Genomic DNA, 144,179 nt, shown 5'->3' with positions numbered 1-144,179 from the left:
AGGTAAATTCTTTATAATGAATAACTTATGTCATTGCTAATTTAATTAATGATTCATAATCCACTGTGGCTATCATTGAAAAAAAATTAACAGGACATTAAATGAATCATTGTACTACCAAGTCATTATTTTGCTCATAATGCTTTTTCCCATAACCCTCTATTAAAATTGATTTGGCCATGATATTTTTTGAGGGATGATAGCAATCACTATTCTTTAGGTGGTTTCATCACAAAATACAAAGGTAGGTATAAATCTGTATTGAGACTATGCTTTTCCTTGATTATCTACTTTCATAAATGTACACCACCTACTATTACACAATCAATCTGTATGTACACTGGGTAATCAAAGCAGAAAAATCTTCATCCCTAGTCAGAGTACGAAGGTTTTTAAACTATCATGTTGTTGTTGTTTTATTTTTCTTTAATTACTGATAAACTGTGATCATTTTACCTACCTAAAAGACCTATGTGAGATATTTGAGGAACGTTTGATGGTCCACTTAACTAAAAATCATTCACTGTTACTTTAATATAGTGGGTTCAGAATCAGACAAATCTAATTTGAATTCAAACACAACATGTATCAGTTCTGTGACTTAGTTTGAATTCAAATTATATAAGTTCCTAATCATTAGCTTCTTTTTTTATAAATGGATTCTTTTTTTTAAAGACTTATTTATTTATTTATTTATTTATTCATGATAGACAGAGAGAGAGAGGCAGAGACACAAGCAGAGGGAGAAGCAGGCCCCATGCCGGATCCCGTCGCAGGACTCGATCCTGGGACTCCAGGATCGCGCGCTGGGCCAAAGGCAGGCGCCAAACCGTTGAGCCACCTAGGGAGCCCCTAGCTTTTTTTTTTTTTTTTTTTTTTAATGAAAATAATACTTTCAATACAAGGTTGTTATGATTAAATGTGAAAATACCTTTAAAACATGTAGCAGTGGGATCCCTGGGTGGCGCAGCGGTTTGGCGCCTGCCTTTGGCCCAGGGCGCGATCCTGGAGACCCGGGATCGAATCCCACGTCAGGCTCCCGGTGCATGGAGCCTGCTTCTCCCTCTGCCTGTGTCTCTGCCTCTCTCTCTCTCTCTCTGTGACTATCATAAATAAATAAAAATAAAAAAATAAAAAAAAATTTAAAAAAAAAAAAAAACACGTAGCAGTGTCAGACACGTAGTGATTACATGGATAAGTGGCAGCTATCAGGGCCACCATGGGCTTTATACTTCTTTTGAATTAGCAAAAGCCCTGTGGGTATTCAACTTGGAAAACAAAGCATGAGCTGGATTTTAGCTTTCCCTAGCTAAATTAGCTAGGTACTTCTGCTCGGTGTACAGACTGCAAAACTGTAGTCTTAGGAGCTGCTGTCAACTATACCACCTGAAATTTCCATCATTTAAATAATTCCTTGTGAATAAGGTTTTTTTCCACCCTCCAGAAACCCCCTGCTATTTAGATACTTAATAAAAATAAGATGATCAGATGTTTAATTACACACACTACTGGTGAGAGTATAAATTGATATCATTTCTCTGGAAAGAAAAAGGGTAATATTCATCAAGAGCCTTAAACAGGCTTATATCTTTTGGTCTAGTAATTCCATTGAGACTTTACTTTAGAAATAATCAGAGACAGTGCGCCTGGTTGGCTAGGCAGTTGTGTTTGTGGTCAGCTCAGGTCATGTTGAGCCCTGAGTTGAGTTCCCTGGTCAACGGGGAGTCTGCTTCTCCCTCTCCCTCTCGAAATAAAGAAAATCTTCTTTAAAAAGAAATAATCAGAGATGCAGAGATATATTTATCTAGTGTTATACATAATAGTGAACATTGGAAACTACCCAAACATCTAATTATAGTGAAATGGAATACTCTGCAGCCACTTAAATTGCTTCTCAAAGAAGTTTCAATAACAGCAAAACTTACTAAAATGTTGAGCGAAAAAAAAAGCATGATGCAGAATTGCATATTTACATGATTTCATTAAAAAATACATAGAAAAAATCCTGGGATAAACTAACAAAATATTTACAGTATTTCTCTTTGAATAGAGCCATTACAAGTGATTTTCAGATTCTTTTTCACCTATTCTCCTTAGAATGAGCATTTTATTATTACAAACAGAAAAAAAGTGGGGATCCCTGGGTGGCTCAGTGGTTTGGCGCCTGCCTTTGGCCCAGGGTGTGATCCTGGAGTCCCAGGATCGAGTCCTGCATCCGGCTCCTGGCATGGAGCCTGCTTCTCCCTCCTCCTGTGTCTCTGCCTCTCTCTCTCTCTCTCTCTCTGTGTCTATCATAAATAAATAAATAAATATTTAAAAAAAAAAAAAAACAGAAAAAAAGTGTTATTTTAAAAAACATTTTAGTTTTTTAAACTAAGAAACTGGGTGGCTCAGTTGGTTAAATGCCTGCTTTTGGCTCTGGTCCTGGTCTTGGGTTCCTGGAATCTAATACCCACCCGCACCCCGCCCCATAGGGTTCCCTGCTTAGCGGGAAGTCTGCTTCTCCCTCTGCCTTTCCTCCAACTCGTGCGCCCACACTCTCTCTCAAATATATAAAATATTTTTTAAAATATAAACAAATAAAAAACATTTAAAAAATTAAGTTGCTTACAATGAAAGATACATTAGGTAATTAGCACTGGTCCTTTAATAAATCAACTAATATACAACACAATGAAAGAATGAGTAAGTAAAAGTGGTAAGAGGGAAGATACCAGGAATTCCTGGAGCTGAGATTATTTTGAGTAGTCTGAATTACCGATGAGGAAATAGCCGGGGCTTTAACTTGATTGGGCAAGATTATAGTTAAATAAATAATATGAGGGATTTCTGGTTTTGGCCAAGGTGGAGTAACTAGGACAAGATATACACTCCCTCCTGAAACAACCACAAAACCAGACAAAACATAAAATGATGGTTTTTAAAGACATTGAGCATTAGACAAGAAAGAAAAATGATCTCTGAGACAGGAAACAAGTAAATTAAGTAATTGCCCCCTGAACTGCCTCAAGAGAATGTCCAGCCTGTGACCTGGAAGAAGTATACTTCCTCATTTGAGGAATTGGAGCTGGGCATTTGAGAGTCTAAAGCAGCTAGAGTTCACAAAGTAGAGTCCCAGAGAGACAAAATCTACACTGAGAGAGAACTCCAGATATCTGCACAGGTTCCTCCTGGAGTAGGGAGGTGTGTACTGATCAATGCATACATGTAAGGAAACTACTATAGACCAGGGGGAAAGCATTCAAAAGATAAGAGGTATAATCTTCAGACCCCATACAGGACTGGAAATAGTTCCAGTTCCCAACACCTGGAAGGGCAACTTCATAATTTATGCACTATAAAGTCAACTATACCGAAGAGTCTTGCCTCAAAAATGGGGCAAAATTACCCCAAGATTAAATGCTTTGCTGATATTGCCTATCAAAATTTGATCCAGAAGGATCAATTGTGCCTATGCAATCTAACTATATCCCAGAACAAAATTCAAGAGTCTTCTTAGGGGGGACGCTTGGGTGGCTCAGGGATTGGGTGTCTGCCTTTGGCTCAGGGCGTGATCCTGGTCCCCAGATCGAATTCCGCATGGAGCTCCCTACGAGGAGCCTGCTTCTCTCTGCCTGTGTCTCTGCCTTTCTCTCTCTGTATCTCTCATGAATAAATAAATAAAATCTTTAAAAAATATATATTCTTCTTAGGGATAGAAAAAAAAATGTCCATTTTACCCCACAAGGTAAAATTACGAAGTCATAATACAGTAAAAAATTACTGAGTGTGCAGATAAGCAAGGCAAGAAAAAAAATCAACAGAAACTGATGTAGAAATGACACAGATGATACAATTATTCAATAAGGACATTAAAACACGTATTCCACACATTATAACTATGTACCATACAGTTCAGTAAGTTAGAGGAAAAATTGAAAGATATTTTTAAAAAAGATACAAATCATGGGTGCCTGGCTGGCTCAGTTGGTAGAGCACATGACTCTTGATCTCAGCCTTGTGAGTTCAAGCCCCAAGTTTAGTGTAGAGATTACTTAAAAATAAAATCTTTAAAAAGATAAATAAAAGGACACAAATCGAACATCTAGGGATGAAAACTACAATATCTGAGATGAAAAATACACTGGTTAAAAATAACTAGAGGAAGACATTGCAGAAGAAAAGATTAGTGAATAAAGGAATGTGGAAATAAAAACTATCCAAATGAAAAATACAAAAGCAGGAGGATGACTAAAAAGAGAAAGAGAACATCTGTAAGTTAAAGAAAACTTGTTCTTAGTGACTGGTAAACTGGGACCATTTTACCCGCCTACAAGTCAAGGCCCAGACAACAGATACAACCCAAATATCATAGCACAGCTGCTCATATTCTCAGGGTGACCCTAAGAAAAAGGAAATCTTAAAAACAGAGGAAAAAAGACACATTATATACCAAAGGAACAAAGACTACAGATTTCTCATTGGCAACAATGGAGCGTGAAAGATTGTGGGGTATCATCTTTAAAATACAAAAAGGAATAAACTACTAACCTAGAATTCTATATTCAGCAAAAATATCTGCCAAAAATGAAGGCAAAAGAGAAACTCATTCAGATATACAAAAGCTCAAAGAATTCATCATCAGCATGCAGAACTGCACTTTGAAAAAGTTAAAGGAAATCCTTTAAGCAGAAGGAAATGATAGCAGATGGAAATCTAGATCTATGCAAAGGAAGGAAGAACACCAGAAACGGTAACTACATACGTAATCATAAAAATATTTTATTATTTAAATCTTTTAAAAAGATAATTAAAGCAAAATAATAAAGTTATGGGGTTTATAGAATATGTAGAAGTAAAATGTATGACAACAATAGTACAAAGACTATGAGGAAAAAAATGGCAACATACTGTTGTCAAAAAAATGGCAACATATTGTTATACCATATGATAACTAATTTAATATCCCTGGAAGATAAACTGTGATGACTTGAAGACATATATTGTAAACTCTAAAGCAATAGGTAAAATAACCATCAAAGAGTTATAGCTAATAAGCCAACAATAGAGATAAAATGGAATAATAAAAATGTTCAATTAGTCCAAAATAAAGCAGAAAAAGAGTGGAAAGTAAAGAACAATTGACACAAATAGAAAACAAATAACAAGAAGATAGATTTAAACCTAAAAATTTGGGATGCCTGGGTGGCTCAGTGGTTGAGCATCTGCCTTCAGCTCAGGGCATGATCCTGGAGTCCTGGAATCAAGTTCCACATTGGGCTCCCTGCATGGAGCCTGCTTCTCCCTCTGCCTGTGTTGTGTCTCTTCCTCTCTTTCTCTATGTCTTTAATGAATAAATAAATAAAATCTTTAAAAAATAAAAAATAAAACCCAAAAATTTATTTTAAAAAATATATTTTTTAATTTACTTATTTGAGAGAGAGAGAGAGCACACACAAGTGGGGGGGGAAGGGGCAGAGGGAGAGGGACAAGCACACTCCCTCTTAAGCAGGGAGCCCAACTCAGGGCTTGATCTCAGGACCCTGGGATCATGACCTGAGCTGAAGGCAGACACTTAACTGACTGAGCCACCCAGGCACACCTAAACCCAAACACTTCAATACTCACATTAAATGTATATGATTTAAACACCACAACTAAAAGGCAGAGATTTTCAGATGGAATAAAATAACAAGACTCAACAATATCCAAAACTCATTTCAAATAAAGTTACAAATAGGTTAAATATGGGCACTCAGGTGGCTCAGTGGTGGGACACCTGGGTGGTTCAGTGGTTCAGCATCTGCCTTTGGCTCAGGTCGTGATCCTGGGGTCCTGGGATCAAGTCCTACAGCAGGCTCCCTGTAGGGCCTGCTTTTTCCTCTGCCTATGTCTCTGCCTCTCTCTCTTTCTCTGTGTCTCTCATGAATAAATAAATAAAATCTTTAAAAGAAAATAGGTTAAATACTAAGGAATGGAAAAAAAATACACCAAGCTAACAATAACAAAAATCAAGGTATAGAGACCATATTAATATCAGACAAACTATATTTCAAATCAAAAAAATTTATTCCAGAAATAAAGAGGGACATTTTATAATAATAAAGGGGCCAATTCATCAAAAAGACATAATAATCCTGGGGTGCCTGAGTTAGTCAGTTGGGCATCCTACTCTTGATCTCAGCTCAGTTCTTAATCTCAGGGTCATGGCTTTAAGCTCCATGTTGGCTTCTGTGCTACACATGGAGCCTACTTAAAAAAAAAAAAAAGATAATAATCCTAAACATTTATTCACCTAAAAACAGAGCTTTAAAATACAAGAAGCAAAAATGTATGAACTAGAAGGTGAAATAAACAAACTTACATTAGAGTCAGAGATTTTAATTCCCCTCGGTCAACTGACAAGTAGACAGAACATCAGAAAGGGTATAGAAGACTTGAACAATACTATCAACCAACTTGATCTAACAGACTTTTATAGAACAAGCCAGCCAACAGCAACAGAACATTCTCTTCAAAGTATCTGGAACACTAACAAAACTAGGCCATATACCCTGATCATAAAACAAACCTTAAAAAGTTAAGCAAATCATAATATACAATTATCTCAGGTATTAATAATAGAAATATAATCTGGGAAATCCTCTAAAATTTGGAAACTAAGAACACATTTCTAGATAACAATGAAATCAATAAGGAAATTAGAGAGTCTTTGTGACTGAAATAATATAAATATATCAAAATGTATAGAATACACCCTAAACAGCATTTAGATGGGAACTTAAAGTATTAAATGCCTATCTTTGAAAAGAAAGTCTAGGGTAGCCCAGGTGGCTCAGCAGTTTAGCACCACCTTCCGCCCAGGGCATGATCCTGGAGACGTGGGATCAGGTCCCATGTTGGGCTCCCCGCATGGAGCCTGCTTCTCCCTCTCTCTGTGTTTCTCATGAGTAAATAAATAAAATCGAAAGAAAGAAAGAAAGAAAGAAAGAAAGAAAGAAAGAAAGAAAGAAAGAAAGAAAGTCAGTCTTAAACCAATGACCTTAGCTCCAGTCATAAGAAACTAGGAAAATAAGATCAAATGAAACCAAAAATAAGCAGAATAAAATGAAATAATAAAACCACAGCAGAAATCAATAAAATAGGAAACAGAATAATGTTGGAAATCAATAAAAACAAAAACTGGTTATATGAAAAGATCAATAATATTGACAAACCTATGGTCAGACTGATCAGAAAAAATGAGAGAAGACAAAAATGACCAAGATCAGGAATGAGAAAAGTGAGTTGACTTCAGATTCTATGGATATTAAAAGTACAATAAGGAAATACTATGAACAACTTTATGCCATAAAATTTAACAACATAGATGAAATATTAAAATTCCTTGAAAGACTTGAAGAACCAAAGCACTTCCTTTGGAAATGCCAATTCTATTCAGTAGGCAAAAACAGATTAGTATATAATTGAAAGAGGACAGAAGCAACATGAAAAATTACAGGGCATAGTCATAATGATAGTTTTTAACACCTAGAAATTTTTAGTTCCTTTATGATCAGCTCGTCAGCAAAAATGCATCAGTAGAATATAATCTTAAATGTGTCAAAGATGTGATGGAAAGCATTTGACTTTTTTAAGGCCTAAAAAAAGGGAGTCACTGAGTTTTATACATTTTTAATGTAGGATATTAACTAAAAAGTAATTTTAATGTGGTGATTAAGACAAAGTGAATGATTTTTTTGTATTCTTCAAAATTATCTTTCTTGAACTTGGATAAAACTTCTATTCACAATGACATGAAATAAATGTCTGTAATATATAAGGAGCTCCCACAAATTAACAAGAAAGATCCATGAGGCTGTAGGAAAATGAACAAAGGATATTGATATTGTGACAATTCACAAGAAGAAATTACAAATGTCCATAAACAAAAAAATAATAAAACATCTCCAACATCATTAATCAGAAACATGCAAAGTAAAATTATAAGATAGCATTTTCCACCTATTAGATCAACCACAAGTAAAAGCCCTTAATAATCATTGCTGACAATGAGAGAAATGGGAAGTTTCATAACTTCTTTCAGGAATATAAATTGCTGTAGCTTAAGAAGAACAATTTAGCATTATCTAATAAAGTTTAAAATGCACATATGGGTGTGCCTCTCTGGCACAGCTGGTAGAACGTGCAACTCCTAATCTCAGGGTCCTGAGTCTAAGCCCCACATTGGGTGTAGGGCATTGGGTTGCTCAGTTGGTTAAGCATCTGACTTTTGATTTCAGTTCAGGTCATGATCTCAGAGTCATGAAATCAAGCCCCTCATTGGTCTGGATGCTCGCGTGGAGCCTGCTTAAGATTCTCACTATTTCTCTCCTTCTGCGCCTCCCCCTCATAAAAAAAAAATGAACATAAGATTAAGAATGGATAAAACCCACATGATAGCCTCAATAGATGCAGAAAAACCATTAGACAGAATCAAACACACTTTCATGATAAAAAACTAGAAACAGAAGGAAACTTCCTCAACCAGATAAAGTTGGGCATGTACAAAAAAAATCTACAGCTAATATCAACTTAATGTTGAAAAACTAGATTACTTCTCCTAAGATCAGAAACAAATGGTATGCCTGCTCTCATTACTCCTATTCAATATTGTACTAGAGTTTCTAGCCAGGGAAATCAGGCAAGAAAAAGGAATGATAGACATCCAGATTAGAAAGGAAGAAGCAAAACTATGACTTCAAGATGATAAAAATCCTAAGGAATCCACTAAAAAACTATAAGAACTAATAAGCAAGTTTGTACAATATAAGATCAATATACAAAATCAATTATATATACTAGCAATGAACAATCTGAAGCAAAATGAATAAAACAATCCCATTTAGAACAGCATAAAAAAGAAAATCCAAAGAATATATTTTTTTAAGATTTATTCATTTATTTATTCATGAGAGACAGAGAGAGAGAGGCAGAGACATAGGCAGAGGGAGAAGCAGGCTCCTTGCAGGGAGCCCAAAGTGGGACTCAATCCTGGAACTCCTGGATCACGACCTGAGACAAAGGCAGATGCTCAACCGCTGAGCCACCCAGGCATCCCCAAAGAACAAATTTAACAGAAAAGTCCAAGACTTGTACACTAAAATTTCAAAACAATCACTTTTTAAAATTATTTTATTTATTTATTTATTTATTTATTTATTTATTTATTTATTTATTTAACAGAGAAAGACAGAGCATGAGCAGAGGGAGGGGCAAGGAGAAGAAGAGGGAGAGAATCCCAAGCAGACTTGGTGCTGAGCATGTGCCTGATGTGGGGCTCAATCTCATGATCCCAAGACCATAACCTGAGCCAAAACCAGGAGTCAGTGCTCAACCAACTGAGCCACCCAGGAGACCTACAAAACATTTCTGAAAGAGATTAAAGAAGATCCAAATATATGTACATACATTCCATGTTCATAGACTGGAAGAAAATATAATTAAGATGTCAATATTCCCAGATTGGTCTATAGTTCAAAACAACTGATATCAAAATCCCAACTGGAATTTTTGAAGAAATTGACAAACTTTATTTAAAATTAATGTGGATATTCAAGTGAGCCAAATAACCAAAACTTGGAAAAAAATAACAAAGTTGAAGGACTAACCAATTTTGAAACTTACTATAAAGCTACAGTAATAAAACAGTGTGGTACTGGAACAAGATTAGACAAATAAATTAATGCAATATAATTGAAAGTACAGAAATAACTACTTACATTTACAGTTGGTTGATTTTGATTAGGTTGCCAAGATCATTCAAAGGGTGAAAGAGTAATCTATTCTTAGACCAATCACTGTTTCCAAAGAGTTGGACCACTAAGATTTTTGGAGTCAGTATCAAGTGCCCACTGCTGAGGTCAAGAATTCAAGGTCCTGGGTTAGACACCTCTGACATCCACCAACATGGAATGGGTAAGGAACAGTTCCCACTCACATCCCCCAAATGGGGGGATACAAATAACAGATGTCAACTATATGAAACATAAACATTTTTTTTCTGGAAGTTTGACCTTGAAAGGTAGCAGAGAGAGAGGTTGGTATAGCTAAAGGGGAATGTGGAAATGAGGAGTTTTGTTAGAAGTGACTTGAGTACATTTAAGTGCTTGTGCATAATAGGCAATATGAAGTGAGCAGTTAAAAATACAAGAGAGATACTTGGGTGGCTTAGTCACTTAAGCATCCAATTCTTGATCTCAGGTCAGGTCTTGATCTCAGGGTTGTGAGTTCAAGCCCCACGTTGGGCTCCAGGCTGGGTGTGGAGCCTACTTAAAAAAAAAGTAAAAAATACAAGAGAAATAGAAGATAGTCAATGAATCTAAATAGATAATTATTTCCAAATCTCTGTCAGAAAAATATATTCAACAAAGGAATTTCTTCCAGGGAATTTGGGAGATAACCCAGATTCTCCCTTAATTTTCCTCTTCAGGCTTAGGTCATACAAAGTTGAACCACAACTGTAAATCACCTTATAAGGTCTAGGAGCATCTGGGTAACTCAGTTGGTTAAACTTCTGCCTTCAGCTCAGATCATGATCCCAGTCCTGGGATTGAGCCCCATGTCAGGGGCTCAGCAAGGAGTCTGCTTCTCCCCCTCCTCCTGCTCCTCTCTTCTCTCTCTCAAATAAATAAATAAAACCTTTTAAAAAAATAAATCACATTATACGGTCTATACAGCCATTGGAATCCAAAATTCCAATTCCCAGACCATTACGTTAACCAGTAATTCAATCTTCATTAATAATAGGATTCCCTTCATTCATCCTCTTATTTAGCAAGGGCATAATTGCAGGCAGGCCTTTGCAAAATGTGGACATGTTAGACTTCTTTCTTGTTTGTTTACCCCTTCCCACATTCTCAGCAACCACTGCTGACCTAAGTTATAGTACTAAGAGGGAGGGGAGGAAAAGAAGGCAGAAGAGTTCTTCCATGATAGGTACTATCTTAAAATGGCTTTGCACTCTCTGGTTTGGCAGATGTTTAAAACCGAATCATTCTTAAATTTGGTTTTATTCCTTGGAATCACTTCTCAGCCTTTTGGCTAAGATCAAGTGGTTTTACTCTTTGGAGACTATCCTGCTAACCTTTCCAACTTCCAACCTTCCCATGACATGAGTCATTCTTTCTGTACTTAAAGCTATGGATGCTCTGTAGTCACTGCTGAAAACAGTAGCCCACCTCTCAGATTCTCTGTTGGTAACCCATTACCCTTCCAGGCAACCTTGGAAAAATTTCTTGCTGTGTGAAATTATTCTTTTTCCAATTGTTTAAGTCATAGTTTGAGGTTATCTGCAACCAAGGCAAATTGCTGATAATAGTGGCACATCAAATTTTATTTTTGTCTTCCTGATATCCTGCTTATTTTATGGGAGGGTAGTTGCTAATTATTGAGAAGACTAATGAATTGATTATGATTTTAAATAAAAATTATAATGGGGAATTATATTTTAAAGTCCTGAAAGCCTTATCTCCAAATAAACTAAGGGCAGGGTTCCCAGACTTTTCTCCTTAAACCTCCCTAAGTGAGTTTTTCCTAAGATTGACAGATTTTATTTTCACTGTATTTTGGGAATCAGATGGAATGCCCATATGTTGTAAACAGTAACTGTAATATATTTGCTTTAAAAACTGACAAGAAACCAAAAGACCTAGAACAAAGAGCACTAATTTTGTACCCAGCTGCATGCTAAACACACAGTGAATCAATTTGAACCCAAATATAACTGCTATTTTCAGATGTCTGTTTAATTTCTTAAGTAACCCATGAATATGTTCTATTATGAAAGATTCAAACCATTCCAAAGTTTCATTCCTTTTTATAAGTATTTACATACATACATACATATAACTTTAAATATTTTACATAAATGGAGTCATTGTAAATGTATTATTGTTCTGTGGCTTACATTTTTAGTTAATAATTTGTTTTGAAAATTTTCCAGTTGTACAGAGCTCATTTTAACGACTGCATGGTATTCAACAGGGGAATGCATATAATTCATTCAACCATATCTATTAATGGATAATTAGGTTCCTTCCAATTTTTAGTTATTACAAACAATGCTACAACAAACCATAAACATGCCTTTCTTCATAATTTTCTGTAGCATTTTGAGAAGTCAGTTCAGACAGTGTAAACCTAGAACAACAAAATATCCCCAGAACCACTCCCATATGCTTATGTTAAGGTCTTCCCTTCATTACATATAGAGATTTATCTAACAGGTTATAATAACACATTAATTGAACAAATGGATCACTGCTTGTGTGGATGTTACCTAAAATAGTATGCTTAATAAAAGTCTCATGTCTTAAAATGGAACTGCAACAGACAAGTACATGAGCTGACTAATCCAATTGGAAATGCAAGCTGACTTTAGGCATGGTTTATTAGACCAAATTTCTTTCCTTCCTTCTTCCTTCCCTCTCTTCTGCTTTCCCTTCCCTCCCCCCTTCCTTTCTTCTTTCCTTTTTTTCCTACTTCCCTCCTTCTTTCCTTTTCCTAACCCTTGTGCAAATCAGTAACCATTTATTAAATGTTAGAATACACCTTTCAAGTCTTGGTATTTATATTAACCACCGAGACACATCTGTGAAGGAGTTATGATGTATGGACAGCTACCAAGAGGTGTTTCTAATTTTCACAACTTTTAGAAGACTAAAAGATCAGTTTTTAAAAAGTGGTCCTCTTTCAAGCTATTACAAGATTACACTTGTCAAGCAGTATTTCATTACAAGGAAAGACTTGCATTATGTTTTTATTGCCTGGAAGAAAACCCTGCCTTGCTTTTCATGGTATCATGTAATCTATAAATAGATTTTCTCATTTAGCGGAAAAGAAACAGAGATTTCATCACTTTTACATAAGATACCAAATATACCTATGGTTCATGGATCAACAAACTGAACAACTACACCAAATCTCCCTCATATACTACAGTTTGCATTAGCAGTCCTTCTTAGTTTAGCAACCTAAGAAGAATATTGTAACAGAATCAAGGTCTGAAGGCATCAGAGGGTATTTTTAGACTTCAGTGGGGTCATGATCTGCTCTTTTTAGGTGTGGATTTCATATATTAAAATTCAGTGACTAGCTTTCCTAAACTCATAAAACCCTTAAGGCAAAATGCATAATGAAAAATTCTGCAGGATCCCAAAACAGTAACAAGGGATACATTTTAATTTTATTTCCAGTATTGTTTTCAGTAATTATTCAACTTGTTTATTGCTATGTCCTAGATCTTCCTAGGCAGCCAGTGGTAAAAAAGTTCTGTGATTTGGCAGTATTAGAGCCATAAAAGAATGGACACTTAGTTATTTCCAATTAGCACAAATGCCAGGTTAGATAGCAGTAAAGTGCAGCAACAGATAACATTCCTTGTATGTGTAAGGCATTTTTGTTAAACAAGATTTCTTGCCAGGTTGATTTAATTTAAACATACTAAATAAAGAAAACTTCTAGAGACTTTGTAAATAGATTTCTTAGAAGGCTATAAAACTGGCTTTGATCTCTCATTTGAGTCTTTTAAAAAATCTTAATTATACTCTCTCAGCATTTTCATACTGACTGACATCCAGAGCAATCTCTTTGTACTTTGACCAAAGATTGTTTTAAGATGTAATGAAGTAGAATCAAGTTTTCATTTGTATCTGCCAAGGTGCTTACAAAATTAGGAAGAAGTTTTAAAATGCACTAGTAAATCCACAAGAGGTTTTCTTTTCTTTTTTTTTTTTTAAGATTTTATTTATTTATTCATGAGAGACATAGAGAGAGACAGAGGCAGAGACACAGGCAGAGGGAGAAGCTGGATCCATTCAGGAAGCCCGGATGTGGGACTTGATCCCAGGACTCCAGGACCATGCCCTGGGCTGAAGGCAGGCACTAAACCACTGACCATCCAGGGATCCCCCACAAGAGGTTTTCATTCTAATTTTGATTCACTCTAAATAACTTTAGGTAACAGTCACAACTATTTCATATCATTTGTGATTTATAAATCATAAATGCTTTCTCAAGTTTTGATTGTATGATGACATAGTATTCCAATATGATTCAAATTTTTGAAGCTTGTATTTTAAATGATGTTATTAATCACATAGGGGAAGAAAGTGACTACTATCAGCTTTTAATTTTGCAGCATGTGCAATTTATTTGATTCCTGCTCAGTGGTGGCATGGGGTTAGATCATGAGAGGTGAAAGTTCCATGCATTATTCATTTTCTATGTCCAAAGTTTGCCAAATATTCACCACTATCCTCTTGGTTGCTTCCATTTTATAGACAAGGAATATAAGGTATGGAGATGTTGAATAACTTTTCCAAGTTCACATAACATGTTAGTCACAAATCAGAATAGTCTTTCTGGAAATTTTACGATGTGACTTAACCTATAAAATGATCTTAAAATACTAATGCAGTGACTGGATGTAGGAATGAATTGTTGCTGATGCCATTGAACAGAAGCTTGTTATATTTAAACTTTTCCTAAGAGGAAAAGAAGGGCAAAGTGTATAAACAGAAAAGGAAATATAAATAACCAATTAGCATATAAAAATATGTATTCTCACTAAGAACTAAAAAAAGTAAGTATACATAGGGGTACCTGGGTGGCTCAGTCAGTTAGGCTTCTGGCTCTTGGTTTGGGCTTGGATTGCGATCTCAGGGTCTTGGGTTCCAGCCTCGTATCAGGCTCTGCACTCAGTGGGGAGTCTGCTTGGGAATCTCTCTCTCTCTCCCTCTCCCTCTTATCTCTCTAAAGTAAATAAATAAATCTTAAAAAAAAAAAAGAGTAGGTATAGATAGAACAAAACCTGAAAGAATACAATACATACCACTTAATACCAGCTATTTTGGGGAATTATAACTGTAGAAGACAAATCTTTTATTTTAAAATTTAAACAATTTTGTATTGTTTATATGTTATAATCAAAAAGTATGATAGTCAACAAATATTTATTCAACTTTTACAGTATACCAGCACTGTATTTGGACTACATCAGTGAACAAAACTTCCTTTGCCATGAAGCTCACATTCAGCTTCTATTTTATTGAAGTTCAAAAAACAGCTGAGACCCTTTAATGCAAGTTTAATTTAAACTGCAGCAGAAAAAATTAACAGAGGGAACTGCTTTCTCAAGTAACATAAATTACATCAAGGTAGATTTGTGTGTTTGTTTTCAATGAGTAGGGGGAAAAGCCAGGAGAAAGGACAAAACAAACTAACTGAAAACAGGATTTAGGGATAATATTATAATACGTAAAGTGTCTTTATCTTCAATACTAGCTATGTTTCATGATTTCCAAAAATTTTCTAAAACATGAATCACAAAACTTAAAAATAAACCAAGAATTGGAGTTAGATTACACTTGTGTTTTTTTCTTTTTTAAGATTTATTTATTTACTCATGAGAGACAGAGAGAGAGAGGCAGAGGCACAGGCAGCGGGAGAAGCAGGCTCCATGCAGGGAGCCCGACGTGGGACCCGATCCCAGGTCTCCAGGATCAGCCCTGGGCTAAAGGCGGCACTAAACCCCTGAGCCACCTGGGTTGCCCATATTGAGGATCTTCTAACCATATCCAGGCTCATTGGGAAAGTGTTTGGTGTTCAACTCATGACACCTTCCATGCATGCTCCTGATAGGCTTGCACTTTCATCTCATGGAGAAGGAAATGGAGACCTAGAGAAAGGGAATGACTTGTTCAATGTTGCATATGGGTTAGGTCAAGGATATGAACCACTAGCGATAGAAAGAGAGGCAGAGACACACGCAGAGGGAGAAGCAGGCTCTCTGCAGGAAGCCTGATGTGGGACTGATCCCAGGACTCCAGGATCACTACACCCTGGGCAGAAGGCAGATGCTCAACCGCTGAGCCCCACGGGCTGTCCACTCTTGATTCTTTGACACATGATTCTTTTTAAAGTTTCTTGGTAAATTCAAATAGTCATCCCAGAACTGATAGGCATGATTTTGGAATTCTTTATGATATTTTATTGTTAAGTTCCACTTTTGGCTTTATCTTCTCAAACCAGAAGTTCTATATTATGGAATATGAACTAAATAGATCCTGAAAATCTTGAATTCATGCCTAAACCTCTGAATTTATGAAATATAAGTTAATTGGAGCAGGTTGGAATGATTAATTTTGCTATGGTGTTAGGAATTAGAAAGAATAGGGATCCCTGGGTGGCGCAGCGGTTTGGTGCCTGCCTTTGGCCCAGGGCGCGATCCTGGAGACCCGGGATCGAATCCCACATCAGGCTCCCGGTGCATGGAGCCTGCTTCTCCCTCCGCCTGTGTCTCTGCCTCTCTCTCTCTCTCTGTGACTATCATAAATAAATAAAAAATTTAAAAAAATAAATAAAAATAAATAAAAATAAATAAAAAAAACATTTAAAAAAAGGAATTAGAAAGAATAGGTTTGGATTTTCTTTCAAATTCATATTTAATTTAATGTCAATGAAAATACACACAAAATATTTTCATATTGTTTTAGTAATTGTCAATAAAGTTCAGGGGAAAGAAAAAAAGAAATAAGTAACAATTGTTGAAGAACTAAATTTGCCAGGAATTGATGCAAACTTTTTTTTCAATACCTACATCAGTATTATGAGGTCAGAAAAACAGTTTTAATTTGAAGAAAAGTAAATTTTTCAATGTCACACAATTAAGTAGCTGTGTGTTTGAACCCCAGATTGGTGACTTCAGAAACTCAGCCCTCAGGACTACACCCTGGTGTGCATCTGATTGGTCTTAATTTCTTTTTGTTTCCTGGTTTACTGTTAACTTCCTTTTTTAAATCTTATTTCTTTCTCTTCCCCCACCTCCTCTTTCTTTCCTTTTCAAATATAAATGGAGAAACATAAGAGAACAAGTATAGCTTCATTCTATTGGGAAAAATACATTATGAATATCCTAAATATTTTACTTGATTTATTTTCAAATTCTTTAAGGTAAAGGTCAAAAGCCACAGAGTCCTACAGGATTTAATCAGTGAGGGACTGGTAGGAAATTGAAAACATTCTTGAATTGAATCATTCCAAGACAGCTTGAAAAAAAGACTATTTTACAAGTGTCCTCAGGATGTAGGGAAACTACCATAGGAGATAGTGCAGTAGGAACTGGGGTCCCTTGCCACTGGTAGGCCTATACAGAGAGGGGCTTTGTGGCTTCCAGAACTAGAACCTCAGGATTCTCTGTGGAGAGGGCCGTCTGACAGATACCCTAACCTTCAGTCATCTAACAGGTATGAGATGGTGGAAAACAGTTTCCTATGATTCACTGCCCTCCTACCATCTCCTGCAAGTGACCACTCAAAGCTAGAAGGCAAAAAAGCCCACCGAGGCAGTCTACGCAGGTCAGCCTCCCAGCTCACAGAGTAGGCTGAAGGAAAGTGGAGAGAGGGCCTAGCGAAACAAACAGAAGCTATCCAGCGCAAGGTCTAAATTGTGGTGAAAAGAGGCAGTTCAGGGATCCCTGGGTGGCGCAGCGGTTTGGCGCCTGCCTTTGGCCCAGGGCCGGATCCTGGAGACCCGGCATCGAATCCCACGTCGGGCTCCCGGTGCATGGAGCCTGCTTCTGTCTCTGCCTCTCTCTCTCTCTCTCTCTCTCTCTCTGTGTGTGACTATCATAAATAAAAACTTAAAAAAAAAAAATAAAGGCATTCTTTAAAAAAAAAAAAAAAAAAGAGGCAGTTCAGGGGGGATCCCTGGGTGGCGCAGCGGTTTGGCGCCTGCCTACGTCGGGCTCCCGATGCATGGAGCCTGCTTCTCCCTCTCCCTCTGCCTGTGTCTCCGCCTCTCTCTCTCGCTCTGTGTATCTCTGATGAATAAATAAATAAAATCTTTAAAAAAAAAAAAAAAAAAGAGGCCGTTCAGCTTCTCTAGCTAGGGATAATTCCTTGTCTATCAAAACCTTTCATTTTTGCTAACATCAGAAATAGCTTTTTCTGATTAATCCCATCAAAATTTAAAAAAATAAAAAGAAAAAATAAAAAAATCCCATCAAAATTCATGTAATTTCTTTGTACAAATTGCAATGACATTAAATATTTTATCTATGCCTGATTAATTTATCACTTCTTTCATCCATATCATTGTTCCTAAGTTTTTGCAATGTATATATTTTGCAATGCATATATTTTTTATATGCTACTGCTGAATCATAGAAAGGAGCAGGCCTGGGACCTCCTAGGTCAGATGGCTAGGCCCTGGACAATGTTGAGAACTGCTTCAGTCCCCAGATACCAGCCACTGGCAGCCTATACAGCACAATGCTTAAGAATAAGGGCTCTGAGGGGTGCCTGGGTGGTTCAGTTGGTTAAGCAGCTGACTCTTGGTTTTGGCTCAAGTTGTGATCTCAGGGGTTGTGAGATCGAGCTCCAAGTTGGGCTCCATACCCAGTGTGGTTCCTGCTTAGGATTCTTTTTCTTCCTCTACCTCTACCCTTTTCTCTCCCTCCCCCTCAAAATAATTTTTTGTCTCTGCCCCTCTCTCTCTCTGTGACTATCATAAATAAATAAATAAAAAAAAAAAAAAGAAGAAGAAGAAGAAGAGCAAAGGTTTAAAAAAAAAAAAAAAACAATAAGTTCTCTAGGGGTACCTGGATGGTGCAGTCAGTCAGGTGTCCATCTCTTGGTTTCAGCTCATTTTGTGATCTCAGAGTCATGAGATCAGGCCCCACAGTGGTCTCTGATCTCAGTGCAGAGTGTTTGAGATGCTCTCTCCCTCTTCCTCTGCCCCTCCACCTGCATTCCAGTGCTCTCTCTAATGAATAAATAAATCTTAAAAAAAAAAAAAAAAAAAAAAAAAGGAATAAGGTCTCTGAAGCCAGACTCTGCTACCTGCTAGCTGTATGATGTTGGGAAAATTATTTCTGCCTATGCCACCTATTCATAAAATGGGTAGTAAAGTATCTGGGTGGCTCAGTCAGTTAAGCATCTGCCTTCAGCTCAGGTCATGACCTCAGGGTCCTGGGATCAAGCTCCACATTGGACTCCCTACTCAGTGGGGAGTCTGCTTCTCCCTCTCCCTCTGACTCTCCTTCCTGCTTGTGTTCTCTCTCTCTCAAATTAATAAAAAAATATTTTTAAAAAATGGGGAGTAATGATACCATCAACCTCAAAAGGTCAACCCAAAGTTTGATGAATTAGCATGTGCAGAAGGATTACAACAATGCCTGACACAGTGTAAGCATTGAACAAATGTTAGCTTTATTTTCTCAAAAATAAATGTTCTGGTCTGACACAAATTGGCTGATTAAAAGGAGTCTATATGCAAGGGTAAAGATAGATTAATATAAATTACAATTCTAAAAGCAACTCCAAGTGACTTTGAGACTTCATAAAGAAACATCAGGGCAGAAACCATATCTAAATTCTCTAAATATATGTGCCAGACTGGGCATTTTGCTAGGTGTTTAAGGTAGAGATGTGATTAATATATGTCACTGCTCCGAATGAATTCATGATCTATAAAAGATATGTGCTTTGATGAAACAGAATTGAATTACAAGCATTAGGTATTTGGTGTTTTCCTCTCACAACATTCTACTAAAGTGGGTATCATATATTCCCACTTAAAGAAGTGGAAACATGTTTAGAAATGTTAAAACATTATAGAGATTTTAATCCCTCTAAATTCAAAACTCACAACATTCTACTATATATACTATATTAGGCCTAAGATTTTTTTGTGACTTACTTTGCCAAATCCCAGAATATGGAGAGGTGTAGAACTGTAACATTCACATTTATTAACTAATCAAAAAAATTTTTGAGTGCCTACTATATGTTCATGTTCTAGAAAGAAGACAAACATGTGAAAACTTAGGATAGAAATTAACTACTGAATTGAAGGAATCCCACAAGATGGACGAAGTCAAATTGCCAAGGGGATAGCCTTTATGACAACTGCTACAAAGCCAAATTATATAAAACTGCTATAGAAGTCAAATAATTCAAGTTAGGTCTGGTTCCATACAGCATTGCAAAACATCTCAAAGTCATAACTTCCATATCACAAAATTAGAATGGCCCTAAGAAACATTGCTCATATGCCTTCCTCAAACCCATTCAGTCTAAAATGTGTAAATCTGGATTAACATAGCTGAGAATACCAGCATCAAGTAACCATAGTTTACTGCAGTAGTTTTCTATGATTTTACAAAAATAACAGTTTTCGGTATGGCAAACTTACAATGAAGTCTAAAATCGTGAAGAAAAAAGTAAAATAAATAAAATAAAATAAAAAAATAAAACAAAATGGTGAAGGAAAAAAGTTTAAAAATTTAAAAAATTTTTTAAAATAAAATGGTAAAGAAATAAAAGCAGAGCTAATAATGTGAAGACGAATGGTCACACAGAGCAACATCATTCCCTAGCAAACATTGTGCAATTGTTATATGATTAGAAACAATTCCATGGAGCAGATATTCCTTGTTTACTTTTTTACTTACTGGCATTGGTGCCAGCCCTTAGTGTACAAGAGGAAATTGGAGGAGAATAAGTTTAAACAGCCTTTGGGAGTTTTTAAAATACATTACTATACTTTGTTTTCTCAAAACAATCCTGTATGGGGGCTCTGGGTTGGCTCAGTCGGTTAAGCATCTGCCTTCGTCTCAGGTCATGACCCCAGAGTCCTGAGAGGGAGCCCTGTGACCCGGCTCTGCAGGGTCAGGTCAGGTCATGACTCCCTCTCCATTCTGCTCATGTGGTCTCTCTTGCTAGCTCTCTCTTGAATAAATAAACACATAATCTTCAAAACAATCCTGTATGATAGGTTCTGGCAGAGATTTTAGACAATTTTGGTGAAAAGTGTGACTTTTTTTAAAATTGGTTTTTCCTTCAGGAGTATTCATATAAATAGCTTTATAAATATGTTCTCTTTTTTTTTTTTTTGAAAAAGATTTTATTTATATCTTCGTGAGAGAGAGGCAGAGACAGGAAGAGGGAGGAAAAGCAGGGTCAATGCAGAGAGCCTGATGTGGGACTCAATCCGGGGACTCTAGTATCATGCCCTGAGCCAAAGGCAGATGCTCAACTGCTGAGCCACTCAGGAGTCACATAAATATGTTTTTAAAGTAATGCTGAAATTGGGATCCCTGGGTGGCGCAGCGGTTTGGCGCCTGCCTTTGGCCCAGGGCGCGATCCTGGAGACCCGGGATCGAATCCCACATCAGGCTCCCGGTGCATGGAGCCTGCTTCTCCCTCCGCCTGTGTCTCTGCCTCTCTCTCTCTCTCTCTGTGACTATCATAAATAAATAAAAAATTAAAAAAAAAAATTTAAAAAAAAATAAAAATAAAAAAAATAAAGTAATGCTGAAATCAAGAAAATATTTTGAAATACAGGATTACTTGGTAATACCAAAAATCCTTTGCATTCTATCTCAGAATAATAATGTATTGTTGATTAGTAATAGTGAAATAAGTCTAAACTTTTTCATTGTCTTATTCAGTATGCTTTGACTTTCCGAATAACTGGACATTTTACATTCTTGGTTCTTTTGATTTTAAATTACCATGCAAGAGGCTTAAACTTTTTATGTCAACTTTATATATTCATACCGTTTTTGAAATATACCTAAGTTCCATATACATTGATTCAAGCAGTTAGAATCCTAAGTATACCTTGGCATTCTTAACATGTTTCCCATTCTTTAAAATGGAGATAAAGTTGGAATACCCCGGTGGCTCAGCTGTTGAGCATCTACCTTTGGTTCAGGTCATGATCCTGGAGTCCTGGGATCGAGTCCCACACCCGACTCCCTGCATGGAGCCTGCTTCTCCTTCTGCCTATGTCTCTGCTTCTCTCTTTCTGTTGTCTCTTATGAATAAATAAATAGAATCTTTAAAAAAGGGGGGGGGGGATAAAGTTGCTCACCTAAGGATCATTTATTTGTAAAAATTAATTATCTGTCAGATACCAAGTTTGTGAAGGTTCATGGATGTGTCTTTAAGTATTTTCACTATACAGCTTAACCTTAAATGACATGGGTTTGAACTGCACAGGTTAACTTATATGTGAATTTTTTTCAATAAATATAGCACAGCACTATAAGTATATTTTATCTTTCTTATGATTTTCTAAATAAAATTTTATTTTCTCTAGCTTACTTTATTGTAAGAATATAGTATATAACACATATTCAAAATGTGTGTTAATTGATGTTTATAGTTAAGTTTTGGAAAGTCAAAAGTTACATTCGGATTATCCAATGTACAAGGGGGTTGGCACTCCCAATTCCCCTCTTTGTTGAAAGGTCAACTGTAATTCCCATATATTCCAAGTATAGATATATTGTGTAATTTCTTACCTTAAGATTTCTACTTAAATCTCACTTCCTCCAGGAAATAATGCACTGCTTCTCCCCATGATTATGTTATGATACCCTGCCATTCGGTCTAATAGAACCCAGTTCTTTCCCCATCTGGAACCTGTCTCATTTTATTGTGATTCCTTGTCCATTCACCTGATAAACTGAAAGCTCTTCGGAAATAAGGACTCTATCTATCTTTTTTGTGTGTGTATGTGTGTGGATTTTGTTTTTTTTAATTTTTTTCACTTCAGTTTTTTTCTATCCATCTTTCTCACCGTTATATCCTATGTGTATCTAGCACAACATACGACACAGTAGAAGTCTAATAAATACTTGCAAGGTGAATGAAAAATCAAAATTGGAGCTCTTTCTTCTTTTCATAGAACTTTATTTTCATTATTAAAGATTATTATTTTAAAAAATAATTGTATTAGTCTTGCAATTTCCTAAGGTTTTGATCACTTTACTCTTCCTCTAATCCATTAATATGTACATTTTTGCATGGAAAATATAATCATAATAACTAAATAATATTAAAATGCCTTCAAAACATATTTAGAAAACTGGTGTCTTTGAATGTGGAGTCATTAAGATGAAATTCAGAGTTATCAGAGTTATTGAGTTGCTATGAGTTAATTACATATTTTTCTCCAAAAATGTCATTTAACCAAGGACATCATTTTCCCTAAGAAGATAATACTTAGTAGAGAAGAAAAATATTTCTGTTTTCTAGCCATGGTAGAAAAAGAATTTACAAAGCAAGATCACAAAAAGAAATAAATCTATAGGCAACTTTCAGAAAACAAAATTATAATGAAATATCAAGACTACATTGGTACATTAACAATTTTTTAAGTTCTCAAGTCATTTCTTAAGTAATGTGACATTTTCTGGTCTTCCTCATGATGAATACCAAGCCTATCTTAGTCTAAAAATACAATATGATCTATGAATAAGAGTATGATGGTTTCTATTTTGATATTAAAGCTTATATAATGTAATCAGTAAATTGGAAACTTCAAAGGAAATTGGAGATCCAAGCATTATCTCCTTTTTTTCCTCTTTTCTCCCACTGTGTACTCCTTGGAGAGGTGATGGGTAATTCACATAATATAAAAAAAATTCTTTTTTAAGATTTATTTATTTATGATAGACAGAGAGAGAGAGAGAGAGAGAGAGAGGCAGGGTGCAGGCTCCATGCCGGGAGCCTGACGTGGGACTCGATCCTGGGACTGCAGGATCACACCCTGGGCCAAAGGTAGGCACTAAACCGCTGAGCCATCCAGGGATCCCACATAATATAAAAAATTTTACTCAACATATACCCATCAAAAGAAAATGAGAGTCAAAGAAATTGACCATACATAAATATACATATATATATAAATGTACATATATATACACATATATATTTGCTCTTTTTATACTTAGCACTTAGCAAACACTTAATATATAGTATATATCACAGAAGTGCTTAATGGATGGATGAATCAAAAACAGTTTTTGTAAGAATTATTCTTACGATCACATTAGAATTTTCAAAAATTTTAATCTCTGTACAAATGTGGATTTGCTTATATTGTTTATGTTAACTAATACATCTAATAATACTTGGCAGAGGAAAAAACCTTATTTATGGATAAGAACCTAGCTTTATTTAGTGGACTGAATCCAATACAGCTTCTACATCCCCTGATTTTATGGTTTCTTTTTTTTTTTGATTTTATGGTTTCTTAAAAGCAGTGTGTCATTAGAAGAATTACCGCATCTTCTTTTTCTTAAGTCATTAGCGTATTCACAGGGAGGAAAATGAAAAACTCACAAAAGAAAAACAAACAAAATAATCAAACCAGGTCAAAAGATTCATCAAATCTAAGACAACCAAAAAATTTTCTGTCTACCCTCAATTACAGCAGATGTCTTCTTTCCCATTTTGCCTAACTGAATCTACCTGATTTAATGTGCTTTAAATAGAAGTATCTTCCTCTCAACATCACCAAGTATAGATTTAAAGCAAAACAATTTTAATCAAATTCACATGCAGATTATGTGGGCTCCAGCCAATTCCTCTTATCATAATTGACCAGAACTGTGGTACTGCCGTGCTTTATAGAGTTTTAGAATAATTTTCTTTGATGCACATTTCATATCATTATGAATGATATGGCCTGTTTAAAGATATGTCTTATAAAATTGTTTCCTTCTCCTGTCTTATTAACTCTTGAGGGTACTAAACAATAAAAATTTTGTAAATTATTTATTTCCTTCTTGATTTAGAAATTTCCTTCATATTGGAAATTGAAGAAAACACTATTAAACTTCAACTGTATAACTTTACTGATCCCAAATATACATATATATACTTATTTATATATATTAAAATACATAAATAAATGTTATAAATATGTATATGTGTGTGTGTATATGCATATACACACATTTTAAAGTAAGCTCTTGGCCCAGTATGGGGCTTGAATTTACAACTCTGAGATCAAGAGGCACATACTCTACTGACAGACAGCCAGGCACCCCTCCAAATATATTTTGAAAGTGGTATGAAGTAAATGTTATCTGCAGTTACCTTTCAAAATGTGTCCTAGAAATGGCATAGTCAAAATTAGTCAAAGAAGTTAAGTCCAAAATATAAGGAACTGTATAGTAAAATTGGAAATGCCCATTATCTTTTTTAGTTTGTAAATCATCTTTTAAAAATGTTTAGATATATCATACATTCATAAAAGCATATAAAAAGCAGACCATCTAGAGAATAAAATAATATCAGAATGAACACCCATGAACCTAGTAGCCTAATAGATAAAACGTTACTTATATATTAGAAACTCTTTTTTTTTTTTTTTTTTTTTTTTAGAAACTCTTTTAATGGGATGCCTGGGTGCTTCAGTGGTTGAGCACCTGCCTTTAGCCCAGGACGTGATCCTGGGGTCCTGAGATGGAGTCCCGCATCAGGCTCCCTAAATGGAGCCTGCTTCTCTCTCTGCCTCTCTCTCTCGGTCTCTCATGAATAAATAAATAAAATCTTAAAAAAAAAGAACAACTCTTTTGATGTCACACTCAGATTGAAAAATCTTTCCTTTGGGATGCCTGGGTGGCTCAGTACATTGAGTTCTTGATCTCAGCTCAGGTCTTGATCTCAGGGTCATGAGTTCAAGGCCCACCTTGGGCTCCACGCCCAGTTCAAGAGGTAACTGCTATCCTGATTTCTCTGTTAATCAGTCCCTAATATTTAATAGCTTATACCACTTTTCCCTAAGCAATTTCCTGTGTATTGCTTAACTTTAAAAACCTGAGCAACAAACCCAAATCTAGATGTATATGGAAAGAGCTATACTGGTACTGTTATACATACCTTCTAAGGACAATGGAAACTGAACAGTTTGTATGTTATACTCTTGTTTCAGCTTCCCTGAGAATCTAAATGAGCCCCTTTTTAGGGATTCACTGAGCAAGGCCATAAGTGAGTAGCTGCAACAGCAGTCAGGACAGTCATGTGGGTCAACCTGAAAAAAACAGACAACAAAAAGAGGACAAACTTACACAGAATCGTTACTCAATAATATCATTAATATAGCCAAAATATGATAGGAATGTATACATATATACATGTGTTTACATGTGTGTATCGAAATATATATATATATTTCTCTGAAGTATATAAATCACATGTATAAAAACTATATCCGGGCAGCCCAGGTGGCTCAGCGGTTTAGTGCCACCTTCAGTCCAGGGCCTGATCCTGGAGACCCGGGATCGAGTCCCATGTCAGGCTCCCTGCATGGCGCCTGCTTCTTCCTCTGCCTGTGTCTCTGCCTCTGTCTCTCTCTGTGTATGTCTCTCATGAATAAATAAATAAAAATATAAAAAAAAAAAAAGAGTGTGACTGGACAAAGAGGCCTTAGTCTTTGCAACTCTCAGGCATTGCACCAAGTCTGGTATAAGGCAAGAAGATTCCCCATGAAACTTAAAAAAAAAAAAAACTATATCACACATAAATAGCATGCATGCTATGGACTGAACAATTATGTCCCTCTAAACTCCTGTTGAAATCCTAACCCCCAAAATAATGGTATTAAGTAAAGGTATTGGGACCTTTGGGAAGTGATTAGTTCCTGAGAGTGGAGCCCTCATGAATGGGATTAGTGCCCTTATAAGGGAGATCCCAGGTAGATCCTGTGCCTCTTCCACCATGTGAGATTATATTGAAAAGAAAACTATCTCTGAGGAAATGGGCCCTCACCAGACACCAAAATTGTCAGCACCATGATCTTGGACTTCCTACCCTCCAGAACTATGATAAATAAATTTCTGTTGTTATAAACCACCCAATCTGGCAGCCCCGGTGGCGCAGCGGTTTAGCGCCGCCTGCAGCCTGGGGTTTGATCCTGGGGACCCTGGATTAAGTCTCACTTCGGGCTCCCTGTTCTCCCTCTGCCTGTGCCTATCCTCCTCTCTCTCTCTGTGTCTCTATGAATAAATAAATAAAATATTTAAAAAAAAAATAAACCACCCAATCTGTGGTATTTTGTTATAGCAGCCCAAATGGGCTAAGACAATTATATATTTATTTATTTTAGAAAATTAGAAAGAGGGACGACTGGGTGGCTCAGCTGTTGAGCGACTGCCTTCAGTTCAGGGTGTGATCCCTGGGTCCTGAGATCGAGTCCCACATCCAGCTCCCTGCATGGAGCCTGGTTCTCTCTCTGCCTATGTCTCTCCCTCTCTCTCTCTCTCTCTCTCTCTCTCTCTCTCTCTCGGTGTCTCTAATAAATAAATAAATAAATAAAATCTTTTAAAAAATAAAAAATACTCATTCTAAAAGTAATAATAATCCTAACAGTCTAATCAGTGCTTCTGGTGTTTAGTAATAACAACTAAGCATTTATTACATGCCAGACACTGCACTCAGCACCTTTACATATATTGCTTCACTTAATTTTCCCATTATCCCTTAAGGGTGGCCATTATTATTCTTTATTTCACAGAAGAGAAAACCAAAGCTCAGAGGTGTTAACTAGCCAAATATCATATAACAAATAAAAATTCAGGTCAAAATTCAAAGTCAGTCTTTCTAACTCTAAAGTTCATGTACTGAAGTGCTATATTACAACATCTTAGTACCACCACTAAGCTAATTAAGGTGAAATGGGCACAAAGGTTAGATGATAGGAGTTTCCTCAAAGGATGGTAAAGGAAGTCAGCTTACCAATGAACAAATGGAGCACATGGCTGGATCAGTCAGTAGAGTATGTGGTTCTTGACCTCAGGGTGTGGTGTAAAGCTTCACATTGGGTTTGGAGATTACTTAAAAATAAAATATTTTTTTTTAAAGAAAGGACAAATGATGCGATAATGTGAGCCAGAATGGGAATCTGAATTTGAGAACCAAATCTTGCCTATTGACCTTCTGAACATGCTTTCACTTTTCTTAATTACCACTGGTGTTAGCAGACTTCAAAATTTTCAGTCTTGAATTCTCTGTGGAGTATATAGGATACTCTTTCTCTTTTGAGAAATTACATATCCCCTCTTAAGTTTTTCTTTCTGTCAAAAATTATACCTAACTTAAAGAATCAGTTGGTTCTCAAGGAATTTTAGAAACTTCAGTGCCCCACTCCCATCTATAATCTCATTTCCTCTTTCCCAGAGACAACCCTTTTAACTTTTTAGCTTAATATTTTTCTATCTTTTATACCTCTAAATAATATGTGGGTATTATCTACTGACTTCCCATTGTGGAAGAGGAGGCCTCAGCTCTCTTCTTTTTACTGCCTCTACTACACATGCACACTTTCTATTACTGTTCTGTTGTTCTTCCTCTTATTTAGTCTTACTGGAATTTAAATTGGATAAATATTTTATATATATATATATATATATATATATATATATATATATATCGCAAACTCCTCACTAATTGCCTAAACGTCATTTCAAGGAGGTGTCTGCGAGGCCCAGTCAGTAAGCATCTGCCTTGAGCTCAGATCATGATCCCAGGGCCCAGGAATCAAACCCCCAGTGGGCTCCCTGCTCAGCACAGGAGTCTGCTTCTCCCTCTGCCTTTCCCCCTCACTCATGCACATTCTTTCTCTTTCTCCTCTCTCTCTCAAATAAATAAATAAATAACATCTTCTAAAAAAAAAAAAAAAAAGACCCTAAGATCACAACCAGAGCTGAAACTAAGAGTTGGTCACTCAAATGACTGTACCACCCAGGCACCCCTAGAATCAGTATTTTAATTTAAGCATGTGACTAATTTATATGAAATCACTATGGGCTGTTTGTACTTTTTAAAACTGACTCACTATTGGATCATGGAATCAATTCAGTGGACCATTACCAACATTTAAAAATTGGGACACCTGGGTGGCTCAGCGTTTGAACTTCTGCCTTTGGCTCAGGGCCTGATCCTGGAGTCCCAGGATTGAGTCCCTCATTGGGCTCCCTGAGGGAGCCTTCTTCTCCCTCTGCCTGTGTCTCTGTCTCTCTCTCTCTCTCTCTCTCTGTGTCTCTCATGAATAAATAAATAAAATCCTTAAAAAAAAAAAAAACATTTAAAAATGAAAACAAAGTAGAAATTAATATACCAGAGTACTCTGCACTAATAAGGGTTTATTTAAATGTTTGAGAAACATTGTCCCAGGTGTTGATGGGAGTGAAGCATGCTATTTGGTAGTGGTAGTTCTCTCTTAATGGTAGTTTTCTCTTTTTAAGTAAAAGTACAGTCATAGAAAAATGGATTCAGGGCAGCCCGGGTGGCTCAGCGGTTTAGCGCCACCTTCAGTCCAGGGCCTGATCTTGGAGACCTGGGATCGAGTCCCATGTCAGGCTCCCAGCATAGAGCCTGCTTCTCCCTCTGCCTGTGTCTCTGCCTCTCTCTCTCTCCCTGTGTCTCATGAATAAATAAAATCTTAAAAAAAAAAAAAGAAAAATAGGTTCAAAATGATATAAATAATTGTGTTTTTCAAATTTTTGCTACAATAGCAAGTTATAATAAAATCTAAAGTTGAGTCCAATAAGATAACTCCTAATTTTCAAAACTACCAAAGTCCAAAAAGGTGCTTTTTGGAGTCCATTGCATTCTAGCTCATCTTGCATGTCTAAGAATAAAATTCTGAAGTCTTATAAATAAATTTAGATTATACAAACGTGTGATAAATATGTTTTAAAAGAAGCAGGTATTTGTTTAAAATCCAGACTTTGGTTTCTAGATCCAATTCCACAATAAAAGTCATCGGGGCTCTCTAAAGAAATGACTATTTCCATAATAGAGGGTGGAAAAGTATAAAATGAACCTGGAACATGTTGTTGTACAAGAAAATACATATTGCTCAAATAGTGATAAGTCATGTTAAAAAAAATTGCTGACCAGTTTGAAGAGATTCCTGCTTCCCAAACCTGTGACAAATTGTGAATCAAAAGAAATATTTAGAAAAATATTGGGCTGAGGTAGGGAAAATGCAAAATGAACCTGAATCATCAGAAACAGAAAACACACATAAAAAATGAAACAATGGGAGTTTATCAAGATATAGGAACCAACCTAAAGAGCTTCTAATGGCCAAAGCTGGAATAATTCAAACAAAATAAATAAAGTAGTGTTGGATTATATCCAGAGTATAAAATAAATAATCATGAGTCTATACTTATATAACTAAATGATTGAATAAATAAATAAATGAGAGTGAAGGGACAAATTTCCTGTACTGAAGGATTTCAAAAAACATGTATAGATACTCTTCCCTCCCAGAAATAAAGTTTAATCCCCCTCTCCATTCCCCACTACCCTTTGCCTTGAATGTGGTTTGGATTTTTTTTTTTTTTTTTTAAGAGAGAGCTAGTAAGTACACTTGCATGCACACATGCAGGGGTGGCAGGTTGTGGGCAGAGGGTGAGGGAGAGAGATAATCTTAAGCAGGCTCCATGCCCAGTGTGGAGCCCAATGTGGGGGCTCAAGTTCACAACCCTCATGACCTGAGCCAAAATCAAGGGTTGGATGCTTAACCAACTGAACCATCCAGGTGTCCTGGTTTGGATTTATTGACTTCCAAAGAATACAGTATAGATAAGGAGCAATTGCAGTGGAAAAATCTGGAAGACACTAGCTTAACCAAGTGATCAAGGTTAATATCATTAGTAACAAGTCACTTTAGGCAGCCCCGGTGACTCAGCGGTTTAGCATTGCCTTCCGCCCAGGGCGTGATCCTGGAGACCTGGGTTTCAGTCCCACATCAGGCTTCCTGCATGGAGCCTGCTTCTCCCTCTGCCTCTGTCTGTGCCTCCCCTCTCTCTGTGTGTCTCTCATGAATAAATAAATAAAATCTTAAAAAAAAAAAGTCATGTTGACATTTTACCTCTGTCATGTGATGTGATGAAGACACTCCACCTCTATAGTATTCTTCTTCCAAATTTATAACTCCAGTTTAATCATGAGAAAACCATCAGACAAAACCAAATTGAGGGACATTCTAAGAAATATCTGACCAGTGTGTCTCAAAAATGTCAAGGTCATGAAAAACTAAGAAAGACTAAAAAACTGTCATAGACCAAAGAAGACAAGGAAACATGACAACTATATGCAGTCTGATATTCTAATTTGGATCCAGAAACAATGAAAGAGTATTAGTGGAAAAACTGTTGAAACTTAAGTAAAGGGCAGCCCTGGTGGCCCAGCAGTTTGGCACCACCTGCAGCCTGGGGTGTGATTCTGGGGACTCGGGATCGAGTCCCACATCGGGCTCCCTGGAGCCTGCTTCTCCCTCTGCCTGTGTCTCTGCCTCTCTCTCTGTGTGTCTATGAATAAATAAATAAAATCTTAAAAAAAAAAACAAAAAACTAAAGTCTAGATTTAGTTAATACCAATATTCCAACATCAGTTTTTTGGTTTTAACAAATCTATGGTGATAATGTAAGATATTAACATCAGGAAAAACTAGGTGAAGGGTATATGGGAACTCTCTGCACTAACTTTGTAACTTAACAGTAATTTTAAAGTTATTCCAGGGTACCTGGCTGTCTCAGTCAAACTAGCATGTAACTCTTGATCTCAGGGTTGTAAGTTTGAGCCCCACTTTGGGTATGGAGCCTACTTAAAAAAAAAAAAAAATCATTCTAAAATAAAATATTTTTAAAAAGAAGCAAATGGACTTACAGGATGAGCCCTGGGTGTTATACTATATGTTGGCAAATCAAACTTCAATAAAAAATATATATAAAAAACAAACAAAACAAAACAAAACAAACAGAAGCAAATGGGATGCCCAGGCATCTGCCTTTGGCTCAGGTCATGATCCCAGAGTCTTGGGATCAAGTCCCACATCAGGGTCCCTGCAGAGAGCCTGCTTCTCCCTCTGCCTGTGTCTCTGCCTCTCTCTGTGTGTATCTCACGAATAAATAAAATCTTTTAAAAAAAAGAAGCAAATACAATAACAAATATTGATAAAGAACTGAAAGTGGGGATCCCTGGGTGGCTCAGCGGTTTAGTGCCTGCCTTTGGCCCAGGGTTTGATCCTGGAGTCCCGAGATCGAGTCCCACATCAGGCTCCCTGCATGGAGCCTGCTTCTCCCTCCTCCTGTGGCTCTGCCTCTCTCTCTCTCTCTGTCTATCATAAATAAATAAATCTTAAAAAAAAAAAAAGAACTGAAAGCAAGGAACTCTAGTATAAAGAGGCCCATAATCTTCCATGCAAGTTCTGGAAACTAAGTGGAGGTGAGCAAGGTTTTAGAAAGCTGATCACAGCCCTCGGATAATAAGAATTTGAGATCACCTCTTTCCAGTATTTTATACTTAGAGAGTTTTGAGAATTTTCCTAAGGTCATTTGGCTATGCAAGTCATGTGAACAGTTATTTTGTGATAGTCTCTGCTCTAAGCTCCACTTTTTGATGAAATCCTATACTTTCTTGCATGAGCTTCTGGCCTTGTGAGAGCCACATCTTTCCTATATTTTACCCTTATTTTATGGAGCTATCCTCTACCTAGCCCCAAACTATAAACAGATATCAATTTGATTTTTCTTTATATTCCCTTCTATCGCATCTAGTATGAGGCATACACTATCGATAATTGCTTAAGCATAAAAAATAGGGGAGCCTGGGTGGCTCAGTTGGTTGAGCATCTGCCTTTGGCTCGGGTCATGATCTTGTGGTCCTGGAATAGAGTCCCACATCGAGCTCCCTGCTCAGCGGGGAGCCTGCTTCTCTCTCTGCCTCTACCCTTGGTTCATGCTCAATCTCTCTCTCTCTCTCTCTCTCAAATAAAAAAGTAAAATATTAAAAACAAAAAACATAAAAAATAAAAATGAAGGCAGTCACCACTTTACTGTGTATTTTGTATCTGGCTTTAAGTGCTTTAGATAAATCAGATGAAGAAATTGATAGATGAATGAATGAATAAATAAAAGAAATAGTCTAGAGAAAAGTTGGCTGGTTAAGGCTGTGCTTCACAGATTCTCAGAGTCACTGGTATGTTCTGCTCTCTTTACTTTTTTTTTTTAAGATTTTATTTATTTATTTGTTCATGAGAGACAGAAAGAGAGAGGCAGAGACACAGGCAGAGGGAGAAGCAGGCTCCATGCAGGGAGCCCGATGTGGGACTTGATTCCAGGTCTCCAGGATCATGCCCTGGGCCAAAGGCAGACACTCTACCACTGAGTCACCCAGGCGTCCCCATATTTTGTGGTAGAATTCTAAGATGGGTCTCCTGATGCTTGCTCCCTGGGAACCCATGGTTTTGTGTGGGCAGAATCTGTAACTTGCCTGCAACCAATAGAAGAGGGCAAAGTGAAGGATTTTTGCAGATGTTGTTAAAGTTCCTAATAAATTGATTTCAAGTTACTTAAAAAGGAGACTTAGAAAAAAAAAAAGTGGAACTGACATAATCAAGTAAGCCATTTATTTATTTGTTTGTTTGTTTGTTTGTTTCAGGTGAGCCCTTTAAAAGAGAGTCTAGAAGTCAAGAGACAATGGTGGTTAATTTTATTTGTCAGCCTGGCTAGGCTATGGTGCCCAGTTGTTTGGTCAGACACTAGTGTAGATGTTGCTGTGAAAGTATTTTAAACATGTGATTAACTATTGTATCAGCAGCACTTATTGTGACTCAAATAGCTTGTTCACCCTTTTGTGTTTTTTAAGGTATCACCAAACAATTCTCAGCAGACACTGACTGTGTGTTCTACAAATTTAACTCAATTTTCACATTATCTACCGAGAGATAGCATCAGATATCACAATTTAAGGGAACAGTCCCATAAGACTTCACCTACTGCAGAGGCCAATAACCAAATCCAGGTTGTCCTGTGCTTCTGAGCAGCCTACAGATTGTGGAGTTTTCCATGACCTATTCTTGGGGTTCAATTACTTTGCTAGAGCAGTTCACAGAAATATTATAAACGAAATTATTATTATTTTTAAATAGTTTATTCATTTATTCATGAGATACACAGAGAAAGGCAGAGACACAGGCTGACGGAGGAGCAGATTCCCCGCAGGAGCCCCACGTGGGACTCAATCCCAGGTCTCCAGGATCAGGCCCTGGGCTGAAGGCGGCGCTAAACTGCTGAGCCACCCGGGCTCCCCTATAAAGGAAATTATAAATGATAAAAATGAAGTGGTACATAGTGTGAGGTCAGGAAAAATCATGATCATAGGAATTTCTGTTCCTAGGGAACTAGGATGCACCACCCTCCCAATATGTGGATGTGTCATTTTATCTCCTTGTTGGAGAGTTTTTATAGAGCTTTAATTTCCAGCCACTCACTCCTTCTGGTTACCAGAGGTCAGGGGTGGGGCTGAAAGTTCCAACCCTCTAATCCCTTGGTCTTTGTGGTGACCAGCTCCATCCTGAGGCTATCTGGGGGCCCCACCCTAAAGCACCTCATTAGCATAAACTCCAGAGTGTTCAAAAAGCCCCTAAATGAATGACAAAAGACACTTCCATTATTTAGGAAATTCCTAGGGAGAGAGAGACTGAGACAGATAAGGAATTGTTTCACAGGACTGTGAGGGCTGGCAAGTCTGAAAGGGAGCCCAAAGTGGGACTTGATCCTGGGTCTCCAGGATCACACCCTGGGCTGAAGGCAGGCACCAAACCGCTGAGCCACCCGGGGTGCCCTGAAAAATCCTTATAAACAGTCTTGCAAACTTATTGAGTTGATCTGTAAAATAAAGTCCTACAAATTGAACTGCTGCCTTAAACAATATGATTAATCTAAACATTGATACCATTGACAAATGTCTCCAAGGAGGTTGAACCATTGTTTTTTTTTTTTAAGATTTATCTATTTATTCATGAGAGATGAGAGGCAGAGACACAGGCAGAGGGAGAAGCAGGCTCCGTGCAGGGAGCCCGATGTTGGGGGAGGAGGGGGCCTCGATCCTGGATTCCAAGGCAGATGCTAAACAGCTGAGCCCCCCAGGCATCCGGAGAGGTTGAACCAATTTACACATTTGTGCCAATATGACCTCTTTCCAAAAAGTTTTAACACTTTTTTCATCAATCTTTATATATTTCTATGTATTATTCATATTGTGTATAAATATATTGTTTAAAAATCTTTATTTTTCAAAGAGAGGAAAAAGTGGCATTTAGATATATTTCTTTTGTTGAGAGTTTTGTGTTTTTAATGTTTATTGACCATTTATATTTAATTTTATATCAAGTGTTCTTTCCCATTTTTGAGACTATTTGTGTTTCCTTATGATTTGCAAGACTTCTTTGTTTAGTAAGGAATTTAGTCACCCCCCACCCCCAGCCCTTACGGTATTTTTTTTTCCTCTGAAAGTCTTAAATGTTCATATATTCAAATTTACATGTCTTTCCCCATTGGCTTCTGGGTAATTCGTTTCAACAGAATAAATTAAACAATAAATTAAAAGGTACTTACTTACCTATAGTATTTTTGTGGTTATTTTTACACTTAAGTTTTTGTTTCAGTGGGAATTTATTTTAAAGCAGGTAGTAGAGTAAAAATGTTAGTAGCCTAAAATCATTGTACCTTAACATTAATAAAAATTTCTTTCTTATTTATACATAATTCAAACTAGAAAATGACAGAGTTGGACTTCAAAGGGGAAATCCACATTCAGAGCCCATGCTCTTAATTCTATTAATTATTCTTCAAGTGGACATGTGATCTAGTCCTTTTTGCTTTAAGTTCAACTTCATATTAGGTTAGGGCCTTGGGAAACACATTCAATTTCTGACTGCAAAATAAAACTGATATAGTTTCTTTCTTCTTTCACCCTGAGTTTCCAATGTCATAAGAAATAGATTGAGGGCCTTATTACAATATGAAGACAACTGAACTCAATAGTTAATTTTAATGCAGTTTTCTTAATTTTTTTTATTTTATTTTTTTTAATTTTAATTTATGATAGTTACACAGAGAGAGAGACAGAGACAGAGACATAGACAGCTTCTGTCTCCATGCACCGGGAGCCCGACGTGGGATTCGATCCCGGGTCTCCAGAATCACGCCCTGGGCCAAAGGCAGGCGCTAAACCGCTGCGCCACCCAGGGATCCCAATTTTTTTCTTTTAAAATATTTTACTTATTTATTCATGAGAGACAGGGAGAGAGAGAGAGAGAGAGAGTCAGAGACACAGGCAGAGGGAGAAGCAGGCTCCATGCAGGGAGCCGGACTTGGGAGGATCCCAGATCTCCAGGATCAGGCCCTGGGCTGAAGGCGGAGCTAAACCGCTGAGCCAGCTGGGCCGCCCCAATGCAGTTTTCTTTATTTATTTTTATTTTTTTTTTTAAGATTTTATTTATTTATTCACGAGAGACCAACAGAGAGGCAGAGATGTAGGCAGAGGTAGAAGCAGACTTCTGCAGGGAGCCTGATGCAAGTCTCCATCTCAGGACCCTGGGATCATGACCTGAGCCAAAGGCAGCCAGCTGCTCAACCAGAGTCACCCAAGTATCCCAAAAGCTGAAATATTTTTAACTATGACTTCTGAATTTTTCATTATTTATGAAATAGAGCACAATTTGTTTTGGAAATTGTTGGTTGAAATAGTAAAAGTTAATTTCACACTTTTTTTTAGGTTTACTTATTCCTTTTAGTAATCTCTACACTTAACATGGAGTTCACACTCACAACCTGAAGATCAAGTGTTAAACACTCTTCCAACTGAACCAGCCAGGCACCCATATTTAACACTTTATAAATCTTTGTTTCTTATATATATATATATATATATTTTTTAAGATTTTTATTTATTTATTCATGAGAGACACACACACAGAGAGAGAGGCAGAGACACAGGCAGAGGGAGAAGCAGGCTCCATGCAGGGAGCCGGATGTGGGACTCAATCCCTGGTCTTCAGGCTCACACCCTGGGCCAAAGGTGGCGCTAAACCGCTGAGCCCCCCCACCCCCGCCCCCGGGGCTGCCCTAAATTTTTGTTTCTTCAGGAAAGAAAACTCATAGTCTCAATTTAGTCGTTAAAATTATTTTCCAGTGCAGTACTTTGAGAAGATTTAAAATGATAGCATGTTTCCATATCACATTTCATTAATAAAACTCAAACTAAATATGGTCCCACAAAGTTGATAAAAATCTTGAATTTTTAGTGTTTCAGTAGCTGTGTATACAAAGTTTCATTATGCACACATTTACTTCTATTTTTAAAGAACACTTTTTTGAGGTGCCTGGGTGGCTCAGAAGAAGCACTTGCCTTTGGCTCAGGTCATGATCTCTAGGTTCTGGGATTGAGCTCCATCCTTTCCAGCTTAGTGGGGAGTCTGCTTCTCCCTTTTCCTCTCCCTTTCCCTCTCCCCCTTCTCATGCTCTCTCTCTCTGTGTCTCAAATGAATAAATAAAATCTTTCAAAAAAAAATAAAGAATACCTTTTTTTTTTTAAAGATTTATTTATTTTAGAAGGGAGGAGGGGCAGAGGCAGAGGCAGAAAGAGAATCTCTTTTTTTTTTTAATTTCTTTTTTTTAACATTTTTTTTTAATCTTTATTTATTTATGATAGTCACAGAGAGAGAGAGAGAGGCAGAGACACAGGCAGAGGGAGAAGCAGGCTCCATGCACCGGGAGCTCGACGTGGGATTCGATCCCGAGTCTCCAGGATCGCACCCTGGGCCAAAGGCAGGCGCCAAACCGCTGCGCCACCCAGGGATCCCCAGAAAGAGAATCTCAACCAGACTTGCCCCTAAGCACCGAGCCCAACATGGGGTTCAAGTTCATGATCCTGAAATCATGACCCAGCTGAAATCAAATCAAGAGTCAGACACTTAACCAACTAAGCTAGCCAGGCACCCCAAGAACACTTTCTTATTTAATTTATAATTTTTTAAAATTAGAAATGGTACTGCATATCAAAGCAGAAAATTGGAAAACAGAAACTGGGAGAAAATTGATCATTCATAATGTCACTGCCTTAATATAACCATTGTTAATATTTTGGTAGAAGTCTTTACAATGTATTTTCATGTAATATACGTATATATTTTCTGTACAAAACTGATTCAACATACAGTATTTAACAATCTTTTTATAGGTATATCATAAACATTTTCTCATATCAATAAATATTACTTTAAAACTTCACCTCTAATGGCTGTAGAATTAGTTCATCGTATAATGTTTAGAAGATGAAAATACATTTTTATGTGAGAATAAAGTGATTTCCTCATTCCAAAAAATCCAAAGAGTGCAACAAATATAACAATTATAAAATTTATGTCAACCATAAGTCAGCCTTCTGGAAATATATACTATTAATATGCACACTGTATTTTAAATGGGATTATACATGCTGTTTTGTACCTTTCTTTTCCTTTAACACTTTTTTTACTTTCACTTTTTTCCAGTTTTATTGAGATATAATCGACATTCTTTCCTTTTAATAACAAATATCTTTTCAAAATCACAAAAATAGATCTATGTCAACATTTTAAACTTTTTGTAATATTTAATTATAAATATAACAAACAGGACTATTGATGGGGGTTTTAGAAATGGAAAGGGAAGGGAGTACCTGTGTGGTTCAGTTGGTTAAATGTCCCACTCTTAGTTTTGGCTCAGGTCGTGATCTCCAGGTTGTGATATGGAGCCTTATTGGGGCAGAAGGGTCCACTCAGTGGGGAGTCTACTGGAGATCCTATCTCTCCCACTCCCTCAGTCCCTCTGCCTGCTGGCATGTGCTTTTTCTCTCCCAAATAATGAAAGGAAAGAAAGAAAAGAAAGAAAAGAAAAGAAAAAAGAAAAGAAAAGAAAGAAAGACTTAAATCCTAGCACTTGTGTGATCTTAGATAAATGACTGGTTGCTGAGAACATTATCAATTGCTTAATGGTAAACATGAGGTGTGCCTAGCAGGAAGAGTGAAGTGTTAGTGGGAACTGGTGCAGGTGGGGGCAAATTCAAACGTTTTCAGCATGCAAGTCCTGAAGAGGACCAACTTTTATTCTTCAAAGTTCAGATAATATGGAATGCTTTATTTTGTGTCCAAATGGAATTATTGCAGTCCTACCCAAAGTCACTCACATTACGAAGAAGAGAAAACAATACACCACAGGCCAAAACGACAAGAAAGAAGGGAAGAAAGGAAGGGAGGAAGGAAGAAACAGAGAGAGAGAAGGAAAGGAAGAGAGAGAGAGAGAGAGAGAGAAAAACAACTCAGGAAGCAAACTAGACCCCTCATCCATTGCTGATGGAAATGCAAATGGTGTAGCCACTTTGAAAAAGAGTCAACCAACTCCTCAAAAGGTTAAATGGAGTTACCATATTGAGACAGGGAAACTAAAGGACTCTATAAAAATCTGCTTTTTGCTCCTTTTTCTTACTAGGACTTGCACCTCCACCCTACTTTACACATGCCTTGTAAATAAATATATATCCTCCTTGTAAGGGACAAGGAGTTAATGGTTCTCTAGAATAGTTAACATTTAAGGGGATGCCTGGGTGGCTCAGCGGTTGAGGGTCCCAGGATCAAGTCTCACATCTGGCTCCCTGCATGGAGCCTGCTTATCTCTCTGCCTGTAGATACACAGTATCTATCTGCCTCTCTCTGTGTGTCTTTCATGAATAAATAAATAAGATTTTTTTTCTTAATAAATAAAATCTTAAAAACAAAAACAAAAAACATCTAAGAAGGACCAGGTGAGAATGACCAGGAAATCTATCCTTTTTTCTTTTCTTTTCTTTTTTTTTTTTTTTTTTTTAAGATTTTTATTTATTTATTCATGATAGAGAGGAGAGAGAGAGAGAGAGAGGCAGAGACACAGGCAGAGGGAGAAGCAGGCTCCATGCCAGAGGCCAGACGCGGGACTCAATCCTGGGACTCCAGGATCACACCCGGGACCAAAGGCAGGCGCTAAACTGCTGAGCCACCCAGGGATCCTCAGGAAAGCTATCCTAATGCACATTCCAGACCACTGGAGCTAGACACCTGAAAGTGAGATCCCCTGGCTTCAAGGAATGACACCTAGGCCCTTGTCTTTGTTCTGACTGGTTCCTGAAAGCCTGAGAGGACCATACACCAGAATTCCTCCCTCAATAAAAACCCCCAGACCTCAAACAAAGATGAAACTCCCTCCTTTCCTCTCTAAGTGTGTTGGACACTCACTCTGCTAATTGCTCTGTGTCTTCAATAAACTCTGCTTTCACCTCCTGCTGGCTCATGTTTGATTTCCATCCTGTGTGAAGCCAAGGGCCCTCTTGGCTGGTCCTGCTGAACACCCCTGGTCCTGGAACCCAGCCTGCTGGCATCCATATGAGTCAGCAATATCAATTCTAGGTATGTACCCAAGAGAAATGAAAACATACCTCTGCTTATACAATAACTTGTACAGGAATCTTCATTGCATTATTAGCATAATAATAATTAACATTATTAGCATTATTCCTAATAAAAGCCAATATTCCTAACAGTCAAAAAAGTGTAAACAACTCAAATGTCTATCAAAGCATGAGTGAAAAAAAAAAGCATGAATGAATTAATAAAATGATGGATAAAAAAATATCCATACAGTGGTGTATTTGACAATAAAATGGAATGAGTAGTGTGATACATGATACAACATGGTTGAATCTTGAAAATGGTATGCTAAGTGAAAGAACTGTAAAAAAAAGACCACATAAGGGGCAGCCCTGGTGGCTCAGTGGTTTAGTGCTGCTTCGGCCCAGGGCCTGATCCTGGAGACCTGGGATCGAGTCCCATGTCAGGCTTCCTGCATGGAACCTGCTTCTCCCTCTGCCTGTGTCTCTGCCTCTTTCTCTCTCTTTCTCTCTCTGTGTCTCTCATGAATAAATAAAATCTTAAAAAAAAAAAGAAGACCACATAAGAAAGGGAGGTGGGAGGGGGTGGGGTAGGGGGTGACTGGGTGACTGGCACTGAGGGGTGCCCTTGATAGGATGAGCACTGGGTGTTATTCTATATGTTGGCAAATTGAACACCAATAAAAAATAAATTTATATAAAAAAACCACATATTGTATGATTTATTTTATTTATGTGAAATGTCTGGACTAAGCAAAGCTATAGACAAAAAGTGGGTTAGTGATTGCATAGCGCCCAAGGCTTTGATGAAATGAGGGGTGACTCCCTAAAGGTACAGTAATTCCTTTTGGCCTGATGAAAATGTTCTAAATCAACTGTGGTGGCAATTACACAACTCTGTGAATGTACTAAAACCTGTCGGACACTTTTATTTTTTTATTTATTTATGATAGTCACAGAGAGAGAGAGAGAGAGGCAGAGACACAGGCAGAGGGAGAAGCAGGCTCCACGCACCAGGAGCCCGACGTGGGATTCGATTCCTGGTCCTCAGGATCGCGCCCTGGGCCAAAGGCAGGCGCCAAACCGCTGCGCCACCCAGGGACCCCCCCCCCTTTTATTTTTAAAGTTTGTCAAAATGGTAATAAAACACACACATAAAAGAGTCCTAGTGTTTTTCCTAAAGACCTTGCTTTGGGAAAAAGCCTTAACGTTGTTCAAATAGATATTCAAACTATTCAGACATAGAGCTTGGTGGAAAGCCATACAAGAGGATTCTGCGTTGATCCTTTTTGTGGACGTTTGCAGGCATTGCCGAAGGGGAAGACGTGGTCTGGGGCTCAGTAGCCAGTTTCCCTGACCACCTCCCAACAATCTGAGTATTAACCTCAAAGTCTCAAGCAAGTTGTTAAATACTTGTGACTCACAAACTAACTTCACGCCTGACTTTGAACCAGTGTAAATGTGAACAGGTGCGGGGAGGGCTGCAGCGAACTGCGTGAGAATCTGTGGAACTGTGAACTGCCCCCCCCCCCCCCCGGGTCACGAGAAGGCCACCGGCTTAGATGGAAGAATTGGGGGGGGGGGACACCTGGCACGTGCATCCTCAGGCTCCCTCCCTCGTCTGAAGGCGGAACCAGGGGACAACCGGAGCCCTCGGAGTTGCTCCTTCCCAGGCGAGGCAGCTCCCGCAGGGCTCCCAGCACTTGGAGGAGTTTCGGGGCGCAACGCCGCGGCCGGGCGGAGAGCAGAGGCCTGGGCGGCCGCAGGCACCCACCCGCGCGCGCCGCGAAGCCGCCGGCCCCGGAGGGCGGGGACGTGGCGCCGGGTCAGCAAAGGGCTGGCAATTGTGTCGGGAGGTGAGCGAGGCGCGGCAGCGGCGGGCGGAGCCCCCGACCAGTGATGTAAGGCGCGGAGGCATCCCCCTGCGAGAGTCGGGGCGGCGCGGCGCGGCGAGACCCCAGGGGTGTGGGGAGACCCCAGGGGTGTGGGGCGGGGGATCCCAGTCCCCGCCCTGTTTCCCCGCCCCTCCCCCCGCCTCCTGCACGCCCCTCCCCCCTCCTCCCCTCTGGTTGGAAAGTTTCTAGAATCTCTTCCCAGCGGCCTTTGCGGTTCCAACATGGCGGAGCTGACGGTGGAGGTTCGCGGCTCCAACGGGGCTTTCTACAAGGTACCGACCCTCTTGCCGCTTTGTCGGGTGTTCTGGGGGGCTAAGGCAGCTTTGGGGCAAGGCCGGTGGTCCCGGGGAGTGAGGTTTGGGGTCGAAAGGGCGCGCAGGCCGAAGCCCGGGGCTGCTGGGTTCCTCGCTTCTCCCCCCTCCGCCCGCGGTTTAACGGTCTCGGGGGCCAGGGCTCCGTTATGTTTTGAAACAGCACGTCGGACACCTCTTGCGTTTTCCTACTCGGGAGCCTTCCCTCTGGATGCTGGGGCGGCCGTGCTCGGGCCGGGGAGGAGGAGCCGAGTCGCTGCTGGGGCGGCGGGGAGCTCCCCGGGCGCAGGCCTGAGCGCCGGGAGGCTGCGGAGTCGTGGAAGGAGGTGGTGGGATTGTGCGGTCACCGCCGCTCCCCCGCCCCTCGGCCTGGGCCGAGCCCGGCGCCTCGGCCCGCTGCTCCGACCCCTCCCCGCCCCTGGGGGGGTGCGTCGCGGAATCTTAAGAATTCACCTTTGTATTAGGGTTTGGGGCTAATAAACTTCAGTGTCTGACGGGGAAGCGGGTGCCGAGTGGAGGGTCAGGGTCGGAGAGAAAACTAGAAACCCTTGTAAGGTGGCGGGTTTGAGATATTTTTGCGGCCTGGGTAATTGGGCGGCGCCTTAGCCCCTCTCCTACGGAAGAAAAGGCTAGAGTTACAGGCTTTAAGTAAGATGGGGGGGAAGAAAAAGGAAATCGATGAGGGAGACCGGTGGGGAGGTGACTAGTTTCTTCATATTATTCAGTGTTTTTGTAAAGAACTGTTGATTTTTTTTTTTTTTCTGGTTTCTTCCCCACGAGGTTTTTTGTTTGTTTGCTTGCACCGGGAGATACGTTCTCTTATGGGATGGGGACTGGAAAACCGAAGGGGAATTCGAGAGCAGAGGAATTGGGTGGGGGCTTCCAGGGTGTAGGGGTCACGTAACTGGAAATGAAATCCTTACGGTTTAGTTTTGTCCTTAAGACGGTCTCGATTCTCTTTCTCCAGAAGTATACGACGGTGTTTCGAGATCAATACAAAGTCTCCCCCAGCTGTTGTCTGTCAGTCAATCTTACTAAGCCAGGATCTCAAATGGTTGAGAGTCCTGGCTATTTTTATGAAGGGCCGCCTCTTAATACAGGAGTATTGTGTGTACGCAGAATGTGGTCTCCCTGGGTTTCACTTCAGCGTACCTTTTGTCCCACGGGATTTTGTTTTACTTGGTGGTCGTAATTTCCTCATTTTAGCGTTTGTTTTTCCTTTTGTAGTTTACTGATAAGCTGTGTGGCTTTGGTTTAACTGTCACGTGGTAGTGGCCTGGTGGGGCATCACAGTTGGTGTCTAAAGGATCTCCCTAAGCTTTTTACGAGTTTCAAGTCGCCTTAGGTGGTCAACAGAAAATAAAAACAGTGACTTCTTGGTGGAAAGGAGTCTTTTTGCTTGAGTAGATGTATTAGCGGTCTAGTTTTTTAACATTTGGTGTCAGACAAAAGACCTAAGTGAAATTTGAGTAGATATTTCATTGACTTCTGTTATTGAAAACCTAGTGGTTGCCTTCTCTGACCCCAGATACAGTTGTGGCACAAAGCACAAAGAATGGGCTTGCTATACTTTTTCTGTCAAGGGTAGGTAGGATTCATCATTCTTGCACACTGCCTCCCATGGAAAAGTTTCATATTCCCACTGTTGTGATACAATTGTGTAATGGGTTTTTTTTTTTTTTTCTGGCAAGTTGAGAAGTAAAATTTTTAAAGACTTTTACTCATGAGAGAGACAGAGAGGGGCAGAGACCTAGGCAGAGGAAGAAGTAGGCTCTTCACGGGAGCCTGATGCGGGACTTGATCCCAGGACCCCAGGATCACGCCCTGAGCCACCCAGGTGCCCGGAAAAATAAAATTTTTTTGCCTTTATTTTGAGGCTTGTGGATGGTAGATTGAACGTCCTTTTTTTTTTTTTTTTCTTAAGAATTTTAAAGATTTTATTAATTTACTCATGAGAGACAGAAGCATAGGCATAGGCGGAGGGAGAAGCCGGCTCCCTCTGGGGAGCCAGATGAGGGACTCGATTGGGGTACCCAGGGATGACACCCTGAGCTGAAGGCAGATGCTCAACCACGGAGCCACCCAGGCATCCCAGAACATCCCATTTTTTGCTGAGTATTTGTGTTGATGCTATAGAAGATATTTGTTTTCTTTTATAAGATTTAAGGTCATCCGTCTGAAAGTTTTAGTAAAGATTGTTTAGTGTTTGTTTTTTGGGTATTTTGTCTTAAAAATTTTGAGAGCATGAGCCTGGGAAGGGGCGGGAGAGGGAGAAGCCCACTCCTGGCAGAGCAGGAAAGCCCAAGGAGGGGCTGGATCCCAGGACCCTAGGACCTTGACCTGAGCTGAAGGCAGGTACTTAATCTTCTGAGCCACCCAGATGCCTTTATGGTGTTTGGTTTTTCATAGTTTTTAAAAAATCAAATTCACAATGAATAGTCCCTTTTTGGAACTTTGAAATACCGTTGATCCTTATCCTCACTCTACACATCTTAGAGTGCATTGCTTGTTTTTATTTGACAAAGAAAGGTGGTAATTTGGCGAAGGTTGGGAAGTACATTGTGTGTACTCAAATTGCACTTGAACGTTTGGAATTTTATGTCCTACCATAACCCACTTATACATTGTGGAAACAGGTCTTGAGAACTCTGGGAGAGCGAGAATGGTGAAGCAGAAGGAGCCCTGAACTTGCAGTTAGATAATGGCAAACCTGAAGTACAGACCTAGAATTCCCATTTTGTTCCCCATGTACCCTTGAGCATATCTTTGCTGTAAAATGAAGGATTTGAAGTGTAGTTCAGATCCTTTTTTTTTTTTTTAATCCCACAGAACTCACTTGGAAAAAAAATGGTTTACTGCGCAAGCAATTTATTTTTTAATACATGAATTTTTTAGATTAATTTGCATGTGGTAAAATTCACCTTTTCTGGTACATAGTTACGTGAGCTTTGGTAAAGGTTGTTAACTGCCAACATGTTGGAGATTTCCATTATTCCCCAGATTTCTCTCAGGCACCTTTGCAGTCACCTTCTCGCCTCACCCCTCAGTATTTCCATAGTTTCCCCTTTTCCAGAATGTTCTATATGTAGTTTCATACAGTATACTTACTAGTGTTTTGAATCTGTGCTTCTTTCATTTAGCATAGCAGCAATTTAATTTTAAGTAAAATTTTCTAATTTAAACAATAATAGTGGTCATTGAGGGCATTTTGGAAACAAAAGTTGTCTGGGTTAACAGCTGTTGACATTTTGGTTTATTCTTTCCAGTTTTCAGTGTGCAGGTGATTCTGATTTTCCTCCTTTTCTTCTTCCCCTCCTCCCATTTACACACAGTTGTAAACGCTAATCGCAGTAGAATTTCAAAGTCATGAGTTTAGGGGATCCCTGGGTAGGTAGTTCAGCGGTTTAGTGTCTGTCTGCCTTCCGCCCAGGGCATGATCCTGGAGTCCCAGGACCAAGTCCCACATCGGGTTAGCCGCATGGAGCCTGCTTCTCCCTCTGCCTATGTCTGCCTCTCTCTCTCTCTGTCTCTCATGAATAAATAAATAAAATTAAAAAAAAGTCATGGGTTTAGTTACCAGTGTCGTCCTGCCTTGAGGCAGTACCCTGTAGACATTTATTAAAGATTTTCTGGTGGAACTGAAACTTCATCTTCCAAATTAATTGGAACCAGTGAAAAGCTAAAAGAAGATGTTACCTAAAATTAGGATTTTTTTTTTAATAAAGCATACTATGTTTTGTATCTTTTTTTTTTGAGTGGATTTGTAGTTAGATAAAAACTTGATTTGCTTCTGTTTGCAGCTTTATGAATCTATGGGGTTGGAAAGAGTGGGATATATTGTAAGTACCTGAGGAGATATAATTCTAGATAAAAATTTGTATTTACAGCCGTTTCTACCTAGATTGAGGCATTTTAGGGTTTATACTACTGGCCATTGAAGGTGCTTCTCTAAAAAAATATTTAAGATAGAATTTAAGTTTTATGATTGTTAGTGTATTTAAAGAGTTGTGTAACCGTTATCATAAGCTTGCTTTAGAACATTTCAGTTAGCTCCCCAAAAACCCTGTGCCTCCTTGGAGTCATTAAAATGCTTAACAATTGATGTATATGATACTTAGCTTTGCAATAGCATTACAAATTGCATAGCTGTGGGCAGAATGTAATTTGTTTTTTATTTATTTTATTTATTTTTTTCAGAATGTAATTTAAATAAAAGTTGGAAAGAAGTGCCTCAGTTTCTGCTGATGTTAAGGAAAGTTTCCATGGTATTCCAAGGAAATGTGTAATCTCTTAAGCTGGCTGAATGAAATTTCAGGCCTTCTGTAGAAAACAGTTATTTTTACAGCTCTGCAATTTCTGCTTTGACTAATTGACTACAAATTTCAAAGCACTACAGTATTTCCAAAACTTCCCATTACTTTACCTTGATTTAATATTAAAATGAAATTCGATGGTAATTAAATTATGTAGTAGGTTTATTAGCGTTAATGATCATAACCTAGAGTTTTAGAGGAGTTTCTTGAGAGAGTACTGACTTCAAAATTAATATAGAATATTTATTTCTTTGTGCAGGTTAGTAATTGAAAAGCTAGATGGTGGCTGTCTTAATATTAGGGACACTGTTAAAATCATATTTCCAGATATCTTAAATATAAGAATATTTATAAATATAAAATAAAAGAATAGTTATGCATTTTTTATTATTGAAATTTTTTTAAGCAAAAGATTTAACTTAATACTGTAAAAATATGGGAATCTACACAGATATGGAAATTCCAAAGATTGCCGTAACTGTATATGTTATATACAGAACTTTATAAAAACAGAACTAAGATGTAACTGAAAAAGCCACTTAATTTTTGAAAATTAGACTTCCTCTGTAAGGAAGTCTATTTTTTTAAATTATAAAAGCAATATGTAAATATGAAAAATCTGAAAACAAAACCAAAAAAAGGGGAAAACTTTATCCACCTAGAGAGATATTATCAAGGCCTTGGCTTTATGTACAGAAAACAAACTTTATTTCCATATTTTCACACACCTATATGTTTCATATCATATTTCTGTGCATTCTCTAAGATAGGTTACTGTGTCTGTTACTTACTAGATAGTGTATACAGCTTATACTAGTATTTTCTGATTCTGTTCTTTCAAAGACTCCCTGAGGTAAATGTGTTTTTATTCCCATTTTACATACTAGGAAACTGATAATAATAAGTAACTTGTCCATGCTGAAATGAGATTTAACTCTAGGGCTTCTCATTTCCAATACTTAATTTAACATAGTATTAGAAGTTCTTCAAAGGAAATCTTCCAATAGTGAGCTTATATTTAAGTATTTTAGTTAGACAAGGCAGGGCACCTGCGTGGCTCAACCGGTTAAGTGTTACCTTCCCCTCAGGTTATAATCTTTTTTTTTTTTTTTTTAATTTTTATTTATTTATGATAGTCACAGAGAGAGAGAGAGAGGCAGAGACACAGGCGGAGGGAGAAGCAGGCCCCATGCACCGGGAGCCTGATGTGGGATTTGATCCCGGGTCTCCAGGATCGCGCCCTGGGCCAAAGGCAGGCGCCAAACCACTGCGCCACCCAGGGATCCCTCAGGTTATAATCTTAGCACCTTGGGATCCAACCTGCTATCGGGCTCCCTGGTTAGTGGAGAGTTTGCTTCTCCCTCTCTGGCTTTCTCTGCTTGTGCTGTCAAATGAATAACGTCTTAAAAAGAATAAAAAAGACAAGGCAAACACTTGATAATAATTAAAGAAGCAATTTCTCTACTACAATGTTAAGGTTGTAGCAAACTAGTTTATTTTTTTTCAAAGTTTTACTTATTTTTAGTAATGTCTGCATTCCTATGGGGCTCCAACTCATGACCCTGAGATTAGGCATTGCATGTTCTTCCAAATGAGCCAGCCAGGTACCCCAGATTAGCTTTTTTTTTTTTTTTTTTAAATAGTGGGAAGAGCAATATGGTGTTCCATGAGTGATCCCGATTCTTGTACTAGGCAGTCGTAAGATCCTTTTTTCCTTTTCATCTGCAGTGTTTTACAGTTAGATTGCTTTTTAACAATTTATCAAGTGGTGCTTTCTGCTTGGCTCTGTTCATTAAGATCCTGTCTTGCACTAACAAAGCTACTATATATTGAGCACTCAGGCTATCTGTTGGACTGTGCAGGTACTTTACATGAATTTATCTCATTTAGTCTTCTCAGTCACAGTGAAGGGGACAATAATGTTACCAACAACTGTGGAAACTGAGGCCAAATGAATCTAGTTCCAAAGAATTAATAGGCTGATTCGAGGTTCAGATTGGGTTTTCAGATTTGAGTGGTGTGATTTAAAAATTTTTTTATTACATCATTTTTCCAAGAAACAATGCAGCATTCCAAAAACTGAAAATTTACCGTTGATACTGATTCCTACAAGTCTACTGTGCTACACAAGTCAAGAAATTACACTAATTCTTACAAGTCTACTCTGCTACACTAGTCAAGAAATTAAATCTTAAAGTATTTAGAAACATTCAGCTTTATTTTAAAAATTTTATCAAAAAAAAAATTTTATTTATTTACTCATGAAAGACACAGAGAGAGGGGCAGAGACATAGGCAGAGGGAGAAGCAGGCTCCATGCAGGAAGCTCGATGTGGGACTCCATCGGGACTCCAGGATCACGCCTTGGGCCAAAGGCAGATGCTCAACCGCTGAGCCACCCAGGTGTCCCAGAAACATTCAACTTCCTTCCATCCTTTCCTTCCTTTCCTTCCGAGAGGCAGAGACACAGGCAGAGGGAGAAGCATGATCCCTGCAGGGAGCCCGACATGGGACTCCATCCCAGGTCTCCAGGATCACACCCTAGGCTGAAGGTGGCGCTTAAACCCTGGGCCACCCAGGGTTGCCCAAACATTCAACTTTAAAGTCTAACTGTAGGAGCTCCTCAGAAAGCTTACAGTCTGCATTTTTATTCTTTTATGTCTTTTTTTTTTCTTTTAAAGATTTTATTTATTCATGAGAGAGACAGAGAGGCAAAGACTCAGGCAGAAGCGGGCTCCTTTAGGGGAGCCTCATGTGGAACTTGATCCTGGGTCTCTGGGACCATGTCCTGAGCGAGCCAAAGGTGGATGCTTAACCACTGAGCCACCCAGGCATCCCTCTTCTATGTTTTTGAAGATTGATTTATTTTAGATTGTGAGCGAGCAATTCCGCACAAGTGGGAAGAGGGGCAGAGGGAGGGGGGGAGAGAATTGCAAGCGGACTCCTTGCTGAGCAGGAGTACTTGGGGCTGGATCCCAGGACCCTGAGATCATGAACTGAGCAGAAACCCAAGAGTTATTAGACACTTGACTGTGCCATACAGGGGCCTCTACAACTGATTATTATTATTATTTTTTTTAAAGATTCAGGTGACAGAGTGTGCCAGCACAAGCAGGGGATGTGGCAGGGAGAGGGAGAAGCAGGGAGCGCAGTGTGGGACTCTATCCCAGAACCCTGGGATCATGACCTGAGCCAAAGACAATCACTGAGCCACCCAGGCGTCCCTACAACCTAGATTTTTAAGAGCATTTTCTCTAAAAAGAATACTATCAGCTATATAGAAATCTGAACAGTTTTATACTGATGCTAATACTGAACTGCACTTGAATTCACATTCTTAGCAGAATAGCTGTCTAGTACACATGCACGCTTCTTAAACATTATTACAGGAGAGCCATTCTTCATGTTTCTTCCTCCTTATCTTCTTCCACTTCCTCCTCATTCTTCTTTTTTTTTTTTTTTTTTACAGACTTTTTAATTTTTTATTTATTTATGATAGTCACAGAGAGAGAGAGAGAGGCAGAGACACAAGGCGGAGGGAGAAACAGGCTCCATGCACCGGGAGCCCGACGTGGGATTCGATCCCGGGTCTCCAGGATCGCGCCCTGGGCCAAAGGCAGGCGCCAAACCGCTGCGCCACCCAGGGATCCCCCTCCTCATTCTTCTTTGAGCCTGTCGGCCTTCCAGGGCCCTTTCCTCCTCTTAAAGTGTAATTTTTTTAAAGTTCAAATATAGGACGTTAAATTACTGATTATATATTATTATTAACAAGCTGTTAATACAGTGGGAGTCCAGAAAACTAATTGGGAGGATTCCTAGAGAAATGATTTGCTCTGTGTCTTGATAAAAATCTGCTCTTTCCAGTATGGTGGCCACTAGCCACAGGTGAAATGTGCTAACGTGAATTGAGATGTACTTTAGTTGTAAAATCTATGCCAGATTTATTCATTTATTTTAAGATTTTATTTATTCATGAGAGACAGAGAAGCAGGCTCCCTTCAGGGAGCCTGATGTGGGAACCAACCCCAGGATCACGACCTGAGCCAAAGTCAGATGCTCAACCACTGAGCCATCCAGGTGTCCCTATACCAGATTTCAAAGAGTTAGTATAAAAAAATACATCATTACATGTTAAAATAGTATTTTGGATATGTTGGGTTAAGTAAAAGTATTATGGAAGCTAATGTACTTTTTAAAAATTTATTTAAATATGGTTACTAGAAAATTTAAAACTACGAATATGCTTCAAATGGTGTGCTAGATGGTTATTATTTATTTATTTATTTATTTTTTAAAGATTTTATTTATTTATTCATGATAGTCACACACACACACACAGAGAGAGAGAGCGAGAGAGGCAGAGACATAGGCAGAGGGAGAAGCAGGCTCCATGCAGGGAGCCCGACCTGGGATTCAATCCCAGGTCTCCAGGATCGCACCCTGGGCCAAAGGCAGGCGCTAAACCGCTGCACCACCCAGGGATCCCGATTTATTTTTTAAAGATTTTGTTTATTCATTAGAGACACAAGGAGGCAGAGACATAGGCAGAGAGAGAAGTTGGCTCCGTGCAGGGAGCCTGATGTGGGACTCGATCCCGGGACTCCGGGATCACGACTTGAGCCGAAGTTGGACATTTACCGCTGAGCCACGCAGGCATCCCTCCTCAGTTACTATCTTAATATTGCTTGTTATATGAAGTATTTCTCAAAATATTTGAAATGCTTTATATATATATGCATATACAGTTGACCCTTTAACAGAGGTTTGAACTGCATGCATCCACTTACATGTGTAAATGTATTTTTTTTTCTAGCTTTGCTATATATTAGAATACTGTGATATATAAAAAATACATGTTGATTGTTTTGTGTAATCGGCAATACTTCTGGTCAGCAGTTTTGGGGGGGGAATCAGATGTTATATGTGGACTTTCAGTTGTGTTGGGGTGGGTACCCCTATTTCCTTGTATTGTTCCAGGAGTCAACTGTACATGAAACTTTTCAAATTTTCTTATCATGAGGCACCTCTGCGTTTTCTTGCCATGTAGTATTGAGTATTAAAAGGCTTTAGAATATTCATTGCACATGTTTAGTCAGTAGTAAGAGACTTTGATAGCTCTGTTAAATTTTCTAATACCAAGTCTTCATAAGTACCTTGAGCAAAACAAAATGAAGTAATACAAATGATTGCTTTGTTGTTTCAAACAATTCTAATTATTCGCACAATCCTTTTAGTTTATTTGTCCTCATGTTAAAAGATGCTGAAAAGAGTGGCAAAGCTGATTCCATATTGAAACTCAATTAAATATCAGTTGTTTTACTTTGTCTTTTACCCTAGCCTCAGCGTTTTTTTGCTTTGCTTTTTTTGGGAAGATGAGTAGAGGTCTTCATTAATAACTGATGAAGTTTGTAGTTATTTTTGGCAGATGAACATGCATGCATTCCCTGTTGATTTGTTCAGGGTCAAGACTCAGGCTTTCTGTATCTCTGTTTCTTCCACTGGCTGGTTAATTATAGTAAAACTTATTTTTCCCATTTTTGCTTTTATAGTGTTTCAGATCATAGAATATTTCAAGCCTTAAATTTTCTGGTGACTGGTTATATGTATTTAATACATAGTAGGCCTTCTGTACGTGTTTGTCAAATGATCAAGTGGATCTCATTTTTGACTTTGGGACACTGATTTGTTTTTAATTTTAGGTAATGACATATATGCAAAATTAACTTCATCATTTCTAATTTTGATTCATTTAATTGAAAATTTTCTTTTAGCAGTTGTATGTTGATCCTGGTCTAGTTCTGATGTTGTTACAGAACTTTAGGGATACATAGAACTAGAACATAGAACTATAGGGAACTTTAACTCTTTGCAACTGGAAAGTTATAATAATTTCAGATGGCCCTGTGGAACCATTAAGTAATCCCATTTCAAGAAGAACTGGATTTGGATTATTATTGTGTCCATTGACTTAAAATGACTTCCACTTGTAGATTTAGTTATGTAGATCTTCAAAAAAAAAAAAAAGTGCTGCTTAAAGTTAGGAATTTTTTTTTTTTTTTTTTAAAGTTAAGAAATTTGATCACAGTTATTAGTCTTAAATGTTTGTGCTTGTTACTGGAATCAAATTACAGTTTAAATCTTTTAGGTGTTACAAGCATCACACTAGTTTGTTAATTAGAATGTAGATTTGAGATCCCTAGGGATGGAAAAATTAAAAAGATAGAGGGAGTAGTGCTTGTATATATGTATGTGCTCTATGGAAAAAGTGCTGGTTGAGAAAGCGCTTTAGGATATGTCTCTGTGGGACGCCTCTGTGGCTCAGCGGTTAAGCATCTGCCTTCTGCCATTGGCTCAGGGCATGATCCTGGGGTCTAGGATCGCGTCCCACATCGGGCTTCTTGCAGGAGAGCCTGTTTCTCCCTCTGCCTATGTGTCTGCGTGTCTCTCTCTCTCTCTCATGAATAAATAAAATCTTCTAAATCTTAAAAAAAAAAGGGTGTCTCTTCTTTAAAGAGTATTATTTTTTGAAGATTTTATTTATTTATTCATGAGAGAGACAGAGACTTAGGCAGAGGGAGAAGCAGGTTCCCTGCAGGTAGCTGGATGTGGGGCTGGATCCCAGGACCCTGGGATCATGACCTGAGCCAAAGGCAAACTTGTTCAACCACTGAGCCACCCAGGTGCCCCTCTTTAAAGAATATTTACGCATACATATGTATATGTATAATTTTATATGTAGATGTTAAATATTCATGAACTTGTAAATTTTTTCCCTTTTTTCTTTGGTCCTCTTTGCACTTAATCTCCTCCCATCCCCACTCCATTTCACTTAGTCTTTATAGCCAGGTGTACATCATACTAGATTTTTCTCTGTACTCAATAGAAAGGTGCATAGATGTATAGTCATATACACATGTGGGTTTTTTTTTTTCAGTATTGCTCTATAAAAATATGGTAGTCTGTATTTTGACTGTTTTCCCTTGGAGTATAGTTTATCTTTAAATGGTTACATAATATCTAATGGCAAGAATGGTAAAGTTCAGCCATTCCCCTGTTAATAGACACTCACTTTGTTTTCAGTTTCTTTCCCACTCCACATATCTGTTTCCATTGGAGGGGTTATAAATAATGGGAAGCTTGGTGTAAGGGAACTTTCTTTTTTAACTTTAATAAATGTTAACATTACCTTCCAAAAGGCTTAATTCTGCTTTCTTTCTCAGTAAATGTGAAGGCTTTTCTGTACATCCGTGGCAGAAAATGAGTTCTATAATCTTTAATTTTGGCCAGTCTGTTGGATATAAACGGTTACCTCGATGGAAATTTCATTTGCTGAGTCCCACTTGTGAATTTTAATGTTTGTTGGCTATTTGGATTTGCTTTTCCATAAATTTATGTTTGCCTCTTATTGGATGTCTTTTGTCACGTTTTGAGATTTCTTAGGACTCACTTAAGAATGCCCCCTTCTCATTTAAAATACCTGTTGACTTTTTGGTATCTCTGGTTATAGAGAAGTTTTATTTTTTACATACTGAACTATTTTTTTCCATATCAGGGCTCCAGGGTTTCCAGGCTTGGTTAAACAGCCTGGGTCTTGTTTATACATAAAATTTCTTAAATCTCCTAGTTGTTTTTTTCCATTTATCTTTACTACAACAGGACTTTATTTTGAATATTCATAGGCAAATGTGCTAGTACCATGTATTTAAAAAATCATTTGCTTTAGGATGTTTTGTTTTTGCATGTGGAGGAATTAGGAGGAGGATGCCCAGCGTCTTAGAGAGCTGTATCTCATTCAGGGTTGATAGAACCTCCTGAGAATTGCTCCAGAAAGTCTCTAAAGTGCTGTCAGAAGAATATAAAGACTCATTGAAGGAGGACATTGTGACTTGCTTTGTAGCAGAAATACTGCCAGTTAGGGGTCTTATTACCCTTACCTTACTGCCCTGGGCCCTCTTGTCTTATCTATCACATAGTAGGTAGTGGATCTTAACAGCGAAACCATTGTACTCTAGTCTCTGGTGAGATTTTTTCCTTTCCCCAATTTCTGTATGTTACTTGAGTACACAGTCCAGAAACATAAAATGTTTAATTGTAAGTTATTTACATTACTTGATATAGAAGCACCAGGAGGACGATTTCTCGTGGTATTTTGGGGGAGGAGAGTAGCTTTAAGTACTTTGGGTACTTGAGTACCTGGGAATACCTTAGTTTAGGAAGCTTCAATTCTTTCCATTTGCAAATTGAGACATACACAAAATTACTTAGGCAATGATGGTCACCTGTGCTAGTCAGTTTCTCAACATAATCCAGTCTATCATCCAAATTATAACACAGAAGCACTATTTTCACAGTTTTTCCCAGGTTAGTACATAGCTAGTACCATCCTAATGCATGGGAGAGAAGTTAATTCATTACACACTGTGAATGCCGTAGTGATTGGGCTGTAGTCTCTTAGAACCCTGGTTAAGAAATACTGTACTGTATTTTGTCTTTATTTTTACTCTTGTAGAATGGGTCATAACATGTAGAGTGCAGAGCAGGACAAGAGGTGGATTGATTGTAGACCTGTTGATTTGAGGTATGAAAGTGAGCCAATGGCAGAGGTGTCTACACAGTTTCAATAGGATTTAGAATCCAAGGAATAGGTTACTTTTCTATATGCAGATTTGGGAAGTTAGTGTAAGATTGTACTACAATTTCATCTAAAGTGGCATTAGTTTTGAGAGACACAAAGAAGTGTTGCCAGTTAATCTGTTTGTGGTGGTTCATACTTACTGAAAGGTATCGTTATTTTTAAGATTTTTAAAGTAATCTGTACACTCAGCGTGGGGCTCAAACTTACAACCTTAAGGTCAGGAGTTGCATGCTCCACCAACTAACTGAGCCAGCCAGGAGCCCCTGAAAGATATCTTTAAACACTTGCATGCATAAAATGGAAGATGTAAACAAAATAAACTGGTTAAAACATCTTCACATTCAGGTGATTGTGTTTTTTCTTACAATATCTTCCTCAGTGTCATGGAGAGCATTGATGTTGCAAGCATACTTTAAATGAGCTCTCCTCTATTATCTCCAGGATTTTCTTGCAAGAATTTTCATCCACTCTGCAAGTTTTGGTGCTGGTGCTTTCTTGATTTTATCAGAAGGTGTCAACAGAACAACCTTCTGGTAAGAAAACTTAATCCTTGCTAAAATTGGCCTTTAATGGTTTGCTGAATGAAATGTCAGGAGGTTGAAGTCAAGTGCTACAGAAAATTGCAAGCTGACCCAAGTTTGAGCATGCTCAAATGCTGAAATTTATATACTGATTGCCATGTGGTTATCTGCTGTTTTCTAAGATTTGCCATCAGTTGTAAGATCCTGATTTCAGAGTTAATAAATTGTTTAGGAGTTATGGGCTGGGAAGGTAGACTGGGGCCAGACAATGATACCAGTAAATAAATGGATAAAAGGATAAGAAGTAATAAATCAGTGGCAGTTCTTGGGGAGGAGAATCTGAGGTGAATTTTTTTTTTTAAAGATTTATTTAATTATTCATTCAGTGAGAGCGAGAGAGAGGCAGAGACACAGGCAGAGGGAGAAGCAGGCTCCATGCAGGAAGCCCCATGTGGGACTCGATCCCGGGTCTCCAGGATCACACCCCGGGCTGCAGGTGGCGCTAAACTGCGCCACCAGGGCTACCCTGAGGTGAATTTTGTATAAATTATGCTATTAACTTTTCCTTTCTTATGGGTTATGTTTTCATAATCCTATGTATCCACAGCAGTAACTAACTAATGCTGCTGGTGAAAATGGAGTTAGCCCATTTAGAAGAAACACAACCAAACTGAGCCCAATGCCTTTAATATAGAGAGAATTTATTCTAATTCTCTTAATTTTAGCAATACCAAATTTTGTCACAAGCTTGTTTCAGTAATTAAATCATCTACTTGTGATGTTGTAACACATTGGAAAAGGCATCAAAAATGTTGTGGTGGCCAAATAAAAAAAAAGATTCTAAAATTTTGTGAAAGTGATCCTGAGACTTTATTTTTAAAAAATTTTAAAAAAATGTATTTTTTTATTTGAGAGCTTGTGCACAAACAGGAGGGAGGCAGGTGGAGAGGGAGAAGCAGATTCCCACTGAGCAGCGAGTCTAGTGTGGGCATTGATCCACCTGAGATCACCACCTGAGCGGAAGGCAGACCCATAACTGACTGAGCCAGCCAGGCACCCCCTGAGAAAGACTTAGAAAGAAACATTTTGATAGAAGTATTAAAGGTAGAGTGAATCTTAAATCGAATAAGAATATTTTGAGGGAGGCAGTGATGTGTAAGAACTTCTTACCTTTTGCTTAGAGTAAATGTGAACTAGAAATTTTTGATGGATCCCTTTTATTGCTTGAGACTGGAGTCTCAAAAACCTACTCTCCATTTAGGAAGATGGTGCTGTTTGTGGCAGGGGTTTTTTGGCTTGGTCTGTTGGCAATCCGTAAACTCTGCTAATGAGAATTCTGAGGTTTAAGAGTTACAGCTTTAGGGAATAAATCTTAGGTTTTTGGATCTGGGTTTCCACCCTAAAACCTTACTTTTAAATTGAAGATTCAAGCTGTCTGGTTTCTGGGTAGTTTGCCGAGTATTAAGGTTTTGGAGTTTTCCTTTTGATAAGAAGGCAAATTTTGTGATGTAATGAGTTGGAATTATAGGAGATTACTAGTGGATTTTTCGGAAATCTAAAGAAATGGGTGAATTTAAAATACTTTGCAGTCAAAGGAATTTTCTGGACAAAGATATGTTCTTAGTGATTTAGTGAGAACGTTCTCAAAGGGATTCATGCATCTCCGTAGTTATAAGCCACAGTTCAGTGAAGCAAGGCATTTGGTAAGTTTATTGTATTTTATTTTTTAAAAATATTTTATTTATTCATGACAGACACAGAGAGGCAGAGGGAGGCAGAGAGAGAAGCAGGCTCCATGCAGGGAGCCTGATGTGGGACTCCATCCTGGGTCTCCAGGATCATGCCCTGGACTGAAGGCGGTGCTGAGCCGCTGGGGCTGCCTTGATAAGTTGATTTTATTTAATTAATTTATTTTTTTAAAATAAATCTTTTTTATTTTTTTTCATTTTTTTAAAAATTTTTATTTATTTATGATAGTCACAGAGAGAAAGAGAGAGAGGCAGAGACATAGGCAGAGAGAGAAACAGGCTCCATGCACCAGGAGCCTGACGTGGGATTCGATCCTGGGTCTCCAGGATCACGCCCTGGGCCAAAGGCAGGGGCTAAACCGCTGCGCCACCCAGGGATCCCTGATAAGTTGATTTTAAACACTGAAATCTTGTTTTATTTCGAGCCTGTTTTGGGTAAGATAGCTTGTCTTTCCAGTTGTGAAGAATATACTGAAGTTTTCTTTCTGGAACTTTGCCTTAAAGAGGCTTTTTAGGAAAGGTGCTTTATTTCTTTAAATTAGTATTGCTACCAAACTTTTTTTTTTTTTAAGATTTTATTTATTTATTCATGAGAGACCAAGAGAGCGAGAGGCAGAGATATAGGCAGAGGGAGAAGCAGGCTCCATGCAGGGAGCCCGCTGTGGGACTCGATCCCAGGACTCCAGAATCACATCCTGGGCCAAAGGCAGGCGCTAAACCACTGAGCCACCCAGGGATCCCCTTGCTACCAAACTTAACCTTTCGGAACTTAAAAGTAAAAGTCATGAAAGGCATTTTATCATTTGATAATGAGTTCATGAAAAGAGCTCCAGATGAGTGTTTAAATTCACCATTTATAACTTAGGGAGTGAATTTCGGGGTTCTGTAGATGTGATGTATGTGGTTTTAGCTTCCCTTTTACTAAAGTGAGAGATCTGGAAGGTCTACAAAAGAGAAATTTTTTCAAGTAAGCTTTACACCCTATATGGGGCTTGAACTCAAAATTGTGAGATCCCAGTCTCATGCTCAGTTGACTGAACAAACCAGGTGCCCCAATAGAAAATTTTTTTCTTTTTTAAAGATTTTATTTATTCATGAGAGACAAGTCACACACACACAGCGAGAGAGAGAGAGGCAGAGACACAGGTAAAGGGAGAAGCAGACTCCATTCAGGGAGCCCGATGTGGGACTTGATCCCAGGACTCCCAAGATCACGGTCTGAGCCAAAGGCATACTCTTAACTGCTGAGCCACCCAGGCTTCCCCCCTTAATAGAAATTTTATCTTCAGAATCAGGTAACTTTCCCATAGACAGGGTCTCTGATTTTTATATCCTGATTTTCTACTATAATCTTGGTCTTTCAATTCCTAAAATAATTTCTGTCATGTTTCTTTTTGCTTAACCAGTAGGAACCCCCCCCCCCCCATGACTGCCCTCATCAAGCTCAAAACCTGGTATTTAGCTGTATTTAGCTGTCATCAGAAATGTATCCTTAAGGGTGCCTGGGTGGCTCAGTGGTTGAGTGTCTTCTGCCTTCTGCTCAGGGTTGTGATCCCGGGGTCGGGGGATCAAGTACGGCACTGAGCTCCTTGCAGGGAGCCTGCTGGGCCCTCTGCCTATGTCTCTCTCTCTCTAATGAATAAATAAAATCTTTTTAAAAATGTACCCTTGAGTTGGGTAGGTACTCTGCACCTTTTTCTTTTCACAAGCAATTTAAGCTCCCACCTCAAAATTGCTAACCTTAAATGTGACTGGTAAAAAAAAAATGAAGTTACTCTATATTCTGGTAAGGAAGAGTCTGCAACAAAGTGGGAGCAGAAAAGTGAAAATTAAATACATAGTAGTAAACCTAAGATTTTTTTTTTTTCAAGATTTTATTTATTCATGAGCAACACAGAGAGAGAGAGAAGCAGGCTCCATGCGGGAAGCCTGATGTGGGACTCCAGGATCACACCCTGGACTGCAGGCAGCGCTAAACTGCTGTGCCACCGGGGCTGCCCTAAACCTAGGATTTTAAAGAGGATTTGTATAATTCAAACTACAACTTATTTTTTCTCTGACTACCCATTCACATAGTTCATACCCATTGTTACTTTCGTTTTTTAGTTTGTTCAACTGTTAGCTCACTTGAGACTATTATAAATTAGGAATTTGCTGTATTTCACATTCTACTCCTTCCTTTATATGTGATGATTATTAATTTTTAGCTTTCAGGTAGTATAACATATCAAACTTTTTGTGGCTTTTCACTTTTAAAAAAATATTTTAAAGATTTATTTTAGAGCCCTCACATGCATGCATGCCCTCCAACACACTCACCATTGAGTGAGCGGAGCCTAATGTGAGGGCTCTGTTGGACTCAGTCTCACAACCCTGAGATCATGACTTGAGTGTAAATCAAGAGTCAGATACTTGGGGATCCCTGGGTGGCGCAGCGGTTTGGCGCCTGCCTTTGGCCCAGGGCGCGATCCTGGAGACCCGGGATCGAATCCCACGTCGGGCTTCCGGTGCATGGAGCCTGCTTCTCCCTCTGCCTGTGTCTCTGCCTCTCTCTCTATCTCTCTGTGACTATCATAAATAAATAAAAATTAAAAAAAAAAAGAGTCAGATACTTAACCAACTGAGCCACCTAGGCGCTTCGTGGCTTTTGTTTTTTGTTTTACGTTTTTTTTTTTTTGTTAGAAAAAGTCTGAAGTTATTTTTTTTTTAAGTCTGAAGTTATTGGTAACTTATGGTTTCTTTTGAAATCTTTATTGACCTAAAAAATTTTTGACTCTTTTATCCAATAATTATCCAGATGTCCCGATACTATATAAAACAATCCATTCTTTCCTCTATTTGTAATTTCCTAAATGACTTAGACCTGTTTTTGGAATCTGTTTTGTTCTCTTAAAATGTGTTTCTTTGGTCTTGATGGTTGTAGCTTTAAAATAAGCTTTAATATTCGTAGGTTAGCATATCTTCTTTACTCTCTACTCCCATTTAAAAGTTCCCTTTTTGAGTGTTTTAACTTGTTTTAAAAATAGATTTTGATGTAATTTTATTAAGATTAACCTCTTTACCCTCAACACAATCATGCACTCTTTAGTATTTTAGTGGAGTCTCCTTTAGAGGCATTTAAAATTTTTACATCAAGATCTAAGGATGTGATGATTTACGTTTTCCTGACTATTTTATTTTTATTCAGTTGTTGAATTTCAAAGGTTTCTGTGCATAGGTCCCGTACATTTTTGTTGTAGTTGTTGAGGGTATTCCTAAGATTTTTTTTTTTCATTGCTATTGTTAGATTATTTTTTGTCTTTTATTTTCCATCTGCTTATTGTTTTATCTAGAGAGCAAACTGTATTGGTTAACTTGCCACCTTATTGAATTGAATTAAAGTTTTTTTTTTTAAGGTTTTATTTATTCATGAGAGAGACAGGGAGAGAGGGGCAGAGACCTGGGAAGAGGGAGAAGCAAGTTCCATGCAGGGAACTCCGAGATCATGCCCTGAGCCCAAGGCATATGCTCAACGGCTGAGCCACCCACGTGTCTCTACACTCCCCCCCCCTTTCTTTTTAAGGCTATATTGCTTTTGAAAAAATTGGTTCTTCAAATAATACTTCTATAGCTCAGGGATTCTTGCTGTTTTCTTCGCCCTGTCCCTTACCTGCATTATACACATAGTTTGTGGCATTTCCTGGGTTTTTACTATGTAATATTTATTTCTTTGTTGGGGACAACATTCTAAAGATACTTTTATTACATTTTTGATGTGTTACACTGCTTGTTGCTTACTGGTGATACTTAAAGAGTTTCATTTATAAACATATAAGGGGACCATTTTATAATGGTGCTTTGGAATCTTCATATTTGCGTATTTGGGAAGAAGAGAAGGAAATGTAAAAGATTTTGTTCTGAGAAATACAGGTCCTGGGACAGATGGATGATGACTAGGAAGAGACACAAAGTCCCCAAAGGCTGGACTAGAACACAGAAGGGACAGAAGTTGTGGAGACCATTCTTATCCTGTGCAGACCACTGTTACCATTGTTACTTAGTGTACCCTCGCTCAAAGATTTTGGCAAAGACCTAACCCTGCCATTTTGGGTCTTAAGTATTAGGGACCTAGCATCGTCATTCTAGTGACTTTGAGCATACAGAAAAACCCTGAGAAGTGATGACTGAGTCCTGCATTAGATAGACACAATTTCATAGAGATCTGGTCATTAGAAAAGCAACTTAACCCTAGAATCTAGGGTTTGGGGATTAAAACATGTTTGCTTAACTGTTCATTCTCAATCTGTTTAATTTTATGTTTGGAGGACATTAGTAATTAGTGTAGGTTGTCTACAAGGGTTGTATTTTTTTTCTTGAAGTTTGTGGAAAATGTGCACCCAAATAAAGCTGATGATGGTGGTGGAAGTAAAGGGATGGATTGGGAAGAGTTGGATAAGTGTTGATTTTCAGGTATAAAGATAGGTTTTTTATTGTAATAAAGGGTAGAATTTCCCAGTGGCTTGGACCTCTGACTTCAAGGAACTCATTGTATAAATTAAACAGAAATGGCAAAGATTTCTCAGTGAAACACTGTAGATTCTGAAAGTTGTTTGTGAAGAAGTAGAAAACTTCAGTGAAAGTTTAAAAGAACTGACCTCTAAAGGTGTGCTTTACTTTCATATTCATGAACTACGAAATTCTGTTCCTGAAATACTCCTTACAAATGTTAAGGGTATTAATAGAGATAGATTTGCTGGTAACCTACCTATGAAAGTGCTGACCAAAATGATTGCAGAAGGTTGATGAGGCTGACCCTACTAGAAATAAAGAAACTGGCCAGACTGTCATTATTATAGCAGGATCAGATAATCAGAACTGGAATGGCAGCTCTTAATTTTTAGCTTTAGGGAAGAAAGGAATAAAAAAATGGCTCTGGAATTACATGGCAGGAGCTGGTATAGCATTCTTGAAAGGAATATATTCAGAGTTTATGCTTCATATGAGGAAATTTGCATTGAAATGTCCTATAGCACACAGATAAAGCAGATAATAGACATTTGAAGCTGGAGTGTGAGATCGGAGCCAATACAAAATCATGCAGTTGACTAACAAACGTGAGAGTAGGGCACTGATTTAGATATATTGGTTACCTATGTTCTGTGATTGGTGAGTCTTATGTTATTAAGAAAGATGATTTTTATATTTAATCACATCTGTTACCCTCTCCTTTCCAAGAGTTTCTCTCTTCATTTTCTTTTTTTTTTTTTTTAAATTTTTTATTTATTCATGATAGACATAGAGAGAGAGAGAGGCAGAGACATAGGCAGAGGGGGAGAAGCAGGCCCCATGCAGGGAGCCCGACTCGGGACTTGATCCCGGGACTCCAGGATCACGCCCCCTGCCAAAGGCAGGCGCTAAACCTCTGAGCCACCCAGGGATCCCCTCTCTCTTCATTTTCAAGGATTTTCTGGTTTGGTAGTAATCTGCTTGCTTTTCAGTTTTTCCATTACCAGTTTGTTTTAGTTCTTGGTTTGCTATTTGCTTAGAATAATGTCTGATATATAATAAGCATTTCAATATTAGTAATGGTAGCTTTGTTTTTAAATTACTGATACTCCTCTTCGATCTGTTTTGTAAATTTCCAGAATTTTGTTGCAATTTTTTCTTTTCTCTTTGTCCTCTTTATTCTTGGTTTTATGCTTTAAAGTTTTTGGTGTATTACTCAGTGGACTTTTGGGGGGGGGGGAGGAGGATGAAGGAAACTGGAAATGTTCATTTCTGCCTTGTTTTAACCAGGTACTGCAAGTGTGTTTATTTAGCTAGTATTTAGTGGATATTATGAAGTGTGGTGTGATAAAGATGTTTTGGAAAATTATTTAGTGAGTACTCTGTGTCTCAGAGTGTGTGTGTAAGCATTTGACTAAGGTTGAGAACTTTGCAGTCCTTCTCCACAGTAATATAAAGTGTTGCTTAATGTCAATTTTAATCATAGAACTGCCAAGTGGACTGCACTAGAAGGTTACATAGTGGCTGAGCAAGTATTTGAACATTTATTCTACACTGAAGTCCTTTGCTCCTTTTTTTTTTTTTTTAAATTTATTTATGATAGTCACAGAGAGAGAGATAGAGAGAGAGAGAGAGGCAGAGACATAGGCAGAGGGAGAAGCAGGCTCCATGCACCGGGAGCACGATGCGGGTTTCGATCCCGGGCCTCCAGGATCGCGCCCTGGGCCAAAGGCAGGCGCCAAACCACTGCGCCACCCAGGGATCCCTCCTTTGCTCTTTCTTGAATGACCGATTTTAAGATTTCTTTCAGCTGTATCAATCAATGGAAGATAGATTAAAAATACTAATTTCACTTTTTTAAAAGATTTTATTCATTCATTTGACACAGCAAGAGAAAGAGACAAAGCAGCGGGAACAGCAGAGGGAGGAGAAACAGACCTCTCGCCGAGCAGGGAGCCTGATGAGGGGCCGAAGCTCAGGACCCTGAGACCATGACTTGAGCCGAAGGCAGAGATGCCCAACTAACTGAGCCACCTAGGCACCTCAAAAATAACTAGTTTCAAAATTAATTTTAAGACTAGAAAATGACCACTGATTTTTATCGTGAATCTTTATCTTTATTCCAAAATGATTTTGAGAGAATATACTTACTATAGTTCAGTTTTTTTTTAATTTTTAAGTGAAGGAGGGAGGGAAATTGGTAGGAAAAATAAGATTAAATTAACAGAACGTTAGTATTCAAAACGTAGTTATGCTTTTTACTAATGGTGCAGTATAATACTTAGGATATTTGTAAATTCACCAAGTACTATGGTGAACATGACATTTCTTAATTCTCGTAATTCCATGAGGAATGATGCTGTAATGAATCATTAGGTTAAAACTGTGTCCAAGAATGTGTAAGTGCTAGAGCTTGGGATTTGAACCCTGGCAGCCTGATTTTAAGAGCCTGAACTCTTATTCACAGAATATTCTTTAAGTATTCACAGAGTTATTCTTTAAGTAACACTTAAAGACAACCTTGCTCAGTTTGAATGTCAACTAATGCCTATGGTGTTTTAGGGCTGTACATCATTTTCTTTCTTTTTTTTTTTTTAAAAAAAATATTTATATATTCATGATAGAGAGAGGCAGAGACACAGGAGGAGGGAGAAGCAGGCTCCATTCCTGTAGCCTGACGCGGGACTCGATCCCGGGACTCCAGGATCACGCCCCGGGCCAAAGGCAGGTGCTAAACCACTGAGCCACCCAGGGATCCATCCCCACATCATTTTTTTCTAATCCCGAGTTAGGTGACACTACATATGTAAAAACAGATTGAGACAGAGACTAAGTAAATTCTGAGGTTGTATAGCTGATAAAGGATGGAGATGGAAATCAAACTCATGTATGCCTAATTCCAATCTTTTTGTTCTTTTTGGTATTCCATATTTGTATGTCTGATTACAGGCTTTTAGAGTTAATGTAATTCTTTGAAGTGCAGTGTACACCCAAAGTGGGGCTTGGCCTCACAACCCTGGGATCAGAAGTTGTATGCCCTACTGATGAAGCCAGCAAGGCACCCCTGATGTAATGTTTAATTGGATATTGACATGCTTTTGATAATGTTTTTGTTTTTTTGCAGGGATTTATCAAAGATGTTCATGAAGACTCCCTCACAGTTGTTTTTGAGAACAAGTATGTCATTTTTTATTGATAGAGATCTTAATTTTAAAGATTGGTTGTGTAAATTCATGTTTGCTTTTGGGTGTTCCTATTGCTAGTGGAAAGCCAGTGGAAAATGATTTTGCTTTTGGGTAGAGGTCTTTGGTTGTTAGATCATCTCTTCAGTTCAGGTAGTCCTAGTTTTGATAACTTTTCACTTGTTTTTCTCCCCACAATATACTGTCACTTTTTTCATCTTCCTTTCTTTGCTTCCTTCCTTTTGCCAAAACATGTGTAAACATGAATTAGTTTTTTTTTTCAGAAGTAGATGGCACAAATAGGATTATACTATGCTTAATTCTCAAAATGCCAGAATGATGAAATGATATAGGTCTTCCAAATGGTTGCTAGTAGTCAGAATATGTATTGGGGCCGCCTTTAATTTAAACTTGATATTAGGAATAGTATGAGTTTTACAGTTGTTGTAGGGTCTAGGTCTTGTTTTAAAAATGTGAAAGACTGTACGTATATTGGGTTTGGTTTGGAAGAGTTATAAAGGAGCGCTGTATAATTGAAGGTCAGAAAAGAAGTCTTCAGCTTTCACTTTTAAGCTGCTTCTGGAACGACCTGAAAAGATATCTGCCCAGCAGCTGTTTCATGTAGAAACAAGTGTTAGGATGATTCCTGTCTTTGAGCGACTGCCATTTAGATAGTAATGGTGAAACGAAAGCACCCACGAATCTTGTCTCCTGATGTTTTGCCCAGCATTTGCAGTTGGAAGCTATAGGAATTTATGTGCATTTTTATGTGCTATATAACTCCCAGGCATATGAATGACCTATTAGAACTTAGACTAGGGAAGAATTTTTAACTTTATTAATCCAGTTTATACAATATGACACAAAAAAGGTTAAGCAACAGCCAAATTTGTTTTAATAAGGTCATAATTGCTTCAAAGATGAAAGTCAGCTTTTCCCAAGTTTTAATACTAATATTTGTATCCATTGCAGAAAAGTAAATTCTTTGTAAGAAAATTAAATATTGTAGTTCGGTTACGCAAAATAACTGATTTTCTGCATTTCTGTGGACATGTACACAAAGAACGCAGTTAACATTTTATAAGCTCTGAAATTCTGTTTCTTTGATAGGTCATAAGATTGTAAAATGGTTTGAAATAAGTTGGTTGCACAATTCTTTATTGAAATGTAGATGTGACATTATGTACTTAGCCTATTTCATTTTTAGAAAAATGTACCATTTCCTTAGGATGAGTAATTTGGATGGTAATACATAATTATGGTTGATGTTAATTTATAAACTTCATCAAGAGTCATGCAAAACGTTTTACCTCAACAAACTAATTACTTGGAAAAATATATACTACGAATGAAGCTTTTAATTAGGGAAAGCTAAATGATTAACTCAAAAAATACGCACCACTAAGCATAGACTGTATAGCTTTCATATAGAGGCTTTTACAATAGTTATTTCAAAATTATGAATTCCTTTTCTCATCTTTCAGCTGGCAGCCAGAACGCCAGGTTCCATTTAATGAAGTTAGATTACCACCACCACCTGACATAAAAAAAGAAATTAGTGAAGGAGATGAAGTAGAGGTATGTATTTTAAGCTTATTTTTTTGTGTGCCCCCCCCCCCCTTTTTAATAAGTATTCTTGTAGGAAAATCTGTTTAGCTGATAGAGAATAAATCTAATTCCTTTTCTCGAGTCTTTTATTGGCTGTGTAATATGGCAGGGCTTGAGTTTTTGAGTCACAGCTAGGATTCGTGTCTCAGCTTTATACCATTTTTAGCTTTGTGGCCTTAGTCAAGTTTCTTTGCCACTAAAATGAAAATAATTTGGGAGTTAAGAATGATAGTATAGTACTGAATTGCTTTATATAAAATCTGGCACAGAGAGCTCTGTAGTGTTAATTGCTGTTTTCCTTTTTGCTAATTTAAAATTTTTTTGTGTTTTTTTCTTAGTATATTTATAGCATATTAATACCCTTTATTATGGCAGTTATTAATATAGTTGATATGTAAAACTGTGAAATGTTATAATTACCCTACTGTCTTGTTGAATAGTTTAGGAATGTCCAGAAAATTTAAAAAGTACAGAAAAACAAAAAGGACTAAACAGGAATTACTGCTGAGAGGAAGAAAAAACACTGTTCTCCATTTTTGTCATTCCCAGGCTCTCCCTCCTCTATTTTTAAAAATAAAAGTGGGATCATATGCTGCCACTTCTTTGTATATTGATTTTTTTCATGCTTACTAGAGTATGGATGTCTGTTTTCAATATGTTAACGTTAAATATTCCTGATGTTATGTGAAATGTGGAAATAATTATTAGAGGTGTGAGTTTGTTGGAGATAGAAAATTTGATTTGTAGTTTTTAAGAGATTGATGTAATTCTTTCAAGGTGCTCTACTAGACTAAATATATTTCTCACAGGGAGTTGATTTGATAATATTGGAAGATATTTCAAATCTCATTTGTACTTAGCTTATGTAGGGTAGTGTTAGGGGAACAGGAGGTATAGGAGAACTGATAACAGATGAAATATCTAAATATTTTTATAAGCACTTACCAGTACATACTCTCTGCCAGGTAATGTTCTGAGCACTTTGCACATGAATTCAGTTATCTGCCTTTTTTATATTTTGTAATTTTTATGGTAAATTTTGAATTCTCATTAATTGTAGATGTTAAATGCTAGGAACCAAAGAATTGTGGCATTTTTAATCCCTGGCAGCCTGAACTACTTTCCATTCTAAAATTTGGCCTAGATTTTATTTACTTGCTCTAAGTTCACTGGGCACTCTTTGGCTTTTGCTAAATCAAAACATATTATAACTTGTATCAGGGCACCATGAGCCTCACTCCCTAACGGTATATATAGCCTTCACTTTACTTTTTTCTTACGTAGTTCAATTCCACCAAAAGTGGGAACTAACTGCTTTTTTCCTAAGGAGACCTGTAACTGTAGCTTAGGTGTGGTGTGTATTTGTGTCTTTGGATGGTATGGGAAGACAAAGGGAAACAAAGTGTCCAGTGCTGAAAATTAAGTGTGAAATACAGTACTAGTGGATACTATGTACTGTAGTGGTGATGTTGCTGATCACTACTGTGCTTGTTCACTTGGACTTTTAGGCTCCAGGGAAAGTGGTTTTCTCAATATTGTATCCTTCTCTGATCCCCATCTTTTGTAGGGGTGGATAAAAGGCTTGATTTATTTTCATTTTTCAAAATTTATTTCTAATTTTAGAAGTTTTTTCTTCTGGAATTCTGGTGATGAGTCAGGTCAAGCAAGAAATGACTTCATTTTGGAAATGTTCTAGAATTAGAAATGTGTGGTGGTCAATTCTGAGACTAGTGCTTTTCATACTTTCATTTTATTTTATTTTTATTTTATTTTATTTTATTATTATTATTTTTTTAGAGGTTTTATTCATTTATTCATGAGAAAGAGAGAGAGAGGCAGAGACACAGGCAGAGGGAGAAGCAGGCTCCATGCAAGGAGCCCAATGTGGGACTTGATCCTGGGACTCCAGGATCGTGCCCTGGGTGGAAGGCAGATGCTCAGCCGCGGAGCCACCCAGGCATCCCTTTTCATACTTTTAAATTGTTGTTTACATATTCAAGTGTAGTATAAAGGCTCAGATTAAAGTAAAAACTTGATGGTATGCTCATGATGGTGTTTTGTTGTGCTTTTTGTATGTCTTAGACTAAGAAGTTCCTGTCCAGTTTCTGGACCATCTTTTTGGCCTGCCTCCCCAGCTGTGTACAAAATATTGATGTAAGAGATGGCATAATTTGAAAATTGATGATTGCGGAGTGTCTTATTTCACATTGTATTTTATGGTTCAGTCTTAGTGAAATTTGCTCTTTAAATTGTAAGAATCATTATCTGAAAGTAAGATGATGTCACTTTTTTCCACTTTTGAAAAATTTGAAACTTCACATAAAGAAGTCTAAAATCGATCTTGCCACCCACTGATTTATTGGCTTTTCCTTTGTACTTTTTTCTTTCTTTTTTTGGCCACCGTTAGTTTTAGGAACCTGTTTGATTTGGAATGTTGAGGAATTATGGTTGTTAGTGCTTTACATTTTGAACCAAAAAAATTCATGAAAATTCCTTACCCCTTTTGCGAAATTTTTAAATTAAAAAAATTTTTATTTCTGGTGTAGTTAACATAGAGTGATACGTTAGTTTCTAGGGTACAATGTAGTGATTCAGTAGGTCCATGTATATTACTCAGTGCTCATCAAGATAAGTCGTATCCAAAATCCCTTCACCTCTTTTACCCATTCCCCCACCCCACTTCCCTATGGTAACCATCTGATTATTCTCTATAGTTCCTTTATAGTTCCTTTGTTTTATTCCTTAAATTTCACCTAGGAGTGAAATCATGTGGCATTTACCTTTCTCTGACTAGTTTATTTTGCTTAACATTGCTCTCTAGCTCCATCCATGTCATTGCAAATGGCAAGATTTCATTCTTTTTGTGGATGAATAATACTCGTGTGTGTGTGTGTGTGTGTGTGTGTGTGTGTGTGTACACCACATCTTCTTTGTCCATTCATCAGTCGGTACACACTTGGGCTTGTTTCCATAGTTTGGCTATTATAAATAATCCTGCAGTAAACAATAGGGGTGCGTATATATCCCTTTGAATTAGTGTTTTTGTATTCTTTGAGGAACTACAGAGTGGTGTGATTACTGGGTCTTAGGGTAGTTCTCTTTTAAATTTCCTCCCCCTTTAAATTCAAATAAAGTTTAATCTAAAAAAATGAAATGATACAGAATTATATTAAGTAAAAGTGAACTTTCCTTCTCAGTGTAGGTATGCTTGTGTGTGAGCCCTAGCTTAAATGTCATTGACCACAGTTGTGTGTGTGTCTGTGTATCACAGAAATTGGGAATATGGTATATATTTGTGATTTAGATTTGCCTGATTTTTTTCTAACCACCTCATAATATTTTTTAATAGACGTATCATAATTCATAATTAGAAGAAATTGAAATGATTGGCAGATTTACTATTGCCAAAAAAAAAAAACCAAACCAAAAAACACCGAGAGTTAATGTCCTTATGTAAACCATTTTCTGATACTGTGGAATCTAAATGGTTCACTTGCGAAATTGGAAGCCACGTATATTTAAATTTCTGATGGTGCCAAAATGTACCAATTTTACCCTCCAAAAATGTATTTGATTTACTACATCATACTTTTGGTAACACGTGAAGGTGTTTGTATCCTCATAGATCGACTGGCAGGGTTATTATTAATCTATAAAGTTTCATAAACCTGATAGGAGGAAGCTGATGTCTTTTGAATGTTTATTTCTTTGATCACTAGAGATACGGAGCATCTTTTATTTTATTTTTTGGGAGCATCTTTTAAATTAGTTTTTCAGCTATTAGCCATTTCTGTGAATTTTGTGGGGGTTTTTTGTCTATGCAGATTTTAATGTAGGAAAGTTTTGGGCTTTGTGAATAGTTTTTTTTTTTTTTTTTCTGTTATGCTTTCTCCCAGGCAATAAAAAAGTGTATTTAATGGCTTTACCCATGAAGAAGTAATATTTTATTCCAATTTGCTGAATTTTTTTGGTGTGGCATCCAAGATACTCTTTTCAGTATTTCTGTAGCTTGTATCTTTTTTGTTTTAAGGAATATTCAGGTTTTGTTTTTTGTTTTTTAAGATTTACTTTAGAAAGAGAGTGTGCACATGTGAGCTCATGTTGGGGAGGAGCAGAGGGAGAGGGGGAAAGAGAAAAATCTCAAGCAGGACACCCCAGCCCCACCCCCAAGCAGAGTCTCTGATGATGGACTCATTCCCATGACCCTTAGATCATGACCTGAGCTGAAATCAAGAGCCAGACACCACTGACAGCCACCCCAGTGCCCCAGGAGTATTTAGGTTTTTAATCTAATTTGATTCTTTAGAGTTAAGTCATCAGCCACTGTTCTGCCAGTTGCATACCATATAGCAGTAATAACAGCTCACTGCTTGTATAGCAGTAATATATATATATATATAACTTTTTTTTTTAATTTTAAGATTTTATTTATTTGAGAGAGAGAGTACGCATGGGTGTGCACAAGAAGGTGGATAGTAAGCGGGGGAGCCTGACCCAGGGCTTGATCCTAGGACCCTGGGATCATGACCTGAACCAAAGGCAGGCTCTTAACTGGCTGAGGCACCCAAGGTACCCCCTAACTGGCTTTTAAAACAGATTATCTCCATTTGACATAACAGTCTCTTGAGGGCCTTTTCTAAACTCTATGAATACTTTATGAAGCTTTCCAAGGTCATATAGCCTGAAGGTTGGGAAGCTGAGGAGCAGTTCCAGTTTTTGTCTTGAGTGTTATTTTCTCCTATATTATGCTGTATTAACATGGTGTTGACAGTTTTTTTGCCAGATTTAGAACTCTTGATCTTTTGCACCTCCAGGAATCGTTCCTCTTTTAAGAAGGGAAAGGTGACTTTGATTTGGCCATCAATAATGGATTTAGAACAAAAAAGATACAGGAGAGAGCTTTTTATTGAACTTTTCAGTCATTTATTTAAAATTCAGTCATGAGGGGTTCCTGGATGGCTCAGGGGTTGAGTGTCTGCCTTTGGCTCATGGTGTGATCCTGGGGTCCTGTGATCCGGGTTCACTTCAGGCTCCCTGTGAGGAGCCTGCTTCTCCCTATGCCTCTGTCTCCGCTCTTCTCTCTTTGCCCTTCTCTATCTGGCTCTCATGAGTAAGTAAAATCTTTTTAAAAAGTTTTCAGGGATCCTGGGGTGGCACAGCGGTTTAGCGCCTGCCTTTGGCCCAGGGCGCGATCCTGGAGCCCCGGGATTGAATCCCATGTCGGGCTCCCGGTGCATGGAGCCTGCTTCTCCCTCTGCCTATGTCTCTGCCTCTCTCTCTCTCTCTGTGACTATCATAAATAAATAAAAATTAAAAAAAAAATAAAATGTTTTCAGTCATGGAAGTTTCATTCTTGTAGCTTAGGAATGGTTGAATATTGACAATTTGATTTGGTTTATCCTAAAATTTTACAATTTTAAAAATGTTTAGCTACTTGAGGTTCATCTTTCCAGTCAACTTGTGAGGCTTATGTGGAATTAATAGAACATAAATTAGTGTCATGGTCTAATGTCCTCAAGAAAACACCATATGATTTATAAGAGAAAGATGTATTTGAAAGGTTTAAAATTCAAAGCTTTATTTTTAAACTCTTAGTGGCATTTTTTTTCTTTCTTTTTTTTTCATTTTTTTTCTTAATGGCTTTTTCTTTGACTTTAGAAAGCAGCGTATGTTTTAAAATTTTTAACATTTTTATACAATTAAATTTTTTCAAAAAAAAAAACAATTAAATTTTTTCAGTAGGTTTTTGCTTATGGAAACTGGAAGTAATGGGAAAATGATTTCTTTAGATTTTCTTTTTTTTAAAGATTTTATTTATTCATGAGAGACACAGGCAGAGGGAGAAGCAGGCTCCATGAAGAGACCCTGATGTGGGACTTGATTCCGGAACTCCAAAATCTTGCCCTGAGCCAAAGGCAGGAGCTAAATTGCTGAGCCACCCAGGGGTCCCCTTCTTTAGATTTTCTTAAGCTGGATATATATTATAGTATCCTGGGATACGGGAAGTGCAGTAGCAAGTGTTTTTTTCCCCAGTGATTTCACGTGTGAAGTGTTTTGTCTTTTCTTATAGATACCTGCTTTGTTTAGCAGATTAGCTTGACACTTAAGCCAGTATATAATTTTACAAGGTTTTTTAGGTTTTCCTCTTTATCATATTTGATTAAAAAACTTTTCTTTTTTAATTGGTATATTTTCTGATTGAGATAAGAGGCAAGTTTTTGTTCTTGCCTTTTGTTTCATCTATTTGGATTGTTGGACATTATGTCTTTTTTTTTTTTTTTAGATTTTATTTATTCATGAGAGAGAAAGAGAGAAAGAGGTACAGAGACACAGGCAGAGGGAGAAGCAGGCTCCATGCAGGGAGCCTGACATGGGACTCTATCCCGGGTCTCCAGGATCATGCCCTGGGCTGGAGGTGGTGCTAAACCGCTGAACCACCCTGGCTGCCCACATTATGTGTCTTTATATTTTAATTATAATGTGGGGATAGATGTCTTGAGAAATAAGGGTAATAATAATTTGGGATAAGATGCTCCTTTATCTTAAAGTAAAAAAAAAAAATTATCGGTTGGTGGGGGGAGGGCACCTGAGCCCATGTGAGTGAAGAGAAGAGGAGAGAGAGAATGAATCTGAAGTGGACCCCATGCTGACCATGGAGCCCAGTGCAGGGCTCAGTCTCACAATCTTGAGATCATGACCTGAGCTGAAATCAAGAGTCAGATGCCTATAACCCACTGGGCCACTCAGGTGCGCACCCCAAAAAATTTTAAATTCAGTATTTTTTAATACATGTAGCTTCCATTTTACCTTAAGAAAAGCCTCAAATTGATTCTTGCTACTCATCTGAAATTTACTTATCTGTAATTAGTCTTATAATACCAAGCCTATTGTTAGTCTTAGTGCTTGGGAGATTTGCATATGTTAAAGAAGTGGTAAACATTATTATATGGAAAATGGCTATTTTCTAAGACTTAAACCCATTTGTTAAAAGTATCAGCAAAGTATATAAATGAGAAAATACTGCTGTATAGGTAGATAAATCACATTAGTGTGTTCTAGATGTTAAACTTGCTTTCCTGATGTACATTTTCCATTTCTTCATAATGCTTTATGATTGTAATGAGATGAAATAGTGGATATAGAGGAACATTACTCAATAAATGTATCTCATAGTTATAAAATCAGCTGTTATGATTAAGTGTTCAGTTTAATGGTTAATATTACTTAGAAATTTTCTTTATAAGGAATTTGGTGAAAACTGGTAAAATTTCTTGATTTTTGGTGTTCATATTTGAACATATATGTTGTGATTTTGAAAAGCATAGCTGAACATGATTTTTTTTAAAAATTTAAATTTTATTTACTTATTTTTTAAAGATTTTATTTATTCATGAGAGACACACAGAGAGAGGCAGAGACACAGGCAGAGGGAGGAGAACTGGGCTCCCTGCCTGATGTGGAATTCAGTCCCAGGACTCCTAGGATCACGCCCTGAGCCAAAGGCAGACGATGCTCCACCACTGAGCCACCCAGGCTCATATTGAACATTATTAACCTGAAAGAAAGGTTGATAACATTATGATCCAGACTGGAGTTCATTAAAGTAATAGTTTGGTTGTGTGCTAGAATTTAGAGGCCATTTTTAATAAGGTTTGACTTAGAGTTATTTGGCAGAAAGAACCCTGAAGTAGAATTTTGGAATTTGATTCTTCATGTTCCATCCTCCACTCCATAAAATTGGACTTATTCAGCCTGAGTGCTGTTTTGTTTTTAGGTCTCTCATGGGTACTTTCTGGTCTTTTTAAAAAGCTCTTCTTTGGATTTGTAGAAACTTAGAATGTTAAAATAATGAGGGCTATTGCTTTAGAGTGTGATTTGCTCCTTGGGAATAGTTTGGAAATTTAAAGTCTGAATAAAGAGTTTCTATGAGCTACTCCTACTTCAATGATGCAGTAATAAATATAGTAATCAATGTCTGGGACACAGTATACTAGGGCACAGTTTTAATGCTGGGTCATTAAAGTGATTTTTTGTTGTGTGAGATAATACTGTTCATTTTGGAAAGAATGTGGTTGGGCCCACTACACTCAAGTGGAGCCAAATTCAAAGTTTTTGATTCAAGTTCAGGAACTTGGATTTAGTTGACTTAATGAGAGTGGCTTTGTCTTTCAGGAGTAAAGTTACTAGTGTAGCTTATGGAGGTAGAATAAGTATAAAATGGAATCTAGCATTTGTAAGGTTCAATGAGAGCTGCTGCCTCAAGGCAGTCCAGAATGGTTTATTCTCTTTTTTGGTGGTAAGCTCACATAGGAAGCCACATTACTTAGAAATTTGTGTTTTGGTGAAAATGGAATTAGAACAGAGGGATTTAGGTAATTTAAAGACTCTTTCCACCCCCCCAACCTTTTGAGGCACCTATTCACTAGGTTACCAAGAGATAACTCCAGTCCGTTTAGATGAACTACCTTTCTGAAATAGTACTTGGAATGGGCACTTTCTCTCTTGTTCTGAGGGTTTTCTTTTAACCTGTGTCATACTTGGGAAAATGGTCATCATCACTTAACCACTTGGGTCCAGTAGCCATTTAAAAAAAATTTAAGTATGTTTACATGTAATTTTGCAGACGTTAATAAAAGGATGCTGAAGATCAACATTAAGTATCTTAATCTTAATGAGTATTTAGCAAATACAGGGGTGCCTTGGCACAGGTGGCACAATTAAGCGTTTGACTCTTGGATTTTGCTCAGGTCTGGTCTCATGGTGGTGGAGATCAAGCCTGCCCTGTTGGGGCTCTCTGCTCAGAGCAGAGTCTACTTGAGTTTCTCTCTCCTCCCTCTACATCCCCCCCCCCCCCCCCATTCCCATCTCTCTCTTTCTGGAATAAATAAATAAATCTTTTAAAAGACATGGCAAAAAGAACTTTTTATTCCATATTTTCCTGGTTTTGATAATGCATATACCTAAAATGAGTACAGGTCTCTAAAATATTACTTACTACACATAAGCTATTATGCCTAAACCCAGAAGAAATTCTTCTTACAAATACTGATACCAACACATCCAGTAAGTTCTAGTTGATCATTTCATTCTGATTTATCTTATACTTGAATTATTATAATGCAGTACTTTAAGAATATTTTGGAACTAATTTTAGTGGCTTCTAGTTTTATTGAACAGAGAGCATAGTCATTCTTGTGCTTTAATTATACCATTTTCAAATTTAACCAATTGCATCGACTAATCCATTGAGTTTTTTGCATGTCTCCATCATTTGTTTCTTTCTAGTCATCTTTGCATACACAGCTGCCTTTGGCATTTGTCCACTTAGGAACTGTATGAGGTACATTTTGGTGCACAATCATAAAAGATGAGAGAATATGGTCACATGTCCTTTTAGAAAAACAGAATGGTCCAGAGTCTTGTTGCAGGATTTTGTCCCAGTTTGAATGATTAACTGGGTGAGGATACTAAATTTCCTTTTTCTCTTTAGAAGTATATTGTTTGGGAATATTCATCATCTGGAGGCTTCATGGTGGGAGATTCTGCTTATAATTTCACATTCACCATTAGAATCTAGCGTGCTATTATCTGTCTCTTCATCAGTCCTGATTCCTCTGATAATTGTGAAAGCCCTTCCTCTGTGAATTTTGTCTTTGCAGTTATGGGTGGAAAATTAAAAATTCTGAATTCTTAACTGTTGAGTGAAAACCAAAAGCAGACTGCAAGAATGATGTCTCCAGTCTTTTTATTATTTCTTGAAAGACTATGCAGTAAAGAAACTACAGGATGATGCAGTAGTAACGCTATATTTCACTGTTGTGTTCTTCCAGGTGATACCATCATTCTTCTCTTTTCTAGCCATTTTTTTGTAGCATAGTTGGGAATAATTGATGAATGATGATGAAATAGTAAAGTGTTTCAAGATACAGAAAAAAAACAAGATCATTAGATTTCCTTGTAGGTTTATAAGAGGTTCCACTGGATACATAAAATAATTTGCAAGATAGGATGAATTTTGTTTTATCTAAAAAAGAAGTAAAATTTACTGTTTTTTTTTTTTTGGAGACGTATAAGAAAAGATAAGAGTTACAAATAGATTTGGTCATAAAGAAATGCAAAGCTAAAATTGAGTCCAGTGGAGCCTGACTGTTATGTTGGTCTTCTTTCTGATTATGGTGCACAGTGAAGTTGATTATGAGCTTTTGGCTTGAATATCCAGTTACATTTCTAGTATTCCCCCACTTCCCTGATTATTCCCCCACTTCCCAGATTAGATCTGATCAGTGAAGGTTCCAGCATTCCAAAACTTTGCTTATTATCAGTAGTTGTTTGTATTTAACCAAAGATAAGTGTTAACGTATGTTGGTAGATTTCTTGTCTTTCTCTGCAGAGACCTCCTTCGGTCATATAATAAAGATTTTTATGGAGTTCCTCTTGGTTGTCTTTTCTTCCATCCCCCTAGTTTTCCACGTATTGAAAAATAGATCAAGATACTGTACCATAAGAAATAACTCTAATCCTTGAAAGGAAACTTTCTTAATTTGTTACTTTACAAAATACCTGATAATTATGAATACAGGGCATATAAGATTTTTTTCACAAAAGAGGTTTATTTATTTATTTTTTAAATTTTTATTTATTTATGATAGTCACACACACACACACAGAGAGGCAGAGACACAGGCAGAGGGAGAAGCAGGCTCCATGCACCGGGAGCCCGATGTGGGATTCGATCCCGGGTCTCCAGGATCGCGCCCTGGGCCAGAGGCAGGCGCCAAACCGCTGCGCCACCCAGGGATCCTGGTTTATTTTTTTATTTTTTTTTTTTTAAAGATTTTTATTTATTCATTCATAGAGATGCAGAGAGAGAGAGGCAGAGACACAGGGAGAGGGAGAAGCAGGCTCCATGCAGAGAGCCTGACATGGGACTCGATCTAGGGTCTCCAGGATCACGCCCCAGGCCACAGGCGGTGCTAAACTGCTGCGCCACCGGGGCTGCCCCACAAAAGAGGTTTATAAGATACTTTTGTACCTTGCTAGATGTACTAAATGTGTATAAATTTATTGTTCAACAGAACAATTTTACTGTATTTGATGTAGTTTCGTCATGAAGGAATCCTATACTTGAAGGTTTTAAAATTGGATTTCTTACTTTTTGAAAACAGCTCTTTATTTTAGCATTCTAAAAATATTATGAGATTTAAAATGTCTTTAATTAGTTTTAGCATATCCTTGTGTCTGATACTTGAATCATCAGAATAGTGCTTAAAGATGGATAGTATTGACAAATTGAAAGAACTCAGTTTTACTATATTAAACTGCTTTGTGAGAAGCATTCTTTAATAATTTATGTTTGGAAACACTCATGAATTTGGAATTAGATTTCCAAGGAGCCAAATTGCCCAAAAAGGGTTGTTTTGTTTTTCAGTAGTAAAATTTAAGCACATGTGACTCCCTAAATTATGTTTTAGTGCACTTTTAGTGCAGTGGCATTTTTGATTCTAGAGTTTAGTGGGATTTTGCATTTATAATAAGTCATTATAATGTTGAAATATTTCAGAATAAATGGATAAAGGCCTTTTTTTTTTCTCTTCTCAGGTATATTCAAGAGCAAATGACCAAGAACCATGTGGATGGTGGTTGGCTAAAGTTCGAATGATGAAAGGAGAAGTAAGTGATATTTACACTTGCTTTGTGACTAGTTTCCAAGGAAATACCTCAACTCTTGGTTTCTGTAAACATTACTTTAATTCTTAGTTTTATTTCAAAATATCTCCTTTGGAAATAGTTGACCATACATTTAAAAAACTCATTAGACCATTTAGTTTTATTTGTTTTCTGATTTTGGAAACATCTAAGCTTTTCTTCAGGGACGCACTTCAAGAATGTGAGGACCACCAAGGTTCATGCTTGTAAGAGCCTATAATCTAGTTTAGGCAAATCAGATTGATGTTACTAAGCTGTGCTTAGTATTTGTGCCACAAGGGGGTGGGTCTACTGGTTAAGCTGAGCAAGGCAATTAGAACTTCATTTAAGCTCATTATTTTTGTTCAGATGGGATTTTTAAAGTATTTTGATGTCTTTTAGTTTTATGTCATTGAATATGCTGCTTGTGATGCCACTTACAATGAAATAGTCACATTTGAACGACTTCGGCCTGTCAATCAAAATAAAACTGTCAAAAAAAATACCTTCTTTAAATGCACAGTGGATGTTCCTGAGGATTTGAGAGAGGCGTGAGTAACTTTGTTTACTATTGAATTGCCTTGTGAATTAAGAGGATTTTTCTAGTGCCACAGAAATCTTTTTTCCCCCAAACATCCAATCAAAAACTTATGATAGAAAATCTTTTTAGTAAACAAAAGTTTTAATAGTGTCAAAATGAAATACTTCATTTGCATTATAATTGCCTTCTGAGTTTAATCTATTATTTAGGTCTTAAATATGAATTAATTTCTCCCTAGGTGTGCTAATGAGAATGCACATAAAGATTTTAAGAAAGCAGTAGGAGCATGCAGAATTTTTTACCATCCAGAAACCACACAGCTAATGATACTGGTAAGATAACTCCATATTTTAAAGTAGCCAATGGATGTTTCACAGATTTTATTATAATTAAATATTTGAAAAGTTAAGAACTAACTTGGTATACAGTGAATTTATTAATTTATGGAAGAAAATTTTTTTAGAGCTATAAAATGTTAAATTTCTATTTTTCATGGAGTAAGGAAAAAGATCAATATGATATTCTTAACAATATGAAATTCTTAATGTATGGGAATCTAGATCCTTCCCGGCTCCCATCCCTCTCCCCCATCATAATTTAAATAGCAGAACTAAATATGAGAATTCAGTAAAGGGGGGTAAATTCCTCCTGTGAGAGGAGGAATGGTGGGTGAGGAGAGAAGTGTAGTAGATAAGAATCAAGGAAGACTTTATGTGGAAGGTCCTTGTTCGTATTACCTTAAAAAATACGATTTTTGAGTGATTAATTTCTTTGTTCATAGTCTGCCAGTGAAGCAACTGTGAAGAGAGTAAATATTTTAAGTGACATGCATTTGCGAAGTATTCGTACAAAGTTGATGCTTATGTCCAGAAATGAAGAGGCCACTAAGCATTTAGAAGTAAGTGGGTTTATTCAAAAGGTTTTTTGTGTATCCTGTTTAATTTCATAAGTATATTATTCAAGTTCCCTGGCTCAAACTGCTTGATTGTTAGGTAAGCCAAGAAGTTGGGACCTATTTTGTGGCTAATAGGAGTCATTGTACCTTTAGAGCAATTATTTTTTTCTGTTACTTTCCCCCAAACGTAGCCTTCATTTGCTAAATACCTGTTGAGTTTTTTGTTAGGACTTAGATAACAAGTGTCACAGAACTTAGAAATTCAGTGGGAATATCTAGTAGAACTGTATTACTACTTTTTCTTTACTCTGTCCTTCACCTTTTTTACTACCCTGTCAGCTGTCATTTATAACACATTTCCATTAGTAACTAGTTCACTATAATAACTAATGTAAGCGGAGAGGAGGGCATGTAGATATAAGTTTTAAAAAAGAAGCCTGTTGTTGCTTTTCTGTCCCATCCTAAGGTACTCTGTTTTCTCCTATTCTTCATTGACACACTGTTAGGAGACCCCTTCTCCCAATGCACCACATTCAGATCTTAGAGAAATTGAGGTATGTTTGTCTTTAGGACAAATTTCTAAATACCCCTACTAATTTAAAATTTCCAAACAAGGGAATACGTGAGTGAGTTTTGAAAAATGAATCATCTGAATTGGAGAACTCCTTGCATCAATAATTCTAGAAAATTGTTATAGAATTATTATTTTCTGTGATCATGATTAGATAGACTTTATCAAACTTTTTTCCCCTTCTATTTATATCCCAAATGAGTATCTTATATTTTTCCTTAGTTCTTTTTGTTTTTTTTTTAATTATGGTAAAATGCAACATAAAATTTACTATCTTAAACCATTTTTAAGTGTGCATTCGAGTAGTGTTAAGACTATTCATGTTGTTAACCAATTTCCACAACTTTTCATTTTGCAAAACTGAAACTATATCCATTAGACGATTTCCCATATCCCCTTCCCCCCACCTCAGGCAACCAGCATTCTACTTTGTTTCTATAAATCTGTCTACTTCTAGAAACCTCATGTAGGTGGGATCATACAGTATTAGTTTTGTTGTTGTTGTTCCCAACTTATTTTTACTAAGTTCATTGTCTTCAATCCATATTGTAGCCTGTGTCAGAGTTTCCTTTTGAAGGCTGAATAATTTTGTATGCTTATATCTCATTTTGTTTATCTGTTCAGTCAGATTTGGTTTGCTGCTTCTTCCTGATTACTATGAATACCACAAACGGCATACAAAAAAAATATTTTGGTCTTTTTGTAATATAGATTCTAATATATCTCTTTTACTAGTGCACAAAGCAACTTGCAGCAGCTTTTCATGAGGAATTTGTTGTGAGAGAAGATTTAATGGGCCTGGCAATTGGAACACATGGTAGTAACATACAGCAAGCTAGGAAGGTTCCTGGAGTTACAGCTATTGAGCTAGATGAAGATACTGGAACATTTAGAATCTATGGAGAGGTAAGGTATTATTTGTCCCTCACCATAATAACATTATTTAAAAAAAAATTTTCTTTGGTAACTTTATTTTAACTATTGTTCGATCATATTTTATTTGGAATTTTAATTTCCCAGTGAAATAGTTTAAAAATCAGTCAACTGTAGTAATCATTACATGCGTACAGATGGATTGAAAGTAATATTGTATTATGGACAATAAAAGGTTTACTGAGTAATGTGTACTGTTATCAGACGTTTAACCAGCTGCTTCTGATTTTTTTTATTTTTTAATTTTTAAAAAAGATTTTATATATTCATGAGAAAAACAGAGAGGCAGGCTCTATGCAGGGAGCTCGATGTGGGACTTGATCCCGGGATGCCAGAATCATGCCCTGAGCCAAAGGCAGGTGCTAAACCGCTGAGCCACCCAGGCATCCCCTGCTTCTGATTTTAACTCCATTTTATGTGCTTTACATATAATTCGCCTTTTTTTTTTTTTTTTGGAGTGCTTACTGTGTGTCAGGCACTGTCAGTTGTAAATAGCATATAATGGAGCTTTTGAAGAACTTGAATTTAATGTTTTGTCATTGGTTAATTGTGACATTTGTGTGTACTAGAAAATAATAATCTCAAAAATAATTCAGACTTTTCATTACGACCATCCTTTGCATTAGAATAAATGGATGAGTTTTGGGGGTGATAATTTCAAGTCTTTTTTTTTTTTTTTGATTTTTATTTAGTAGCACGTGTGTGCACACAAGCATAAGAGCACAAATGAGGAGGAGGGACAGATATGGAGAGGGAGAGGGAGAGTCGGACTCTGAGCAGGGAGCCCAGCATGGGCTTGATCCAAGACCATGGGATCATGACCTGAGTGGAAGGCAGACACTTAACTGACTGAGGCACTAGGCACCTCTGAAGTCTTAACTATTCATACAAAGCTCTTCTCATGAAAAGCTGGGTCATATAGTGAATCTGACTAGAATTCATTTTTCATTTCTGAAACTTGAGACATGGCCAGTATACAGTAATTAAAAGGCTTTGGAGCCACACTGCCTGGATAGGAATTGCTTCTATCACTTGGAGTGAACTTGCTGAAAGTTACTTAACTTCCCTGCATAATTTTCCTCAATATAAAATGAGTAGTGCTTACATTACAGTTGGAAAGGATTAAAAACATTTAAAAGATATATTTGTGTTATATATGATGATGAGCCCACAGTACACTTTGTCGTTACTGAAGAACAAACTGGGCACCTGGGTGGCTCAGGGGTTGAACGTCTGTCTGCCTTTGGCTCGGCGTTATCCTGGGGTCCAGGGATCAAGTCTCAATCCAGCTCCCCATACGGAGCCTGTGTCTCCCTCTGCCTATGTCTCTGCCCTCCCACCCCCACTTTCATGAATAAATAAATAAAATCTTAAAAAAAACCAAAACCGTAAAAGTGGAAGGTAACTTCCTGAGAACTACCGATTCCCTTTAGAAGGGCTCCCTTCTCCAATCTTCTAGTCTTTTTAAATTATACCCATTAGAAGTTAGGACTTTCAATGATTTTATCAATAAGTACTTCTTAAAAAATATGCATCTCCACAAAACCCGCTTTTAAAAATTATGTTGAGAATGAAAAAACAGTGCAGACGGTATAGACAATATGAATAATTTGTATTTAACATTCATCTAGAGAAATTTAACACTGAAGTACGGACCAAATATTTTAAGGATTGGGTTAAAGTTTGGCTACTGTAAGTAAGCTAAACTCTTTGCTGTTTTCATAGGAACTTAAAAGGGCATATTGTTTTTCCCCCCTTTCCCTTAGAGATGTTCTCATAGTCTGTTTTTTTTTCCCCTTAATGCTTTAATAATATTTTTTAAAGTACTTCATGAATTACTTGACCTGAAATGTCACTTTAGTGGGCTGAGCAGAATCTTGTACTAGAGCATAATTCAGAATTTTTCATTTTTTGTGTTTTTGTTTTGGATTAGGATTTTATTTTATGTTTATTGTTCTTGCAGAGTGCTGATGCTGTAAAAAAGGCTAGAGGTTTCTTGGAATTCGTGGAGGATTTTATTCAGGTTCCTAGGAATCTTGTTGGTAGGTATTCTGCTAAATGTTAAATAAGTTAAATGTTACTAATTCTCTATGGTAATTTAATTGAAATTTAATTTTGTTTGATGTATTTTATTTGTAGTTATATGGAGTATTTGATAGTTGTTTTCACTTTTTAGTAATGTAGTATATGACTAGTATCTCATTATTGTCATATTAAAAAGTAATTTTCTTCTATACAGGTTGACTCACTAATAAGACCATGATTTTAATAAGTGTGTCACTACATTTTTTTTAAAAGCCATCTGACCACTTAGGTTTGCTCTACTTATACTCCATTCACTTAATATATTTTTATCTCTCATATATGTCAATCAAAATTGTCATAGTATTTTTTGAGAAGGTGTTTGTGATATTTATTTTTTGTTTAGTGCAAAAGAGAAAGTAAGTGGACTAACAATAGGGAAATAAACTTCTACACAGTAGGCCTTGAATAAATAATACTTGGTTGTTGCAAAGGCATAGAATATGATAAGAAGTCATGGGCAGGAGAGAAGGATGGTTATGATGATAGGGGAAGTTTCATTATTAAGTATCTGACACCATTAATGGAAATTATTAACCCATGGGTTGTAAGTTAAGTGACAAGGTTTTGAGTTTTAAGCTGTAGTTAAAGGAGCTTTATAGCTTGGGATGAGTTGTTTAATAGCTTTGTTATTAATACCCTCTACATCTGTGTGTTATCCTTTTAAATGCTGTTTGAGATAAATGGGAAAATTTTGGTCATGTATTAATACTCCGTAATTATCTTAAACATTTATTATAAAAGTAAGCATTAACATAAAGCAGCAGAGGCATTTCCTAGGAGGGGCTTGAGTTTTTGTCCACTATTAGTTTCTTGACCTTACTGAAACAGAGCCCTTTGGACTCTATTTGTACATAATTATACCTGTTTTGCCTTTAGGGAATGATTTTATGTTTAAGGTGTTCTATTTATCAAATCTTATCTTTTTTTAAAAAAATTTTTTTAGCTGTAGGTAAAATGCCCCAAGTTTCCACTGTAAAAAGATGTTTGTTTTGACCAGTAACAAGTTTGTATACTCTGGGACAGTTAATCTACAGCACAAGAGCTTGGACAGTTTTCTTGTTTTTTTTACTGTTAGTTTGCTTCTTACCTTTACCCAAGCTTTTGAATAGGTATGACATACTACCAAATAAGTAAGCTCCATTTTATTTGTTCTTGTTCACTGTAGATTGAACTGCTGGTATGATGAGTTGAGATGTTGAAAAAGCTTGAAGAAGCTTTATATAATTCTAACACATTAAGATACAAAGTATTATCAAATGTTTATCATTGTCCAGTGAAATTACTTTTGACAAGCTGCTTTGGAAAATGAATCCCCTATTTTCTTTAAATCACAATTATTGATACTTATTAGGAGTTAACATTGTGCTTGCTGCTTTATAGAACATAATTTAACTTAGGTTTTTTTACTTGTAAAAATGATTTGGAGATGAGGGTGTGCAAGGAAATTAGAGTTCTTTTCAACCTGATTCTATAGAAGATAGAGTTGGTCCTACAGAATTTGTGGTAGTGTTAAATTTGAGTAAAAATTCCTGATACTTCAGAAATAAGGAAATTGGAATTATTTGTAGTTCTCTGGTTTTTCTCTTTATTCATTTATCTGTGCAGTGATGTGAGTACCGATCCTGTCTATTTTTTCCTCTACTCTCTTGGTTTGCTTTGGTGATTTGGGTTATTTGGGACCCTTTAGAAAATATACATTAGTATAACCATTGTATACATTGGTGAAATACTCTGAGGTAGTGTGAAGATTTCTTGGTTGTTGTATATAATAATACTACATTTCCCTCCAAAATATTTTATGGGTGAAGCAGTCTTTTGAAAAATAGTACATTCTTAGTACAAGTGAAAAAGAAAGTGGACTGAGGAGTAAAAGGGAATGAGGACTACTTGGTGGGTAAGTTCAAGAGAATTCTCTTATATATTCAGGCTCTAAGAGTTCTAGACCCCGACCATTTCCTCCCCTCCTAAGTCAAAAGAAAAATATGTGAACATTGATTTAAAAATGAAACGTTTCACCTCCTGGAAGCCTTCCTTAATCACTTCTTTACTCTGTCCCTTCAGCATTTATGCTCAGTGCTCAATTTATACTACAGGTCTGCTTCAGTTTGTCAATATGCTTTGGAATTTAAACTTTGGAAATGATCAGTTAAAATATTGACGGTCTCTGGTGGGACTAAATAAAACATTCAGGTAGGTCCCTGCCACAGACCCCCAGAAAGGTGATGGATGTACACTCACCACTGGTATAGTTAATAGAAGGAAGGGGCAAAGATTCTGGGGGAGGGATTATGATATATCAATCTGATTTTTGATGTTTCGAAAGATATTTGCTTATTTTTAGCAGGGTCAAGGATGGAGTTGCTGCTTGAGCTTCACTGTGTTAACAATGAAGGTTGCTTTTATATACTGCTGCTAGGGCTGCTCAGAGAAGACCTACCTACATCATGTGAATTCCCTGTCCTCCTCTGTTTTTCTTTTTACCTGTTTAATTGCTGCTTTTAAATTTAGGGTTATTAGTGGGGAAGGAGGTTTGAGAATAGGGTTAGAAAATCTTAAAAAAAAAATCTTATAATGGTGTGTTTGCTATATTGACCCATTTACTCTTCCCTTATTTATTTGTCAGTGGAAACTGTCTTCTCAAGCATGCAATAGGAAAAACTTCCATTTTTAACCCGTTTCAACCAAAATTAACTTACTTTGGAAATAGATTGCTGATTTACTTAAAAAAGAGTGATTTGGAGTTAACTTTTATAAGGGATACATCTGTTTCATACAGGGAAGGTTACATGAATATTTACTTCTGTTATCAGGTAACCTTATCCAGTATTGCTTTACTATTTTACAAATTTGCTATCTTTGTAAGAAGAGTAAGTTCCTAAGAGGGAGAGAATTTCCTACCCCCCTTTTAGTTTCTCTTTTAGTTATTGGATACTCCGTAACTGCTGTTTGATACACGTTAAGTGTGGTAGAAGGTAAATTATTTGGATTTTATGTCAATATATAGTATTTCATACCTAGGAAGATAGCATACTGTATACATACTATATGTATTTGTATAGCTATGAAGTACTTGGTGAAAAATGTTAAGTGCAAACATTTCATTGAAGAGAGTATTCATTTTAAAAGTATCTTCAAGTTATAGATGTGTTTTGTTCGAATAGCAACTTGAATATGAAAGTAAGATTGAATTTGTTAATATAAACAAATTGATATGATTAATGCCGAAATAAAGTGTTTCTTTTGCCTTGTATGTCCATAGTTTTGGAATGGGTTGCATTGGTATTTTAAAATATTGAAATGATGTAGAGCACATTAAAAAATGTTTAGACTTGGAAAATGTCTTATGTGTGAGCAGCGTGTCAATCTTAGTTAATAATAACCTTAGGCATTCTGAAGAGAAGGAAGTTTGAGGCAAGGATAAAATTCCTCTAGTGTTCAGGGTGAATATATTGAGAGTAAAAAAATGGAGTTTTGCTTGGTTTTTTAAATTTGATAGCAAGTCAAATTATTTGGGCTGGAGTTGGAAGAATAGCAGTATTGGTTTTAACTTGTTACATTTTTTTCTCTTATTAAAGGAAAAGTAATTGGAAAAAATGGCAAAGTTATTCAGGAAATAGTGGACAAATCTGGTGTGGTTCGGGTGAGGATTGAAGGAGACAATGAAAATAAACTACCTAGAGAAGATGTAAGTATTTAACATGTAATTTTTTTAAATCTTTTTTTTTTTTTAATATTTATTTATTTATTCATGAGAGATAGAGAGGCAGAGACACAGGCAGAGGAAGAAGCAGGCTCCATGCAGGGAGCCTGACATGGGACTTGATCCCCTGTCTCCAGGATCACACCCTGGGCTGAAGGCAGCGCTAAACTGCTGAGCCACCAGGGCTGCACCTTTAACATGTAATTTAATATGCCTTTTTCTTTGTTTTTTAAAACCATGTTTTGTTCTTGCCTGACTTAACGATATTACTTTATATATTAGAAATCGGGTTCCCTGGGTGGCGCAGCGGTTTAGCGCCTGCCTTTGGCCCAGAGCGTGATCCTGGAGACCCGGGATCGAGTCCCACATTGGGCTCCCGGTGCATGGAGCCTGCTTCTCCCTCTGCCTGTGTCTCTGCCTCTCTCTCTCTCTCTCTCTCTCTCTCTCTCTCTCTGACTATCATAAATAAATAAAAATTTAAAAAAATGTATATTTTAGAAATCATTTTGGTGAGTTGTATTTAGTAAACTACTTAGGGTCTGATGCAGTGGAGTTTTTTTCTTCTTATTTTTTTTAAAGATTTTATTTATTCATGAGAGATTCACAGAGAGATTGGCAGAGAGACACAGGCAGAGGGAGAAGCAGGCTTCATGCAGGGAGCCCGATGTGGGACTCGATCCCGGAACTCTAGGATCACTCCCTGAGCTGAAGGCAAACACTCAACCCCTTAGCCACCCAGGCGTCCCGATTTTCTTCTTCTTTTTTAAAATTTTTGTTCCCCACAATATTGCTTTACATGCTTAGAAACAAGTCATCTTTCAGTTGTAGGCCTTGGGATTTTGGTTTCATAGTACTCCAGTAAAAAGCAAATTTTTTGGGGGAAAAAAAGTTTTAATTTGATAATTTTAAGAGTTCTTTTTTTGTATTTAAAAGTTTGTCGTAAAGGAATTTTTAGTAAATAACTATAAACTTAACCTTTTCTAGAATCTGAAAACAATTTTTTTTTTTTAAAGATTTTATTTATTTATTCATGAGAGACAGAGGGCAGAGACACAGGCAGAGGGAGAAGCGGGTTCCCTGCAGGGAGCCTGACACAGGACTTGATCCTGGGATTCCAGGATCGCGCCCTGGGCCAAAGGCAGGCGCTAAACCGCTGAGCCACCCAGGGATTCCCTGAAAACAATCATTTTTTAATTGAAATCTTTTAAGCTTTTGTGTTGCTATTAATTATGACACCAACATTCTGAAATTTCTTTTTCTGTCTCGCATGTTAATGTTTTGTCTACAATGCTGTTCTTTACTCATCATTTTAAGGATCTCTTACTTTGGTGGCTATGGTGGCTTAAAGCTTATATGCCTATGAATATAAGGCAAGGATTTTCTCAAGGCAAGGATTTTCTCCTAAATTATCTCCCAGGAAGCAGCTTCAGTTCTGCACAGTAGATTACGGCTTGGAGAGCTTGTTAGCCTATTGGAAAGAATTTGTCTTCTTTAAGAAAAAGAAAGAAAAAACTAGTCATGTTAGCCTAGATAACCTCACATCAAGTATTGAATTCGTAAAGATGCCTATTAAAGGACCACTTCCTTTATTATTTTAATTCCAATATAGAAGCAAAGAAAAAAAACAAATGAGGAAAACACATGACTTAGTATTACAGAAATGAGTACTTGTGGCTCAGATTGTTTCATCTTATACTGCTTCCAGAATTGCTATAAATTTCAACCTTTAAGCAGCCCTCCTTCCCATTTCCTTTGAGAGGAGGATTAAAATCAAAGTGTCATTAAAATTAGCACTTTCCCCTTTTATACACTCCCCCTTTTTAATGTATAAAATAATGATGATCCATTTGACATACGACCACTCCTAAAATTGATCTGTATATCAAAATGTTTACTGATCAGGGCCATTATATTAGTCAACTCTAAATTTCTTAGCTTGGTAGAAGTATCTATTCTTCTTTTACCTTGTCTTAATCTCTTGTTGCTTTCCAGTATTTAACATTTTGTTATAAAGCTGATTCTTTTAAGACTTTCTTGATAAATAAGTTTATTGTATTTTACTGTTTGCAGTTTTGGTTATTGTTACCTCCCATTTCTGTGCCAGGGTTAAGAAACTGAAATGCTTATAGAAACCAAGTAGTTGGGATCCCTGGGTGGCGCAGCGGTTTGGCGCCTGCCTTTGGCCCAGGGCGCGATCCTGGAGACCCGGGATCGAATCCCACGTCGGGCTACTGGTGCATGCAGCCTGCTTCTCCCTCTGCCTGTGTCTCTGCCTCTCTCTCTCTCTGCGACTATCATAAATAAATAAAAAAATTAAAAAAAAAAAAATTAAAAAAAAAAAAAAAAAAAGAAACCAAGTAGTTTATTAAATAGGAAGTTGGGATACACAAGATAGGGATAGGAGGGTACATGGTCCCTTTCTATAAAAGAAGCTTGTGCTGCTTATTAGCTTTAATGTGGTTGCCATGTGAGAACGCATGCATGTTGCTATATCTTTTGATGATAAGAGAAACTGGAAACCTATAATAATAGGCAGGATTTAAAAATATTCAGAACAATGCAAGTTAAAACAAACCTGAAGGTTGTTGGGAGCCACCGTTTCATAATTTAAGCTGTCTTAATGCGCTGATAGACTCTGTTTATAATTTATTTACTCTGAAGTCTTTGGTCACCCATCTTTAGCCTGAAATGACCTTTCCCACCTGTGTATCATAGCAATTATTATCTGTATAATTGTGTATTGGATGATTTTCTCAACCTATGTTAATTGTCTCACCAACCACATTATGAACTCTGAAATCAAGAAAGTCTGAATTCTCATATTCTCTACTTTTCTCTAGCCCTATGAAGTGTATAGAGTTAGGTGCTTAATCAATATTTCCACTCAGTTTTTAAGATTGGTTTTGAGTTTTTCACTGTTAGAGAAATATAGTTCTATAAAGGTTAGAACAGCACTGAAGAGTATAGCGTGAAAAGTAAATGTGTATCTATGTCCTGTCCATATTTCTCCTCTCTCTGTTGTGTCTAATAGATTTTAGACTGTTGTCGGTTGCCTTTTCATGTCTTTGTTTTGCTACTAAAAACAGTGCTGCAGCAAATATCCCTTACCACTGCAGAGTAAATTCCTGGAAGTGGGTTTTTTAGATCAAAGGGTAAAAGGCATTTCAATATTTAGATATTATTTTTCCCCACACATTCCTTCCGTCAGTGTCGGAAATGGGTCTCTTTTCTACATACTTGCCAGTATAGAGTTTCATCAAACTTTTAATTAGTGCTATTCCAGAAGGTGTACATGTTTTCTCTCCAAATGCTTAAGACATTTTAAGTTTTCTCTTAAGCATCTTTTGCATATTTTTTGCCTTTATTAAGTTGTTAGAGCTTTTACATTTTAAGAAAGCTAGTCTTTTGTCTTTTCCTATTCGTAGCAAATACTCTTTTTCCTTGATTTTCACCTTCAATATAAATTTTTTTATATTGTATTTTTTTAAGACTTTTGCTTTATGACTTAATACTTTTGCACTTTTTGTCCTGGTTGGTAAGGTCTTATCTACATGTAGATCATTTAGAAATCCTTTAATATTTCATTGTCTAGTTTTTTTTAAGTGTGTAAATTTTTTACCTCAGTGTAATATATATATATTTTTTGGCGGGGGCAGGGTATAAGGTATGAGGAACCAGGGATCCTGCTTTATTTTTCCCAAGTGCTAGTTGGTAGTGTCAGTGTAATCTATTAAATATTAAGTAATCAGGTATTGGCATTTTTAAAAAATCTGGGAATTTCACTGAAATAACTGTTAGAAACGCATTTGTATATTCAGTAATAATTTTTTCCTGAAATCTTTTATTATGGCTTTATAGCAGCGATTAAAATATTTTGTAAAGTGTGTCTTTAAGGTTGTGTCCCCACTTGTCCTTTTCTTTGGTGGTAACTGTTGGTGGTAGCATCTCAAATTCAGGTTCAAGGCATTGTATTTCTCTTATTCCTCGCAGATCATCTGGAATGACTTCTTTACCTACTTGGTGGCAAAATTCTATTTGTTTTTAACATTTACTTTAATATTTTGGGAATTCCCCTAAATTTCCACTTCTGGGAGTGGCATAATCCACATTCTACTTAATATTTTTATGTTTTTCATTGATACCACTAATGCTATACAGTAAGATTATTGCAGGAATGTTTAGTATCTTTTCTGTAAATTGCGAATGCCTTTAGAATAGGGACTTGATCCTTTTTCATTGTAGAGATTCTGGCAAGTAACAAGTGGTTTGTTGGGATTAGGTAACTGGGTATGAAATTGGCTGGCCCACTTGCTAATGGTATGACCGGGCAAATTGTTTTGTCAACGGTTAAACTGGAGAATTTTTTTAAGTGGAGCATTTTTTAAAGTTACTCTTTAATATTAAATAAGATATAGATATAGGATAATAATACACTATTAGAAACATGGTATGTGCTTAAAATATAATAGATCTTTTTTTTAACCCCTCCTCCATTTTTCATTCATTTGACATTCTTTCTTATCTGCCCATGAATTCCTGAGGATAGGGTCAAGACTTCTTACTTCCTAAACTTATAGTCCTTTTTTTCATGCCCTCTTAAGCCAGTCTGTTTAAATAGCTGTTAGGAACTCACCTGTAGAATCAAGTGAGAGACCCTGAAATTGATTAGGAGAGTTTATTTAGGTTTTTACTCATTTTCCTTAGCCATTAGAAAGCTGGAAGTATATTTGTTTGTAAATGTTTGTACTCTGTATGTGACACTTCTGTAAATGGTCAGGAGGCACTCCTTCCAGTGTACTGACATTGACAGTTTTGTTACGTGAGCACACATTAGGGATAGCCTAGCTCTAGTGTGCTTTATCTTTTTAAAGCCATAACTACCAGGGCAGTCTAAGTCTGTAAATTTATACCAGTTTGAAGGAAAATTTCTTTAAAAGGTAATTTATATGTGGAGAAAGATTGAATTAGAAATTAGAAAATCTGATATAAACTGATATTTTAAAAGCAATTTAAATTTTTAGCATACTTAAGTTGTGGGGCGAATACAGTGAGTTCTTGAAAACCTCAGTATTTGAAATTATATTGATTTTATTCTTAGTTTATTTGTAAATCTTGTATTTTAGTACATGTAAATCACTATTTTAGGAAAGTTTTCTGTATTATATATTGGTATGTCAGATTTAAGCTGGAGCTTTGTTAAAATACAAAATACTGAGGATGTTTCGTTTTCTTACAGGGTATGGTTCCATTTGTATTCGTTGGCACTAAAGAAAGCATTGGAAATGTGCAAGTTCTTTTAGAATATCATATTGCTTACCTAAAGGTTTGTATACTGTTCACATTTGTATCACTGTTGCTTCACATGTTAAAATTAAATCAGTTTTGTATTTGTATTAAATTTCAAGTCATTAAATATTTTTTGTTAATTCCGCTTCAAATTTACCCTGTTTTCCTACATGAGAAGTTAAAAGGTCTGTTGCCATAATAAAATGAATGGCCTCTTATGCACATTGTTCCTCTTTTTCTCTGAAGTTTTATATTCTTTCCTTTCTGTTAAAGGGTCACGCTTGTGTTGCTGTAATTTGACTGTCATCACATTATATGTATACATGTGTTGTACTGAAATCACTTTGTTTTTATGTCGTTGTTTTACATGCAAATAGGGTAGAGGACAGGGAATAAGATAGGCTTTCTTGGTAACTGGTATTTGAATCAGATGTGTCTATCTCACAGACATCATTTGATAATTCTTAACCATTGTTTCTAACATAATTTATTTGAGTTGATAAAGAGCAAAGATTTAAAAAAAGAAATGGCCTATAATGTATTAAAAGTTGGAATTGTCATTTTCTACTTTATCTATTATTACCAAGTTTTGTAATACCCTAACAGCTCTATCTCTGGTAGGTTTTACTTTGTTAGTCACTCATATCATTGCTGCTATGTTAATATTTTGAAAGCACACCTTATGATGTCATTTTTTTTTTTTAAACTCATGTTTAAAATCTCCATTCAGTCTGGCATTTTAAAGCTCATGCTTTATCTTCCAGTGTTCTGCTACCTTTTAGCCAGGAGCTTTGTCTGGTCACCTTACCTTCACATTCTGTAATGACCTCAATTTCTGAATGACCAAGTCTCCTAGGCCACAACTCAGATGTCAACATTTTGATGGAAAAGTAGATTAATAGTCCCTCTCATACATGGCACTTGTATCTCAGCAAAGTTTTAACTTCTTGAGGGGCTGAATCTGGTAATACTGTGTTATTATTAGGTCTATCACCATTTGTTCATTCATTCATTCATATTTAGTGCTAGGAACTAAACTCACACTGTGAATACTGCTCTAGCATAAGAAACATTTATTCTGCCCCATAAGCACCAACGAATAGTTTATTTCAATGCTGTCTGTTAAACATAGCCGTAAAGGTGGAAAGTCCTTGTCTTTTTCTCTATTGTATGCTTGTGGCACTTAGTATACTTGGAGCTTGCTAAGGTATTTAGTAAATGTTTAGTGAATTGCGTCAGCAGTGACCTTGTGAATTGTATTTACTAGGCACCCATTTGTATTTTACCAAATAATTGGCCAAAATCACAGCTTCTTTCATTGATAGAGAATATAGCTTTATCTGTAGGCTTTAAAGAAGGTAAGAATGGTGCAACATAGAATATTTACCCTTTTTTGTTTTGCTTATAGGAAGTAGAACAGCTAAGAATGGAACGCCTACAGATTGATGAACAGCTACGACAGATTGGTATGGGTTTCAGACCTTCTTCCACCAGAGGGCCTGAAAAAGAAAAAGGATATGCCACTGATGAAAGTACCGTCTCTTCTGTACAAGGTTCTAGGTCTTATAGTGGAAGAGGCAGAGGTCGTCGGGGCCCTAATTACACCTCCGGTTATGGTAAAAAACCAATTTTTTTTGTTAGTCGTTCTAGTTTAGGATCTTCAAAAATTATTGCTAAAATATTATTTAGTTCGTTTTTCTCCCTTGGCTTTGGGGGCAGGAGCTGGGTTTGAGCTATGTGCATGGTAGTGAAGGCATATAGTAAAAGGTGTATATTGTTCAAGCAGCTGTGTAATTAGATCAGACATGTTTTTGTTACATTGGCAGTTTATGATCATATTCTAAATATTTAGAATAAATATAGATGGAGCTTATATATACATATTTGTATACAAAAATGTATACATAAGAAAACCTAGTGATGGTCCCTCTAGGAATTCTCTTTTGCCTACCCTCCATGGAAAATAAAAATGAAAAATATCCTAGTCAGTGTGCTAAGGTTGTGTATAGCACATCTGTACTACCTTTATAAAATGTACTCTGTTGGCTCACTTGGCAATTTTGAATATAAATAATTTTACATTTGGAATTGTTTTATGAAATAACATTTCACTAGGAGGGCTTTTTAAAAATCCAGAACCAAATTAACATTTTATAAATGAGTATATATTTTTCCCAAATGTATTTCAGTGTGAGGATGGGGCTGTAACCCATATAGGAAGGGGCTAGTGGATGGTGGTGGTCAACAATTTTCTAATCCTAAATTTTCACTTATTCTTCTTCAGCTTTGGAGTTGTTCCATTTTTCTACATTTGGACTTGGATCTTAGCAGTGACCTGACTTTTGTCTTACCTCATTTTCTTCCCTTTCTTTTTCCTTTTCTTTTCTCTACTCCTCAATGCTTATCCTAACTGCTTTAGAGAAATAATTCCTAAGCTTTTTCCAAAATTGAAGACATTTTAGGGAAAATGGATAAACATAAAAGCTTAGAGTATGCAGATTGCACATCCAGATTTCATGTTTGAAGGATCATCTAATGATGCCAGAATTATATTAAATTTGCCCTTTCATTTATTGTACAGCTGAAAGGTTAATTATCCCTTTTCTTTCATATATTTCCATGTTCTTATTTCTTGGTAGTTTTGTAGTTTTTATTTAAAGTTAACTCTGTATTGAAACTTGAAAAATTTTAGTAAAGCATTTAAGGGTAGAAAATTGCGAAGTATTAACTGTATTCCTGAAAATACATTTAATAAAAAAGACAGTTAACCCGTAATTAAAGAGAAATACTGAATGATTCTAGAGATGCAAATTACTAGTACAGATAATCAGATTTGGCTTTTTGGATGATAGGATAATGAATTCATTGAAGACTTTTCTAAGCCTCTATGGAAAGTCAGCTTTACTGATGGGACCAGTCTCTTGCAAAATGCTTTAGTTGACAGTAGATAAAATTTTTACGAGTTAGTAAAGGTTTTAACCAGTCTCTTGCAAAATGCTTTTGTTGACAGTAGATAAAATTTTTACGAGTTAGTAAAGGTTTTTAGAGTTAGTAAAGGTTTTTAGAGTTAGTAAAGGTTTTTAGGAGTTAGTAAAGGTTTTTACGAGTTAGTAAAGGTTTTTACGAGTTAGTAAAGGTTAGTAAAGGTTAGTAGAGGCATATCATCTGGATTGAAGTAAGTTATGCAAGTTGTTCAGTAGATGGCACTCTTACCTCTGAAACTTTGCAGATTGGTGGTAGAATTGCATTTTTTGAAATAGCTATTGAATTTAAGTGAGCTTGAGAGAAAAACCATTTGAATTTGGTTATAGATGTTCTCTACTTAATATCAGGATATTTAGGTGATAAGTTGTATAAGAAATATTTGCTCATAATGTCTCTGAAGTTGGTATGTCCTTGGAATGGATGAGATTTTAAAGCTAATTGGCAACATTTTCTTTAATGGCACACAAACTGTCTTAAAATGAGTGGAAAGCTTATTGAAGTTGATAAAATGTACTTTAGCTATTAAATTAAGTTTAGCATACATGAACACTCAAAAGGATGTGAAGCATCTTCATAAGTGATTTTAGAAGTTTTAGAGGGGAAAATGTGATTCAGAATCCTGTTAAAACAGGTTTTATTTGTTGGAGTCCCTAAAAATTGAGTTAGTTTCATGAATAATTTTTAGAGCTATTAAAAATTTTTTTGGATTAATGCACTTGATATTTTGCAAAATTAGAGTGGTTGCAGTGATTTCAGCAGTGTTTTCTTTTGATGCTTTAACAAATTTCTTCTTCTTCTTTTTTTTTTCTTTTAAAGATTTTATTTATTTATTCACGAGAGACAGAGGCAGAGGGAGAAGCAGGCTCCTTGCAGGGACTCAGTCCCAGGTCTCCAGGATTGCACCCTGGGCCAAAGGCAGTGCTAAACCGCTGAGCCACCAGCGCTGCCCGATGCTTTAACAAATTTCAAACTTAAAAGCTTAAGATTTGGGATCCCTGGGTGGCGCAGCAGTTTAGCGCCTGCCCTTGGCCCAGGGTGCGATCCTGGGGACCCGGGATTGAGTCCCACGTCGGGCTCCCGGTGCATGGAGCCTGCTTCTCCCTCTGCCTGTGTCTCTGCCCCCCTCTCTCTCTCTCTCTCTGTGACTATCATAAATAAATTAAAGAAAAAAGTTTATAAAAGCTTAAGATTTATTATCTTTCAGTTCTCTAGGTCAAACATGAGTCTCATTGGGCTAAAATTAAGTGTCAGCAAGGCTGTGTGTCCTTTCTTGAAGCTCTAGAATAGGATCTGATCCTGTAATATTTCCAGCTTCTGGGAGTTCCTTTGCATATGACACCATCTTCCTCTGTCTTATAAAGCCAGTGACTGCAGAGTTCTCCTGTCTCTTTGGTTCTCTGCAGCTGAGATTCCATATGATCAGTTTTGGCTCACCAGGATAATCCATGATAATCTCCCCACCTCAATATTCTTAACCTTATCACATCTGTAAAGTCCCTTTTACCATCCCAGAAACATTTAAAAGTACTTTATTTAATATGAATAAATCAAGAGCACTAGCCAATTCATTAGCCCCCCCTTTTTTTGTTTTTGACTTTACCATCTTATCTGTGGAGATCTATTTATGTTTTGGACCACCCCCTTTTAACCATTTACAATACTAGATTAAGGTTAAAGTTTAGAATAATTTCCTTGCTTGTGACACTGAGTTAAATAATCCACTATATTTCTAGAGAAAATTCAACATGGACTTTTGTAAAAATTTGAAAAATGAGGTACTTCAGATTTTGGCCGTGTTTTTAGGCAGTGTATAGGCTTGTCATTAAATTAAAAAATTCTTATACATTCCAAAAGATGTTTTCACTACTCCTGAAATGATAAATTGCCCTTATTCTAACAAGCCATGACATTATTTAGTGAATTTTTTTGTCATTTGGAGAAATAAATATTTGGGAAATGCAGTCCCAAGACTCTCAATCCTAATGAATACTAGAAACTTGCTATATTTTTTCTAAAATTAGTTCCAACTAATTAAACCATTCTTATATAATTGAATGGTTACATCCATATTTAAGGTCATGTGAAGGAAAAAAGAATTATCTGTAAAGGAGATAGGAAGTTGTTAGGCTCTATCATTTGTTAAACTTAAATTTTATTCTGGGTACCTTAATACTTCTTTTGTGCATCTGAAGAGTTCTTATGTTTTACTTTCATCATCAGATGACTAGAGTTTAATGTAAGGAACTTGTAGTTTATCATGGAATCACTTTTATTTGGGAATAGGTAAACAAGAGACCTTCAAAATCATGCAGCATTTATTTATCAAGAGAGAATTGTTAAGCATATTTAGTGATATTTAGGGGGATATTTAGGGGGATATTTAGTGATAGGAAAAAGAGCTCTACCATTTGAATACAGACCATGTGGAACGTAAATCCAAAGGGCAAAAAATGGAAAACAACACATGACAACATTGCATGATAGATACATATTGCTTTAGGGAAATAAAAGGAGAGAAGAGGTCTGTTTTCAGTAAACTGATCTAAAACCAGAAATTGAACAGGCCTCTGGAGGAGATAAGTTTGGATACATGATAAAAAGGAGAGGGGAGGTAGAAGTGGCATTCCAGAATTAAAGAAGAGAAGTGGGAGTATTATAGTGATTGAGTCATCTAAATCTGACACTTTAATTGTGATATAATAGTAATAATATTACAAACTGTTATAGAATATTTGCAGTGTTTAAATTTTTAAAAGGTCAATATTAAAATAGATCATTGGAAACTTAAGAATGGTCTTGTAAACCGTTAGTCACAAATTCTTCTTGTCAAGGTAAAGTTGTCTTCTCAGCAATATTCTTAAAATTTGTTCTGTGATTTCAAATAGTGTATTCTAATTTAAGCCACTATTGTTCATAAAACAATTAGTTTTTGTATAGCCACTAGAAATACACTTCTAATTTATGAGAGACCATCAATTACAAGAAACTGATTTCAGAAATGTTAAAATACGGGGAAAAAATGCTCCCTGGAAATCACTGAAATAATGGAAGAGAGTACACTTATATAATAAGACTACTCCTTTTTCTAAATATGATTGAATTTGTTTTTAAATATTGGGTAGCAGTTATTTTTATTATAGTAATTTGTTTTTAAAACCAAAAGGGCAAAGTTTTTTGATTATTTCCCCATTTTAACTGCATTTGGATATTAATGTTTTGTGTTGTCTTTAATATTATATTGGCTCTATTTCATACATCTGGACCAATTTTTAATCTCCCACTAGTAGATCCTGTATTACTAGTGTAATATTAGTGTGTGATTATTACTTAGTAAATTTCAAATTGATTAAAATTTTTTTAGCTTTCTTTTAATCAGCCAATTAGGATTATTAAATAATGGTTTGTAGGAAATAATTTTGGAAAATTTCACTCCTTTTTTTCACCTTTAAAAAAAATAGGAATCTAATTGGCTTATGTTCTCTTTCCCAAGGTACAAACTCTGAGCTGTCTAACCCCTCTGAAACAGAATCTGAGCGTAAAGATGAGCTGAGTGATTGGTCATTGGCAGGAGAAGATGATCGAGAGAGCCGACATCAGCGTGACAGCAGGAGACGCCCAGGAGGAAGAGGGAGAAGTGTTTCAGGGGGTCGCGGTCGTGGTGGACCACGTGGTGGCAAATCCTCCATCAGTTCTGGTAGTCTTTTATATACTATGTCAGCATCCTTACTTTGTAAACAGTGTAACTTTATACAAGTTAATCCATTTCCCAAGGCCACCTGTTTTGGGAAGTGTCTTTTCCATGAGGAAAGTAGTGGAGCATATGGCAAGATAAGGAGAAACCCTCTAGGGTGTTTCTCAGTGAAAGTTTAGCTAGAATATTTAGGTCAGAGAAATTTTGGTTGGCTGACTCTGTTTTGATGGTCAAAGATTTCTCTCTAGTTTCTTGGGGGGAGGGCTTATATAATTAATTAGATTGTATATTTTTCTCCAGAATATTTGGGTTAGTTATTTCTTTTTGCTAGACAGACCCAGAAAATTTTAATGCACAGAGAGATCTAAATAACTTTATATACTTAACATTGAAAATTAACTGGGAAGACTTTTTGCTGTACTATGTACTATTTTGGGAACAAAGTTTGTGAAATTAAAAATTTTTAAATTTTTTGTGAAATTGAGCTGTAAAGACTGAGAACTGAGGTGCATAAGCAACTTCTTACTCATGTCTTTTTGTAGAAGTTGCCAGAATGTTTTTGTTTAGCATAATGGGCTGGGGAAAGAATTGTCAGCCATATGTGACCAGATTATATCAGAATATGACCTTTACATATCTTTATTGTATACCACTTGAAAGTTTATATAGTATTTTAAATGTTATAGAACATATATATAATTAAATGTATACCACACGTGCTCACAACCTATAAAAATCTGGAACAAATCATAAAATTTTAGGGCTTTTTAAAAGGTACTCTAGTACCAGTGATATTCTTTGAGCCCTAAGGTTAGTTTATAGATATTTAGGGAAATACTTTTTTTTTATATTTTACTACAATGCTCACTATTACCAAGGTTTATAAAGTTGTAGTATGCTGAATTGCACAATAAATGTACTTTAACCTAGTGCTTATGATTAATGGATAAACTTAGTGTCTTTTGCAAAGATGCTAGCTTGCTAGCTGTTACCAAAGGAAACTTAGAAAGGAAAAATCGTGATTAGGTGAATTTCTCCTATAATTTGGTGGAGGCAATAAATGCACATAGGTAAGATGGGTATTTTTTTTTCTTATAAATTATATCTTAAAACTTTCCCTTTCCCACCCTCACCCCACCTTACCCTGCCTTCTCTTTCTGGAGATGGGAGTACTAGTCAGCATTCATTTCTGTATTTTCCTATAACCAATTAGAATTTGAAGTTTTTTTTAGTTTGCTTTTTTGTGTAGACTTGTTTTGATTGCTTCAGTTCAGTAACATTTCTGTTATGCCATGGAGTGCAGGTATTGAGAGTTATCTGGGAATAATCCATTATTAGTACAGAGAAGCAGCCAACACCTTGAACTCCATAAAGGGGGCAAAATTGAATATTTATTTCTCTTCATTTTCATTTCTCTAGCCTCTGGGCAGGATTAGCTAAAGTTGTGAGTGTCAAAAATAGCATGTAACAATATACTATTTTCTAATAAATTTTCAAAAGAAGTCAAATGGTAGGAAACTGAGGGTATAAGCTCATCTTTAATTTTTCATTGCCATTTGGAGTTCTTCATGTTTGTTTTCCAGGAAAAATAGTGATACAGAAAACATTTGAATACAGAATATAGGGGATAGAATTGAAGTTTCTTTATCATTAATAGATATAGTTCAATATAGATCAAAACATTACTAATGACTGCAGCTCTCTTAAACGACTATTTCTTGCCTCTGACATGCATATAGTGCTCAAAGATCCAGACAGCAATCCATACAGCTTACTTGATAATACAGAATCTGATCAGACTGCAGACACTGATGCCAGCGAATCTCATCACAGTACTAACCGTCGTAGGCGGTCTCGTAGACGAAGGACTGATGAAGATGCTGTTCTGATGGATGGGATGACTGAATCTGATACAGCTTCAGTTAATGAAAATGGGCTAGGTATGTAAGCACTTAGGGAAAAGATACATTATTGTATAATATTAATGTATGATGCTTTTTTCAAAAAAAAAAATCCCAACGTAATGCAATTCGCATATTGATTTTTTCTTAGTGTTTACTTCAAACAAGGTAGATAGTCTGTCTGAGGTGTCTAGTTCTCAGATTCGTATAGCCAACTTATTTGCAACCGGAAGTGTTTATTTAAAGTGCCCTTTGATGTCATTAAATCAATACAGATAGTCAAACTGCAAGGCAGTTTATTGTTCCTAAACCAAAATTGGGCTTTCAGCTGCCTTTTTAAAATTTATGTAAACGACACTAGTGAAGGTATGTATATTGAGTAGTCATTAACTTCCAAAGGGCTAAAATGTTAACTTTGCTTAAAAACCTAAATTGTATTGGAAAGGAAGACTTTATTCCTGAATGATGATAATTAAGTTATGGAGTTTGTTCAATTAAGAGTTAAAACCCTCTTAATTTCCAGATGATGATGATTCCATTTTTAATCTGTTTGAAATGCTTAAAACTACAAAATTATTTTCCTGTCAGTAATGTATGTTGTTTTATCTTCCCTGCTTAATTAAAAGATTCTCTTACCCTTTCTTAAATCTTTGAAGGAAAGAAATTTTTTTGTTTTGTTTTTGTTTTTGTCAGTATAGTTCATGGTAAACTTTGCAATTACAGATGATAGTGAAAAAAAACCCCAGCGACGCAATCGTAGCCGCAGGCGTCGTTTCAGGGGTCAGGCAGAAGATAGACAGCCAGGTAACTTGAGTGGACCTGTGGACAACACCAGGTCACCAGCATGAAAAAATGTCATGTGTCTGCTTTCTAAATATATTATACTTACATGTACACATGTGTGCATATACATTCAAAGATGTGCATTGCATAAATTGTTTACTCAACTAATAAGACTACTACTCTTAAGAAAATGCATTCTTCCTTCACTCCGTAAATGTTTAGTAACCTGTCTAATTGAACTAATGTTGTGTCTTAATTTTTTTCCATGGAAATACTGTTGAGAAAACCATTATTTTGTCCACTTGGCAGATTCTTTATACTTGAGTTTGGGCCTGCCACCCCAGGGACTATGTTGTAGATTGTGATTGAGGTCGATTGGCAAAACTGGGCAACTTTTGCATGGTGCTGCTTACTATATTTGGATTCAGCACCTCATTTTTGTGGGAATTTTAATACCCACAGTTTTAAAAAAAAGTATAAATGAGAAAAAAACTTGAAAGTGTCTTTTTCTAATAAGAGGAATGCATGTTATGTTTTGTTTGTTTTTTGTAGTGTGATGCCTTTTCCCTTACACCTACTAACTATTCAAATTAATAGTACTTATTTATTAGTTTTAGAATGTTTAAGTAGTCATAATTTTTAGTAACTTCAAAGAAACTTGTTTGCTGTGTCTATATTATTTTGAACATAATTCCATTTCCTGTATACAGAGAATCACGTGTATATTCACAAGAAATTGTGTGCACCAAAAATAAACCCCTTTTAAACTAATCAATTTCTGCATTCTTTCCAAAGCAAATTCTTGGGTGTGTTTTCCCCAAATAAAGAATGTAAATTCAAGTATCTTTAATATTTTAAGTTTAGCGGTGGTAGAGACATTTGGGAAAACTGGTTAAAGGTGTTCCCACTCTTGAAGAAAAGTTCATGTTTTAAAGATAGTTGTAAATTTAAAAGGAATTAAATATTGTCCAAAATAGGTTTCCAGAAAGTGTTTGTTTTCCTTTCTTTTCACTTTCTTTGTAGAGTTAGAAAGAAATATTCTTTAGATCGAGAGATCATGTTTACATTGTTTAAAGTTGTCATGGCAGTGAATGCAATTTCTATCATACTTTGTACATAAGAAAATTCACGCTATCATTGTGGGGTGTTAACATAGGGTAGATAACATAATTTGTTAACTCTGTGAATGGTGGTTTATTACCAAGTCATTGGACATAAAAGACATAGTGGTGTTGAAGAGGTAGAGACATTTCTGCATGATATTAAGTGAAACCTGAGTAATTTGGGGTGTCCAGTGATTTGATGATTTGTGTTCCATACTGCATTTATTCCTATTTTACTGTTCTTTGGAATTGCTGCTTTTCCTGTTTAGAAATTCTTGTCCTGCCTTCTCCCCTCAACTTTTAAAAAGTTTAAAACTTTTAAAAGCCCCTTAAGGTAGCATTAGTGGAACAGGCACATCATTTTCTTCTTGCCCCTCGCAGTACTTCTAGAAAAGTTGCCTCATCTAAAAATATCAACATTCCCTTATACACACAATCATTTTGTTCTCGTTTGCTCAAAATTTCTTGTCTTTAGTATAAATTAAGAAGTGAATGAATATTCCTTAGTATACTTGGAATGGGACTCTGCACTTTTGTCCAGTTGATTTACCTGGGACCCTTAGAAAGAAATTCTGCAGTCCAAATTATGCTGCACAAATCCCTATATTTTTTCCTAGATACTAAATATTTATTAATCTTTATTGTCCTTTTAAATGGCTAGTCTTTTAAGGATTGGCTGTAGACAGGCTTTGAGTCAGCAGGGTTTGTTTTTTGTTCTGTGTGTGTAGATAGTGGAAGAAGTGGATGACGAATTCAAATTTAGCAATATGTTTGTGCAAGTAGCTGGGTTGTTCAGGTGTCACTGAGGGTGGAACTATGGAAACAGGATGAATTCATTAAGGTGCTCCCCAAACTAGAATCAGATCTAATGGTTTTGCCACCATGTATGTAGACATCATAATGAAATGGATATGATAGTATGCCTCTTCTCAAATTTGGAAACTATTATTAATTGTATTTATAAATTGAGAGTGGATTTAAATGATTTTTTTTAAAAGCTCCAAAAATGAGCACACCAGGTTTCTTAAAATTTGGAAGAGGCAGTTTTATTAGACAGGAAACCTCTTTAGTGCTGTTTCTTATAAATTGTTTATATTCTGAATTCAGTGGTTTCTTTGAGATTAAGATTCACTTAATAGTTTCAGAAAATTCTTGGATCTTAATAAAAGTTTTATGGTAATCCATGTTCACAAAAAATGAATTGTAAATACTATCCAGCTTCTTTATCAAAATGATTTATTTTCATATAATTTGAACTTGATGGGCCACTTCTCCCCTAGTGACTTTTAATAAATACTTTAAAATTTTCTTGAGTTTTCATTCTTTACATTAACTTGCTCTCCTATAAATTAAAATATACCATATTTCATATAATCAGAGATTTTCCTCACCAGTTTCTGGGAGAAAATAATTCCTTGAAAGAGAGCGACTATTTTGCTACTTCTCCAAATCAGTAAATTCTAAGTTGTAAGTCATAAAGAGAAAGGATTGAGGTGTAAAGGCCAGAGTACCTGTAGAACAGAGATCATTTGTTGCACTTGGGTTGGCCCAAGGGTGTAGTCTTCTGTCAGTGTTGCCATCCACTTCCCTTGCAAACACACATACGCTTCAGTCAGTCTCTTGAAAGATTGTGAAGTGGGGAAGAGGTGATTACAGAATTAATGGTGGCCCTTTTCCCACCAGGATCATTGTTCACATTTTTAGGGTGGTTTTAGTTTGCTTGTAGTTTTTTATTTTAGATCACTCAGAATGGTTTCTAGCGTGAAATGTGAAAAAGGAACCAAAAAATACCACATTTGGATATCTTGTGCTTTTTTTTTTAACCCGACTAATATTTAAGTCTTTTATATCTTTGATGAACTTTTCAAATTTAAATATATATATATAGCACACCATGATTGCACCAAATATGCCCCATTTTTTTCCCACTGAGAGTTGCAAACACTGGGCTTAGAATGCTGCATTTCCTATTCTTGGTTGTGGATTTCTATATCAAACTTTATATCCCACAACTGTAGAGTCAACCAGAAGAAATGGCTGGATTCTTGTGAAAGCAGATTTAATCTGGGCTTCCTTGGATCTCCAGCTTGGAATTTTCTCTTGTCACCATTAAATCACAGGCACATTTTTCAAGTTTTGTTTTTGGTTGGAGGTGGTACCCCGCTTAAAATTTCGAAATTGGGTTACCCACCATCAGTTTATTTTAAAAGTAAAATTACTCTTTATCCATAAATAAACTTTAGAAATATTTTTTCAACACCTGTAATTTTTTTCTCATCTTCAACAGTCACAGTTGCAGATTATATTTCTAGAGCTGAGTCTCAGAGCAGACAAAGAAACCTCCCAAGGGAAACTTTGGCTAAAAACAAGAAAGAAATGGTAAGGAGAATTTAACCTGTAGGTTTTGTTGTTTTTTGTTTTGTTTTTTGTTTTGTTTTTTTGGTATGGTTTAGCTTTATTTTTACTTAACTTACTGTATGATCGATCACTTGTTCCCCAACTAGACAAATAATATTTTAAAGACTACTCTTGTTTTGTTCTTGGCCCCAGGTAACTGAAGATATGCATGCTTGAGCCTGGAATACTTTTCATTTAGAATTCCAAATAGCATTTGTAAAATTCAGTCTACCCAAACATATTGGGCATAGAGACTGTTGGCTTAATTTTGGGGGAGCAATAGGCTATATACCTCTTCTCATTGATGGATATAGACCTTTTAAGTTTCAATTCTTTAAATGCTTTAAGGGATTTGAAATGTAAATGTGAATTTCAGAAAAAAAAAAGGTGAGTAAAATAGGTGTTTATGTGCTTAGGGTGTTAACTTTGTGTCTTTTACATGATGAGTTCTCCAGTGGTTTAAATTAGGTTCAAGTTTTCAGTAAACAAGTACAGATTCTTCCTTTGATTTAGTACTGCTAGGAACTAAAGGTAGAGATGAAAAAAGTGGAGTACATTGGTATATGCTTTGAAAATTTAAGAACATTTTAATTCTTTGATCCAATGTGGTTATGAAACTAAAATGATTTATTAGCTAATTAATGTTTATATAGCTGTTTTCCTCCTCAGCTGTAGATTTCATTTATAAAGAAGTTGAAAAAGTTGTCTCCCTTTGGCAGGCAAAAGATGTGATTGAAGAGCATGGTCCTTCAGAAAAGGCAATAAATGGCCCAACTAGTGCTTCTGGCGATGAAATTTCTAAGCTACAGCGTACTCCAGGAGAAGAAAAGATTAATACCTTAAAAGAAGAAAACACTCAAGAAGCAGCAGTCCTGAATGGTGTTTCATAAACTGAAGAAGTTCCTAGTTTACAGTTCTTTTACATTACATTTTACAATAGTGCTTGTACAAGCTTGCCAAAGATAGAATATGGATCGCCAGTCTTTACATCGCACTTTCAGTTCCTCCATTTGGAATTCAGAAAGGGGAGGGATCCTGAAGAAATCATATGTTAAACATACTTTGACACCTACTGTGTTATAAAATATATCATCAGATGTGCCTTGAGAATAGTATATGTAACATTAAAAAAAAGTTGCTGGCTATAGGAAATGTTATTTTGTTTTCAAAATATGGCAGAGATGGGGGGGAGGTGGGTGGGGTGGGATCCCTAATATCTTTATGAAAGCATTAGCTGCTTTTGTTACATTTTTAATAATATGCAACCACTTCTTCACCTGAGGAAAACTAGAATGAAATGCAGTCTAAAATATTTTGCACTGAATTGTAATTTCTCCATTAGTTTAGTCTGGAAACTGGTCTGTTTTAATGTGTTTTTTTAAATGCTGTATGTAGGGGAAAATCTGCAGACCACTGGAATTCATTTGTTAAACTCTCATCTGCAGGGACACTGGGTGATATTGGCAGTGACTGTTCTACATTGAGGCTTTGTTTGGTTTATTTATTAAAGTGTACAGTATTTAAAAATCAAACATAGCTTTAGTTAAAACACTAAGCTGAATTAGTCCTGTCCATTTCAGACATAACCTGAACTACTGAAAAGATCAATTTCCAGGAGGTTTATTCTGTATAAAAGTACATGTTAGTCTTCAGTAGAGTATCTTTTCCTTTTTCCTTTTTCTTTTTTTTTCCTTTTTCTCCCCCCCCCTCCTTTTTTTTTTGATTTTGGTTGTTTGATGTGCAATATGTTTTTGTATGCAGGTAGTAAATAAACTTTGATCTTCCATTTGCTGATTTTTAACTTTCTACTTTTTATAACAATTGTAGCAAAGTAGCTGGAGCTAGTAATAGGCCTAGAATAGTCATCTTGATTGCTTTTTCAAAAGCATTTATACTTGCTCATAAATAGTACTAAAATATTAATTGGTCAGTTAATCATTTTGTTATGAATCCTCTGAAATCTTAGCACTTAAAATTTAGTCTTTTGGGGTAGATTGGCTTAGGGAATTGATCATATATTTATTAGGCAAGTCTTTATAATCTTACAAAGGCAACTTTTGGGAAGGCTATGGGGTAAAATCCAGAATTTTGCTTTGGTCTTTGATAATTTATTAAAAATTATTTTTGTAAAGAATGGTAAGCAATTTTAAAATAAGAAATAGACCATTAACTTGGTTTTTGATTCTATAAGGAAATAATTTTGAAGGCTGTCATACTAACGATTGTAGGTTTTTTTGTATTTATTTTAGCCACATGACTTAATTTTAGAAGATAAAGACTTCACATAAAGTGTGTTCAGAGTAACAATGATAGAGTAATTACACAGATAATTGTGAGGTCATACCAAAGTGGGTTTACTGGAGGGGTCCCCCAATAATAACGCATAGGCAGATGAGCAAGAAAGACAACCCTTGGTGTTGAAAAGTGTTTTTTATGTGCATAATTTGTCTTAATTTGTTATGTGCATAAAACTTTTAAGTGATTTTAGTTAATTTATAATAACAAAGACAATTCAAAGTATTGCTAAAAATGTATTATTTGCCAGGTGAGTGTACATATAACCCTACACCTCAAATTTATTATCACTAAAGTTAAGATGTGATGGTATTAAATGCATTTTCCTAAAAAACCCTGGTAACTATAAGTTAAGATGTGGTATGAATAGCATAATCCTTGCATTTTTAAAATAATGGTACCAAATAATTTCATACTCTCATTTTTAAAAACTTACCCCACACACATCTTCTTTAACCATCAAAGGTTAGAAGTAAAACTCTTGTTCTTTTCAGTAACAGGGTTACAGATTAATTATAAGGTATGAGAATTTTCATTAATACCCAAATTGGTAAATATGGTAAAAAGAAAAAATGAGTTCTCATTTTCTTTCATATGGAATAGATACATTAAGTTCCTTCTTCCATATTTTATTGAGAAAGTAATATAAAACCATCTTAGAATAGTGCAAGCAGTTCTTTAGAATAACCATATTCTAGGAAATCAGAACCAAGATTTTATTATTTAATAACAACCTATTGTCTTGTGTACTGCAGAACCACATAGGCCTCCCCCAGTCCCCCAAGTAGAGGGGAAGGAGGGGCAGAGAGAGAATGGGAGAGAGAATCTTAAGCAGGCTCCACACGCCTAGCACAGACTGATGCCTGGGGCTTGATTTCATAATCTTGAGATGCTTCCCTGAGCCAAAATTGATTGGATGCTTAACCAACTGAGTCACCCAGGCACTCCCAAGATAGGCTTTTTTGGGGGGGGGGGGTAAATACCATATACTCTGATCAAGAAGTGAAAAGCCTACTACTCCCCAACAGAAGTAATATGTTCCGATTTATTTTGAGAGGAGTGCATCTTTTTTGGCTACTACACCAGTTAGATGTTGCTATGGGAAAACTTACTGGTAAGTTAGGACCTGCTAGAAGACACTCAAATTTATATGTATAAAGGTCTTATGTAGTCCTTACATTGTTTCAGTATACTTACATGAAACCACAGGTGGAGCCTTGGGAAACCTAGTATTCTTGGGTTTGGCATCATCTTTTTAGAGATTTTATTTTTAAGTAATGTCAATCCCCAACATGGGACTCAAACTTAGATTGAGTCACCTGCTCTCCTGACTGAGCCAGCCAGGCACTCCCTGGCATAACCTTTTTAAAGACTTCATTGGGCCTAAAACTTTTGCAAAATGGTGTAAAGGGGTCTTTGTTGATAGCTCAGTTACTGTTGGTAAAATTATAATAGGGGTAGATGAGATTTTAAGTAGTTGTAGGTTAAGAGAAGCAGCACATCAAACTGATGAGTTCATGAAAACCTTACAGGCATTCCTTAGAACCAGGTTATGGGAGATTGCTTAAATGATTTTGCAAAAAAACAAAACAAAAAACCAAAAACCCACACACAGAGGTACATGTAGGCAAGTAAAATAACCTAAGGACATACACTAAGCTAGTAAGGAAGAGGCAAAAGTAGCTGGCATTTTTTTGTGTTCCGGTTCTCCATGGCAGCCATTCTTCTGTAGTTTTGATCCATTACCTTTATGCTAAGTCACAGGTATTTTTGTATTTGCTGTGAGTCTAATGAGTAACTTGAGAAAGGTCACTACGGAGTTGGTATATTAACAGAATGTTGCAATTAGGTTGGGAAATAGTACCATTTGTCTTTACACAGATTTCTACTTTTTTGAGTTTGAAACCAACCTAGTTAGTTTTTTCCTAGGTTATGTCTACAATAAACTTGGTCTACTGAGGGCAGATGAATGGAAAACTAGCTATGATGCAGAAAGTCCTATGGCAGATGGTGGAGATTGATAATGGAATGAGGGTAAAGGAAATTTTTACATTTGGATTTTCTTTTCTTTCTTTTTTTTTTTTTAAAGATTTTATTTATTCATTCACAAGAGAGACAGAGGCAGAGACACAGGCAGAGGGAGAAGCAGGCTCCATGCAGGGAGCCCAATGTGGGACTTGTTCCCGGGTCTCCAGGATCATGCCCTGGGCTGAAGGTGGTGCTAAACCGCTAAGCCACTAAGCCACATGGGCTGCCCTACACTTGGATTTTCTAGAAAGACCTTAAAGAACTTGGATTTGAACTGGATATAAGTGACAAAATTTCAGTATGCAAAAGGATGTTTGGTTGAAGCCTCACTTAGTTTATCTTTGGTATTATGGTTTGGCTCCCTGTTAACTTTTATAAGGATATCTGGTATAGTGAATTTGGTGACTCCTTTTTAAAACTTTTAGTTCTTAAGTGTTCTTGAATAGTAATTACAACTTTTAATAACATTTGGGTTTTCAGGATCTGTAATAAAGCAACAATCATAGTCTGCTATAAACTTTGGCAAATGGTAGTAATTTGAAGTTGAACTCAACTGTTGGTTGAAAATAAGTAAATTATGTTGAACCATACAAAACTGTCAATAGTTGGCAATTTTAGACCCAGTGGCAATTTCCTATGGCTCAGTGTTGCTCAAAACATTTCTAAGTATTATCATTTACTCTAGAAATCCAAGAGTCTTTTAACACACCCAGAAAAATCCCTTCTTGATGAGGAAAGTACGTAACACTAAGGAAATAATTTTTAAAGAAGGGTTTATTAGTGGATTGCTTAAATTGACATTCTTCTGTACCTTCTATATTCACTACTTCAAGTACTGAAATAAGGTATGGACTATAATGCAGGCTATACTCTTTGTAAGAGGATTTTTTCCACTAGTCCATTTGACTTGCCTGTTTCTTTGATAATTTCGGAATTGTAGGTATTGGTGTACAGAATTGGGAGTTTCTATGTACCTAAACCAGACATTCACAACTAAACTATGCAGAGTCCTGCTACTAAGTATACTAGTGAAGAGCTCAAATTTGTGTTTCAGTGATTGGTATGTTTTTCCTGGGGTGAAATTAACAGGAATATTTTCCAAATGTTTTGTACCTTTTTTTTTTTTTAACTTGAGTTGTCAAAAAAAAATAACTTGTCAAAAGTAGATACATATTTTTTTGGTATTAGAAAATATTTCCCATAGTTTTTGTAGACAAACCAGTTTACATTGTTGCCTGGAGCTAATGCTGCTTCGACCTGGTTGAGTTTCACTTTAGAACCTGCCCTTTTCAGGTTGTAAAGAAAAATGTAAACATTACTGGAGAAATTCCATTAATTGCAGCTGTACTAAAGTAACAGCAAATGTTAACATTTCAGATTATACCTTAACACTAGACCATGGCCCTTTTCATTGGGTAAGGAATAATCTGTAACACTGGATAGAAGCTCTTCCTAGATCCTGTTGCTAAGGCAACATTTGGCTATAAGCAGACACACTGTACTCTGAACAACAGTGCCAGTGACAAAAAGCAGAGCTTAGGTCATTTAAGTTTCCTGGTGCTCAAGGTTACTCACAGTTCAGGATTCTTTTTATAACCAAAAACCCATTCAAGCATTTTAGATAACGTTTTTATACTTCAAATTTTAATTTTTTCTATCATATTTGTTCTCCCATTGAAACAATTCTGTATTCAGCCAGTGTGGAAACTTAAAATCTCACTTGTCAACTCTTTAAATGAAGCATTCTGCCGGAGTGAATTTTTTAAAGAATTATTTCTGATGCAAGGTTTTAAGGTAGGCATACATTTTCAATAGGCTGAATATAGCTTTTTAGTGTGGCACAGTTCAGCATGCTTTTAGGGTTTTACCTTTGTGTTAAGATGCTTGTTACCTGATTTTTTCCAATTGGTTTTCTACCTGCCTTTGAGACCCTTTTCAAAGCTTCTGTTAAGGTTAGCAGAGAAAATCTTATTATCAATATGTAGAATTAGAATATATAGGCATGAGTATGCCACCTGTTTCATACAAGTTCTCGTTTCTTGAATGGTTTGGGCGTTCTGGGATATTGATTTGTATAATTGGACTTTTTTTTTTTTTTTAATGCTTCCATAGGTATTCCATCATTTGGGAAGTATGTTGAGAATTTTCCTAAAATTCTAAGTAGGAAAGGATTTAACTTTCAGGACCACTCATAGTCCACTTTGATCACCAGCAAAGGAGTTTTTTTACAAAGCCACATGTGTCCTCTAGTAATGTCAACCCAGAGGCAGTGAAGGCAAAATGGAAGGGACAAAGTAGCGGAACTAATCTCTAGTATGCCAGATCTAACATTTGGGTGGGAATTCCCCTGTAACCTATTCAACCAATATAGAGAGAACTGTTACAAATGAACATAGTAAATTGGATCAGACACCCCCCGGGGCTTGCTTGTAGTTTCATGAGCTGTGTAACCTCCAAAATACTTTGCTCTTTTTGTTTCCCTACCTATGAAATGTAGAGGAACCTGTGTGGTTTTTTTTTTTTTTTTTTTTTTTTTTGAGTTGGTCCTTATTAACATGTGGAGAGGCAGAGGCCTAAGGATGTAGGTAGTATACTCAGAGTTGCCTGGATATTACTGCCTAAGTTGACTTGAAACCTGCACTTCCTGTGTCTTATTGTGTTCATACTTCCCTCCCCCTTAAAAAAAAAAAAAGGCTTGAGTGCCTACTGATAAAATGGCCCCAAAGCAAAGTAATGACAGCTCCCAGATTCAAATTTCATTACCACCAAAAACAAAACAAAAAAAAACACCAAGCCATCCCTGGTTATCAAATTAGTGACAGATATCACAGTATAGCTTAACAGAATGGACTTTAGATTTGAGAAAGACCAGCCTTGTCACCCAGATACTGTTTTGGGCCTTACTTAACCTCACTATTGTTTCCTTGCTTGCCAAACCTGCACAATCCTAGTACACTGTAAGTAGTCAATAAATGTTAACATTATACATACATATTTTGTTAAAAAGTTAAAAGATGGAGGCTCTCTTAATACAGATCATACTTGCATCAGTTACCCACTATGATCAGGAACCCCCACACAGGTGACTTTTTCCCAAGAAAAATATGGTAGGTTTGCTTCATACTCTATAATGAGATGTAGATTCTTCTACTTAAAAAAGGTAAACCTAGAAGAAATAAAACTGATGACTATGAAAGAAAAACGTGCTCTTGTGCTTTAGTGTTATTTTAAAAGCAGTTTTTCATTGTTTTAATACTTGCCTTAAAACAGGCATGCTATTTGTATTAAACACCTATAAGCATACCCAGTATAGAAGTTTGCCCTTTTAGAGTTAATGCTTGATTGCCTGTGGGCATGTTCTCGCACTTCCCATGTGTTTTTCAAAAATTTGCTTTGTTGTAACTTAAATTTTTTTTTTTTTTTAAGATTTCATTATATTCATGAGAAAGGCAGAGAAGCAGAATCCTCATGGGGAGCCTGATGTGGGACTGGATTGGGGATCATGCCGAGCCACTTGGGTGCCCCTAATTTAAAAGTTTTAATTGGTATCTTTTCTTAAAACTTGATTTAGTTAAAAAAAAAAAAAAGGTTAGTAAGCCGATTTAGTTGATCCTGTTATTAGAGTCCTTGTTTGCAAATTCACTTGTCAAAATTTATTTGTAACCCCAGAATTAACACCCAAGTTAATTTCCTGCTCAGGGACATGCGGAGTGGTGAAGAATTTATATCACCCAATGCCCAAAGTGATGCTTGCTTTGTTTCCGTTACCATACTGTAAAGAAGCATACCTTCTATGGTGCATTTAATGCCAAGTTTTTCACATTTTTGTGCTTACTCGGGACTTTAAGATGGCCCTCAAGCCTAGTGAAGTCCTAAACAAGAAGGTTGTGACGTAATGACAGGTGTTAGGGTTGGCTGCAAGTTTAACGTTAATGAATCGACATAAATGTCTTTATATACGAAACACAGCTAAAACAAAGCTATATATTGACTGGTTGATAAAAACATGGCCCAGAGGTTCAGAGGAACCTTAATTCCCCTATGAACACATGGTTCAGTATTTGCTAATTTCAGTGTTCCAGTAACTTCACAGAACAAAACTACTTTGAGTAACAAATTAACCTTCATAGCCCTTATCTCTAGAAAGAACTAAAAAGATTTATCCAACTTTATAAAAGCCATGGCTGCCTTAAGCTGGTGTTTTCTCCTACTCTAAATCATAAGTGGAATTGATCAGATTTTAAGAAAACGGAGAAGGCGGATATAACCCTAATCTGAAGTGCAGGTAAACACATTCCAATACTAAATAAATAGGATTACCACCATTTTGATCTGACCTTGAAAGTTTTGTGTTCTCCATTTATGAGAATTTTTAACATGACATAAAGTTCACATGATAGTATAAATTAATATCTTAGAGCTAAAGAAAATATTCCTGCTGGTGGCCACAGACTATTTTACCTCAGGTGTTCTTATACAGGTCCTCTGGTTAAGATCCTACGATTAAAAAAAAAAAAAATCCTACGATAGTTAGACAAATAGCCGTTTACCCTCAAATGTCATTTAAATAGGAGCTTACAAATTTTCCAATAGTCCAAGCTGAATATTTTCATAATTGAGCGATTTCAGTTTTTAGTTTTGCTAATTGTATTTAAGCTTGGTCATAACAAATGGAAAAACTTAAAAAACAAAACCCAATTTATAAACTGTCAGTTTCTTTAAGTGGCTAGTTCAATACAATGAAATACTTCTTGATTAAAAACAAGACCTCTACTGTCAAATCTTACAGTTTTTAAGGTATGAAATCTAAATTCTAATTCATATATATGTGTGTAGAGTTAGATGTATTTCTTAAAGGGTCAAAGTTGTGGCTAAACTCACTCTTAAGATTTAAGGTTTAAGCAGTGAGGTTGGTTTCTCAAATTTGAGCAGCCTTTTCTCCCAATAAGAACCCATCCTATTAAAACCTGTGTGTTTTCTCCCAATAAGATAAATCCCTCCTATAACAACCTGTGCAAATTCCACTGCAGAATTTATCATATTGTGTTTTAATTTCCAGTTTTTCAGTATCCCATTAAATTGGGGGCTCCTTCAAAGCCAGAGGAGGTCTATTTCTATTCAAATGGAATGTATTTATCCATAATCACTGAGTGTTAAATCTCCAAATATTCTGTATAATCCGATTAAAATCTCCAAATTCTAAGAAGAAACTTCTATCAAAGCTTTGGTTTAGATTGTGTTAAATCATTTTTAAGATTTGTAGCTTTGAGGCATTTTATTACAAAAAGCTAGCACTCATACACATAAACTAACAAGAGCTTAAAATTCATTACACGTTTACTTCATTTTTTAGCTTGACCTTCTAGTAAATCTTTAGCTTCATTGATTTTGGCTGCTATATAAGGAGATCCTCCTATAGGAAGAAAGAAAAAAGGAATAGTTATAATATGACATTTCAATTTCTGTTTGGTGAAGACCTATTCTCTTGTTTCAAGGATCCCTACTACTTATCTGGGAGGTGGACCTAGCAGAAATCGTATTTTGACTTTTTAAAATAATTATGACACTGCAACCAGATCACCAAATGTATATGGTCGAATATATTTGACCAAAGGGAAATGAAGTAATTCATGTGAGGAAGAATTCCACAAAAATGGCACCTTCAAAAACTAAAGTGACAAATAAAAGCTGCCCCCAACGTATGTGACCTTGAAATAATGTAAGTTACCTATTTATGATTACAAGCCTATAAATGAACATGAATTTATTGTACTATGTTACTTTGAAAACATGATGTTTTTAGAGGTTTGTGAGCTTTGCTGGAAAGACCCCAGTATACTTTGTACTTTCTCTGTCCTTCAGTTTTTTTCCTTTTCCTGTTATTGTGCCTTCATGATGTTCCTTACCGGTGCTTTTTGTACTGGAGCAGTGATTCTCAAAATGCAGTTCTCAGAGCAGGAAGCATCAACATCCCAAGAAGCAGCTTGGAGAAACGGAACTTTATAGGCTCCAAACTACACTTTATCAGAAGCCCACCAATAAAACAAGCTAAATTTTGTAAAGTAGGCCACGACAGTCTAGTACCAAACAATCACAAACTTAATGAAAGGCCTATCCTTTTTTGAGCAGTAGAACATGGATTTGGGTGTTCCTAGTAATTATTTGCTTTCGACACAGCCAGGTCTGCTTAGAAATGTATCAAATTATACAGGTTTCTAACTAGGTAACCCCTAGTTCCAAGGTCTAAATGGATAGAAAAAAATGACATTTCATTAACTGAAACTTAACATTTCCTTTCATATAGACCACCCAACCCCAAAACAGTATTAATAGTATTTAGACTAGTAAAAGCTACATTTTATCACTATTGGAGATGAGAAAATGGTAATGCTTATCATTACTTTCAAATTACAGTAACTACTAAGTATAAGACTATTCTATAAGTTTTTCACTTAGAATTTATTCTTTTAAGAATAAAAGAATATAAGAACTAACAAGAATAGTTAAGTTATAAAACTAATAGTTATAAAAGAATAGTTAATAAAAGAACAAACAAGAACTTAAAATTCATCACACATTTACTTCATTTTTTAGCTTGACTTTCTAGTAAATCTTCAGCTTCATTGATTTTGAAGCTGGTAAACAAATGGATCTAGCCTGGGCAACGGTGCTCACACATAGATTTAAGCATTTCCTTGAAACAGTCAAGAATTAAATTTATGAAATTATTCCACTAGTAACAATTGGTCACTAAAAAAAACATGTAAAACAAGAATTTAATGACTACTTACCCTTGTCTGGGTGATTTAAAAGCATAATTCGTCGATGAGCATCTCTTATTTTTCCTTTATTGGCAGTAGGGCTAATTTAAAAAGAAAAAGGTATAGTTTACTTCAGACTACTTCTGGATCACATCAAAAAAATAAAGGCCAATTAAAGATACTGTGAAACTGAAGTCAACATGAAAAGTGGTTTAGGAACCTCTTCCCTAACATACACGGATGATGAATATTCTAAATCACAGAACTAAATAGCTCCTTAGGAAAATAATGCATTCTTATAATTAGTTGAGGGGCACCTGGATGGCTTAGTTGGTTAAATGTCTGCCTTTGATTTGGTTCAAGTCATGATCTTGGGGTTAGGCTGGAATCCAGCCCTGCACTGGGCTCTGAGCTCAGCACAGTGTCTGCTTGTCTCTCTCCCTCTGCTTCTCCCCCAACTCGTGCTCTCTCTCAAATAAAATCTTAAAATTATTTGAACTTTCTAATCATTATATAAGTCCTTTTATTGAAAGGGAAAGCATGTTTAAGTATCTGAAAATGAAGGCAGAATTTCACTACAAAAAATGTTATAGGGCAGCCCTGGTGGCCTAGTGGTTTGGCACCGCCTTCAGCCCAGGGTGTAATCCTGGGGACCTGGGATTGAGTCCCACGTCGGGCTCCCTGCATGGAGCCTGCTTCTCCCTCTGCCGGTGTCTCTGCCTCTCTGTGTCTGTCATGAATAAATAAAATCTTAAAAAAAAATGTTATAAAGAACAATAATCTTCAGTGAATTAAAAATTCCTTATGTGCTAGTGTGCCTTCTCACTGGACTTTTACAGGGAGTGTTTAGATATTACAATGTATGTAACCCTATTATAACTCTTAGTAAAAGGATATTTGCTCATATCTCAGAGTTGTAGAAAAATATTACAAATATTAGAAATTATTTACCTTACACCTAGTATTAGTGCTGCTTCTCTTTTTGTCATTTTGGGTTCAAATCCACCTCTATAATAGCCACCACTGAAGGCCTGAGAGAGGAAATGCATTCATAAAAATAGATAATAAATGGAAAGTTGCTAAAAAATGTTGAAAATGTTCACAGCAGAAAAATTAAGACAATTCAGAGAACTTTAAAACTACTATGGCATTTTAGCTTTATAGGAAGCAACCAGTATTTTAATGATATTAAACATCAATTTTTTCCTCCAGAAAAATTCTAAAAAATGTAAGACAGAAGAGGTGCCTCATAGCCAGTTATTCTGGGAATAAAGGGAAGCTTATTCCAAGTTAGCTGTGTTACAGGTGAAAATTTGACCTAAGAATATGATTATGTGTTAGAAAAACAAGGGCTTCAAGAAAAGGATTTGGAGATCTTTTATGATGAGTGGTTCAAGGGTATTCTGAGAGTCAAGGTAATTACTAAAACAAGACTTTTAAGGTATGTATGGAGGGATGCCAGGGTGGCTCAGGGTTGAGCCTCTTCCTTCGGCCCAGGGTATGATTCAAGGGTCCTGGGATGGAGTCCCACATCCGGCTCCCTGAGAGGAGCCTGCTTCTCCCTTTGCCTGTGTCTCTGCCTCTCTCTGTGTCTCTCATGAATAAGTAAAATCTTAAAAAAAAGAAAAAAAGAAAAAAAAAAGATATGTATTGAGAAAACCAGGCTACCACATCATATTAGTAAAGCCTACCATCACCATATTGTCACATTCAATTACAGCAATAAAAATACTAACAAGCTGTCACAGCCAAACATCACATCCAGTCATACTCTTTTTTTTTTTTAATTTTTTTTTATTTATTTATGATAGTCACAGAGAGAGAGAGAGGCAGAGACACAGGCAGAGGGAGAAGCAGGCTCCATGCACCGGGAGCCCGACGTGGGACTCGATCCCGGGTTTCCAGGATCGCGCCCTGGGCCAAAGGCAGGCGCCAAGCTGCTGCGCCACCCAGGGATCCCCAGTCATACTCTTTAGCCTACTTCACTCTGGTGCTACCCAAGTACCTTGGGGAGTGCCAGGGCCACACAACACAGGATCCCTAGACACTGCAGATCCTTAGATCCCTGTGTGGGTCATGCAGAGCAAATGAGGGAAGGCAAGAATCTGGACAAATGGTACTGAAGTACTCTAAACAATAAAGTGATTATTAACTTTCACGATACTAGAATTTCAATACCTTAGCCATAATTCTGTCACAAACCTCAGAACTTCTAAACCCTGTTTGTGGGAGACAAGAGAAGGGGCTCAAAGCACTAAGAACCTCATGGATGTTTGGAAATTTACCCTCTCCAAGTGTGACTCTAAGCTTCCTACATAGGCAGCAAAGAATTAGCAAAAATGTTTAGCATGTCTTACAGATTTTGGTAGACTCTGAAAAACTTGTTTTACTTGAGGTTCCACATGTTTCACGGCTTGCAAAACATAACGGCCTACAAACAAAAGCAACAGAATAATTAAAAAAATCTCCAACCTCCCCTACACTTCACTTCGACTCCCAAACCATAAACAAACCTGCAAATCCCGCAGCAGCAATGGTCAGTCCAACAGCTACCACGGTACTGGCCTGGTAAGGGGAAGCAGAGTGAATCATTTACTTCTGGAATTCTCTCCGTTCCCTGTGCGTACCTATCGTCCCATCCCAAACTCATTACAAGTTTTACTTCAAAGGGGAAAACAACTTTGAGGAAGAAAATCGTCTGCCCATGATCTCTCAGGAGGACTGCAACTTTTTGACTCTAATTCATTGTAAAGCTATGGGATTTTCAACTGTGAAAGAGAAGGGCGAGTGGATTTGCTTATTTACTTTTACGACAGTGGAACTGAACACCTCTCATCTCTGGGCAAACGAAACCACACTGATGTTCAATCAAGAACGAAGGAAGTAACATTTCTGCTGGAGAAAGCACGATGTGAGGTCACCGCAGAATTCTGACAACACGCTTCAACGTCAAAACGTGGGCCGAAGCGCCTTCGACCCTGTGGCGTCTCCCGGTCCCCGCGCAGAATCCCCAATGTGTTCTGGGCCCGAGAAGAGACGCGTCGGCCGGAGTCCAGGGGAAGGACACACTAAGGAAGGTCGCGAGGCTGCGCCGGGCGAAGAGCAGCGACAATCAAACGCGTTTCCACTAATCTCGGAGCCTCGGGGCCGATGGGCCGAGACCGGAGCCCCTGGCGGAAGGGCCATAGAAGACCATAAAGGCCCTAGAGGGATTGTGTCCCAGAAGGCGTGGCTGTCCGGGGCCCTACGTCTCCAGCCTAGAGTCGCAAGGGGGAAGAAAACCTCGGCTCTTTTCCTCCGAGGTCGCGACCTCAGGTCGCGAGGCCTGGGCCCGAGACCGCTCAGGAGACCGGCAGGCCGCACTCACCATGGCTCCGGCTCGGCTCCGCGGCCTCCACCGAGAGCGCGGCTCATCCCAGCCCAAAGGCCGCAGCCAGCTCGCACGCTCCTACCCGACAGCCAAGCGGCCCCGCCAGCGGCGGACGCAAACCGCCCCGCCAGCGGCGCGTCAGGAAAGACGGCAGCCGGGCCGCCAACAGGCCGGAAAACTGTCGTAAACGGGGCCCGCGGAGGGCCAGAGGGGAAAGGTCGCTGGAGCAGTGGGCAGGTGCAGAAGTCGCCTGGAGATTGGCTGGCGGCGGGCGGGCCGCCTCCTTCCGCGGGCTCGGAGCTGGGGCTTCTCCGTTTTGCCCTTGGCTACCAGGCAGAAGGGGCTTGGAGACTCCTGTCGGGGAAGGTGTTGATGCCGAAGGGCGGCGAAGAATACGGTGTAGCCTTACTCAGAACGCTCCCCCACCCCCCTTTTCAGCACGTGCATTCGCCTTTCATTTTGTTTTTAATTGTCAAGGGTAATGAACATCCTCAAATATGCCACGACAGTTCCACCTCGAAGCCAAATATGTGGCAAGCCGGTACAGCAAACGAGAATATGTCCCCCCGCCCCACCCCCCGCCTCCAAAACCAAAACAACAAGCCACATTGTGTTTCAGGGCTGCTCAGTAGCTTTTTTTTTTTCTTATTTAAAAAGGATTTTTAATTTGTGACTTGACCTCGTGTAAATAAATATCTGGGGTTTTGTTTTGTAGAGCGGAATTTTTCACTTCAGAGACAGTTAATATTCTGAACACGGGGTCCCCAAATCCGCACAACCGAAAAGGGCTATTTCAAAGTTCTCTCCCTTTCCTCGAAAACTAGCATCAGTCTCATATATCCCCTAAATAATAATAAATGCTTGAGAAGAGGAAAGAAAGGAAGTTTTACAGTGTTTGGATGATCAAGTAAATTTGGAGTTACTTTCCAGTTAGAACTTACTGAAGTATTAGAAATCAGTTTACCTTGCAATGAAATTCTGCTTCGATGAATTGGTTGCATATTAGAGATGTATGCAAATTTGTTGGCCTAGTTTTCCCCATCTTTAAAAAGGTTCTGCATTTGGATCTTTAAGAATTCTTCTAGCCCTGCGATTTTTGTGATGTAATTTATTGTCAACCAATAAATGTATTCTGTAAAGAATTACGCGTCACATAAAGATTCTTTTATTCTGTATATTTTTTGGTATATACAAACTACACCATACAGCTTGCTTAAGGAACAGGTTAACATGAGGTAGCCCAGCCTCAGGAAGCCAAGGATAAGTAACATAGAGAGACACTTGAAGTGGACAGGGCTCTTGTTTTTGGAGGCAAATCAAAATAGATGTACAACCCAGTTCTGTCACTAGTTGTATGACTTTGGATAAGTTGTTTCTGAGTTTTCTCATTTGTAAAACAAGGGTAATGATGACTACCTCACCAAATTTTTGTGAGGGTAAAGAATTATGTACATAATATGCTCTGCATGTAATCATCACTTAATGTGTTGGCCATTATCATAATGAGGCATGTTGAAGTACAAATTGGTGTGCAGAGGCCTTCCCAATTCTCATGATATCTCACTCATGGATGTAAGTCTGGTAATCTTTTCCATTCCCACTAAGGACATGGAAAGAACCTTTAAAAGTAAGTTTTTGAAATTTCTATACACTGATGAATGGATAATTATTCCTTGCTTCTTCTAGCTTCTGATGACTGCTAGCATTCCTTGACTTGTGGCTGCATCACTTCAATCTTCAAGGAAGGTCAGTATCTTGAAATCACTTTCTACTCTGTCTTCACATTGAATCTCTTTTTCCTCCCTTTTAAAAGATGCATATGATTGTATTTATGGCCCAATCCTATAATCTGGGATAATCTCCCCATCTCAAAATCCTTAGCTTAATCATATCTGCAAAGACTTTGCCACATAAATTATTATTTACAGGTTCCTGGCTTTAGGACCTGATATCCTTGGGGGCCATTATTTATTATAGAGACTAAGAGAAGACAATAGGGACAAGAGAATGAGAAAGGACTCTGCTCAATTTCTTCTCCCAAATTTGCCAGAAGGTAAGTCACTTCTTGGAAGTGAGAGTAGAGACAAGTGTTCTTGCACTGTGCCTTTCAAATACATTTTGAACATAACTGTTTGTAAAAAATACATTTTACATTGTGACCCTGAGAACAAATACATACTTAACACACAGAAGTACCCATACATGCACACACAAATACACATTGAATTAAATGTGTATTTTTAATTTATTATTATTTTTTATGATTAGCGCATTTTTTAAGTGCTTAAAAGCCAAACGTAGTTGTCGTTGTTTCTTTTTAAGATTTATTTCTTTATTTATTCATGAGAGTGACAGAGAGTCAGAGACACAGGCAGAGAGAGAAGCAGGCTCCCTGCAGGAACCCGATGTGAGATTCAATCCCAGGAGCCTGGGATCACAGTCTGAGCCAAAGGCAGATGCTCAACCCCACTGAGCCACTCAGGTGCCCTGAAGGGTAAACATAGTTTAGGTAGAGCTTTAGGGCATGTAGCAGAAAAAGTGGCAAAGACTCTCCAATAGAGAAGTTACTATACCAGAGGTTTACAGTAATAGGTACAAACTGTTCAGACCTGTTAATAGGAATATACAAGAATCTTTGAAGGAAACAAGTCTTATATAATTTGGGGGACAGATCAGCAACCTCATCAGGTTAGGAAGACTTGACATTGCTGAGTCACTTTCTACATTGATGTTCTATTGCCTGTCTTCACCTTTCCTTCTGGGACAACTTATATTCTGGGACAGCTCAGTGGAGTAGCTTAATATGGACCCATAGAGCTCTCAATCTAATGTGCTATGTTCTATTACTAATATGAATCCAGGTATCAGTGATATCATTCTTAGGTGGATATAGCCATGAATTCCCATGACCACTTACCCCAAAATGAAAATGACACTTTCAAACTAGTTTAAAATGTTATGCACAATCAAAAATGATTGTTAGAGATGATCTCTCAGAGTGGTGTAACCTGCCTTTACTTCTAGATCTATATTATTATTTTTTTAAGATTTTGTTTATTTATTCATGAGAGACAGAGAGAGGCAGAGACACAGGCAGAGGGAGAAGCAGGCTCCATGCAGGGAGCCCAATGTGGGACTCGATACCAGGATTCCAGGATCATGCCCTGAGCTGAAGGCAAATGCTCAACCCCTGAGCCACCCAGGCATCCCATAGATCTATATTAAAAACAACAAATGACTTGACGAGAACCTGAAAAAAAAGTGATGTAGGACATGAGAAACTAGGGAATACTTAGAATACTGGTAGAGGTGCAAACATCTTCAGAGAAAAGCCTCATTAGCCAATTTGTTGAAACACACTCCTCTGCTCCATTCAGAGCTGAGGAGTTTGCTGAAACCAGAGTAGGAAACTGGGTATCTGCCAGTCCAAAGCAAACCACTCTGCTGTGTGCATGTCCTGCATCCTTAACTCTCAAATAACTACTCTGCACAAAATTAACAATGTCAGGATTCTAATTTGCATTTCTTGTTCTAAGATATTGTTGGTAGAATAATTTGTGCTTTTCAAGAATATGAAATGAATGTTTAATTCAGCATAGAAAGAAACAGGAAATAAATGTTCAATAAAAGAATAGTTTACATAATTTGTTTCCTCCTCTGTAAAGTCAACATAATACTAGTACTTCATTGCATTGTTTTAAGAATTAAATTAGATAATATATGGGAAGCAGATAGTATATAAATAACATAACTGCATAACTGCCCAGAGAGCATATTATTTTCAGCTTATCTCTTCAACCCCATCTTCTCTAATTTAGCCCTTTCTAGCTCAGGTTATAATTCTCAAACCAGTCCCCACAACTCCAGAGTCTCATTATTGATTTCAATTTTTAGGCTTCAATGAGAGGAGCCTAAAATTTTTTATTATTATTATTATTATTATTATTTATTATTATTATATAAATTATTCTGTCAACCCAATAGATACAAAGAAAATGTATTCCTCTGTGTCTTCTCACAAAGATGAGTTCTGTTGCATTGTTTTGTAGGTATTCAATATGTCTCTCTAATGGACCTAAATCCATCTTCAGCCACAAATAACCAACTCCAAGGAATTAGGGCTGCTTGGCCTCCACCCCTGGTTTGTCCCTTTCTCTTTTGATGGCTGATTTGTTTGAGTTTTTACTTACTTCCTCTCCCTTGGGATTGTGCTTTTCTTTTTTGCCCTTTCAGAGAATATTAACATCAGAGTTTATTTTCCAAGGATTAAAAAAATGCAAGTTTTCTCACAGATTGCTAAATGATTTAGCAATTTAGTTTGTCTTGCCAGTGGCTAAACAGTCAGATAACCAAGGGACAAATTTCCTAAAATATGATCTATTACAGATGCTTTCTTGCAGTTTTGATAGACATCCTTCTAAGACTCCACATTCAATCCAGTGGGATCCAAACGGATCTAAAATGGTTCAGTTCAATAAGAAATAGATGTTGGGTACTACAGTCAGTTCCAAGATAACCCAATTGGAGAAAAATTATTAAAACTATTTAACTGAATCTGGTCTTAGACTTTTAGGTAAGTTCACTATATAGTAACAGGATTGTTGTAGGTGGCAAGGAAACAGATCTTCTTGTATATATGCCAGAAATCTTGGATGGATTTGAGAAAAAAGCAAACTTAAAGGCCCATGCATGGATTTCATCTTTTTCTCTTGCAGAAGCTGAATGGGTGGAGAGGATAAGACCACCTTTCTAATACTTAAGTGCACCCTCTTCATCTTTTCTGCCTGGACTTGGATCAGTTCTATGACCTTCTCTCTTGCCACAATATCTGCTTTCCTAGGCCCCTGGAAGCCATTGCCCTGGTAGTTTTGTAGTGTATCCAAAACAATCAATTACCTCCTTTTGATACATAAATCATTCGTCTGATGAAGCTTTTTGGTGTGTTCCTTTATCTTTGTCATCAGCTCCCATTGCACCTCCACAAACTTTTCCTACCATATCTTCCTTTGCGTTCAATAATTTCTATCAGAGTTTCTTGATCTTTAGCTCTTCAAGGTTGTATTCATGTCTGAAAGGCTTCTAAGTCCATCACACAGCCAGACTTGCTGATCATTAGTTGACAAACTGTTTCTTCCATTTTGCTTACCTTTTTTACCAATCTCTCTTCTTTGATAAGCTGTTTGCATCTCTTCCAACATTCTTTGTTAAATTTTTGTTGCTTGGAATTTTCCTCATGGAGTCATACGATTTGTTCTTGCATCCAACCCAAGGAATGGTTAGAAAAAAACAAGGTTCCAGGAAGATCATTAAGTATTTCTCCTAATTCTATGTGCTCTCTCAAGTGGAGCTTGAGTGGATTCACAACCAGCAGGTCATTCAACCACTGGTGCACCTCTCATTGTAAAAGCCTAGGGCCTCCTTCACTGTGTTCATGGTAGTTGCCACAATTTTTACTTTTTTAAATTTTAATTTATTTTTATTTTTACTTTTTTGGATAGTGTATCGTATTCTTTTTTGAGGTTATTATAATTTTATTTTCTTCAACTAAGCCCTCCTCTATGTCCAGTCTTTTCTCTTAAAGTTGAAGGGCCAGTTCTGAAAGACCCATATCACAATTTGTTGGGCAAATAGAATCATCAAAAACCTCATCATGAGATTCATATTCTTCCTTATCACTCTCCTAGCTGGATCTTCATGTGATTCATCACTTTCCACAACTTCATCAGCATCTCCTTCAACCTCCTTTTTTCTTCCTCCACTTAATCCTCTTTAAGACCTTCTTGAGGAAATTACCAAATGTATTGTTTTCTCCAGTGGCAGCTTGGAAGCCCGTATAGGGTGCCTTTTGGGGGGGGCGTCCTGGAGTTTGTCAATTTCATTCTTTTTGTCTTCCTTCTCTTTAAGAGTTTCATTCATTTTCCATTGCATGTCTAATTCCTTTCTGTCTAATGAATTAACATACTCTTGAAGTATGTTCTCCTGTTTTTCAAAATTCTTGAGGAGAAGCATTTCTTGAAATAATGTGACATGGTGCAGGTAAGATAATTTTATCTGAGTATCTAGATTCATTTTCTGATTCCTTGGGAGATAGAGTTCTGCATCAAAAGTGACAGTTAGTTCTTTGATCCTGCTGGTCAAATACTGTTGAACGTATAAGTGTTAAATCTCATCCCTTTTTGTGATCTCCAGGTTCACATCAGTTGGATTTGCTTTTGCAAATTCCATTAACTTTGGAGATCTAGGCTGAGTGTTAATGCCTTTGATGACCTGACAATGAATCTCATGTTGTCAGATCAGTGTTCTTTCCAGAAGACAGTCTGAGGACTCCTGCATCTGAGCCTACAAGACCCTGCCTTTTCATCCTGACTCTATCTGCTGTTGCTTAAAACAAGGAGAGTTTCCTCATCATACTGAGATCTCTTTTCTGGAACTTCTCCTGGGTATATCAGGGGGATTTGGGTAATAGGCATATGCCTGGACATGTTAAGAATTGACTGAATGCTCTTCAGTTCTTGTACCAGTCACTGTATTACCTTGATGATATTACCTTGATGTATTATCAGCCACTGTTGGGTCTTGAAGAGAGAGGATGCACCTGTTTGTGTGCTTTTCCTTTGAATGGGCTATGGAGTCTAGGTGTCCCAGTTTCTCTTTCTTCTTGGTGGTATTTATTCTCATATGTTGAGGTATCTTATAGTCTGAGGCTGTCTTCATATTGAAGTCTCCCGTATACAACTGGGCCTCTTTGATGGCTCCAGCTATCTTTGCGATCGTCATAGTCATCATCAGACTTATTCTTATACAGTTTCTTCCTTTATTTTTTTCACTGCTGAATCTTAAATTGGGCCCATTTAAGCTTTTAATATGTTTCTTCCTTTTTTTTTTAAAGATTATTTATTTATTTATTTGTTTGTTTATTTATTTATTCATAGAGACACAGAGAGAGAGAGAGAGGCAGAAGCACAGGCAGGGAGAAGCAGGCACCATGCAGAGAGCCTGACGTGGGACTCGATCCAGGGTCTCCAGGATCACACCCTAGACTGCAGGCGGCACTAATCCGCTGCGCCACCAGGGCTGCCCTGTTTCTTCCTTTTCTTAATTTGATTTTCCACCATAATTTCACTCAGGGTTTTAGGTAGAAAATTTTTCCCTTTTTCTGTAATTGATTCTTCTGGCATACTGCTACTCCTGTCTCTTTTTCAAATCTCTCCAAATTGCTTGTTCTTCTCTCTAACTTGCTCATTTTGACTTGGAGCACTTAGAGGGCTTCACAAACTTGAGGATATCTTGTGGTTACTTCGGTTACTTCACAAACTTGATATCTTGTGGTTACTTTGGATGGCATGAACCACAACAATATCGTTCTCTAACAAATCACTCTGTAGCTTCATGAGGCCAAGTTGATATTTTCTTCTTTCCAAACTCATTCCTTTTCCACTTGTTGAATTTTCTAAGCTGTTTTTCTGATAATCTCAGCTTGAATTTGGGAATCTAGATCAAGATCTGTTTGTTTAAACTGCATATGCTTTGGCAATTTGTCATTCATTTATAGGAGTTTCCAAAATTTATTCCTTAAAGCTTTGAGCTGTTCTCTCTTCCCAGCCTTTATTCCTTCACTTCTTTCATTAACTTGTCATGTTGTCTTTTTCTTCTGACATTCTCAGTACTTTAGGCTTTGGGATCTTCCATATTTTCTGGAATTGGCTTCAGTTCCCAACCTGGAAGACAGCACTTTAACGTTGATGGCTTCAATTTGGTTCAAATTCAGAAAAAGTAGTGAAAACAAAAATATTAATGCCTATTCCAGTAGTCACCAAGAAATGGTCATCAAAGCTAGGATAGTTGTGTTTAATCTATCCATAATTATTGTCAAGCATATTAAGTGCCAGTAGTCTACTATATTTGTCAATGAAGGATTATTCTGGCTTTTGATACAGACTCAAAATTTTCCATTTTGCATTCCACCAAACATCAATATTGGTTAATGCCAAATGTGATAGTTTGGATGGGATTATCCTCTGTATCTTCAAGAAGAAAATCAGAATGTTCATCTTTCTTTTCTGTGATATCACTGCTCTTGTCATATGTGGGGAACTCACAATGATACAAAAAACCAGAATCGGGCAGCCCCGGTGGCTCAGCGGTTTAGCACTGCCTTCAGTCCAGGGCATGATCCTGGAGACCCGGGATAGAGTCCCACGTCGGGCTCCCTGCATGCAGCCTGCTTCTCCTTCTGCTTATGTTTCTGAGTCTTTCTCTGTGTCTCTCATGAATAAGTAAATCAAATCTTTTAAAAACATAAAAAGAAACAAAAACAGTGGCACCTGTGTGGCTCAGTCGGTTACGTGTCTGCCTTCAGCTCTAGTCATGATTTTGAGGTCTTGGGATGGAGCCTAGCATCAGGAGTCTTAGGATTGAGGACTCTGCTTTTCCTTCTCCCACTGTGATCTCTCTCACCCTAAGACATTCCTTATTCCCACCTCTCTCTCCACTCAGGCAATGGATGATTTCATTTGTTCCATAGCCTTGAAGACTATCTTTAGACTGATGACTCCCAGACCTCTCTCTTGACGTTAGACTTGTACTTCCAAATGCCTATCTGAAACACTCCTTAGATACCTAGATGATATCTAAGTTCAAATTTAACATGATAAATGTTCCCTGGCTTGTTCTTCCTGAAGTCTTTCCAATCCCAGCAAGTGGCAACTCCATCCTTCCAGCTGCTCAAGCCTATAGCTTTGGAGTGAGTCACTTTTGAATCCTTTCTTTTACTCACACATTACATTTCCTCCATCAGCAAATTCTATCAATTCTTTCTTCAGCATATAGCAGGAGTCCAGCACGTCTTTCCATTTCCACTGTTATCATCAGCTCCTAGTTGAATTATAGCAGTAGCTTCTTATAATAGTCATTATCCATGCTGGAAACCAATGGAAACTATACCCAAATGGAGTAACTGAGAATTTAATAAAGGAACTGTTTACAAAGGTACACACAAGATTAAGAGAAATTCACAAATGATGGCCACATGTCCTGAGTATAGTAAGGCCGCTGGGGCCAAAGGAGTCATTACTGTTCTTAGACCTGAAGGAGCAAGGAATGGGACTAATTACCTGAACACACACATGAAACAGAACCTGTATTTTTCAGTGTACAAACTCAATCTGCCTGTGGCAACCTCCAGGAATGAAGATGGAGAAATGAACAGATTTAACTCACTATTCTACCTCTGATCTTCTGATCATGGACATAAATCAACCCCAAGCCAGAAGATTAGAGAGCCTCCTAACCTTATATGTTCCTCTGGGATATAGAGCAGAACTAGGGCTTCCTGTTTAGTGGGGAATCTGCTTCTCCTTCTCCTTCTACCCCTCCCCCTTGCTCATGCTCACTTTAATAAATAAATAAAATATTTTAAAAAAAGTAAGAAGAGAAAAAAAAGTAAGAAGAAGATCATGATGTTGATTCCTATGAAATCAAAGACATGTACATAAAATGTTTCCATTTCTCAAGTGTCAAATCTAAGATTCTGAGATTGATATAAAAGAGAAAGAAACAGAGTCAAAGGAGAAGGAAAAGAAGGAAAGGAGGAAGCATCTAGCAGCAGAGATAGGAAAAGATGGAAAAAAGGAATTCCAGGGCGAAGAGGAGAAAAAGGAACCATTAACAGAAATCTTTATTCCATCAATTTCCTGTCATATCCTCTGTGGATTTTACCCTGAGCTAGAGAAGTTCTGGGTTTCTTTGAGTGGCTCTGATTCTGTTTTGTTTTTTGTTTGTTTGTTTTTAAAGATTTTATTTATTCATGAGAGACACACAGAGAGAGAGAGGCAGAAACACAGACAGAGGGAGAAGCTCTCCATAGGGAGCCTGCTGTGGGACTCGATCCCAGAACCCCCATGGGATCATGACCTGAGCCAAAGGCAGACACCCAACCACTGAGCCACCCAGGTGTCCCTCTTTCTTTTTTTCTTTTTTTTTTTTTTTGGTCCCTCTTTCTTTTTAAATGGAAGAAATAAAAGCATCTTTATCTGCTAAATGAATGACCTTATAGAGGGGAAAATTTGACAAAATTCATTGAATCACATAATTTAATCTTTAATCGTATAGTTAATATTAATGATTTAAATTAATAATTTTTAATATTAATTAAATAATATTAATAAAGTATATAACTTAACAATGAGAAGAAAGTGTAGAGACCATTTTTTTCCCCCAATAGCTTTGCTTTATTAGTGAAAACACAGGGCCTCAGAGTGGTTGGTTGACTGACTTCTAAAGCCCTGACAGAGTCAGTACCTGCCCACACTTCTTGTCTGCTTTCCGGATGTGTATAATGTTAGGGTAATAAGATGAGCGATGAGAGAGTCACAGAATTGCCTTTCTCTGTAGTTCCTGACTGTTGCTTTTAGGAATTTTCTCAGATCTGGATTAATGGAGTTGAACTTCCCGACTAACAACCATTTAGTCTAAGGGGTCTTGTGTGGGCAGCTCACATAATGAAATATGTAAAACTAAATGGCACTCAGTAAATATTTTCTTCCTTTCCTCCTTCATTCCACCTCTGTTTATCCTATTCCTTCCCTCCTTTCCTCCAGTGATCCTGCCATGACCTTACAGTCTACCATTGGGAATTCATACTGTTGTCCCCTGTTTGGATATGAATGCTCTTGGTAGATGATCATACTGAACAGCTTCTCTGTGAAGTATTTTAACAGATTCTTTTGGGGTTATAAGTAATAAAAGGAATACTTTAATGGGGTACAGAAAAAAGAGATTTGGAGCAAGAGGGACCAAGGACAGGCCCAGGCAGGAATCCTATGAAGACCTAGGACAGTGAGGAAGTAGAGGGAAGGCTGCAGTCAACCTCAGCTGAACCCACCCTGCCTTGGGCTACTATAAAATAATTTATAACTGTTTCTTTTCTTTTCTTTCTTTTCTTTTCTTTTCTTTTCTTTTCTTTTCTTTTCTTTTCTTTTCTTTCTTTTCTTTTTTCTTTTCTTTCTTTCTTCTTTCTTTTTCTTTTTTTAGTTTATAACTATTTCTTCTGTGATTTTTCTCTCCCCTTTTCTCAAGTTGTTTCATTTTTTTCCTCACTGTATCTGTTGTAATCTGACTTCCCACTTGGATTTTTAATTACAAGAACCCTTGTCCTTATTAGTCTGGAGTATGAGTAGAGGGCCAGTCAGAGAACTGAAGTATGTCTGACCAGAGTGACAGCATGTCACTTGGACATGCCTTAGGAGGCATTTCTTTGTGGAGAAGGCTCTGCTTTCAGTCTGTAAGGAAGGAAAATTGAGGTGCTTGGGATTCGGGGGACTTGGAAGTTGGGGTAGCTTCTAGCGCCTTTTTTCCAAGTGGAGATTTTCCAGTCAACCCTCCATTTCATTTCATCTTTGCGTGTCTTTTTCTGTTGTGTTTCTCAGTTCTTTTTCCCCCTTCTTTAGCCAGGGTTCCACTTGTATATAGCAGCTTTATGCACTGACTAAATCAAGCCCTCCCTGCTGAGCTGTCAGCAAATGGAACTGACCAACAGAACAGTCTGTGAAAGTGCACCTTGTGCTTGGGCCAGACAGACAAGCACAATTATTTGATTGCAGAAGATTGCCACTAAATGAGGGTGAAATAGTGGGTCTGAGACTTGTTGGTGAATATTATTAATAATATAGTGTCATGCATTAATAACATAGTGTCATGTGAAACAAAGCTACACTGGAGGGTCTGTCTGAAGTCCCATTTTAAATCACATTTTCAGGGAGGTAGATGATGGAGGAGATGCGATGTAATAAAACAAGGTGTCTTTAGGCACCCGTTTGGGAGTTTCAGTTTGACTTAGGCTGAAGTTAAGAGAATACATGTTGTCATCATAAATTATTTGGTGGCCAGAATGAAACACAGAGTTTGTTCTTGGCTAATTGTCATAAAAATCTCATTACTGTGGTAATGAGAAAATCATCTTTTTGTGAAAAATCATCTTCACTCTTCTCATTAGAGTCCTTGAATAGAGACAATTGCAAAAACTCCATGATATGGAGTGTGATATCCTTGATTACTGCAAAGTCAACTTCCTTAGCCCACCCAACACAGGCAGCCATTCTAGACTCTTCCACTTCTCCCTTTGTAAGCTTCATAGTCCTGCCAAATAGGATTTGTCACCATCATTCTCCAGATGTCCCTGAAGCTCACTGCCCTGGGATTTCACTCAAGGCTTTCACTCATTCTCTCTATTCCAGGTGCCTTTTTCCCATCCCATCTCTGTCCCTTAGTTAAAGGCCCAGATCAAATGTGCCTTCTGTAAAGCCATCTTTGTTTATTCTTCTTTGTTCATTGTGAACAGGTGTCCACAACTTTATGTAAAGGAACAGATATTAAAATTAGGCTCTGTAGGACACATATAGTCTATTTATTCTTTGTTTTATCAAAATGTGAAAACTATCTTTAGCTCATGGACCTTGACAAAAACAAGTCACAGGATGAATTTAATGGCTCATGGGCCTTAGTTAGCTAATCCACAGTCTAAAGCGATTTCTCCTTTCTCCGAACTCCTGTACAATTTTGTTTGTGTTACACATGCCACTTACCACATCTAGCCTTGTATAGAAATTATTGGTATACAAGTATTTTTTCTACTGAACTGAAGATTCTTGACAGTTGTAATCATGTCTCCTATACTTAACATCTATCAATTATAATATCTGGACATAGGAAGTAGCTAAAGGATGTTTATGAAATGAATGAATCAGTTACAGTATCTTCCAGCAGGAACGTAATTTATTTCTCAACCTTTCCAAGCTCTTCCAGCCCTTGACTTCCTGACAGGTAGGTTTCCCACCTCTACTCTGAAGCTGGACCCCTTAATAAGGCCATTGTACACCAAAATACAACTGATATTTAGACATAGCATATTGTTTTCATTTATTAAATATTGTATTCATTTTTTTTTAATATTGTATTCATTGAGCACTTATTATATGCAGAGCTCTGAGAAAACATCTGTGGACAAGATAAATGGCAGCCTCAGCCCCAGAGGTGCTTTTGCAGTCTCTGCTGGGAAGCATGATCTTAATATGAGCTCCCCTTCTAACATTTCTCAACTGTACTTTTCTGTTTTTCAGATCATGAGTTGATATTTGCTACTTGGTTTCCTATGGTGGAAGAAATAATAAAAATTATAATACTTGAAGCTGACATTTAACATATACTTTAGGCAGTTATAGATATCCTCTTTAATATGTACAACCATAGGGACGGTGGGAAATTTATCCTTTAGGAATTTAATGAAGAAATAAACTGTGTTTAGTTATTTTATTGTCAATTTGGATTGGCTGGTGATCACAGCTGTCACTTAACCAGATTATAGGAGATAAAGCAGTCTACCAGAGGTAGTATCTTGATCACCCACTAAATAAGCAACATCAGTTAGCATAGGCACATAGTGAGTAATAAGTGGTGGTTAAAAAGCTAACTTAGCCAGTAAGTGAAGGACTAAAGATTTGATTTAAGGTCTATTTGAGTCCTAAGCCTGATCTTTCCAGTGTAATCAAAGTTATGTTGGTGCATGTGGTTTTATTTTGAGTCCGTTGTACTGATATGAACAATAGTGGAGCAAAACATAAAAATAAGAAACAAAAATAGCTACACATACAATTTGTTGAAAGAAATGAAGACATTTATGGCAATCTCTGGAAGAAAATATTTGAAGAGGGACTAAGTTCTTAATATTAAGAACTTCTCTTCTTCTATTAAGATTTTCCTTAAGTTCTTTTTTTTTTTTTTTATAGTAGCTCTTCCTTACTGTCTGCCTCACACAAAATCTATTGCCAGACAAAGCTCTTAGCTCTCCCTGTTCCCCCAGTGCTGTTTGCTCAGCTCTTTTTCCTCTTGCTACCATTCTGGGGATTCTGCTGTATTCCTCTTTTCCAGTTACTATCTGTCCATTCAAGGTTTTCCTGTTCCTTTATGATCTCTGTCTCCCTGCAGTCCACACTGTGGTAAATCAAATTCTAAGTTCCCAAGATGCCCAGGCACTGGTGTTCACCTGCTCTGTGATTTTTATCCCCATGGGTGTGAGCTCAACCTGTGGACATGGTGGGCTCATTGCCCCTGGATTAGATTAGGTAATATGGCAAAGGTGATTAGTCATTCCTGTGGTTATGTTACTTTATGTAAGAAACTGTCATAGTGGACCAGAGTGAGATTCTCATGCTTGCTTTGATAAAGTAAGTTGTCATGTTTCAAAAGCCCTGTGGTTAGGACCTGAAGGTGGTTTTTGGGAGCTGAGAACAACCTATAGGAGCTGACAGCCAGTAAGAAAATGGGGCTTTCGTACTTCACCTCCAAGAACTCAATTCTGTCAACAACTTTACTGAGTTGGGAAGTGGCCCCCAAGCCTCTGATGAGATTGCAGCCAGGGTTAATACCTTGGTTTCAGCCTTGTGGACCCTGAGTAGAGAATTTAGCTACAGTGTTCCTTTATCATCTTCTTTTTGGTTAGTTAAGTGTTCTGTTTTGTTTTTTAAATTCCATTTATGGAGTACCTGGGTAGCTCAGTCAGTTAAGCATCTGCCTTCGCTAAGGTCGTGATCTCAGAGTCTTGGGATCATGCCCTGCATCTGGCTCACTGCTCAGTGGGGGGTCTGCTTCTTCTCCCTCTACCCATCCCCTCCTTCCCACTTGTGCCCATGCTGTCTCTCAAATAAATAAAATCTTTTTAAAAAATTCCATTTCTGCTCCTCCTTTACTTGTTGGTTATACTCTTACAATTCTTATGGTGGCTACTCTTAATAGTACAGCATGGATCTTCAACTTACTAGAATCTAATATACATTAATACTTATGCCATCTCCTAAGAGATTTTCCCTTCCTGTCTTTTGTGTTTTTGTTGTTATTTTAATTATACATGTATTTTAAATACTGAAAACTTTATTTTTATTTTATACAGTTAACATACACTAAGATTTACCCATATAATTATCATCTATATTCTTTATTTTTCTGTTTTTCTTTTCTTCATTTCCATGCCTCTTCCTATGATCATATTCCTTCACCTAAAAAAATACTTTTAGTATTTCTTTATTGCTGCCCTGTTGGTGACCTCCAGTTTTTGTTTGCTTGGAAATATATTTTGTTTTATTTATTAAAGGATATATTCACTATATAGTTGTAGAATAGTTCATTTCTTCTATCACTTTAAATAGACCATTTGATTGTCTCTGGCTCTCATTGTATTCTGGTGAGAAGAAAGGTCTCAGTATAATTTTGTACTTCTGTCATTTTGGGAGGGGATGTGCTTTTTAAGTTTTAATCTTTTTCCCAGCAATTTATAACATACCTCGATATGGATTTTTTAAAATCTGTATTTCTTGGGGATAGTTTTTCTTCATGAACCTATGGATTTTTGTTTTCAGTTTGAAAATTTCTCAATCATATTTTTTTAGGTATTATTTTTACTCTGTTTAATGTTTTCTCTTTCTGAAACCTTAGTAAGATGCATGTAAAGACTTCTTACGTATCTGCTTTTTCTTACTCCGTGAATTAGTTATCTACAACTAATTAAATCATCGCAAAATTTATAGCTTAAAGCAACAAACATTAGTTACTACACAGTTTCCTTAGATCAGGAATTACAGAACAACCATCATTCTGGTTCAAGCTCTGTCATGAGATTGCAGTTGAGATGTTGGCCAGAGCCCTAGTCATCTAAAGGTTTTATGTGGCTAAAGGGAACTCTTTCAAGATGCTTACTCATATGGCTCTTGAAAGGAGGTCTCATTTCCTTACACATGGATGATATATTTCATAAGACTGCTTGAGTGTCTTTGATATGACATCTGGCTATCCCCAGATTAAGTGAAACAAGATAGAGAATGCAAGGAAGAGACTGTAATGCCTTCTGTGACCTAATTTTGGAAGTTCCACACTGTTACTTCTACCACATTCCATTTGTTAGAAGTGAATTATTAAATTCAGCCCACGACCAAGAGAAGAGGAATTAGATTCTACCTTTTGAGAGGAGAAATGCCAAATAATTTTTGGATATATTTTAAAATCACCACATTCTGTAAGGAGGACACTTGTAATGAGCACTGGGTGTTACATGAAAGTGATGAATCACTAAATTCCACCCCTGATACTAATACTACACTACATATTAACTAACGTAAATTTAACGTACATCTTTTTTTAAATTTATTTTTTATTGGTGTTCAATTTCCCAACATACAGAATAACCCCTAGTGCCCGTCACCCATTCATTCCCACCCCCCGCCCTCCTCCCCTTCTACCACCCCTAGTTCGTTTCCCAGAGTTAGGAGTCTTTATGTTCTGTCTCCCTTTCTGATATTTACCACATATTTCTTCTCCCTTCCCTTATATTCCCTTTCACTATTATTTATATTCCCCAAATGAATGAGAACATATAATGTTTGTCCTTCTCCGATTGACTTACTTCACTCAGCATAATACCCTCCAGTTCCATCCACATCGAAGCAAATGGTGCGTATTTGTCATTTCTAATGGCTGAGTAATATTCCATTGTATACATAAACCACATCTTCTTTATCCACTCATCTTTCAATGGACACCAAGGCTCCATCCACAGTTTGGCTATTGTGGACATTGCTGCTATAAACATTGGGGTGCAGGTGTCCCGGCGTTTCACTGCATCTGTATCTTTGGCTAAATCCCCAACAGTGCAATTGCTGGGTGGTAGGGCAGGTCTATTTTTAACTCTTTGAGGAACCTCCACACAGTTTTCCAGAGTGGCTGCACCAGTTCACATTCCCACCAACAGTGTAAGAGGGTTCCCTTTTCTCCACATGCTCTCCAACATTTGTGGTTTCCTGCCTTGTTAATTTTCCCCATTCTCACTGGTGTGAGGTGGTATCTCATTGTGGTTTTGATTTGTATTTCCCTGATGGCAAGTGAGACAGAGCATTTTCTCATGTGCATGTTGGCCATGTCCATGTCTTCCTCTGTGTGATTTCTCTTCATGTCTTTTGCCCATTTCATGATTGGATTGTTTGTTTCTTTGGTGTTGAGTTTAATAAGTTCTTTATAAATCTTGGAAACTAGCCCTTTATCTGATATGTCATTTGCAAATATCTTCTCCCATTCTGTAGGTTGTCTTTTAGTTTTGTTGACTGTATCCTTTGCTGTGCAAAAGCTTTTTATCTTGATGAAGTCCCAATAGTTCATTTTTGCTTTTGTTTCTTTTGCCTTCGTGGATGTATCTTGCAAGAAGTTGCTGTGGCCAAGTTCAAAAAGGGTGTTGCCTGTGTTCTCCTCAAGGATTTTGATGGAATCTTGTCTCACATTTAGATCTTTCATCCATTTTGAGTTTATCTTTGTGTATGGCGAAAGAGAGTGGTCTAGTTTCATTCTTCTGCATGTGGATGTCCAATCTTGTCTCACATTTAGATCTTTCATCCATTTTGAGTTTATCTTTGTGTATGGTGAAAGAGAGTGGTCTAGTTTCATGCTTCTGCATGTGGATGTCCAATTTTCCCAGCACCATTTATTGAAGAGACTGTCTTTCTTCCAATGGATAGTCTTTCCTCCTTTATCGAATATTAGTTGACCATAAAGTTGAGGGTCCACTTCTGGGTTCTCTATTCTGTTCCATTGATCTATGTGTCTGTTTTTGTGCCAGTACCACACTGTCTTGATGACCACAGCTTTGTAGTACAACCTGAAATCTGGCATTGTGATGCCCCCAGCTATGGTTTTCTTTTTTAAAATCCCCCTGGCTATTCAGGGTCCTTTCTGATTCCACACAAATCTTAAAATAATTTGTTCTAACTCTCTGAAGAAAGTCCATGGTATTTTGATAGGGATTGCATTAAACGTGTATATTGCCTTGGGTAACATTGACATTTTCATAATATTAATTCTGCCAATCCATGAGCATGGAATATTTTTCCATCTCTTTATGTCTTCCTCAATTTCTTTCAGAAGTGTTCTATAGTTTTTAGGGTATAGATCCTTTACCTCTTTGGTTAGGTTTATTTCTAGGTATCTTATGCTTTTGGTTGCAATTGTAAATGGGATTGACTCCTTAATTTCTCTTTCTTCAGTCTCATTGTTAGTGTATAGAAATGCCATTGATTTCTGGGCATTGATTTTGTATCCTGCCACGCTACCAAATTGCTGTATGAGTTCTAGCAATCTTGGGGTGGAGACTTTTGGGTTTTCTATGTAGAGTATCATGTCATCGGCGAAGAGGGAGAGTTTGATTTCTTCTTTGCCAATTTGAATGCCTTTAATGTCTTTTTGTTGTCTGATTGCTGAGGCGAGGACTTCCAGTACTATGTTGAATAGCAGTGGTGAGAGTGGACATCCCTGTCTTGTTCCGGATGTTAGGGGAAAGGCTCCCAGTGCTTCCCCATTGAGAATGATATTTGCTGTGGGCTTTTCGTAGATGGCTTTAAGATGTTGAGGAATGTTCCCTCTATCCCTACACTCTGAAGAGTTTTGATCAGAAATGGATGCTGTATTTTGTCAAATGCTTTCTCTGCATCTAATGAGAGGATCATATGGTTCTTGGTTTTTCTCTTGCTGATATGATGAATCACATTGATTGTTTCACGGGTGTTGAACCAGCCTTGTGTCCCGGGGATAAATCCTACTTGGTCATGGTGAATAATTTTCTTAATGTGTTGTTGGATCCTATTGGCTAGTATCTTGTTGAGAATTTTTGCATCCATGTTCATCAGGGATATTGGTCTGTAATTCTCCTTTTTGGTGGGGTCTTTGTCTGGTTTTGGAATTAAGGTGATGCTGGCCTCATAGAACGAATTTGGAAGTACTCCATCTCTTTCTATCTTTCCAAACAGCTTTAGGAGAATAGGTATGGTTTCTTCATTAAACGTTTGATAGAATTCCCCTGGGAAGCCATCTGGCCCTGGACTTTTGTGTCTTGGGAGGTTTTTGATGACTGCTTCAATTTCCTCCCTGGTTATTGGCCTGTTCAGGTTTTCTGTTTCTTCCAGTTCCAGTTTTGGTAGTTTGTGGTTTTCCAGGAATGCGTCCATTTCTTCTAGATTGCCTAATTTATTGGTGTATAGCTGTTCATAATATGTTTTTAAAATCATTTGTATTTCCTTGGCGTTGGTAGTGATCTCTCCTTTTTCAGTCATGATTTTATTAATCTGAGTCTTCTCTCTCTTCTTTTTAATAAGGCTGGCTAATGGTTTATCTATCTTATTAATTCTTTCAAAGAACCAACTCCTGGTTCTGTTGATCTGTTCCACAGTTCTTCTGGTCTCAATTTCGTTGAGTTCTGGTCGAATCTTTATTAACTGTCTTCTTCCCCTGGGTCTGGGATCTATTTGCTGTTTTTTCTCTAGCTCCTTTATGTGTAAGGTTAGCTTTTGTATTTGAGTTCTTTCCAGTTTTTGAATGGATGCTTGTATTGGGATGTATTTCCCCCTCAGGACTGCTTTTGCTGCATCCCAAAGATTTTGAACGGTTGTATCTTCATTCTCATTAGTTTCCATGAATCTTTTTAATTCTTCCTTAATTTCCTGGTTGACTTTTTCATCTTTTAGCAGGATGGTCCTTAACCTCCACGTGTTTGAGGTCCTTCCAAACTTCTTGTTGTGATTTAGTTCTAATTTCAAGGCATTATGGTCTGAGAATATACAGGGGACTATCCCGCTCTTTTGGTATCGGTTCAGACCCGATTTGTGACCCAGTATGTGGTCTATTCTGGAGAAAGTTCCATGTGTACTTGAGAAGAATGTGTATTCAGTTGAGTTTGGATGTAAAGTTCTGTAGATATCTGTGAAATCCATCTGGTCCAGTGTATCATTTAAAGCTCTCGTTTCTTTGGAGATGTTGTGCTTAGAAGACCTATCGAGGGTAGAAAGAGCTAGATTGAAGTCACCAAGTATAAGTGTATTATTATCAAAGTATTTCTTCAGTTTGGTTATTAATTGGTTTATATATTTGGCAGCTCCCACATTCGGGGCATATATATTGAGGATTGTTAAGTCCTCTTGTTGGATAGATCCTTTGAGTATGATATAGTGTCCCTCTTCATCTCTCACTATAGTCTTCGGGGTAAATTTTAGTTTATCTGATATAAGGATGGCTACCCCTGCTTTCTTTTGAGGACCATTCGAATGGTAAATGGTTCTCAAAAAATAAAAAACCTTTTATTTTCAGGCTGTAGGTGTCTTTCTGTGTAAAATGAGTCTCTTGTAAACAGCAAATAGATGGGTCTTGCTTTTTTATCCAGTCTGAAACCCTGCGCCTTTTGATGGGGTCATTAAGCCCTTTCACGTTCAGAGTTACTATTGACCGATATGAGTTTAGTGTCATCATGATATCTATTCAGTCCTTGTTTTTGTGGATTGTTCCACTGAACTTCTTAAAGGGGAATTTTAAGAGTACCCCTTAAAATTTCTTGTAGAGCTGGCTTGGAGGTCACATATTCTTTCAGTTGCTGCCTGTCTTGGAAGCTCTTTATCTCTCCTTCTATTCTGAATGAGAGCCTTGCTGGATAAAGTATTCTTGGCTGCATGTTCTTCTCATTTAGGACCCTGAATATATCTTGTCTGCCCTTTCTGGCCTGCCAGGTCTCTGTGGAGAGGTCTGCTGTTATTCTGATACTTCTCCCCATAAGGTTATGGATTTCTTATCTCTTGCTGTTTTAAGGATCTTCTCTTTATCTTTGGAATTTGCAAGTTTCACTATTAAATGTCGAGGTGTTGAGTGTTTTTTATTGATTTTAGGGGGGGTTGTCTCTCTCTCTCTCTCCTGGATCTGAATGTCTGTTTCCCTTCCCAAGTTAGGGAAGTTCTCAGCTATGATTTGTTCAAATACAATTTCTAGACCTCTGTCCCTTTCGACGCCCTCGGGAACCCCAATTAAACGTAGATTTTTCCTCTGAGGCTGTCATTTATTTCCCTTAACCTATCCTCATGATCTTTTAATTGCTTTTCTCTTTTTTCCTCAGTTTCCTTCCTTGCCATCAACTTATCTTCTTTGTCACTCACTCGTTCTTCTACCTCATTAACCCTCATCGTTAGGACCTCTAGTTTGGATTGCATCTCATTTAACTGATTTTTAATTTCAGCCTGATTAGATCTAAATTCTGCAGTCATGAAGTCTCTTGAATCCTTTATGCTTTTTTCTAGAGCCACCAGTAGCTTTATAATTTGCTTCTGAATTGGCTTTCTGACGAGGAATTGTAATCCAAATTTTGTAACTCTGTGGGAGATAGGACCGTTTCTGATTCTTTCTTTTGTGGTGAGTTTTTCCTTCTAGTCATTTTGCTCAGTGCAGAGTGGCCAAAAACAAGTTGTACTGGAAAAGGGAGTAAAAGAGAGGAAAAAAAAAAGTGGGGGGAAACAATTTCAGGTTGTACTACAAAGCTGTGGTCATCAAGACAGCGTGGTACTGGCACAAAAACAGACACATAGATCAATGGAACAGAATAGAGAATCCAGAAGTGGACCCTCAACTTTATGGTCAACTAATATTCGACAAAGCAGAAAAGAGTCCGCTGGAAAAAAGACACTCTCTTCAATGAATGGTGCTGGGAAAATCGGACATCCACATGCAGAGGAATGAAACTAGACCATTCCCTCTCACCATACCCAAAGATAAACTCAAAATGGATGAAAGATCTAAATGTGAGACAAGATTCCATCAAAATCCTTGAGGAGAACACAGGCAACACCCTTTTTGAACTTGGCCACAGCAACTTCTTGCAAGATACATCCATGAAGGCAAGAGAAACAAAAGCAAAAATGTATTATTGGGACCTCATCAAGATAAAAAGCTTCTGCACAGCAAAAGAAACAGTCAACAAAACTAAAAGACAACCTACAGAATGGGAGAAGATATTTGCAAATGACATATCAGATAAAGGGCTAGTACCCAAGATCTATAAAGAACTTATTAAATTCAACAGCAAAGAAACAATCCAACCATGAAATGGGCAAAAGACATGAAGGGAAATCTCACAGAGGAAGACATAGACATGGCCAACAAGCACGTGAGAGAATGCACCACATCACTGGCCATCAAGGAAATACAAATCAAAACCACAATGAGATACCATCTCGCACCAGTGAGAATGGGGAAAATCAACAAGACAGGAAACAACAAATGTTGGAGAGGATGTGGAGAAAGGGGAACCCTCTTGCACTGTTGGTGGGAATGTGAACTGGTGCAGCCACTCTGGAAAACTGTGTGGAGATTCCTCAAAGAGTTAAAAATAGACCTGCCCTACGACCCAGCAATTGCACTGTTGGGGATTTACCCCAAAGATACAGATGCAGTGAAACGCTGGGATGCTGTACCCCGATGCTTATAGCAGCAATGTCCACAATAGCCAAACTGGAAGGATCCTCGGTGTCCATTGAAAGATGAATGGAGGGGATCCCTGGGTGGCCCAGCTCTTTAGCACCTGCCTTTGGCCCCGGGCGCGATCCTGGAGTCCCGGGATCAAGTCCCGTGTCGGGCTCCTGGCATGCAGCCTGCTTCTCCCTTTGTCTGTGTCTCTGCGTCTTTCTCTATGTCTGTCATAAATAAATAAATAAATCTTAAAGAAAAGAAAGATGAATGGATAAAGAAGATATGGTCTATGTATACAGTGGAATATTACTCAGCCATTAGAAACGACAAATACCCACTATTTGCTTCAATGTTGAGAGACCTGGAAGGTATTTTGCTGAGTGAAATAAGTCAATCGGAGAAGGACAAACATTATATGTTCTCAGTCATTTGGAGAATATAAAAATTAGTGAAAGGGAATAAAGGGAAAGGAGAGAGGATGAGTGAAAATATCAGTGAGGGTGACAAAACATGAGAGACACCTAACTCTGGGAAATGAACAAAGGGTAGTGGAAGGGAAGGTGAGTAGGGGGTTGGGGGACTTGGTGATGGGCGCTGAGGGGGGCGCTTGGTGGGATGAGCAATGGGTGTTATGCTATATATTAGCAAATTGGACTCCAATAAAAAAATTAAAAAAAATAAAGTACATCTTGAAAGAAAAAACAAACAAAAACCCCTCACCAAACCCTGAATTCTATTTTGTCCATTCTTTTCTATTTCTGTGTTTTATTCTTTTTTTTTTAATTTTTATTTATTTATGATAGTCACACACACACACAGAGAGAGAGAGAGAGAGAGAGAGAGAGAGGCAGAGACATAGGCAGAGGGAGAAGCAGGCTCAATGCACAGGGAGCCCGATGTGGGATTCGATCCCAGGTCTCCAGGATTACGCCCTGGGCCAAAGGCAGGCACTAAACCACTGCGCCACCCAGGGATTCCTCTGTGTTTTATTCTCAAGTATTTTTTCTGAGCTGTCTTTCAGTTTACAGATTCTCTTATTAGCTGAGTTTAATATGCAGTGAAACATATCAAATGAATTCTGAAGTTTGGTTCTTTTTCAATTCTAGAATTTCTATTTGGTGCATTATAAACTTTCTGGTCACTGGATATAGTTTCTAGTTCACTGACAAAATTTTTAGTCTTTTCAATGAAACAAAAACCTAGCTATTTTAACTTTATAGCTGATCAATTCAAATCTGGAGCGATTTGTTGTTTATACTTACTCTTGTTTGTGTTATCTTGACTTCTCATGTTTGCTTATACTTGATTATCTGCTGGATATTTTGTTTGAAAAATTATCTGTAGAAATTACTTGGAACTTAAGAGATGTTATTTTCTTCCATAGGGGATTTCCCTCCCTTCTTCCAAGTATCTACAAACACCTACCTTTGGGATTACCTTAATCCAATTTATATTTTCTGAACCACTCAGATGACTTGAAGCTGGGGTTTTATTGTGGTTTTCCTAAATCACCGGCTACAGCTCTTTGGGAGTGCCAAAACAAAGATGGATGGCTTACTGGGGCTCATATCATTGGGAAGCCTGGAATCACTTTTGCCATACTTGCTGCTAAGCCTGTCAAAAAGTGTTGTTTAGTGTCTCAGTCACCTCACTTAAAATTGATAAATGCTCTAAAGCCAAAAGAGGCCAATGTTTGGCTAACTTCTCTGAATCTCTGACTTCTCCAATATCTCAGATAAGTTATTCTTTAATCTTCTTAAATCTCCTGACCGATCCAGGTGAATAATGTATGTATGTTATCTCTTATCTCTTCTTCCCAGTTTTCCTTTGTAGGTAGGATGATCTGAATTACTTTGGCCACCATCACTGAAATCCAAAGTCTCCCTGTTCCTTATAGCAAAATAAAAAACTAGCAAGATCTGATTATAAACAAATAAAGGCTTTAACAAAGCATAGAAGAAATTACAGGGTTTTTTTCCTTTGTTGCAAAAATATTGCTTGTCTTCTGAGAATGGACATAGAAAATCTTGCAGACCTTGCTTGATATCACAAATGGTAGTTATCCCATTTACTTGCAATGAGGAGGAACAC

General features: G+C 37.2%; 2 protein-coding genes and 1 pseudogene across 7 annotated transcripts; 1 reads left to right on the top strand and 2 right to left on the bottom strand.

Moving 5' to 3' along the window:
• The first annotated feature begins 42,137 nt into the window (after positions 1–42,137).
• Positions 42,138–107,115, top strand: FXR1 (FMR1 autosomal homolog 1). Of its 6 annotated transcripts, XM_041732053.1 has the most exons (18): positions 42,138–42,243; positions 65,108–65,160; positions 66,650–66,743; positions 78,372–78,443; positions 78,861–79,009; positions 79,238–79,331; positions 79,781–79,897; positions 81,201–81,371; positions 83,362–83,440; positions 87,059–87,168; positions 92,420–92,506; positions 93,878–93,935; positions 94,023–94,085; positions 98,945–99,148; positions 100,885–101,085; positions 101,770–101,850; positions 105,220–105,311; positions 106,049–107,115. In XM_041732053.1, the coding sequence occupies exons 1-18, from the start codon at positions 42,193–42,195 to the stop codon at positions 106,217–106,219; spliced, it is 1,947 nt and encodes a 648-aa protein (XP_041587987.1). In that variant the 5' UTR covers positions 42,138–42,192; the 3' UTR covers positions 106,220–107,115. The 6 variants fall into 6 exon arrangements, with proteins under 6 accessions (XP_041587987.1, XP_041587988.1, XP_041587985.1 ...); XM_041732054.1 differs by lacking the exon at positions 101,770–101,850; XM_041732051.1 differs by having other exon boundaries at positions 93,878–94,085.
• Positions 107,116–114,912: 7,797 nt separating this feature from the next.
• Positions 114,913–119,958, bottom strand: DNAJC19 (DnaJ heat shock protein family (Hsp40) member C19). The gene is made up of 6 exons (XM_041732058.1): positions 119,781–119,958; positions 118,927–118,978; positions 118,771–118,844; positions 117,365–117,444; positions 116,444–116,514; positions 114,913–115,065 (listed from the first exon to the last, which is right to left on the bottom strand). Exons 1-6 carry the CDS (start codon positions 119,781–119,783, stop codon positions 114,995–114,997), a joined length of 351 nt encoding a protein of 116 aa, XP_041587992.1. The 5' UTR covers positions 119,784–119,958; the 3' UTR covers positions 114,913–114,994.
• Positions 119,824–131,914, bottom strand: LOC121477396 (annotated as a pseudogene).
• Between the last annotated feature and the right edge of the window lie 12,265 nt (positions 131,915–144,179).

The sequence above is a fragment of the Vulpes lagopus genome, chromosome 17 (genome assembly GCF_018345385.1).
Source record: "Vulpes lagopus strain Blue_001 chromosome 17, ASM1834538v1, whole genome shotgun sequence".
NCBI lineage: Eukaryota > Metazoa > Chordata > Mammalia > Carnivora > Canidae > Vulpes > Vulpes lagopus.
This window is presented reverse-complemented; position numbering and strand designations above follow the sequence as displayed.

Coding starts and splice junctions, on each gene's coding strand:
- FXR1 (XM_041732051.1), top strand. CDS start 42,193: ATGGCGGAGCTGACGGTGGAGGTTCGCGGCTCCAACGGGGCTTTCTAC. Junction 79,332..79,780: donor CCACACAGCTAATGATACTG/GTAAGATAACTC, acceptor CTTTGTTCATAG/TCTGCCAGTGAAGCAACTGT. Junction 101,851..105,219: donor GGCAGAAGATAGACAGCCAG/GTAACTTGAGTG, acceptor CATCTTCAACAG/TCACAGTTGCAGATTATATT.
- DNAJC19 (XM_041732058.1), bottom strand. Junction 118,845..118,926: donor TGCTGCTGCGGGATTTGCAG/GTTTGTTTATGG, acceptor TTTTGTTTGTAG/GCCGTTATGTTTTGCAAGCC. Junction 117,445..118,770: donor TTCAGAGTCTACCAAAATCT/GTAAGACATGCT, acceptor TTCCTCTCTCAG/GCCTTCAGTGGTGGCTATTA.